The 127401-nt window shown below is 35.8% G+C and overlaps 1 protein-coding gene across 6 annotated transcripts; it reads right to left on the bottom strand.

Annotated features, from left to right (window-relative positions):
* Window positions 1-21003: 21003 nt before the first annotated feature.
* On the bottom strand, window positions 21004-100877 carry LOC104387363 (sodium channel protein type 2 subunit alpha-like). Of its 6 annotated transcripts, XM_009996102.1 has the most exons (27): window positions 100657-100877; window positions 82513-82829; window positions 78945-79063; window positions 77956-78045; window positions 76329-76457; window positions 75731-75822; window positions 72531-72803; window positions 72163-72226; window positions 71149-71290; window positions 70794-71000; window positions 67720-68019; window positions 63360-63707; window positions 61414-61546; window positions 58661-58899; window positions 55106-55279; window positions 54175-54531; window positions 51915-52400; window positions 42419-42539; window positions 41746-41900; window positions 39807-39980; window positions 34465-34587; window positions 32271-32552; window positions 29142-29195; window positions 27760-27897; window positions 25883-25987; window positions 23565-23835; window positions 21004-22648 (listed from the first exon to the last, which is right to left on the bottom strand). In XM_009996102.1, exons 2-27 carry the CDS (start codon window positions 82777-82779, stop codon window positions 21456-21458), a joined length of 6036 nt encoding a protein of 2011 aa, XP_009994404.1. In that variant the 5' UTR covers window positions 82780-82829; window positions 100657-100877; the 3' UTR covers window positions 21004-21455. The 6 variants fall into 6 exon arrangements, with proteins under 6 accessions (XP_009994404.1, XP_009994409.1, XP_009994408.1 ...); XM_009996107.1 differs by lacking the exons at window positions 75731-75822; window positions 100657-100877 and adding an exon at window positions 75543-75634 and having other exon boundaries at window positions 82513-82785; XM_009996106.1 differs by lacking the exons at window positions 75731-75822; window positions 100657-100877 and adding an exon at window positions 75543-75634 and having other exon boundaries at window positions 27760-27893; window positions 29138-29195; window positions 63492-63707; window positions 82513-82779.
* Window positions 100878-127401: the final 26524 nt, after the last annotated feature.

The following is a 127401-nucleotide window of genomic DNA, read 5'->3' on the forward strand; positions in this document are numbered from 1 at the left end:
CAACACATGATAAACATTCAGCAAAAACCCCCCTTGCAACAGTGCGCTATTCAGAACAAGAGGGGGGATATTCATCTAGGAAAAAAAAAAAAATCAGTAAAAAGAAAAATTGGCTTCATCCTGGCTCAAACCAGGACATACCTGTAGGGGTAATTGTTAGCTATATCCTCCATCTGTTTGCTTAGTTGACATCTTTTCAGAAATGTTCTATAAATAATGAAAAACAAATATATACTTAATGTTTTACAGCTCTTATGCTGATCTTACGTATATTGTGCACTCTGTTTTATTGTTATTTTTAAATCCCTTTACAAGTGCACTTTATCTAATTTCTGTGTTTATAAATCTGAGGCATCCTTCCTATTTTTGAATAATTCTTGTCCTACGGACTTAAAAATTAAATGCTTAAGTATTGTCTCTTGTAAATGTGCCACATCTGTTTAGTGATTTCTACACTATTATCCAAGAAACTGGGTGAAAGACAGGGAAATTTTCAGCATCACTCTTTTCACTGTTATCACTGAAATCACTATTGTCACTGAAACCACACTGATAAGAGTTATTTCCACTCTCTGTTTGGGTTACATGAGAAAGCTTATTCTTGTCTTTTAGAAATTTCAGAAGGTAGTAGGTGATTTTAATCATTAATAGTGAATAGGGAAAAGGATATTTCAAATGGCTTATTTTAATTGTTTCTACTGCTACTTCAATTTCTTGAACTAGTAGAAGAAAAAGTCTGTTGTAAGTATAATTTAAAGGCACAAGAAATATTCGATCAATGTAGATAAAATAAAATTATTTGGATAGTATTTTTTATTTGCATACTAAAAATAAAATACTTCTACATGTAAAATTTCCAGCTTAGCATTTTTAAAGAAGCACATCAACATTAAAAAAAAAAAAAAGTTCAGTGTTTCTGGGAGACAGGCAACTGGAAAAAAGCAGTGGGCAGAGCTCAAAGATCCAAGTATAGCTGGTAGTCATGGAGGGCAATGAAGGGAGAATCCAGAATTAAATATCCTGTCAGCTTTTTCTTCATAATAGGTCCTAATAAGTTATAAATAATACATTCATGATGCAAAACTTGGGCTTTTTTACTTGAATATTAAAACATAATCGCAATCTACAGAGTTCTTAGTAAAAAGTGACTAAACAAATGGCTTTCCACATTTTTTTGTGCCATGTAATGTAGTCTAATGGAGTCGGAAGTTTGAGTCCACATCTTCAGGGTGGTGAACAATTGCTTTCCCTGCATCTTAGAATGCTAGTGATCTAATTTTATTCGTCTAAGCCTGACCTCCCTCTTCATATCCTGTAGGGCTTGTCAGGTTCTAGTCCTAGATTTATTTGTTTAATACTATATATGAGTAAGTTTTTTGTGTGTTGTACAGTTGAACGGCCTCAAGATTAACTTTCTTAAAATTTATGGATCTGCCAAGCACCCTTAAAAATTAATATACATATAGATATTTATAACTGCATAGAACTTAAAACTGGATCCAACTCTAGCAACCCTGAAGTTACGTAAGTCAGTTGTTTGCTTTAGTTTAGTTTGTTTAGTTTGCTGAGTTTAAAGTCCTTTAGCTTGTAAAATTAATTACTTGTTACTTAAGTTAAAAGCCTGATTTAATATTATTATGGAGCAAGATCTTTTCCTAAGTGTTTTTTTCAGTGCCATAAGAAATCTTTGCAAAATCTTTTGCTTTCCTTCATAAATAACATATGTGTGTGAAATAGATATGTATCATATGACTTGTGATGCCCTTTTTTCCCCTCAGGACATTCTAATTTTTTCTTAAACTGAGTTTTGCAATGTAGATTTTTAAGACATGTGCTTAACTTTTATAGTCTGGAAATGAAACCAATAGTAAAGTTGAGCCTATGTGGTGTCTCCAGACTGTAGCAGAAAGTGACCGTTCACCTGCTGAAGTTCCCAGCTCTAATGTAAAGAGAATTGGGAGAAAATAAAAGGATCATGTCAACAATCTGTCAGCTAACCCAGTAAACAGAGATGCAAATGTCAGCAGCTCATCTGTCAGGAGGGATGAATCACTTGTCTCCCTGTCTGAAAAGAATCAGGATGGAGTGAACTGGCTTGCCAGACCATCTGCCCAGAGGTGCTGTCCTAGAAGGGAGACAGTCTGCTGGCTAAAAGGTTCCAGAATGCTAACCTGTAATATTTGCTCAGATGGTACTGCAAGTGAATTACTTACCTAAGAGAAAGATGGAATGGTAGAAAGAAGTTGTCCAAATATAAGTCATGATAAAGCAAATATCTTCAACAAGAAGTTGTATTGTGATTTAAAAAAATATCTTTGAAGGTACAAAGCTGTACTAATGGTAAAAAGGATACTGGAATCAAGCAATTTGAATTCCCTTGTAGGTAATTTCAAGAGTGTCATAATATAGTGAATCCAAGGTGGAGTTTGCATTATTTTTTTAAACTTCTAATTCTTGTTATTTCCTTTTTCTTGAAGTGGTTTCCTTTCCAAGTGTTTATCTAGTATCCTAGTATAATTCTAACAACTCCTCCTCATGAGAGTAAATGAAGGTATATAAATAATACTTTAAAAAAAAAAGTGACTTTACAGAGCGGTAGCTCAAACTTTTTGTATTCAAGTATTCTACAAGAATTCTGAGTCCGTTAGGCTTTGCATCTATTACTAGATTATGATATTAGAGTAGTATGCAAACCATATTATGTCATAACACTTTACATCTTAAAAAAAAATAAAAAGAATATCTTCTGTGTATAAGAATATGTAGATTATAATAAAGTTGTTTCAGTATTCAGTTGGATATAGTAATTAGTACATGAAGTACAGTTTTCAGTAATTATTTATAGTCTAAAATTGTTCCTTGACTCTTTTTTTTTTCCTGGTAATTTTCAGTTTGTCAACCTTTTTATTTTCATGATTGAGTATGCCAGAATCTGATAGCCATGTTCATCTCTGTGATAAAGATGCTTATGTTGCTGTTGGCAAAAAACAGAAACACAGAATCTTAGAGGTTGGAAGGAACCTTGAAAGATCATCTAAGCCAACTCCCCTGCCAGAGCAGGATCACCTAGAACACATCATACAGGAACGTGTCCAGATGGGTTTTGAATGTCTCCAGAGAAGGAGACTCCACAACCTCTCTGGGAAGCCTGCTGCAGTGCTCTGTCACCCTCACAGGGAAAAAGGTTTTCCTCATGTTTATGTAGAACCTTCTATGCTCCAGCTTGCACTCATTGCCCCTTGTCCTATCACTGGACATCACTGAAAAGAGCCTGTCTCTGTCCTCCTGACACTCACCCTTTACATACTTATAAACATTAATGAGGTTGCCCCTCAGTCTCCTTCAAGCTAAAGAGACCCAGCTCCCTCAGCCTTTCCTCATAAGGAAGATGTTCCACTCCCTTAATCATCTTTGTGGCTCTGCGCTGGACTCTTTCAAGCAGTTCCCTGTCCTTGAACTGAGGGGCCCAGAACTGGACACAGTATTCCAGATGTATTCAGTTATTGTAGCATCTCATTCTAAACTAATTTCAGTCTTTATTTCCATTCTAAGACTTTACCCAGGATCAGTGTTGACATAACCAGCATATATTTACATGATGGTTTTCTTTCATCATTTGAAAATACTTAGTAAGATAAAAAGGTCAAAAAAGGTTGTAAATAAAAATAAAGAAATCAGGCCAATTCAAGGAGTGAATTGAAGACAAATTTAAGAATTAGAAAGTGCATAAATATGCAGTAAGGAAATACTAATATTGACATCTCTGCACTAATGGCAACCTCAACCTCTATTCTTTTATGTTATTTTAATGCACCTGAGATCAGATATTTATATAATCAGATAATAATGTATTGAATAATATTTGAGCTTTTAAATGTAAGTTCATAAAGCATGGCAATGTATACCTAATCTTAGAGGAGATTTTCTTTTCTGTGACTACTATATTTCCCATTCTTGATCTTCAAGTAATCACTTATTTATTTTATGAATGCTATAGCCTGTGGAAGCAGAAACCTTAAACGTTCACAGTACCATGCATTTTTCTGTAGGATGCTATATTTTGTTATCAAAATTGTTAGTATGCTTTACATAAAATGATAGTTTCATGGGAAATCTAGAACACTTGTCTAGATGCTAATGTGAAGTTATGTAAGTGATGGCATTTGGGCTCTTAATGCAGAATAAAGTAAAGAAAATATGTAACAGTCTTGGCCAAAGGTCTGAAGTTCTGTGGAGGAGGAGATAACAGAATATAGTCCTTTTGACTTGAGCATTTGTGCTCTAACTAAAGAGCTGTGCTTTGGAGCAGTGAAAAGGATTAAGCTGAATTTACTCAGAATAGTTTGCCAGTATAACATACAGTAAGTTTTGGCACCTTTGGCTTCCAGAACATTTTTAAGAACACAGAGTAATTATAAATTACTTGAGTTCTTTAGCTTTCTTGAGAAATGGGTGCAGTAAAGTTCCTTAATCCTTTGACAGTTTTTCCTGTGTTTCCCTTGTTTACTAGCTCTTTGGAACAAAAATTAATTTGATTTGTGTATCACTTTTCAGCTAACACGTTACTGTTACTAACTTTCAGTAACATGTTAATAACAGTAAATCCATCCTGAAATACATAGTTAAATAGTAATAGATGCAAATGCATGAAAAACAATTTCAAATAGAAGAAAGCAGGAGTAAGTTTGGCTATGTAAATACTTACTGATGTTAAAAATCACCTTTCTTGTGAAGTATTTTTTGCAAGTTGAGTGCCTGGGTTTTTAATGAATTCCATACAAAAATATACAGGTCACTTTGTTCACCAGCTGAGAGCTTTTTTTCTTACTTTTGTAGAATGTTGTGTGGAATTACACTTCCTTTATATGGCTTATGATTTGAAAGGAATTACTCAACAAAGTCTCTTGAAATGTTTACCTCTCCTGTTCTTGTGTATTTCTGCATACATTACAGTGTTTGTGATTTGTTTTATTCTCAAGGAAGATGACTGTTAATTATCTTCTGTTACTTTGAATTCTGATGTGACTTCATATTGAATATTAGTTAATGCATAACTGTTTTTCACAAAAATTCAAGGAAAATAAGAGTTTGTTCTTTCACACTTGTTTAAATTTTAATTGCCTTTTCAAGTAACAAACAAGCTTCAAGCTAAGACTTGCAGATGTTGAAAACTAGGTCATCTTGTTTATGCATAGACTCTCCTTGCTGTACTGCAGAGTGATGGTCTATAAAACTGAATTAGAAGAATTTTCCTAGGATTAGGAAAGTCAATAAGAATGTTAGGGTACCCTTATTGTATCCTGGTATGAACTAACCATTATATTTTTATTTGTTATTCACCTATTATAATTCTGGTTTTTTTTGCTTACTTGGATTTGCTTTGATTATCAGACTGGTTGAGTAATTTTTAAAGAGATTCTTCACTGAAAATGTAACCAGTGGAATTTAAGACTGGTATTTAACCAGGATTGACCCAGTGCTTTCAATAATTTGGTTTCTGCTGTAGGGTAACTTTTACAGAGGACTGGTCACCATGGAGAAAACAAGATCATGTCAGATTACAGTCATACCATCTTTTCAAACTATGGAGTTAATTTGAGAAGTTGTTTCCTACCTTCACCTTATGTTAGTCGCACCATATCCCCAGTAAAGCCATTCAGTTTGCTCAAGTGATGTACAAACAGGCTAATAGTTCTTGTCTTCACTGCAAAACATTATTTAGTCAGATGTATTAGGGTAAGTGGTAAAATGCTGAAATCTAACTGGTTATATGGAGGTGACACATGGAAATGATGTTTAGTGTCATGGCAGCCATTCACACTTAGCTTTTATTGTTCTTTAAATTCGAACTGTCATTTGTTGAGAACGAATATAAATTTCAAGATCACATGGTAAATTAGGGGTAAACGGTCAAAAGGCATGGCGAGGTTTTTTAAAATTTTGCTCCACCTTATTTATCTATGCTGTCTGTTCACAGCCAGTATCATCAGTGAATTGATTCTACTGAGTTAAAGTGCAGCCTGGTTTCCTAATGAAGACAGTAATAAGAAAGATATTAAGAATTTTCTATTAGATTTCAGGGCTTTTTATGTCAATTTGACACAAGAATAGTACTTCATTTACCTCTACTAGTTTCCAATCTTGTTCAGAAGAGAAATGCAAAGTTTCATGAGAATTGAGAGAAAAATAGTTAATGCTTTTTTAGACTTAAGCTTTCCATATTATTTATCTCAGACTCTGAGAAAAGTGCTCATGCTAAAATTTATATTAATGCAAACCAAAGAGACTGAGCGTTTGTCTTGGTGACTTATGTTCTTCTGCATTCGTCACCTTTTTATTACTAAGAAAAAATGTGGAAATAGGTACAAAAGACTAACTGCAATTCTTGGTAGGTTGAGCGTATCCTTTCTGACAGATTTTTGGGGTTTACTCAGAACATTAGCACTTTAAACTATGGGGTGATAGAGCAGAAATGGAGGAAGTTGGCTTTGTTATTTAGAACATTGCTTCACTTGGTAAATATATTTTATTATGTAAGATTATATTTGCAAAAATATAGGCTAGGTTGGTAGTATTGTGTTTTTCACTGTATTACTGGGCTTTTAACAAAAACTTTGAGGCAAAGACCACATTCAATAGCAGCCGTGTGACTTAACCGTCCCTGGATTAAAAAAGAATGTAACCCTTTCTAGTATTCTGTCAAAGTTTTAACCTGTGATGTCTTTCATCCATTATGCACAGATCTCAGTTACTTGAGTAACTGTGCAGTGCAGCCTGTACAGTTGCCATAAAATAATTGGATAGGATGCATAAAATGGAGCAATAATCTCTTCATCACATTGTCTCATTCTGAATTATTAAAACAACTACACAGAAGTTGTTGGTAAAACTGGCTACGTGTGTCTTACCTACCAGATGCTGGATTGGAATTGAAGGTACATGTGATACATTTTCTTGAAATAATTAGTGCAGTTGGCAGAGTGGCATTTGGTCACAGAAGCTCCTTTTTTAGGAGCTCTATCTGAAATAGAGACAGCAAACTTAAAAACTAAATACCATTGAGAATAATTGGACTCAGATTATATGAGAAAGGAGATCACTCTTTCATATGGAGTAAAGCAGGGAGGGAGGATATAACCAGGGAAGAGAGGTGCCAAGGGCATAATTTACTGAAGGAGAGTGATAGGTAATTTATAGTCTGTGAGACAAGAGCATGTTTCAATCAGAGTCAGTAGAGAATCCAGAAATAACTTATCTTGACATTCAGTTTCTGTTTCTGTTTCTTTACTTTGAATTTTGAAGGAAAGGGAAACAAATAGAAAAACACAAATTGGTGAATGATTTACATAAGTTTACTCAATTTGCAGTTTGACTAATTGTAATATATGTGAGAAGTACTGAAGCAACAATACTTTTTTAGTGCAATTTTAAAGGCATTTTCTTCAGAGGAGGTTTTATGGTTGTTCAAGTTTATCTGAAACATTTTCATGCATTATGTGTTAATTTTTTGCAATTAAAATACACAACTCTTGAATAGGATGAGTTTGCTTTCTGTTTTTTTATTTATTTTTTTTTCATTTTTAGTGTTCTGGTAGAAATATTTATGAGACTTGTCCTGTTATAATACAGTTGACTTATTTTAGAAACAATGTATCTTGAACACACACAGTCCCTGTAACATCCTTTGAAATCAAAATAGGTAATAGTTAATGACAGTGTATTATGCATTGCACTGTAATTCCTACTGCTAATTCTATTTGCAGACTATCTGAGGGTTCTGGGTAAAACAAGCTAACTGCATGAACTATCTTGGTTTTTCCTTTCAAACTGTAGTGATAGTATTCCTTTTCCCATTGTGGCATTCAGGATGTACAGCGCTTGTCTCGAACAACCCAAGAGATAAGCTTGGACTTTGGCACTCAGGATATCTGTTGTCTGTCTTGTGGCATCTGAGAGTTGACATCTGCTGATGAACTAAAGAGATGTCTCAGCAACCCACCCAACCCCCTCCTGCAAGGAGTACCTGAGAACTGGGGAGTTTAGTGTGGGACATGCTGAGACTGGAGATAAAGGAGTTCTACAGCTGGCACTGGGAGCAGAATATCCAGTGATAACCAGGCCTTGATATGGAAGCCACCGACTTTGCAGGACAAGACAAGGAGTGCCAGTCTCAAGCTACTTCCTAGGACCGAAACTCCACCCAAGGAACTAATCTTGTGGTGGCAGTTGATTCAGCCTCCTCCTTTGTAATGGCTGATCTCATCAATTAGCCAAACAAAGACTACACAGCCCCTGGCATCACACCTGCCCCTGCTATCACAGAGAAGATCCGAAGGGTTTTTCCCTATGCAGGGGAAGTGAGGGTGCAGTGGGCAAGGACTGTATAAAAATCTGGGACTCTGTGGGTGCATGGCAGCACTTCTCCACCTGGAACTACATCCCCATCAACGACATCGAGGGACCGTGGGTGGTAACTCTGATCTCGCTTTCTGTCCTCTCTCTCTCTGCTTTCTCCTTTCTTTCCTGTCTCTGTTTTCCTGTCTGTCCTATCCGCTCTAGGGACTTTTGTTGTGTTATTGCAATAAAAGTTTGTTGTGTGTGTGACATGTGACCTCGTTTGTGTCTTAATTTCACCATTTGGGATCACCTTTATTTATTAAAATTGCCATGTATCCGAATACCGGTTCGTGACACTTATGTATTCATGATGTATTGTAAAAAGCATTAAATTAGAAAGTTATTTACAGTGTCATGTTTAGATACTGCTGTGCAAGTTTTACTAGTGTTGTTACACTGGCTTGTTCATGGATGATTTGGTTTCAAATCTTTTTGGCATCATTTTAATAACTTTTCTCCTTTAAAAAGAAATAATTAAAAAAAAATTCTAAATAGCTGGCCAATTCTGTGTGTCCGGTGTTGTCAATCACATTCTCTAGAATATATCTGCAGTATTTAAGAAGAATGTTTGGGAGAGTGATCTGGTAATTTGTACCCCATCTGTATTTCTGAAACTTACTGAAACTACAGTATATTTTGATGAAAATGCATCTCTGAGATATACGGTAGGACTTAGTGATTTGCACAGCACTGGGTCAATAATCTTTGCAGGAGAGGAAAAAAACAGTGTACTGAAGATAGTGCCTAGCTACTGTGGAGGTTATTTCTCTTCTTTTGATTCACACAGAGTTGAACTTGCTACCTGTTTGCCATGGCAACTATCTCTTGATAAACCTGTTGCCTTATATGTATGAGTCAGTCTTGGCAGGTGTGATCTGACTTTTCCTAAACAGTGCAGAAACATCCTTACACTGTCTGATGGGTCAGCATGAGGCATCCTCACATGTAGGTGGCAAGGAGAACAGGATCCCTACATGGAGGTTACAGATTCAGTTTTAATGTCTGTTTTGACCACAGGAAGAGATCCATATAATCTCTAATACCTATAAATGAAACATTGTTGTCACCTTTGTCTGTTCAACACTGCTGAATCCTTGTACATGAAATTCTCTGAACTGCATTTTGTATATGTAATGCATACGTTTTGATTTGCAAACAATACTTAATTTTAAAATGAACTGAACCAAAGTCTCAGCAGTGATTCTTCTGAAAGATTAGTTTCTCAAAATCTATGTTGTAGGTTTGTGGCAGACTTGCACTTCTGATAATATTTAACTGAAATTAAGCAATGCCCCATGATGTAATTAATACAAAAGTCCTAAAGCACAGCAGAAACAATTCCAGGAGGTTGTACAAAAAATTTACAAAATTATACATTTTTTGCTGTGTCATACCTGAACTTGTATATCTCTTACAGTATTTTCTCTTTAAAAGTGGGAAAAGACATTATCATCTGATGGGTATAACAATTTTTGCATGGATAAGGCAGATAATATACAAATATAAGATACTGCTTTGTCTTTAAAAAACTGTACAGTAGATATTAAAAAACCAGTGTATTGTGGTATATACCCACAAGATGGCAGATTAACTTTAGTATATGTGACCTTCAGCATTTGCTGAATTTTGGTTTTAGACATAACGCCTTAATGTTTTATTGATGCCAGAAAGCCTCTGGCTGCCTGTCAAATGAGTATACATTGGAAAGAGAGTGACTGTTGGCAAATATTATGGGCACCTCCCCTTTGTGCTCTGGTAAGGATTAGTAAGAATTGAACTAATAAATATCTTCCTAACTTAATCAAAACTCTATCTTCTGTGCTAACAATTTAAAAGAAAAAATGGTTACTGTTTACAAATTATGTTGTAAAGGATGGAAGAACATCTGTCCTTCTATGACAAGGTGACCCACTTAGTGGATGAGAGCAAAGCTGTTGATGTCTACCCAGACTTTAGTAAAGCCTTTGAAACAGTTTCCCACAGCATTTTTCTGGAGAAACTGGCTGCTCATATATAGACTGATGTATGCTTTGCCAAGTAAAGAACTGGCAGGATGACTGGTCCCAAAAGTTGTGGTGAATGGAGTTAGATGGGGCAGGCAGCTGGTCACAAGTGGTGTTCTACAGGGCTTGATATTTGGCCCAGATCAATGATATGGGCAACAGGATTGAGTGCACTTTCAGTATGTTTACAGAGGACACCAAGTTGGATGGGAGTGTTGATCTCCTTGAGGGTAGGAAGGGTCTACAGAGGCATCTGGACAGGCTGGATTGATGGGGCAAGGCCAGGTTTGTTTGTGAGTTTCAGTATGGCCAAGTGCTGTGTCCTACACTTGGGTCACAACAACCCCATGCAACCCGACAGGTTTGAGTGACTTGAAAGCTGCCTGGCAGAAAAGGTCAATAGCTGGATGAATATGAGCCAGCAGTGTGCCCAGGTGACCAAGAAGGCCAGTAGCATCCTGGCTTCTATCTGGAATAGTGTGACCAGCAGGACTAGGGAATTGCTTGTGCCCCTGTACTCGGCACTGGTGAGGACGCACCTCGAGTACTGTGTTCAGTTCTGGGCCCCTCACTGTAAGAACACTGAGGTGCTGGAGCATGTCCAGAGGAGAGCAACGAAGCTGATGAAGGTTCTAGAAACCAAGTAATGAAAGGAGTAGCTGAGGGAACTAGGATTGTTTAGTCTGGAGAAGAGGAGGCTGAGGGGACATCTCATTGCCCTCTACAACTACCTAAAAGGAGGTTGTAGCCAGGTGGGTGTTGGTCTTTTCTCCCCAGTAACAAGCAATAGAGCAAGTGGAAATGGTGAGGCTTAGGTTGGCTAGTAGAAAAAAATTCCTTACTGAAAGGGCTGCCAAGCAACAGGCTGCCCAGGGAAGTGGTCAAGGCACCATCCCTGGAGGTATTTAGAAGACAGGGATATGGTTTAGTGATGAACTTAGCAGTGGTACGTTAATGATTTGCCTTGATGATGTTGAAGGTCTTTTCCAACCTAAATGAATCTCTGATTCTCTGATCTTCCACACTGAAAGGAGTTGTCTGTCACATTGGGAAAGCCAGGGCATCTGAATGGATCCATAGGAGCTCTAGGTGTCAAGTAGCTTCTACCTGTTTAGGGAAATAAAGCTTCAACCCAACTCTTCAGCCCTGCCTCTGGAAAATCTAAGTGTGGTCTCTGATGGTAAATCTAAACCACAGAATGGTACATTCTGCAGCTTGCCTTTTAGTCCTCTCCCTCTAGTCATCCATTTCAGGGAACCTATCAAACATTAAAAATCGCTACCAGCCTGCATTTCTTCCTTGGGGAAACCCAGTGTGCTGGAAAGTAAAAAGAGATGAGATACTCCGTGTGTCTTGCCCAGTGTAATGTTAAGCTAAGGTAGGGGCATGCACCCATGTCTGAGAGATGTGAGATCCTTCCACATGCCACAATGTATGCATTACCTGAGGAATAGACTAGATATATGGGATAAGAAAATGAAGTTCCTCTGCAGTCATTCTGTTTAGGCTGTCTCCTCTTTATGCTGGGATGTATTTTGTCTTTATTTCATTACTTACATTGTTTACTTCTTTTCTTCACTGAGTAGTACTATGATAGTAGTTTAGCTAGTTTCTCTGATTTTTTGTTAGCTAATGTTTAGACTCTCATAACCTGGCAAAATTCAGCAAGCTGGACACTGTAAACTGCAGGCAAGCAGTATTTAATAATCTGTGTGCATTTCCCCTGGAACAAAAGCAATATGTAGCACCAATTGTAGCTCATTTTAAAATCTTTCTGTAATGCCTGGATTTTGGACTTTTGGACATAAAGCATCCCTTTTATGATTTTGTGTCCAAAATTGCATTTTGAAGAATGTGAAATGTCAATTTATGTAAATTTTCAAGTCTCTCTTTGTTTCAGTGGTCATTTTCATAAGTATTATTAAATCAGGAACTTTATTTAGATTTTACACTTTGAAAACTGTTTTAATTTTCTTTGGTTTCTGTTAGGATCAGGTTATTTGGAATTGTGCTGTATGCATTCAGCTGCAGCAAAACAAAGCTTTGTATTCTGGCTCATTTCCTCCACTGCAGGGGCAGACAGGTGGTGATGTCCTGTCACCATGACTACATACAGCCCTTAGGGAGGGCTCTTGTAAGATGATAGTAATTCCTGAATGGGGGGAAGGGCATCAAGATACACTCTGTCTAGCTGTGATTTCTTTTGTATGGGTTGCACTTGATTACTTGCCTACACTGTCACATGCATGTGTGCTCCCTGAAATGCAGGAGCTGGAGAGAATCCATGGCTGCAGACAGTGCGGCAGGCTGCTCATGGGTGCCATTTAAAGTCTTTCATGAGTTAGAAAGGCAAAAGCACAATTACAGTCAGCCTGTCTAAGGTTCTGCCTTGAATTGACCCTAGGTTTTAGACACTTGAGGAGGAAAGGTTAATATGGCAGCAGTTTAGGGCATTGGTCTGAATGGGAAGGGAGGGCTCTGTGGCTGTGACCACATCGAGTGATAGAAAGTAGACATGCTGTGGTGGGAAATGTTAATGAGAGTAAATGGAAAAAGTCCTTTAGCTCTGTCACTCCTCACTATGTCCCAGCAATTTAGGTAAGTAGAATTAAGAAGCTAGACTGTGCCTAGCACACTCAGACCACCAGCTTTCACTGGTGAAAGAGGTCTAGTAGCATTTTTAGTGATTAAATGTGGTTTGACCTTGTTGATGTCATAGCTGAAAAATGGGTTTGCATCATATTTGGCTTTGAATTCATGCAGCTTAAAGAGTGCCACCTTTTCTGTGGCCTGACCTGGCATGGCCTTATTTAAACTTCTGAGATCTGCCAGTATCACAGCTGGAGTTGGTGTTGCTGCAGGATACTTCAATCCGCTTCTCCTTTGCAGCAGCACAGGTAAACATCTCTGCTATGGGAGGAAATAAGGTGTTTGAGTAAGGAGAGGGAAACTTGAGAGTGATGTAAGGGAGTTAATTAACAAACTGGAAAATGGTAAAGGACTGTCAGACTTGAAGGGACAGAACAAGCCAAATTCAAGTCCAGCCCTGTAGTTCAGAAGAGGGGTTTTTTTGTTATTTACAGAACTGAAATGTCATTTTAAGGTCCATGCAGTGGTGACTCTGTATGTCTACATGTAGTACCTGGTGAAGATGAGTTGTGGAAAAGTTTGTAGCCTGTGGTGTTACTAATATTATTCAGTGTTCAACTTCGTAGCCTGAAGTTGAGCTAAGAAATGCTGTACAGATAAAAGGAGAGTCTTACTGATTCAATTTTAATGTGAGCTGACATAAAGGAGAGTACAGTGCATGAGGAGAGTAAAGATGGGAAGAAACCCTTCCTTTTTAATGGGGGATTAATTAGAGAGAATTAGTTAAATGGAAGAAAAGACTTCAGCAAGTACTGTCTCAAAGTGTGTTAGTCCCTGTGGTGAGTAAATTAAAGTTACCACCTGGATCTTAGTTTCCCAAGGGAAGAGACTGTGTTTGTTTTCAGTGCTGTGGAGGAGTGCAGGAGCAGAGATGAGCTGCAGAGAATGATTGGTTTTCTTTGTACTCCATCTTCAGATGCAGCAGTTCCTTCAGTCTGCTGTTTGCTCCTAATGATTCAGGAACAGAAAGAAGCAGTGACCTAGAAAATACAGAAATATCACTTTACTGTAAAATATTTACGATCTCTAGCTTCAGCTCAAAAAACTCTGCAGAATGATGAATTTGGAGCTGCCACACTAGTCAGCTGTATTGTCTTCCAAAGCTGACAGTTACATATTTCAATCTGAAGTACAACAAGGAGCATTCTTGTATATACGTACAATCTGAAAAACAGAAGTAGAATTATTAGAATGAAAAATACAGGCTTGCCAAATCACTTTGAAAATTTATTAGCCTGGCCATCAAATTGCCCTGCCTGCTAATTAAACAGCATAAATGGCCTAGCTAAAAAACACTGCTTGTTCTGGGCAAGTGTTCTGAAACTAATAAAACACTGGGGAGCTTTGTATTTTGGTTACCTGCTAAGTTCTAGTACTTTTTCATGCAGGTCAATCATGAAGACATGCAAGGTTTCAACATATGAGTTCTGATGAGCTCAGATCCTGGTATGGAAAGAGGCTATAATCATGCTGGGGCATGAACCAGATAATCTGTTCTCATTCTTTGCAAGGAGAAAAAAACCAAAAAACAGGTGTTCTTAAAATATATAATTGAAAATACAGATATAAATTAAGCTTTAAAAAATACAAAGTCTAGGTTAAAAAGCTGCCTTCTGAAATGAAGATAACGGTAAAATAAAAATTGCTTGTCCTAATTTCTGCACAAACTCTGCAACACATGAATTAAGGATGTGCCTAGTGCAGATGGGAGATGTTAGTAACATCCTCTCTACACAGCACACATTCATGAAGCTAGCATATGCTCTGCCAGTTTTGTCCCTTGTCACTTTCAGAGTTTGAAAAGAATGTGCTGTTCCCTGATGCCTGGAGTTGCAGGAGCAAAATCTTGTCCAAAGAATAAATGATACGTATGATATGTGCCTGACATGTTAGGATCTGACTATGCCAATTAAAGCTACTATCCTTTTTTTCTTTTGTATCTTTTTGTGTCTGTGTATTTCATTTAATGTTTCTTAGTTGAGAGGGAGAATTTATTCAGCTTTCCCATTGCTTGCTTTCACATACTTCTCAGATCTTTCTCTGCATATTTGCATGAAGAGGTAGGATAAGGCCTTTGGTATTCAGTAGAGACAAAAAACTGCTATTTTTGGGGGGTCAATCAATTTCCTTCCTTGGATCAGAGCTGGGATCTCTGAAATACATACCAGAACTGAGCTTTCTGCAGAGTCGTAAAATTAGACCCATCACTGTCATCCCCCTATAATAGGAACAAGAGAAAAAATGTGAAGAAGTGTGAATTTTTGTGGCTGTTGAACTCAGTCATCAGTTTCAGTTGTCTGGGAAAGCAACTCACAATACAACCACTTAGTGTTTGTATGGCATAATTAAAAAAAACCTGCGCATGTTATCTTTGAACATATTTGCTATTATACTCATGTTGTTAAACTGCTCCTTTTTGCTTTGCTGGATTTGATATCATTGCATTAGACTGAGGGGAAAAAAAATACATGACCCACTTTGATTTAGGATGGCTGATTTCACTTACTGAGACTGTACTTTGCTGGTACTTTGCTGTTAGCATACCTGGGGCTATACCTTTTGAAAGCAAACCCCACATTTTTACATTAGGAGACTGGTGGGGCAGAGTGTTTGTGATGTGTGTGTAGGCTAGAAGGGTTTTAGAAAATAGAGTAAATAACCCTCTGATACTAGAATTCTCATGAGAGGCTTATAGTTTTATAAAAAAACAGAAATGCCATTTAAGGTCTGATAAATACTTTTTGTAGTTTTTATGTGTTTCCTGTAAGAATGAAGAATACTTTTAGGGCTGATACCATCTTCCCCCTTACCCTTTAATGTAAGTTATGAGAAAAAAACATTTAAATGGCTTTTATTATACAGGAAATGTACTAGAAGTGTAGAATGCTTGGAAACGGATGTCTGGTTTGCAGCTATAAATTGTTCATGATATGTCTTTTCTTGTATGCATCAAACATAGCACTTGCTGCAGAGATGCATGTGATTTGTCTTCTCTCCTGAGAGATGGTAATTGGCTTCAGTTTACTTAGGTTACTGCAGTACAATTTATTTTCTTAGCTTAGCTGAGGCTCATGTTGCAGCATGTTTTCTTCTATGGGGTTGATGTACTGAATATGTAAAGTGGTGGAGAGTATGCATTGCATGACAAAGATAAAGCACATCCCTGCTCTGTGGTGTTTAGGGAAATAGATGACAGCACTCCACCATCCCCCTTTACCTTTTCCTGTCTTGTTATTAAATTGTACATGAACTAATCATAATATTTTAGAAAACATCCATTGTAGCTAGCTCAGTAATTTGAACACATGGTTCATATTTGCTTTGTCTATATATAATTAATTATTTTTGTGGTTTTCAGCATCAATCTTATGGTGTTATTCTCTTTTCTGAGCTGTATCTCTGGATATCCAAGGTTCTTCAAACAATCAACAAATAGAAAATAATGAAAAGTTATTTTAGGTATAAAGTTTTGCTGTTAGTTCAGTGATCCTTTTTTCTGCTCAGATTTCCTTATGATTTTTTGAAGTTAACTATCTAGATGAAGAAATAAAGAGATGAACATAAAAAAATCACAACAAATGGCTCTTCAAGAGAGTTAAGATCTGAAATGTGACAATATGCACACAATCATTGCTAATTAATTATTATAATGATTACAATTATTTAATCTGTAAGTCATATACTGGAGATTAACCCCATGAACAAGGGATTTCTTGATTTTATTAATTCCCATCATAACTTTACCTTCTAAATTATTGCCTTTTTTTCCCCACTATAGCATGCAATTCATAATGACCCAAGAAAAGCTGAGTACTGATATTTTCCTTGAATGGATTAATGAGTTTCACAGTAAATCCATTTGACTACTCAGGATCCTAACTTGCCATAATGACAGTCAAACTTACCATTACTGTGGTCAGCCTGCCCCTTCTTGGAGGAAATGGGGTTTTTTTGCCACCACACACTGAGCTTTCCTCCTTTGTTAATACCACTTTACTGCTGAATTAGCTTCAGTTAATTCTGCGAGCTCATTACTCTTTCATGACTGTGCCATGTTAGTACTGCTGCATTAGCTCATGTGAGGCACTAGGACTTCTGGGAACACTTGGTTGGGAACAGCATTAAGCCCTATGAATTAATTTGCAATGTACTGAACAGGAATGTCTCCTTTCTGGTTACCCATGTGGAAATTTTTTAATCTAAAAACTCATTAAATAAAAGCATTGAGTAATTAATTTATACTACAAGAGTGACCTAGCTCTACTTTCAGCATTACTAATACTTTTGGTTTGGTAATATGTGACAGAGAAGAGGTTTAATACAATGCAAGGCATTTTGTCTGTGGTTGAACATATTCAAAATTCACCTGTTGGTGGACATAGATCAGTATAGTCATACAATGATGATTTTAGTAGCAAATAAGAAATCCTCCTTTGTTGACTGGAAACTGTTGAGAGGGACTACAAGCACAATGTGGTAGGAATATTAAGCCATGCTTGACGGGGACAGCCATCACTACAGCCTTGCCTAGTACCATATAGGGAGTTCCTTCAAGTGGTGGTGTTTTTGTTCAAATGCTCTGGAAGCATAGGAGAAGAGTGTGTAAGGTTAGATTTAATTTATGTAAAGTCAATTGATTTCTGTGGAAAAAGGAATAGGAAGTTCACAGAAGCAGCAAAGAGTAGTTAGGACATACGTGCTCTCAAAGCAGTGACCCTATTTCCAGTCCAGGATAAACCAAGCCTCTCAGCCATTCTTGCTCGTCCAGGCTGAAATTTTTGCCAATATTGTCCCACATTAAGTGGGAATGAAGCTGGGTACAGCTGGGTACAGAGTACCGTAAGAGATCTTAGATTTCTGAAAATGAATGATGAACTTGTCATTCCTCATCAGAACACTTGCCAACCTGTTCACAGAGCAGAAGTTCTGCAGATTTTAAGTGCTGTTTTGAACAGGTAGTATGAATAGGTATGAGTAAAATGAAATTGTTAGATATCAGGAATGAAAGAGGGAGAAGAGCTCTAGAAGTTTCTAGGACTAAATCGAATAACTTATTAAGTTAGATAAGGTGGTCAGAGAAGCGATGGAATAAATAATGTACGTAACTTTGACTTCACGGATTTGCACATTTACATGAATACAATATGATTAGAGGATTCTCTGATTTGGGCCTGGAGACCAGGTACTTGTAAGGATGCCCAGATGACTGTGAAAGGCCATGTCTTGAGCTTTAATCCTATATTCTAACAGGACCAGGGACCAGCTCTGGGAACTAATGGTATGAACAGGCTAAACGGTTCACTGTGTTCCTGGTAAGGCATGTTTTCTGGTGTAGTTAAAGCCATTTCTGTACGCAAATACGGCGCCCCTATTGCATGGTATCCTAACTCAAAGATTCCACTGCAACAGTTGCTGAGTCTCATCATATCAGAGGTATTACTAGATTATAGAGTTAGAATATTCCATCAGTTATTTCATGGCTCTCCAAGCAATTTAATATTTGGTCAAAATATGGCAAATATGGTATAATATCCACAGATGAAAAAAACACTGAAAACATGCCAGTGAGCAAACTCCAGGAATATTCTACCTTCTGTTAATTAAGAAATACAATATTTTAAATTCATTAAGACAGTACTGTGTTTCAATGTACTGTATCTTTCTGCCTTTGAACAGTATGAAGACATCCATTATAAGTCAAAAGCTCCTTTGTAATATCTGGATTATTATGACTATGAACACTAGCTAACACAGCTGAGTTTCAGTGCTCTTTTTTGTGACATCAAGTGAAATTATATTTATTACTTTTGAGATTAGCTGGGATAAAAAGAATTACCGTACAATTAAAACCAGCTTCTGTCTGTGATGAGCCCTTTGGCTGAATGTTGTGCAGGACCAAAGAGAGGAACTTTGGATGGTTTGTTTGCATATTTAAGACTGTTAAAGCATGGGCAGCTTTGGTAGCACCAAGGTGGCAAATTAAAACAATACTCTAGGTATGGAGCAGTGCCTTTATGGTTCGGAAAGGCTCTTGAGGGTTGACAGAAAGGAAGCTGGGGCAGAATGTGTGTGCCCTATGTTATCCCCAGACATTATGCTGGTGATGAAGTAGAAATCAAAGGTGTGTGGTAAAGTTACCAGTTTTTTCAACTTGTTTTTCATTAAAAATTAAAATATGATGAATAAGGTATTTACCTAGAGTGACAAAGAGAGCATTCTCAGTTTATACTGAAGACAATTTTTTTCTCTCGCTTTAACCAATAGAAAGACAAAGAAAAGTAAATACAATAAAAAATGAAATCTTTATTTTTTGGCTCATTTGTAATATTGTTTACATTGTTTATGTTAATAACAATTTCCTGCATGCATTTCACCAACACATTACAAGTCAAAAGCATTTGTAAAAGAAAGATTCTACATTTAATGTTAGCTTGTGTATAAAACACAAAATGTCCTGATGTCCTTGAGTATACAAATATGCCATTTTGTTCTTGGGAAATATTGTGAATCCTATTTTTGCAAGTCTAGTGCAGTGTGATTTGGAAAAAAATAAGAGTAGGCTATGTAAATGGACTCTGCAAGATAGCAAGGACTGAATGAACCATGAAACTATCTTGGAACTTCTGGTGCAAACAGCACTAGAAATTTCCACATTCCCCTAATACTTCCTTGCTATGTCTTGTTACCAGATATAACTATTTGGAAACAAGCTGGGTTCCACAATTATGCAATTTGTTTCACATTGAAATATAGGCAAATATAATATTAAAACAAGATAGTCTACAAATACTCACTTTATTCTCATAGTGTGATGATGGCAGTTTGAAATTACTGTGGTTAGAAAGCCAAGTAAATGAGGAAAGAAATATAAGAAACAGTGATCTAAACTTGAAGACACTTTTCTTATATACAAAACTGTTGCCAAATGGTATTTCTTTACACTATTTATATATGCTAACCACATTTTCAACAGGTTAAACAGTTTGCAATACGTCCTGTACAGTCTGATTCTATACCATGTAGTAGCCACTTCAAATTTAAAATGCAAAACTAAAGAAGCTCATAAATACCTGCAAACTATTGCTTAATGATTTGAAAGAATGAGGTTTTGGTTATACAATTTGATTCACTTCACCACTGACACATGGCTTCCTATAGTGGAGACTGTGGACAGTGGAAGGAGGAAGATACAGCAGCAAAAGCATTGACATGCATCAGTGATACTCTCCAAACTACAGATAATGACACAAAATACAACCTGTCCTGCTGAGCTCTTGCAGATTACCCATACTGTAGTACATATCTGATGCAATTCAATGTGTCAAAGCCATTTAGTTCTGTGCTCAAATATGCACAGCAGTATAGTGTACTGTTAATATTTACATGGAAAAGAGTATTTTGTTGATCAATAAGATGTTGGCCATAATGAGAGAAGACAGTAACTAAAGAACAGCCTAGAAAAATATTTGAGCTGTTAAAAAAAAAGGAAAGAAAAAAAAAGGAAAAAAAAAAAAAGAGCTCCCCAGTATATTTTGGTGAAACTTTTTCCAGTGCAGAAACTGCACAATGTTTTTAAACTCTGAATATTTTAACAAAAACAAGAACTTGTTCATGTTTAATAATTTCCATAAAAATAAGTCATTGCATATTCCTGTAAATTAGGCTTTCCAGGCACATTAGTCTGGGTGCACATAATCTGGATGCAGCCATACAAGTAGTTAGAATGCCTCAAATTTAAGAACAACCCTGAAACATGGAAGTTCTTAAAATCTTTAGCTTTGTGCAATGTCATATTTTTATTTATGCATGATTGACATGATTGCCTATGCACATCAGTTCTGTCTGTATATTATAGAGTATCAGAGAATAGAACACCTGGTCCTCATACCTCTTTCCCCAACATAAAACCTATTACAAAAATAGTCACATATAATAGTAAACAACTTCTGAATTAAAAAATGATAAATACACTAATACTGATTTTGTAAAAATATGACAAATGTAGCAGTTGCATTACAAACAGTGAAGAGAATTACTGTTCTATGTGTATGTGAAACACAGAAAAGTATCACTTTGCACTAATTTCATGCTCCATGTTTTCTGTGGAGCCACTTTTCCCCTCATTCTTAGCAGTGTCAGCTGTAGTAAAAACAGTAACCTCTTGTCAAGTTTGTTACCCTGATTCACAGAGTCACAGTTTGATGATGAAGGTTCACTGTTTTGTTATAGGCACTGACCTTAAGTATATATATAATGTGTATATATATACACACACGCACACGCACACACACGCATATATATGTGTAAAAACTGTCAGTTTGGCATAAACCTCCTGCAGGAGTCCAGTTGATGCTTCATTCCCTAAGACTGTAAACAAGTTGTCCCAAAAGCAGAATTACTAGATCTTTATTTTTTATTTTCCCTGACATCTTTACCTTTGTAGTTTTTTTCTGCTTTATCTTTTTCATATTTTTCTTTGTCTGGCTTTGTTACACTGTCATAGGAAGGTGGAGAAGTTGTAGAGGAACTCTCATCTGTTTTTTCTGGAGTGGAGTTCCCATTTAGTTTATCAATAATTATCTCTTTTATAACTAGTCCATCTCCTTCTTTGTTTTTATTTTTGTTATAAATGCTAGACACCTTTTTGACTTTTTGCCTTAAAAGGTGACGTCTGTAAGCCCGTTGAATAATGACAGCAGATACTTCCTCCTGTTTCCGTTTTAATGTAGTTGTGATTGGTTCATAGGACACTTTTGAAGGATTGGCTGCCATAAACCGATCTTCCATCTGTATTCTCAGGGCATCCATCTCCCCACTTTCCCCCAAAACACGCTTTGTGAAAGCAAACAGGATGTCCAAGCAGTGAATTCTGTCACCGCTTACCATGGGCAGGTCCATTGCAATAAGCTGGACTTTGTTTGGTTTTGCTAAAAGAAGAGGAGGATCTAATGAAGCTGCAAAGTCTGACAGCTTACTATATTCTATGAATTGTGTTGCATCAGGATCAAACTTCTCCCAAACTTCATAGAACATCTCAAAGTCATCCTCACTCAAGGGTTCAGCACTTTCTTCAGTAGCAACACTGAAGTTCTCCAAAATGACAGCAATGTACATGTTCACCACTACCAGAAATGATATGATAATGTAGCTGACAAAGAAGAAAATCCCAACAGAAGGGTTCCCACAGTCACCTTTCACAGAACTCCCTGGATGATCTCTATGGGGGTCACAATCTGGCTCCCCACTGTTAAGAATTGGGGCCAGCAAACCATCCCAGCCAGCAGATGTGGTAATTTGAAAAAGGCAGAGCATGCTGTTGCCAAAGGTTTCAAAGTTGAACATGTCATCAATTCCAACTTCCCTCTTAACATAGGCAAAGTTGGACATGCCAAATATCGCATAGATAAACATGACCAGGAAGAGCAGCAGACCAATGTTGAACAAAGCAGGAAGAGACATCATGAGAGCAAAAAGCAGAGTGCGGATCCCCTTAGCGCCCTTAATGAGACGCAGGATTCGACCGATTCTGGCAAGTCGGATGACTCTGAAGAGTGTGGGGGATACAAAATATTTCTCAATCATCTCTGCTAAGAACATACCTAGAGGAAAAAGAAATTAAAAAAAAAACAACCACTTTAAATTTATTCATTCATTACCTGTAGAAAGATTTCTTTATTGCTGTTTCCAAAATAATCAGTATAAGGAGTCTATGTTATGGCAAAACATCATACAAATTATTACATTATTGAAAGCTGATACTAAGATGAAAGCACCCTTCTTATGTTGCAGTGTTATCTAGAGAAGGGAATTAAGTAAATGAAAGAAGACTGCTTGTGGCAAGGTAGCTAGCATCTGTCTGAGCTTTCAGTTATGCCTAGAGCAGCCTGGAAAGAGATGTTTCTGCCTGAGAAACATTCATTCTTGAAGCTGACCCTATTACCACTGTTTTTTATTAAGGTCTTTATTGGCTTAATTTCCACAAATTAGTGGTTTTATTTATAGATATATATATTTTTTTTAACCTGAGGATCCACAGCTGCTCTCAGGTGTATCACTCTTTAAGACTTAGATGTTGTCACACAAGTCATTTGCACCTTGGAGTGCCATAAGGTTTTAGTTGAAAGAAATCTAAATATTCACCAAGACCTTTGTTAGCAAAAGCAATTAAAAATCTCACCCCCTTCACATACTTTTCCTTTTTAGTATTGAAAGCAAATTTGTGGTTAGTTCATATATACCACTAAACATTCCTCTTTATATTTGTACATGTTAACCTAATGTGCCAAATCGTTAAGTTGTTTTTTTTGAGGTGGCAGATGACGGTGAATCTAATGGGAGAAATAAAAATCTTATATGCGACATTTCATACATTGTCTGATTCAGGTCATGTAGGTCTGATTCAACATGTCAATCATATAGGAAACAGAAACTTTCATGTTCTGTATCATAATATTGTTGAAACAAATGTTCTCTTTCCTTTCTACTCGTTCCTTCTAGAAAGGGAATTGCTCTTACCCACTATGGAGAGAATCACAACCACAAAATCAAAAATATTCCAGCCTATAGTGAAGTAGTAATGGCGAAGTGAAATCAACTTCAGGACAAATTCTCCAGTGAAAAGGATAATGAACACAAGGTTAATCCGGGATAAAATTGTTTCCATTTCTTTACTCTGGTCATCTGTTTCTACCATCATTGTGACCATGTTAAGGCAGATGAGTATCATGATGCTGATGTCAAATACTTGTTTGGTTACAAAATCAAAGACCATGCCTTGGAATTTGTTCTGCAAAAACAAAGATGAAAGACAGTTTATAGTCTGAAAATATTTGTATTTACAAATGCCAAATGGAAAACAAGCCCCTGCAAGATTTAGGAGTGCAAAGCAAGACCCATTCACAATACACCTGTTGATAAACACCAAACCCATGCTGACTTGTGTCTCATCCTCTTAGGGTGGATCAAGAAGTGTATCACTGTTACCTTAAGGAATGGGAAGGGTAACAATGCAATAATACTAGTAATAACATCAACAGTTGATTTTATTGGTGATATTAACTTGATACCCAGCAAGAGTACCAGCCAAATGGGAATTAATTTTCTTATCTCTTAGCTGGTTTTACATTACTGTCCTGGTTTGAGCCAGGATGAAGCCAATTTTTCTTTTTACTGATTTTTTTTTCCTTCAGTAAGCTCTCTTGTAACTAGCAACAGTGTGTTCTGCTAGGCTGATAAGACAGTGGAATGTTTTTCTAACTACTGAGGCTTCAAGGCTGCACCTGCACTCTGCCAGCTCAGACACTATGGGGAGATCTGTGACCCCCCCGTAGGAGGCTGAGTTAGATGGACAGCAAAATTGGCCAAAGATACTCCATTCCATATATTACATACAGGCTCTATACCTTACCAACTGTCAAATTAAGGATTCTCTCCCAAAGTCAGATTACCTTCAGGTACATATTGTACTTCACCATCTTCCATCATTACACACCAGGTATGTCCAGGTCCCTGAGCAAAAGCAATACCCCGGACAGGTTTACCTTTGCCTGAAGCAGGATAGACCCAAACACTTTTACCCAGCAGGTTTCTTTCACATACCACAGGGACTTTATCCCCATCTGCAGTATGCAAAAGGTCTGACTGAGCAGGCCCATCCCGATGGATGGATCCCCTGGTATTAACTAACCAGGTGGCCTTTGCCAAATTTTTATCCCAGTTTTTGAAAGTTCCACCACCCATTGCCTTCAGGGTAGCCTTCAACAAACCATTGTACCTTTCAACTTTCCCTGAGGCTTGTGCATAGTATGGGATATGGTAGATCCATTCAATACCATGCTCTTTTGCCCAGTCAGTGACAAGACTGTTTTTGAAATGTGTCCCATTATCTGACTCAATTCTCTCTGGAGTACCATGTCTCCACAAAATTTGCTTCTCAAGACCCAGGATAGTATTCCGGGCTGTGGTATGAGGGGAGGTGGTCAAAGTACAGGTTTGGAGAGGCCTGGCAAATTGACCACATCACACTGCCTCAGAGCCGCCAGGGTAAGCGCTATGTGCTTACAATGGTGGAAGCAAGTACAGGATGGTTGGAGACATATCCTGTGCCTCATGCCACAGCCCGGAATACTATCCTGGGTCTTGAGAAGCAAATTTTGTGCTTGGTGAGATTGTTGAACCAGGGAAATTACATGTCTCAAACACACCATGACTACAATATCCTAGTTTTCCTTTAATACTTAGCTAAATGTCTATTGCCATATGTCTCTGTTTTTAACCACTTGGTGCATAAGGAGCAAGTATTTTATTTTTTCCAAACACTGTAGGAATTCTGTGAATAACAGAGTAGTTTCTTATCTTAGAGACAAGTTTATCCTAAATTCTGCTTTACCCCCTATGGATTTTTTTAATTCTATAAGATTATCTGCATCTGTCTCACTCCTTCACACTAGGTGACCACTGCCCCCTTCCATCTTCAGCAGCAAGGGCCAGTGCATCCCCATTTCCTACAGATTCTCTGGGAGGAGAAAAAAAACAAAACAGAAAATGAAGTTTATCTGTGGGTAACAAGAACCAAGAAATGATCCAATCAACTGTACTTCTCTATGATTTAGCGGGGAATTATGAAATTTATCATAATAACCTTATCAGATCTTACAGGTCATACTTCAGAGTGTATATTTTTAAAGGAAATATGAACAACCTAGTCTACCTTTACAAGAAAATAAATGGAAAAAATATTTTCTTTCCAGACATATTACCTTCTCTTTTTGGCTAAAATCATATTACCAAGTAAGTTTTTAATGTTAGGGGTATTAAAACCAAATAGCTCTTACCACTGGCCTTGGTATTGGTTTCTGTGGCTTCTTAGATCCCAGTTTTTTCATTGCATTGTAATATTTCTTCTGTTCTTCTGTCATAAATATATCCTGACCTCCAAAGTAAATAAATAATATTGAAACAAATTACTATCCTGTCCACACATACAACATTTAACTACAGTATGTCACTCTGTAAGAAAACATTACGTTTGTATTTTATTTCTATAGCAAAAGTGATTCTATTCAGATATTTCTAGTGTGGATGCTCATATGCATTCCTAACACAAAAAATACCATTTTTGGTGCCTTGTCAAGCTCATGGTTGAGTATTTCCAGTGTCTTCATGCTTACTTTTGCTGACATGGCTAAAATGGTTCTTATTGTGCTGATTTTGTTAAATAACTTACTGATAAGGATATATTTAGTGCACAGGAGCCTGTATAGTGCCTTACATGTCCTAAATTACAGATAGGCTTTTAGGATTACAGCTAGCCAGATCTAAAAGTGGGATAACTTTTGAGGCACAAGCTGTGTCAAGGGAGAGTATTTGGGTCTAATCTGAGGGTTTTAATGACAGAAAAAAAATCACCTTTGATATAAGCTTAAGAAAAGTAATCCAACTCATGCCAGAGCAAATTGTTAATTGAAACACCACAGGAACCTTGACTAACTCAAATTAGCCTTTGCTTACAGATGCTCATGCTGCCAGTCAGATGTGCAACTGACTGAGTGAATTTCAGTATCAAGTAAATTGTGCTTATTGATGAGTCTAGACTAAGTCAGATGGAAACACAGTTAAAGTCACTGCCTGCTAAACGGGTATCAAAGCCTAAAGCCTGGCATAACTGATAGAAACTGAGGAAGTCAGCCCCAAGATGTTTATGTCTCTTTTAAGAAGCTAAAGAATATTTTCACAGGGAAAAATTTCTGTAGCATACAATTGACTTTTACCATAGATTCTGTTTGGTACTGCTGCATTTCATTTGGTGATTGGATAAAACCAAATCATATGAAAGTGCCTTTTCACAGCACACAAAGATTTAGAATGATTCTGAGATTCTAGTTCTTTTTGGCAGTTGAAAGCTAAGAATCATGAGGTTTCAAAATATTTTAAAGGTGATTGTTTCCATTTTTGGATTTGAAAAATTATTTCAAATAAAACTGCATATATTGATGCATATATAATATATTGATAATGCATATATTGACATGCATTATCAATATAATTATTTAAAATATAATTGCATTTCAAATGTATAAAGAAAAGATATCCTTCCTTTTGTATTTTTATTTTGGTACTTGCTTTATTATTGCTAATGAATTTTATATTGTATTTGTGTCTAACAAGTTAATCTCATTTCTCACAAAAAAGTTAGAAAAATAGAGCTCTTGTGTACACTTTTTTACTTCTATCTTTAAGGCTGTTCATGTGAAGTCTATTGTACTTTTAACCCACTGTTTAATCAGTTTGCAGAGCTATTATATGAACACAATGCCATATTGTATCTTCATGAAGTGTCAACAGTTTCTAAGATTAATTAAAACTAGTTTATCTTAATTCTTTAAAGTTAATTTAAAAAGAAACTCTTCTATGGTAGATAATATTACATTTAATCAACAGAATAATGCACATATGGTTTTTGCATCCTAATTTTAACTCTTGTACAATTTGCAAAGTATTATGAACAACTCAGGATTTACACTCTTCACTTGTCAAAATTATGAAATGCAAAGGTCAAAATCACACTGACAGATTTAACACAGATTGTATTTTAAAAGGTTATATTTTTATTCAAGGACTTGAAAAAACTTTTATTTGCTTTACATAAATAAGTTATTAATTCATAATAACTAATAATTTACAACACTATGAAAACATTTAAAATACTTATCTTCTTTTTTTGTTGGTTGAAGTTGTCTATAATGACACCAATAAAAAGATTCAAGGTAAAGAATGATCCAAATATAATGAAGATGACAAAATAAAGATACATATACAGGTTGTCTTCATACTTAGGTTGATCTTCTACCTACAAAATATTATACATTTAATCACCCCTGAGAATACTAGATGTAAAAAACAATGTGTATAATTAATTAATAACTCTATGCTATATCACCTAGAAAAGCTGTAAACTGCACTCAGCTATTAAAAAGACAAAATGTGTCCATTCCAATCAATATTTGGAGGACTGGAAGCTGACAGAATGATTACTCATATGGAATTTCATATTAAATGTGCACACAGTTAAGTTTATATAAACAGAGTTCCTCATATAGAGGGAAGAAGCAGTGTGGGAATGAGAGCAGTCATTAATACTTAAAATTCTAACAGCATAAATCTAAATGTTTTATATTATGTTTAGTATATTTTCATGCAACATAGTAGTTGTTATTACCAACTAAATCCCCAATTTTGGTCTTACATGAGTGTTCTTACATCCTTCTAAGAACAGATGTTTTCAATAAATTTCTTCTTCAATGTGTTATATGAATTCCAGTAAATTAAGGCAGATTTCTAAGGATTTTGTTATTGTTTTGACTGTTTTGGAGTCCACATCTCAATGCCTGACCCTCTACTGCCCAATGTGTTAAAGTGTAGAAATGCTGAAGTTAATTAAACAGGAGATACTGCTCTAGGAGAAGATTGTCACTGTGTGATGTCAGAAATCACTGTCACTATAACCTAGGATACATAGAAGGAGCTCAGGCATCTGTGTTGCACTTTTTTTTTGGTACAAGGTAAACACAGTTTTGGTTTTGTGGCCAAAATAAAATTCTAATCTCTAAAAATCCTAAAAGATTATCTTAAATCAAAGCCTAATTGCACGTAAATAGCTTGATAACATAAGTGTTAAACCTAAAGAAAAAATGAAACGCAGTTACAAACTATATAACAAGATTATATATTCAATATGTAATAATTCCATCACATAAATTTAAATTAATTAATACTAAAGGAATTCATTACTAAAGGAAATGGTTTAAAAGTCTCTTTGGTTTTGGTTGTTTTGGTGTTTTTTTTCCATTAGCATTAGCTTTAAAAAATAATAATAATAATTAAAAAATCAATTAATTTAACCTTTTTGCCTAAGCAGGAATAAGTAGTATCAGTTCTTTCCACTATATCTTCTAAGATTCATGAAGTTACATAGAAGTTTCTTTCAGACTAAATGTAAAAAAATATGTATTGGTACAGATTATAATGTATGTATAGGTCTGCAAGTATATCAGAATATAAAACCCAAATGATCTTTGACAGTCTTACACTTACATCCCGTGAATCAACAGCAGCATACATAATATCCATCCATCCTTTGAAAGTAGCCTAGAATTAAAATACAGTTGTTTATCTTCCCTATAAAAATTAAAGATGTGGACAATAACTAGGTCACACCAGTTGCATGTTAACTTGTAACAAAATAGTATCTAAATTTCATAACACAGGCATAATAAAATATTTTTCCTAGTAATATTAGGTGTTTTTAGAAAGTATTTTTTAAGTATTCAAGAAGTCTTTAAAATGAGGCTTTGAAAGTTTTAGGAAGGGCACGTATTTGGAGCCGATAGACATTAATGCTGGAGCTGGTCAGGTGGAACTTACCAGAATCACTTCTGATGACAGCCTTTTTGTGAAGTTTACAGCATGAATTGATGCCATCAGCAATACAACTTCTGGACAGAAACCAACATGCATCTGAATGTTATTGCTATAGCTAAACTGCCATGGTATTTTTTAGAAATGCTTTAATTCTACATAACTAAAAGGAACAGGCTGTTTATAATCAAAATATACCTTGGTTCTTGAGGGATAAGATTTACAGAAGACCAAAAAGGGAACTGTTAAAGAGCTGTGATTAACTTTTATGAAACTATGTGTTGAGTTCCCACAGACACTTTGTCTAGATAGAATAAAGAATTAAAAATATCTGCCATGATTGCTCTAAGGTGATTTTCATGGATATGCAATGTCCACTTTTTGAGGAAGAGCAAAGGGTTGGTATGACATACACTTTTTGAAGGTGTGAGTGCCTGCTCAGGTTTCAGCCAGGGTTTAAAAAGGTTATTCACAATAAAGGAAATAAAGAGCTAAAAAGCTTATGAAATTAACTGATAAAGAGCATCCCTCCTGAAGAGATTCAGGAGTGAAACCATCCTAAGGAATATATTTGCATCTGTGCTTGCCAGAAGCAGATCTGGTACTTTGGTACAACTGCTAGTTTTCAAAACAGAAAACTTTTACTCTCAGAGTGTTCACGTTCTCCTGAACCTTGCAGTGAAATACTAAGAAGGTATGCTTGGAGCCAGGCTTCATAGATCTTTCTGGCTCAGTTGACAACTGACAGCCATTTAGTGCACTTTGTATAGCAATATTAAAAGAGGAGCAGAGCTTGATAAGAGCAATAAATACAGAAGAGTGGAAAGAGAATGTTAGTGGAGCCTGTCAGCAGAAGAGGTGGCATGATACATACTCAAGGATCCCTTAATCTCAGCAGGAGATGTAAAGGGCAGAAGGGAATATTTGAAAAGGAAAATAATAAAAAATCAGAACAAAAAGAAAGAAAGAGAAGAAGAATGAAAGGTCCACAGTAGTTATATGGTAATTAAAGATTAGCACTGTCTGGATTGGTGACACGAATGACATTCAGTCACAGCTTCAAAAGACTAGAAGTTTTCCTTATACGTTTTCAAATATAAGTATTTGTAATAAGATGGTCCACTTTAATTCTAGTACAAGGGTAGCAATGAGATGTGAAGTCAGAGAATTAGAATCATCATTCAGTACTACTACTCAGCACATGAAAGTCACATTGAATTTAGAGGCAAAACGTTTTAAGTCAGGTATTTAGTTTGAAAATCAGGGTCAGCTAGGGACCTGCCCCAAAATAGAAGGAACAAGTGTATCATTGTTAGACAGCCAGATAATATCAGAGTGGTAGCAATCCCATAATATTTCTGAGATAATTTAATACAGTGAAGCTGTATGTCAAATTATAGTCAAGTCATTCCACAGAGCACAATGGTCTGAAAAGAATTGCTTTCTTTCTTGCTTGTGTTTTGGCCAGATATCAGGTGTCAGAAGCTACATTCTAAACCAAAGAGCCCTTAAAGAGCTAAGGGTTTTATTTCTCTACCATAAATAAAAAAATAGACAGAGTACCTAGAATAAAGGCATTTCTGTACCACAGTGCATAGGCAAAGGACTTGCAGGGGAAATAAAATTCACAGACTTTGTCTAAGTAGCAGTAGTTAATAGAATGAGTGTGCCATGCAATACAATAAAATCTAATACTTCACAAAGATAAGAAGATAATATTTATTTACTATCCTATAAAAAGTCTTTAGCAAGCATTAGTGGAATATGATAGTTATAAATAATGAATATTTTTTATGATAGAGCTATTTCACATTTTCCTCTTTTACCCAGAGTTTGTACATGTGTTTGTAGTTTCATGTACTTCTTAATGAAACATTTATTTCAGTAGCAAGGGCTGTTTTTCTGCAAACATCAAGTGTTGTATGATTAATCAGACCTAATACTCCATTAGGATCTGTCCATCAGTAACTATCCGTATTCTGTCCACGGGCAGCTCCTATTTCTCTCAGAGCATTTCAGACCTCTTGTGCAAGTATTATTATCACAGAGAAAGAATTGGCTCAGTGCTACATGTAACACTGGGTGGCACAATCTCAGACACTGTATTATTTATGATTCCCTTCCCTAAACCCACTTCCAGGCCTGGAAAATCAAGCCCCTATTAAATGAATACCTGCACTGGAAACACCAGCTTTATATATTTTTATTTTAATTATCTAACTTAAAAACATGTTCCTTATATGAGTATTGACATGAAGAAAAATCCACTTTGCCTTGACCAGGTTGTTGACAAAAGAAAAGTTATTTCATAGTGCCAGAACTGCCTAGATTAATGGATTTTGACTGTGAAAGAATGTTGCTGTGGATGAGTAAAGATACGTAGGAACACATCAAGTGGGAGTCATTGGCAGTGGTTGCTCACTTCAGGCCAGATAGACAGTTAGGATGTCTGCCCTCTTTTAAGCTGAAGTCCGTCCTCCTGCCTGGCAAGGTACCTGAGCCTTGTCCACCAAGACTCATGAAATGCATTCCTGAAGTTTATATGGTGCACCACTAAAAAGATTCTTGTGCCTTTTCCACTTAATTTTTTTCCCATTATCACCATGATGAGACTGTATTTTCTAGCCTTGGAATGGAAAGTTTCTGTGCTATCATCAATACAAAAATTACAGGTAACAATGTAATAGAGTTGTGTAAGCTGTATATCCTTGCTATGAAGAAATTATTCTACTACTTAACAGTCTTAACTTGCCCATTTTTTCTAGACTTTTTTTTTTTTTTTAAAAAAAAAGCAAATTTACTTACTACTTGAAGCAGAGCAAGATATCCAGCTCCTACATTATCGAAGTTTACTTTCACATTTTTCCATCGGGCAGTTTGATTGTTTTTTATGAGTTCCTCACACTGAGTATAGTTGTTGACTTCACTGACATGAAACATCTCACCAGTTGTGGTGTTGACACAGTGATAGTACTTGCCAGCAAACAGATTTACTCCCATGATGCTGAAGATGAGCCAGAATATAAGACAAACCAGCAATACGTTCATGATAGATGGAATTGCTCCTACAAGGGCATTTACAACCACCTAGTATACAAAGTAGACAAAATAACCACTTAGTTTGTTAACAGAAAAAAAACCAAAACAACTTCCAAAATGTTAAAACAGTATTAATATGGAACGGACAGTTAAATTATTACATTACTAATGTATGGGGTAAGTGTTATTTAGAGTTCAATAAAAACACTAATGAGATTGCAAAAAAGCAAGAAATGAAATAATATGTAAACCAGGACAAAGCAAAAGTCTGAAAAAAACTCAAAAAGCAAAAGAAAACCTGTTAGTAGCAAGATGAATTCTTAGAATGTGTGTGCTCTAGAGAAAAAGAGAGAAATAAATGTTAAATTCCAATGATACAAATAAAAACCTATAAATAGAAAATAAACCAGAAAAAGATTAAGGAATGATGATGTGGAAAACTGAATAAAAATGTCTGCACGTAAAACTATCATTATTCATTATCTTATTCTCAGAAACTTTATGTATATAGTGGCACTAGTGTATTTTAACATCTACGTACAATGTAACATAATTAATGTCTTGGTTTTCAATTGCCTGGCTCACTATAGTTGCTTTTAGACTTATACATTAGAGCTTTTGGTGGTTTTTTGGGGGGAGTTTTTTTACTGGCTGCATTTAATACAGTTGAGCTACTCTACATGGGCAAGTGGCAGTAAAAGATCAGATTAAATCCCTTGACAAAAATTTTCTTTTACAAATTGTGATTGAACTAAAAGAGAGATGCAGATACTCAGACAATAATTTCTACTAAATCGGTAGCAACTGCAGTAGTTTTTTGTGCGTGGTTTTTAAAGTAGTAATGTTTTTTCATTCACTAATTTGACTGAAAGTAGTCTAAGATCAGTAGAGCTTTTGCCAATTTATTGGATAGGGACTTAAGTGTTGTTTACAATGCAAATCATGTAAAACCTTGTGGTGATGGCACTCCCCTACACTGGCTACAGTAGCCACCTCTTGAATAGCAACAACCTCAACCCAGACAGAAACCACACTATTTATTGGGCAACTTAAGACCTATGACAAAACTACTACCATGTATTGCAGCATTTGAGGTGGAAGACTAAAATGAGATTTCTCAATAACAGTACCTTGTTTTATGCCTCCGTTTTTTTCTAGGAAATAACTTAGACTGCATTTTCAGCAGACAGCTTGGAATAGTTTGAGTTTGGTTTTTTGTCTGTGTCAGATTGGCAGAATATTAAAATAATAATTTCCTCAACAGGAAGGATTTAGTTGTGTAGGAGGAGAGGTAAGGTGGCAACAGATGTATTCATATGAAGTAAAGAACAGTAGCTGAGAAAATATTTCCCAGCTCTCCCCTTCTATACTTTCAACTTCATCCTTATTTCAGGTGTCTATTCAGAGAACCTTTCCCTAATACTACAGTATTTTTTGTGGGATTATTTTCTCCAGGCAGGTAGAGAGGGAGCCAGCTACAGGGAAGCTTTAGGTTCTGCGGTGTCACTGTTGTCAGCTTCTTCACCTTTTATTTTGTTTTGATTTGGGTTTTTTTTTTCTGGATGATCCTGTTCTATCCCGAACCACTGACAAACTAAAAGAGAATAGAAGGTAGCTCAGGAATTTATACAGTAAAGTGCCAGCTACACTGGAGAAAAGAACCTCAACCCTCTGTTCTAAAATTCCTCTTGTCCTTTTACTTGTTGATATAGGCCCACAAATCTATGCTAATTTTTACAGTCAAGGGGCTGGGATAACACAACTATGCTGCAGTGAGCAGGCAAATGTAATGAGCTCAAGGTCTCATCTGCAAATTCACACATCTTTTCTCTAAGGACATATTGGTAGGCCTCTTTTCCACACATTTTTGCATGAATTCCCATTTACGAAGTTCAGTGTGACATTTGTACATCAATTTTTGTTTGCATACATTCATTCAGACTCATCCATTTTATCTCACCCTCATTCCTTCAAATCGTGACAAGGCTCTTAAAGGTCTTAAAGCTCTTAATGTCCGAAGTGATTTAATGGCACCAAGCTCAGAATAGCCCAAAGCATTGGCTATTAAACTAACCAATGAGACCTATAAAAATACAGAAAAATATTATTATAAAAATTGATCCACAGTGCTTATTTAAAAGGAATACAGATTCAATCAACAGAAAGATCAACAGTGACAAATGGAATTTTCGCAAATCCACTTCAGGAAGGAGCAATTCCTCTGCTTCTCAAATGGAACTGAGTTTTAAACAGTGTTAATGTGAAATAATTTAATTTGCTTACTTTTACCAGTTTTGGAAACAACAGTGGGGAAGTATCATACCTTACTCATGTCTCACTCAGTTCTACTACCACAGAAGACACATAAATCAACACAAGCATGTTTCAGTCCTTGAAAAAAATCCCTCAAAAGTTCACGTCTGTACCTCTGTCTAGATAGTTCTTCAAATAATTGTCTGTACAGAAATAGGCATTCACTGTCAATGGTGGGAAGATTTTGCCTATTTATGAACAGGTGGTTTCCTATATTATTTGTATCCATAAATAATGATTAGATGAATCACAAACACAAGAGTTACAAAATCATGTCTCAAAAGGACAATTTGAGAGCAGATAGAATAAATTATTTATTACTATGTTGCTATGTCTATTAATCTAACATAAAATAGTATTGGAGTGAATTCATATCACTGGACCTTTCAACTGGATTACATATCAGGATGTAATTATTTTTGTCAAAGGAAAGGCTTATTTTTTTGCTGTAATGGATAAGTTTGTAAAGCAACTTGCTGTGATTTATAAGCATATTAAGAAGAAAATCTTACTGATTTTCAGTCTGTATCTGAAGTCTGTTCATCTGCAGGGGATAACATTTTTTTCTGCCATTACATCAGTTATTGTCAGTAATTGTTATTAATAATTGTCATAAATAGAATTTATTTGTCCTGTGATTCTACAGTGAGAGAGTACTTTTTTATCCTTAGCCACACTGAATATAATCCAGAGATAACAAGACATGGAATTCTCTGTATTTTTAATAGAGTATTCATTGATGTACTCACATCAACAAGATTCCCAGACATGATGATAAACTTCAGTATAAAGACAGCACATTTTACAGGACATCTCTTTTAAAATTGAACTCAAATTAAGGGAGCCTTCATTTTTTACTTTTCTCCCCAAACTAGCACTGTGCCGTAGCTATCTTTTGCAAACAAACCCCCGTACAAGCCAGTTACATTGCTGTAGCTTCAATGGTCCTGTCCATATTGGCTGCTTTTAGGTTCCGATTGTAAGTCATCCTCCAGCCTAGTTTGTGCTTTTCATTTCAACCTATTTACAACTTTCTTAACATGGTGCTAGTGCTGCTACTTCATAAACCTGAAGTTTTTTTCATAGAGAAGTACATGTTCTGTTGTAAGCAAAAAATTTTCCTCTGAAGGACGGTTCAAATGAGAGGCAAAGATTTGCTATGAATTCGTTGATACTAATTCTATTGTGTATTCAGCATAAGTATATACAGCTGTTCCATTCTGTACTGCTCTAGTTTTCTAAGTCTTCTTATCTTGGTCTTCTGTCATCTGTTCCACCCATTTTGTTGCTAGCAGGTGTGAAAATAAATGTGTCTCTTTTGAAATAGGAATACACGCAGATGAAATGGAAATGAACTTAAAATAGTGAAAAGAATTTTTACATTCACTTGTTAAAACCGGAGGGTTCCGTGCCCACGTTATTGTGTACAGAACTTCCAGTGTGAACCATCTGTTGCAAAAAAAGGTTTGGAAACTTAGCAGTGACAAGTAGCCCTGCTCAAGATTTTCCGTCAGGGTTGCAATCTGAGCCAGATCATTGGTCATACAGGTCCACAATGACTGTATTTGCATTTAAGCCTAAAATTTTCATCCAGATGAATTTTTTTCTACTTGGTGACGAGGCTGATTTATGTGATTTGATTCCAGGTCCTTCAGTGGCAAATAGGCCTCACTTCCATCACTGCTTATCCTGTCTTTCATGTAGTTTGAGTGTTAAGGTGTTACACTTAAGTAGGAATAAAAACAAACTACAAGATTTGAGAAATGAAAATCTAGATATTTATCTTTCTGTTGAGAAGGTAATGATTTTTTGTTTGTTTTTTTGAAAGATAGATACTATTTTATCAGTTTTCCAGGTAGGTGCTTTTGACACTCTTGGAGACAGGACATTGGACCCCATGTAGCCTTTCTTGTGCTTTTTGTAGCTTCTCTTATATGTACTTAATGAATACTTCTTAATTTATTATATTTGACAGACAAATATTAAAAATTAATTTTGTTTAGATACCTAATTACAAGCTATGATTCTGTTCTCTAACTCACAGAACAAGAGCCTTAGGTTTCATGCATATATCAGCTGAATATCCCTTCATAATAATTAATTAATTTATTTCATTTCTGGATTATCCAGTGTTATCATAGTGTACCGTGTTTTGATACACATAAAGACATGAGACTGTTTAGGAAGACAAAGTGACATGTTTTTCTGTATCTGTCTTCCCAACACATCAATATGTTCCTCTTCATATTTCCTCTTATTTTTATTACAAAGTTGTCAGGGCAGCAGTTGCCTCTTATTCTGTCCATACAACGTTCAGTGTATTAGTATATTGTGACCCTGATCTTTTCCAGAATGTTGCTACTAACAAGCTCATAGAAAGGTTAAGAGCACAGTTTAATTAAAATCCTTTAAATCTTTTAATGAAAAGCACAAAATATTTTTAACTATAAGAAGAAATATTATATATTCCATCAATATAACCAACTTCAAACTACTTCAACTACTATACAACAAACCCAATTGCAGGGTTGTTTTGCTACATTTATTTGTTAAAAAACTGTACCCACTGGAATTTTATCAGGCATGAGCAATTTCAGGAAGGTCAAAGATTTAATTCTACTTACAGATTCATTACTGCCCCACAGCATTTGGCAAATACATTATTTTTAAAAAAATTTTATTTATTTCTGTTTAATTCAAGTACAATTTATTAACAAAATAGTTTAGGAAAAAAAAGTGTCTATGCCAAATCATAGGACCACCTTATAAAGTGCAGCATAAAATGGTATCCATGTAAGATTATCTAAGATTACATATCATAGCAGAAAACTATAGCAACAACTGTAATGAGTGACGAAGTCTTTGGGTATTCCTAGATACCCTGTCTCCTTCCCTGATGTCCTATCCCCTAGCTTTGTATGTGGCAAAGACAACTTAGTCATTACAGCTGTACATCAAAACCTAGACATAGTAAACTCAGAACAAATGGCTTCTGTAGAAAGGGGTAAGAACAAAAAACACTTAATAGCTTGAACCACTAGTAAGTGTGAATAAATTTAACTAATTTACTAAATTATTATTTTGAGTAGATAATGCTCTCCACCTAAATATCTGCTCCTTGCTACAGCTGTTTTTGCATATAACAGAAGAGTGGGGCAGAGAGATGGCATGATAAGGTCTTAAACAGGTAGCCAGATATATCAGGAGTCATTTGGCATGGCTGTAAACTGACAGAGGTGAAAATTGCCAGTTTTTAGTGTAGTTGTTAAGACTTAATTTGGTCCCTATCACTGAGAGCAACTACGGCTGTTTCTCACAGTGAGAGACTCGGGTGTGTAAGATATTAAAGGTCAAAGCCCTAAAGAACTATCAGTGTTTACTCCTGAATAATTTTAGAGGATGGAATGAAACAATTTCATTCTCTTCAGTCACTTCTAATGAAGGAGGGCTCACTGGTGTTCTCACTGGGAGAATGCCACTGAACCACACCTGTTTTAACTGCCTTTTCTGTAAGAAGGTCACACGAGTTCATGTATTTCTTTCAAGTACTGTGTGGTGGTGCTAAAAGAATTGCTGAATTAGCCTTAGGCACAGTAAGAGATTTTTGTACTACTTTCGGGAACATTGAATATCATTCTTCAAAAGTAGAAGGTTCCAATCTCATTTAAGTTTTAAGTTTCTAAAATTAAAAAGTATGAGTAAAAAGTTGGCAAAATAAGCTGCTTTACTTATGAAGATGTTCTTTATAATTCTGAAAGCCTGCTCAGATAACAGCATCTCTGAGGCTAAACTATTATTAAGAAACCATGGAGTATGGCTTAGAATAATATATTTACATTTGTATTACAAAAAGAATAATTAAAACCTAAGTTGTAGTTTATCTGAAAATAAATCCATTCTTAGCATAATCCTGGAAAGGAACATCTGTCTGCTGCATTAACATCCATTAAGAAAACCACACCATTCCCTTCTCGTGTAGATTTTCAGGACAGAGCTAGATATTAACAGGATGACGAAACTAACTTGGGCAGGTTAAAAAAGAGGACTTAGTTTTAAGTTATTGGCCAATCTAGCTAGGTTTTTTCTCCTCTGGAAGTCACAAATCCAATACATTTCTATTATATATTCATAAAGAAGTATTTATGGGACCAGGTTTTGTGCAAACTTCTCAAGAAATATGGTAGCTTAGGCAGAAATTACTATAAGTGCACATTTGCCCTGAGAAGCCATCTCTCAGTTCCACACTGAGGATGTATATAGCCAACAAACTGGGTCAGATAATGTGTGAAGGCAAGAGACCAAAATATTCTGGGAGTAAAACCAGCTCTGATCCCTTCTGACAATATAAGCAATGCCTTTGCAGAGAAGTATATCACAGCTGGGAAGGCAGCCAAGGAGTCTTGTATTCTCTTCTATCATGAACTCTGCCAACTCATTGCTGACTTAACTATTGCAGATTGTCAGCCTATTAAAACTAATTAATTTTTAGACCGAATAGCCACTCGCTCTCTGTCTTCCTAAAAATTATAACAGTATAGTTCTGGGGGATGAATTTCTGAGAACTTGAGATAAAATCTAGACCAAATGTGTCATTTTACTTGCACAGCTGTAATGTCTGTAGAAGAAACTTGCATGATGTAGTGTCTTGCTTGCTAAGGAATAGGGTAGCACAATCAGAGTCCATTAAAAATAGCATGTTTCAAAATTAGGTTTTTTTCCTCATAAAATCTCAAGCTTGATACATCCTGGGTATGAAATTATTCACCATGAAGAACAAACAAAATGATGGCCAGCCAATCTTTTCCTTCTGGCATATAAATTTACTTTAAATAACACATCCAGATTGCTGCAGGTTATTACTAATGCAGTATGGCTTTACAATGTGAATTGTTCTTGCATGTTGATAAGAATATTACTTAGTAGTAATGAGTTTTACATCATAAAACTTTACTGTAGTGAATTTTACAATATTAAAAACTGTGTACTTACATCAACAATCAGGAAGTCCAGCCAGCACCAGGCATTAGTAAAATATATTTGAAAACCATATGCTACCCATTTTAAAAGCATTTCCAAAATAAAAATATATGTAAAAACTTTGTCAGCATATTCGAGCATTGTCTTGATAGTTTTCCGCTGTTCAATATATATATCTTCAAAAGCCTATGAAAAAATATATTCAGACATTATTAATGTTTCACTGAATATATATGACCGAAAAAGGAGGAATAAATCAATAGAAAATAAGTAGGTTAGAGATAGTAATTCCCTTGTTGCTCTGCATCCTCTTATTTTACATATTTCCCATCTTTAACCATGATACAAATTGGAGCAAAGTCATGTATTCTTCTCTGTCTGCAATTTAATTTTTATATATTCTATTTTACTAATGAACTAAGAAATAAACTCTAAGCATGACTTTTTCTTCACTGTGGTATTAAGAAACCTTCACATACACACACACAATAAACCCCCTTTCTTAGGAAATCTGTTCCACATATGTATATTCCATTCTAGAAAGCAGTTAGGGAGATTACATTTCCTCCATCAATCAAATTCGTGCCTAAGAGTCAAATTAAAGAACAATGCATTTCACAGAATGACAAAATGACAGAATGGTAGAGGTTGGAAGGGATGTCTGGAGATCACGTAGTCCAACCCTCCTGCTAAACAGGTTCACCACAACCTTTCTGGGCAGCTTTGTCACACTCAAAGTAAAGATGTTTTTCTTCATGTTCAGATAGAACTTCCTGTGTTCCAATTTGTGCCCATTGCCCCTCATCCTGGCGATGGGCAACACTGAAGAGTTTGGCCCCATCCTCTTGACACTTGGTGCTTAGATATTTATATGCACTGATAAGATCCCCTCTTAGTCTTCTGCAGGCTAAACAGACCCAGGTCTGTGTTATGAGTCTTTCCGTAAAGAGAGGTGCCCCAGTTCCCTAATCATCCTCACAGCCCTCCACTGGAATCTTTACAGTAGCACCTTTCTTTTACAGGGAACTCAGAACTGGACACAGTACTCCAGATCTGGCCTCACTAGGGCAGAGTAGAGGGGGAGGATAACCTGCCTGGACCTGCAGTCTTCTTAATGCACCCAAGAATACCATTTGCTTTCTTGGCCACACAGGCACATTGCACCTCATGGTTAACTAGTTGCCCACCAGGAGATGCTGTTATCTGTGCAGTTCCTTCTCCATAGGGCTGCTTTCCAGCCGACCTTAGCAGTAAAGACTGAAGCAAAGGCATTCAGTAACTCTGCCTCCTCTATCACCTGGGCACCCACTTTGTTCAGCAGCATTTGCTAGAATGTACACTATGCATATTGATACTATACAAAAGTTCCACTTGAGTAAAGCTGGAAAGATGGGTAATGTAAATCTTGTTGGAAAATGGCTGTTAGGTTTAATCTGCTGTCACAGTCCTCCCTATCACCAGCCTCCAAAAAATAAAAATAAAAGAATGAAGCAATGATTTCTGTTTGTTTGTTTGTTTGTTTTGTTTGTTTGTTTTGTTTGGTATTCTGTAAGCAGAATCCAAGAAGTGGATGAGCCTAGAAAGAATCAAGGACTTAAAATCATGCGTTTAGCTATATATTCACAATTAACAATGGTTCTTTGTACTCAAATCTCTTGATGAACATGCTGAAAATTGGCAGGCAATTTAAATCTTGAGCAGCTAAGCTGGCTTAAATAAAATTGCATCAGGTTTACAGAGGTAAACCAAAAGTATCACTAAAAAAGTGAAATGTGAAATTTAACAAACATTTTCATGTTTGGGCCAAGTTTCATTCCATCTTGAAATAACAGAATGCAGGTAGTTTTATACAGCTCCAAGCAAAACAGGTCTTCCTGAAGCAAACTTGAATTTTGCTGTTGCTTATAAGGAGATACTCAAATGTTCAGCATATGCAATTTTTTCTACTTACTAGTGCTCCACTGCTGAGAAGAATCATGAAGACAATGAAGGTCTCAAACCAGTTGTGCTCAACTATACTGTAGCAGGTTTTTCTGAGATTCCACCAAATTTTTCCTTTGCCATCCTCTATACTTACTTGACAACATGGAAATTTCTGCACGCAACCTGGATTAGATTAAGATCCAAAAGCTAATTATTTCAAAGTCAATATTTACTGGGATAACAACATTGTTATAAGCTTTAACAGATTTTATAGTAATTTTTAAAATTAAACATTGGAATCTTCTCTTATAGACATATTAATAAGTATTCTCAATCCAAAAAAGCATTTATATTTTTGATAGTTGGTGTGTAACTGTTCCATTTATTCACGGAGTCTCACAAAAATTAATTTATTCCAAAGTTCCAGGACCCTTTCAAAAACTGAAAAGCATTTTTAGTGTAGAAAACTTAATGAAGTTTCTTAGTTACAAGATGTATGCAGCTGCCAGGCAGAAAAACTTAAAGCCTAGAGAACCTTATGTCTGGTATCTGATTACCAGCAGGTAGCCTTATATAGGAGTGAGTGTTGAGGTCATGAAGGTCCACAAGATTTGAAAATCTCAAGAATTTAAACATGCCTAATAATTATGGCATTTTACTTAACATAATGACATCTCTTAAGTCAACAGTTATACTACAACCTTCTGTAAAACAGGCTTCCGGTTCAAGAGCTTCTTCACTTTCAATTTCTGCTTGCTCGCCCTCTCCAGGAGGGGCAATATCAACTGTGCTGCCTTCTGATGAACTGGAGGCGTTTAGTTTCTGCAAGTAAAGTTCCACAGAACAGTTTTTTTCTCATTAGATACATATTCTGTAAAAAATTATACTTAATCAAAGCATGCCAGTCTCTGACTTTTGAAGAACGCTAAATAAATACGGATAATATGCATCACCATAAGTAAAAACATAGTAATGAGACATTATTTTGTTCTGTTTCCCAGTTTGTCTTCTGATAAGGAAAATTTTAATATAATTTGTTACTAACCTGTTCCATGTATAAGGTTTCTGAAGTAATCCGAGTAGTATTAAGATTTGAGAGCTTGAGTGTACCACACTCTTAAGTTATTTAGTTTTCTTTACTATAATGAAAATGTGTCTTAATTTTCCCAGAGAAATGAACTAACAGAAAGCTCCACATATATCTTCATGTCCACTACAGATGGGTTTTCACAGACACCATATCTGGATTAAGAAGTTTTAAATTCAATGGCATTTAATAACAAATTTCTACACAATCTAATTTTTGCAGGAAGCACAAATTACCAGATCTGAAATCTTTTATTTGCATTCCCATCTCTTGTGCATATTGAGAGACTTCCTGGGGTCCTTTCCATTCAGCATTTTTCTGTCATTCTACTTTTTTAATACTATAGTTCTTACTATGGGAAAAGCACCTTGAGATCTGAAAATTGCAAGAACTGGAGAGTGACATAAAGCAACTGGAAGTAAGTAATTTTACCAAGTACTCTGAAAGCTGTTTATCAGTCATGCAAGACTATCCATAATTTTTTCCTTTTAAGAAAGCATATTTTGAAAGGACAAACCTGCTAAAGATACACGCAACTGATGTAAAAATTAGACATAGAGTTTGTAACTTGTTTTCAGTTGTTAGTACTGTTTGCATCTTTAAATGCTTTCATCCAAAATACTTTTACTGTGAAATAAGTAACAAACATTAACAGCATTGAAAAAAAGCATGACAGTGAAGTATATCTGGTTTATGCACAGGAATTTAACAGGACCACAGAATGGTCGAGGTTCTAAGGGACCTCTGAAGATCATCTAGTCCAACCCCCCCTGCTACAGCAAGATTACCTACAGTAGATGACATGGGAATGTGTCCTGGCAGTTTTTGAATGTCTCCAGAAGTGGAGTGCCTCTCCAGGCAGCCTGTTCCACCTCTTACATGAGATGAATGAAGTTAAAAAAAAAAAAAAAATCATGTTGGGGGTTAAAAAAAATAATAACTTCAGGGTTAATTTCAAAGAAGCTGCCTTTCACACTCGCATGCGAGAGTAGTCAACACAGAGTCACTCACACCTCAGGTGCATGGCTATTACTGCATTGTGTCCAAAAATAAAGCACTTGTCACATAATTGAAAAGACTTCTGATAAGCACACAGGCATGAGTCTGAAACCCATTCTTTCCTGTTTCAAATATCATGATCTGTCATACATGGTAAATCATGCTGACAAATGTGAGAAGTTTTAGATAAATACATTGAGATTTGGATTTTCCCAATGATTAATTTTTGCTTAGTAAACATGTTAAAATACAATGTTTTCTTTTTTATACTGCACTTCCTCTATGATTTAAAAAATTTATATGTGTAAATAGCATCTAAAAGGAATAATTGTATCACTAGTCACGTAGATTAGTAAGTCTGAAATAAAATATTATGTACCTCATATAGTGAGAATATTTAAAACTTTGCTTTCTTCATTACATTTACAGACCAAAATGCACTAACTATAGTAAGCATTATTAGCACAATACTTTGTTATCCACACAAGGCACTATTTTAAAAAGGGAATAAGCTTTGTGAACTAATTACCATATGGTATATCCTTCTAATACAACGAATTAAGTCTGAAACCTGTCAGTGAAATTACAGGCAGTTTCTTCACCAAAGAAGAACCAAATATTGTGAAAATAATAATCTGTCACATTCAAGTTAGGAAAATTAAAACTAATTAATGGCCTGATCCATCATCATTAAATCAATTACTTAATACTAGGATGATAAAGGTTCATAGTAAGCTTCAATTATTAATCTCTATGAGTTCCAATTAAAAGGCAGTCAATTTTTAAACCACTTCTTCCCATGTAAACTCTGTTGCAGATAGTCCTATCAACATAGTTGCAAAAAACCAAGTGACAGAAGTGCAATTTATAATCTGTACAAGAAAAAACTACTATAATTCTCTCCATTATTTTTCCCATAAATCATTCTCTTCATTGTTTTTAAAAAAAATGTCAAATAATTGAATTATAAAAAAATCTCATTAAGTTAATAAAACTCCTCTTCTTTGCTTCAAGACCCTAAATTAGGAAAGAACCATTGAATTTTAAATAAGGCAACTTTAATGATTATTTTTTTTTCCTAGCAATAAAACTAATAAAACTAACAGGACACTCAAGATACAAGATGGATTAACACAATCTTCTTTTCACCTCATAAATGTGATTATTAGCCTCTAGAACACACCATGCCCTGTAAATACTTATTTACATCTTGAATATCACATTTTCCTTTACAAGGATACATTTGAAAGCAATTGCTTATGATGCAGCATTCTCAAGGCCTAAATCAGCAATACAACATGCTTGACTAAGAGCAGAAGCCTGAGCAATACTGGGAAAATCACACACAAAAATAAAATAAAAAATAATACTGCCTCAGTGGGATTATATTTTTCCAAAACTGTTATTATAAATATTATTGTAAGGATTTTACAAAAAAAATGCTCCATCACTGACCCAAATATTTGTTTAATATATGTATAATCATCCTCCATACTATCCTTTCAGAGCAGTACATCTCTTTTCAGCAGCTTAGATAATTAAAACAGGCTTTGACTAACAGCATGTCCATGTGCCCATTTACGAAAATGCATTCACTTAAGACCCAGTCTTGCTCTTATTTAATTTTATTCTAGATGTCAATAAGAGCAAGAGCAGGCTACTAACATTTTAAGCTTTACAAACGGCTTCATGATTCAAGTGACAATAAAATAAAGGGATTCAGCCATTACAAATTGCTTTAGTAATTCAGCCAGGTGGTTTTATCCTTTGAATCTGAAAAGCTGCACTGTAATTGAGTGATAAAATATAAAATAATGGGGATCAGTGATTCCAAAGCTTAGAATTATTGACTTTAAATCTCATATCTTATGTTATTTGACCTTGTGTAATAGTAAGAAAACCACTTTTAAGTCTCTTTCCATAGAGTTTTATTTGATGTTTGAAGCATATCTTGGTTTAAAATCTAATCAGTAAAATCCAAGAATTTTCATCATACAGGCCAATATTAATTTCTTTTGGCATCTCTGGACAATTTATACTACAATAGAATATAGATAGATCATAAACTGGAATCAGTGGTACAAAGCAAACCATTTGGTTATCCTTTTGAAGCCAGTTCGATTCTACCTGAAGACAACAGCTTTGAATCCTGCTATAGGACTGAAATCTGACAGCAAGATTTATTAAGATAAATTGACCTCCTTAGTTTCATGTAACTTTGGCTTCTGTGCGATTTTTGCTGTATCTATTCCTGAGGGCTCTGCCAATTATGTATAAACGGAGATTATACTTGCCTATATTAAAAAAAACCACCATCAACAACAACAAAAAGCAAGGTTAAATTAAAAAAAATATTAAAATAAGAAAACCTAGGGTAAATATACATGGAATTTTATAAAAATTATGTCAACTACTCCATAATCTTTCTAATTTTACACCAAGTAAAGACCCCCAGCTCAGTCACAGACTGTTATCATGAAACACATTTCAAAATACCACTATCTAAGAAGGAGTTTAAAGTTTAAGGAAAGAGTATTTTTGAAAAGCTTTGCATTAAGAGTTTTTCATGGGGGTTATTTGTGAAGTGTAATTTGAGCAACTGCAAAACTGTTTGCTCTGCTTACAGTTTATGAAACTCAAGATATGCACTGCCCAAATGAATAAAGAAAGTAGATGAAGATGCACCTTGGAGATTTGCATTACAGTGCATTGGAGATATAAAAGTATAACAGTGTAATTTTTATGCAAGTATCTACAGTAATATTTTAAATGTTTTTTATTAAGAAGCTGAAATTGTGGCAGTAGTCATTACAGAGATCACTTTACATATATCATTAAATATTTACATTTATAAGGGCTGAATCAAAAAGGGTTGTTTTTATTTTTTAAAAACTATGCATGCTCCCTTTTTCTTTGGCCTCTTTAATGTATAACATTCCAGAACTTTTATGATCCATACTTCAAAATTTGTAGAGCATGCACTTATTGCTAAATACTGTATAAAAATATCCAGAAAAATCATTAGCAGAGTAAAAAAAATGTATGTCAGGGTTGCCAATCCCACCTGACCATGCTGTGATGTGAGTCCCATGACTCAGCAGAGAGCAGCTGTGCATGTTTCTACTGTCTTGCAATGGATAGGGAAGGTACATAGCTGAAGAGCATGCAGGCCAGTCAAAATCCATTTAAAAGTGATTATATATATATATACATATATATGTATAACTTGCTTAGGTAACCTGTGTGAAAGTGGTGACACGTTGCTCTACCTGGTTAAAAAGCACCAGAGCTGCATTCTTGATTGCTCCAGCTTGGTTTTACCCCTGTGAGAAGTAAGAACGGTAGGTAGTGAAGTCAAGACACAGGATCTCTAGTTTTCCTCTTTTTGGAATCTCTAATTCACACATGGTTTTAACACAATTAAGACATTATTATTAAAGATTTTATGATCAGTTGAACAAAGGGAAATACATACCACCTGAAATGTTCAACAAACCTTTCTACAGAACTTGTTAGTGTATTTTAGAGAAAGAAGAAATGCAGAAGCGAGGCCTAATAATACACATTCTGAATTTGTGATTAATAAATACAAATAAAATAAATTAATAAAGACATTATTAGCGGATTTGAAAAATATTCAAATGTTATTGCATATTAATGAAAATTATCATTTTTTTAGGTTAATATTCTGGTCTTCATTTAAATGACTATGTGATTATCTGTTTTATTTGCAAAAAAAATGTACATACAGTAAGTAAAATATTTTGAAGGTGTATGACTTCCCATTCCTCCTTCATCCTCTAATAGTGGTGGTAGAACTTCTAGATTTCACTGAAAATAAACCTCCTTAATTTCTCTTAAAATTAAATGTGATGAAGTATCATATTGTGTGAGATTCTAGTTTAGGTTTACTGTGTCACATACTTCTGACTCTGTAATCTCTCTCTAATTTTTCAAAAGAGGATTGGATCACTGTCTGGACAGTGGCTCATCAGAGCATCCACAGATATGGTTTCATTCATTAGTTATCCACAGCGAGGCCATAACTTAATTAATCTGTGACTTTCAAAGATACTGTTGCAGAATTGGTCAGTTTTAGAAAAGAGGAATTTACATTGTTAGATATTTTAAAAGAAATGTGATTAAAAAATCATCCAACAAATTGATCAAATCACTTCTGTGTATGTTTTGGCTAAGGAATTTATCAAAGCCCAATGGCAATGCTTAACCTTTGGGAATGCAGTAACTGTGTTGTTCCTGTCTTTTTACTTCACCTAGTCACAAAAGACTAGTGAAGCCAATCAGAAAACTTAATTTTTCCTTGTTTTGAAAATTTGGAGGATTAGATGGTAAGAAGGAAATTTTTACTTTTATTAAAACCGTCTCTCATGATTTCAGAATTTAATTGTGCAGCCATACTTCTCCAATCTGAATTTGTACTTACTGTACATATACTGTAGATATAAAAACTGTAATTCTGAATGATTGAGGCCTGTAAGTATATGTATTTCTTAGTTGTGAAATAAGCTTTCCATAAATGATTAATATCTTTGAAAATGCTTATCTATGTTGAAATCCAAAACTTACTCATAAACTTCTGATTCAGATATAATGAACGGTTTTTAAGTGGTATGGAAACACATTAGGAGTCAGGAGCCTTACATTTGGTAAGATTCACATAGTCTGTTCATTTCACTGACTAGCAGGCATATTTTATAATAGAAACACCTTCCACAATGCTAACTCTTAAAAGCACCATATTATCCCCTTTAGTTACTTCTAATTTTCTTATTGTCTTTAAATGTAATTATCTTAGGTATCTTCGAGCAGAAGTTTGCTATTTCTGATTTTTATTTCTTTGGGTATTGCACCTTTGTTTTCTGATCGTAGATATTGACAAAATCCTCCTTCAAAGTATCAACGAAGTATTCGCTTCATTCAGGTATTTTCCACCAACTATCCACTAAAGTACTTGACAACTTTTAAACCTAGTAAATTTTATTTTAAAGTTTAATCCAAACAGAAATTTCTCCAAACTTCTGGTGATACGTACTAGAGAGATCTCTTTAGGTCTGGAACTTGCAACCTGGTTCTAGAACAGATTATGGCAGATTTAAGAAGGCATTAACTGATAAACAAATCAACTAAAAACATTTTATAAAAGGGGAAAAAAAAAGGAACCAGTCTTCAAAAAAAACCAACTTAGTAACTTGGTCACTAGAGTTGTTTTGTACCACAGTAGATCTGATAGGTGAAAATATAAAATTTTTTCCTCACTCAGCTGCAGACACAATTTCCATAGTAATTACCTGCTCTTGGCATATTTCTCAGGGGCACACACAACCTGCTCTACTCCTAGCATGACCTGTTAGTGCTGATAAGACTTTAAATAACCATTCTACTCTTACTATCAGTGGCAGACAGTGAGACACTAGAAAAAAGTGGTTCATTTTACATTTCCTGTGCAGGTTAATTTCCCACAGCTCTGTTGTTAAAGAGCTATTAAAGGGGCTATCTCCTGAGGGTATTTTAAATGCTAAGAACAGCCAGTTAAGGCAGGGAAAGTTCTGTCCCATCTCTTACCCCTCCTTTTGCAGATCAGGCCTTCTAGAAGGGATGTTGTCTCAGTTGAATCCCTTGAGAGGCAAAATAGAGCAAATGATGGGGTACTGTACTAGAGAGGTCATTTAAACACTGCATCAATATACTCTTTGTCTTCCTCAAAAGACAACCAGAAGGCACCAAAAGATTCTACAGTACTGTTGATATGATAGGAGGAGATCTGCAATCTTCACAAATTTATGTCACATGTCAGAACATCTGTTCATATATTACCAAAGGTGGTGGTTTTTTAAACACACAATGAAAAAAGGCACTTTATCCTTTCCCTAAAAAATCATCCAGAAGGAATGGAATAAGGTATCCAGAACAGAAACAGTAATTAAAATATTTCCAAGCCACTGGTAAGGTATTTCTTAGTTATTAGATACCATTCACAATATGCACACTTGCACTGTACCAACACATGTCAAACAGTTAAACGCCAAGCAGCTGGGTATGAGCAGAACTTGAGGAAGCACTATTGCTCCAGCTTCACAATAGTAGTGATGACTACATTCTGTGGAAACCTTGAGGCTTCACAGAAGTCCTAAACTTATCCTATCCCCATTGAAAACATCTCTACGTTTTTAATCTATACATCATCCATCATTTACTGGCAAATTTCCCAGTCACTGGAAATAACACCTCTGGGATCATGTTACTTAACTTCATTGTTGCAGTGACATGCAGTATGGTACAGACCCAGAAGCACTGTAGCAGAGAAAGGGGTAAAGACTGCCCCGAGATCAGGAGCCAGGTATGGGTGGGAACTTCCCAAGCCAGCTCTGCTGCTGAGGCTAGTATGTCACATAGCTACATGTTTAGCACAGCATATAAGCCTCCCAACTTCCTAACGCATATTGCAAACATTTTTTAAAGTAACATATTCAAGAAAGGCTTAGGCATGTAACTTCATAAGATGGAGTTACTAGGAAGGCACTCATCACTGTATTTATGAGAACTATCCACAAGGAAAGCAGAAAATTTATAGTAAAATGTCATCAGAATATATGAGAAGACTTAGAAGACTTTGCTAAAGGTTTGTTGGAAAAGACAATTTTTATTAGACCAGGTTACAGGAAAAATACTTAACTGTCTGACCCACAGACACTCTGAATGCTTGATTTTTGATAGTAGTTGATTACATGGATTATATCACTTAACACTTTCTGAATATCTTATATTCTTGAGTTGCCATGGATAAACACTACTGCTATACTGCCTTACACATCTGCATTGAAAAGGTTTGTCTCACAACTGAGCAACTCAGATGATAGAATATCTTGCTCTTAATCTTAAAATCATTATGCATAGTAACCTTCTTTGGAGTTGCAAATAAACACACTTTTCATATTCCTTTATGTTCTTTAGCAAAACCCCCATATTATAATTAAGTGGATCATAGCTATCCATTAATGTTATGTGGTATAGCCTGGTATTGCTGGGGACTGCAGCATATTCGCATATACGGCAGTGATACAGCTATGATGCAGTTGTGAATGCAGGGCTTCTTTAGAGAAGGACTTTCTTTATAGTAAACAACTCTTTTGTATTAATGAGTTATCACACAACATCACAGCTTCTGATCTAATTGAAAACATATTTATCTGTGGTTCCTGATCCCTTAAACCTCACAGGTCGTACATTTATGAGGGCATTGGTTATAATTACATTCTGCTAATGCATTTATTAGCTTGTCATTGATCATTACTCCAACACACAAAATTTTCCATGAACGCCATTATCACCTGTTCATGCTCACTTGTAGTATTTGAACCACTTATAATTTGAGGCTTGTGGTTTCTGTCATATTAACCAACTTTTGTCTCTGCAGAACAACAATAACATACGGCTTTCAAGTAAACTGTTTCCACATGCATCTATATAACAAAGTTATTCTGCTCTCCAGTATAACTTGAGGTACTGCTTTACCAAACAGTCACTGATATCTGGATTACTTCAGTTCAGCCAGCCATAGTCTCTGAATCCAAAATCAGTACAAATATTACTCACAAAAATTTTTAGATAATCCAGAATACATCACTGATTTATGACGTCTCAGGGTTCATTTTTAGAACACCCTAAGTATATATTAAAAAATTTCTCTACTCTGATTTGGTATGCAAAGTAGTATACTTTTGATTGTTCCTTAGCTTTCTAAAATACTCTTATTCCATAAATCCTGATCGCATTATAGGCACTGTAGAAAGAATGCTTCATGAAATGTGTGCTAGTCCTAAAACCTCATAAAATTGTGAAAGGAATAGTCATATTTAAAATTATCTATCTTCCAAATGCTAATAAAAATAGTATTAAAAATGTAACCCTTAGGAGCCCCTAGTATGCTATCAGATAGGGTAAATTTTTCCTAGAACTATAATTACATAATATAATAAAATATAAAATCTATTTACCTGGAATAAGAAAATTTAAAACAATTCTAAAAATGTAATTAAAAAATATGTAAATGCATTACTACAAATTCATTGTTAAGAGACAAAAAGTCCTACCTGTTTGCTTTCTTCCATATCAGATTCACTGCTAAATTCTTCTGTATTTAAATTTTCAAAATCTGATTCTCCAACTGCAATGGGCACTGTCACAGTGAGGCCTGGGTTGTTTATGAATGACATGTAATCACTTTCATCGATTACATATTTTTCCACACTGCTGCCTGTGCCTACACCACTTGTGGTTCCGTTCCCGTCTTTCAGATGATTCAGATCTTTGCTTATTTCAACAGCAGTATGATTGGAAATGCAGCTGTCTTTCTTGTTGTTGAGCTCTTCAAGTGCTTTGATTTCCTCTAAAGCTTTCTCCTTTCTAACAAAGGCTTTTTGGATGAACTCCTGGATCTTTTTTTTAATATAATCTATTCCCTTCTGAATCCTTGCCACAGCAATCTGTAGATTGTTCATTTCATTATCATCATCAGTAGCAGCAAGGTTGTCTGAACTAAATGAGCTCAGCAGCAAGGCCAGAAACAGGTTCAATACCTAAAAGAGAATACAGCTGTATAGTAAATATATACATATAAGAAGTGAGCATTTTTACAGGATACTGTCAAATAGCACACATTCTTTGAAAAACAAGTTACTAATTTCAAGCAACCACATAGATCTTAAATTACAAAAGATATCTTGACTTGTTTTGATCCGTATTTGCTCAGAAGATGAAAACAGACAAGCTAATGCCTAATTATGGTAAACTTTTTGATCTTTCTTTGAAGCAGCATGGTTGCTTATACTAAAATTTTTAAATTTACAAAAATTCTAGCTATGCACATTCATCAGAGGTTTGAAAGGTGGCAGTCTAAATCTCTTAAAATCACTTGGAGTTTAACTAGAATTAAAGAAACATGAATCTTAAAATTAGATAAGTTTCTATGATGCAGATATTTTAGACACTTACATCCATTAATGCTATAATAACCTACTTATGCTTTCTAACTACTGTTTGGAAGATTATACTGTAAGACTGTGATTTTCTGTTAATTCTGAGCTTGTCTCTTAAATTCTATAAAGCTTGTAATAAAAGGAATATAAAAAAAATTTACACTTTAATCTCCATTATGTATGATAATATATGTGATTTGTAATTGTGGGGTTTTTTTCCTTTTTTTGCTTCACAAAAAATTAAAATTTTGTTTGCTCTTATCTAGCTTATTCAAAAACAAAATGGATTTCTTTCATCAGCATGTAACGATCTTTGAGCAGTGTTGCCTCAGAACTGTAGTTTATTGCCTTCAAACATCCTAACTCTTGTTTTAATATATAGAGAATACATGTGAGAGACCTAACGTGTTTACCTACAGGAAGCTTATTTAGGCCATTTTGCCATCTCGTCGCAACTTTTGATGCCTGATCATAGGTAAATTCTTAGGGCCTGGCACATGTCTGCTGAAATAATGTTAAGATTGCAAGGTCATGTAAACAACTAGGATAAGAACACTTAGACTTCTATTTTATAAAACTTTAAATCATATTACAATATATCACTAAAGGAAGAGAATTTTGACAACTAATGAAATATAGTTTTTAGGCATATCAGAATGAACTGCAAAGATGATCAGTAAAAGGAAGTTGCATTCCAATTATAATACTGATTTCAAATACGTTCTTGCCAATTCAATATTATCATTTGAATCTTTGACATTTTAACTTGTCAGCTTGAATAAAGACTTTTCTATAAGGATTTCTTCTATAAGCTTGAGTTAGAAACTTGCAAACAGTTTTAGGATGGACATCTATTCACTTTGTATTTTGCTATTGTTTTTTAAACCTAAAATGGCCAAATAGTTCACTGCTTAATGGAAGATATTCTATATAGGAACATATACATTATAAAGCCAGACGTATTAGTCCAGGGATTAGGGGTAATGGGAGTAAGAAAGTCCATTAGATTTGTTTGCTCCAAGGAAGCAGCTGCCAGGATCTGCTGCAACGCGAGATTTATTATTTCAAAAGTAGTTAGGAAGACACTTGGATTCAAACAGCATCTCTAAAACAGCTGCAGCTCTCCTATTATAGGGTGTTTGATTTAACATTTTTGTGTATTCCTAAATTCCTGGACCCATAGTAGAACCATACTTCAGTGTATGGGAGTGAAAAAGGGGAAAAAGGAATCATCGTACGTTTTCAACCAAAATCTAGTATGTTCAGATTTACTTTTTAAATTCTAAAGAGAAGCATGAGAAACATTCTTATTACCTAGCTTTAACTTGTGTACAGTTTGCATCAGAGTTAATGTTCAAAAAAGGTCATTACATACCACCAGGTTTCCAATCACCATGACCAGCATGAAAACAATAAGGCACATGGTTTGGCCTGCAACCTCCATACAATCCCACATTGTTTCTATCCATTCTCCACACAGCACTCGGAATACAATCAAGAAAGAGTGGAAAAAGTCATGCATGTGCCAGCGTGGGAGTTCACAGTCGCTAGAGATCTTGCAGACACATTCCTTGTAGCTTTTCCCAAACAGCTGCATCCCAACCACAGCAAAAATGAACACAATGATGGCCAGAACCAGGGTCAGATTCCCCAGAGCCCCCACTGAGTTGCCAATAATCTTAATCAGCATATTTAGCGTTGGCCAAGATTTTGCCAATTTGAAAACTCGAAGCTGCAAAACAAAAAGCACAGAGGAACCATTAGTGTTAGATAGGAAATAGAAGTTAGGTTTAAGTTGTTTAGCAGAGCAAATGAGTCTCTGTAGATTGATTTGTTCTTCAGTAGGATCATACTATTTTAACGGAAAGCAGGGACCATGGAGTTTAGTATTTCCCTCAACTACAGTGTTCAGCATTTCATTTTAATTATGCACATAGAAAAAAACACATAATTTGTGTTTGTACTCTTCATTATTTGTAAACATCCCCTTACAGTGGATTACTGAATTGATAAATTACTTAATGACATTTTAGAAGTCTGAACTCTTCATCACCGTCACTAACTTCTTTTCATTGACTTGGTTCCACATTTCCCTCAGCACCAGATTAGGACGTCCAGGCTTATGTAGATAACACTTTTTGAAGGAACAATTTGATGCTGATATTATGATGTCTATTCAAACCAGAAACTTAAAAGTAATACTCAGTAAGCAAGCTATAGTACAATACTAGTAATTATTGCAGACATCAGTACATTTTTTTGAGTGAGACAACTGCATGCAAATATTTAATTATCAAGGTATTTACCAATCTGAATGATCGAAGAACAGATAATCCTTCAACATTTGCAAGACCAAGCTCCATTAAACTAAGGCTAACGATAATACCATCAAAAATATTCCAGCCCTCTTGGAAATAATAATAAGGGTCCATGGCAATTATTTTTAGTACCATTTCTGCTGTGAATATCCCAGTGAATACCTAAAACAGAATGTAATTCATTAGTTGAATTGTTATGAGAAATTTATATACCTGACTACATTTTTCTAATCCAGTTTGAGATATTATACTCCATATGGCATCTAAGTTTTTCTAACACTGAAAACTGATAATTAAATACAAATTACTAAATCAGGACAGATACAGGAGGGCAGAATTTTGATAAATATATGAAAAGCTATTCAGCAGCTTTATATTTATATTTATATTCAGCAGGTTTATATTTGACTGGTATGAGCTGGAGTGTCCACCCAGCAGATGATGTTATAGGATCCTGTGTTTTCAGTCATCTTATGAGAGGATAGTCCAAGTAAAGCAAAAAAAGACTTGATGGCAATCCTTGCTCACATTCTAAACAGAAGTGTTAGGAGAAACTCTCTTGAGGTCAGATTCTTTAAGTCTGTCTAAAGTTTGTTTTTCAAGTCAGAGTTGAAGAGTATGGATGGAATAGACAGGGGAAGTTGGAGTTTCTTGGACTGGACTTCTTGTAAGGTTAAAGAGGTTTCAAACATAGCTACTATTCTGTGTGATAGCTATTTCCTTTATGGAAAAAGAACATAACGGTGATAGTGTTCTTTGAAATGTTATTTGGAAATGCCAAATGTGAAATTATCAACAAGCTTTAGTGGTTTGAAGTCCCGAATTTAATCCAATGCTTTCTTGCAGTGAGTAGTGATCACTAGTTTGTGCAGCATAATAAAGAGGTTTTGAAGCATAATGCAAAACCACTAAAAACATATTAATATTCTGAATAACACTCAAAAGATATCCTAGATGATCCAAAAGCTTACCCAAGTACACCAACATACTCTGCCACTGTCTTCTGATTGTTCTTTACCCAGCATGTTCTCAGCCCTCTTACAGCAAGTTTTATGGAAGCCCAGGTGACTTTTTACAACACTGTGTAACTGCACTCATTATTACCTTTTAAATTAAGATTAAGAGGTGGACATTCACCTTTGACAAAGTGTAAATATTAAGATTTAAAAAAGAAGTCTACTTTTGAGAAACTAGAACTACAGCAAGAAACACTATACTATTAAATTGAGATATGAGATATTTTAACTGTATAATCAGGAGGATGTAACAAGTATTGCTATGAGTCGTAAAGATAATGGAACAACTCAGATTATTGACAAAGCTGTCATATTTGTCAAAATAATTGAAAAAATAAGCAATTAAAAACATTTAATTTTTACAGAATCATAGAAACACAGAACTGTTCTGGTTGGAAAATAACTTTAAGATTATCAAGACCAACCATTAAAATATTTCAAAATATTTCCTTTACAAACTAATTCCATCCCCAAACTACTTCTTCTTCAGCATAACTGCATTCCCAAATACATAAAAATACAGAAGTAAACTCAGGTTTTCTTATTATTACTCAAGACTTTTGAATACTGAATGAATTTTAGTATTATGAAAATGGATCATTGCGTTTTAAAACTATTTCTTTCCATTAAAATGGTACAGAAAAGGCAGAGTAATATTTGTCATATTTAATTGATCCTCAAACATACCGTGATGTCACAAGCAAAGAGTAAATTAACATACCTCAAATGAAACCCACAGAATTAAGTTTAATCAATTCAGTGAGGAGCAGAGAATTTAATTGAAACCAGCAGGTATAGTATTCACTACATAGAGTCTTAATTAAGGATACTTGTTTCTTACAAAGGTAGTTAAAAATATGACTGTTGCTAACTTAGAGTAAAAATAAAAACAAGAGATGGGGAAAGGCAGAAGACCTGGTAAGTAAAAATTATTGAAGAGAAATAATAAACAAAAATTATTAAGGGAGTGGAACATCTCATTTATGAGGAAAGGCTGAGGGAGCTGGGTCTCTTTAGCTTGGAGGAGACTAAAGGGGCAACCTCATCAATGTTTACAAATATATTAAGGGTGAGTGTCAGGAGGACAGGGCCAGGCTTTTTTTGGTGATGTCCAGTGATAGGACAAGGGAAAATGGGTGCAAACTGGAGCATAGAAGGTTCTACATAAACATCAGAAAAAACTTCTTTACTAAGAGTAACAGAGCACTGAAACAGGTGGCCCAGAGAGGTTGTGGAGTCTCCTTCTCTGGAGACATTCAAAACCCATCTGAAAATGTTCCTGTGTGATGTGCTCTAGGTGACCCTGCTCTGGCAGGGGGGTTGGACTGGATAACCTTTCGAGGTCCCTTCCAACCCCTAAGATTCTGTAATTCTAAAAGTGTGATAGATCAACACTTAAAAATACAATATTCTGTAATCTGTAGTGTATATAAGAATATGCCAGCAATTAAATCTTTGCCCAGGAGAAAGGAAACTGTAATGCATGGAAGAAAATGAAGGCAGTAAGTTTATTTTAGCTCTGTTTTGTATAAAAAAGTTATAGGACATATTATCAGTACATATAAGGAAACTCTTTAGTCATTAAACCATCCTCTAACTGAGAAATCTCCTACTGCTCCATCTAAATATTAGCAGACTTTTCAAAATAAATCCTTTTGAGTGATTAGTTCAGAACACTTGGTTGGTTTAGATTTTCAGGACTGGATGCTGTGTGAGTCAATCCAGACCTCTCCTGTGTGAGTTCTTGGTAGTTACGTGAACTCACAAAAAATTAAAAATGTATGAGTCTTCTGAAATGCTTGCAAAGTTCAGTCCTCTGCTTCCTGAGTATTAGAAGCAAATGTAGAGAAACATTTAAGTGTTACGCCACATTTAGGTATCTGCTCAGAAAAGGAATTACACGTAACCCTAAATCTCTGGATCAGGTTGAAACCGAGAAAGGCATCACTAATAAGCTTACAAGGTGCTTTTTATTAGAGAATAAGTATTAATCTTCTAGTTTAATAAGTAGTTTTTAGGTAAGGACTTACTGCTAATATGAAATATGCCTTTCTTGAAAATGTACTTTCACTATAGTGTAATTGAAAACAAACAACACAAAAACCAACCAAATAAAACCCAACAAACAAACAAACAAGTATTTCATCAATTTCTTCCAGAAGAAAAATATTTTCTGTGATAGAAATCAGAACCATGGTAAAAATTGGATAATTTACCTTAATGGTTTGAAGAAAAAAACCAAGATATAGCTTAAGCAAACTGTCTATCCATTGAATACTGCACTTCCACACATACTCAATTATTTCATTATAGTTATTATTTCATTGTAGTATTTACAATACAGAGTTAAAGTTCAAGGCTCCAGCAAAAAAAAAATAACTTTCTCTGTGAAAATAATATATGCGGTTTCAAAACTGATTATAAAAATCCACCTGCAATAAATTTGAAACAAATTTAATGTGTTTATGCATTTCTTCTTTTAGAAAGGGGATATATTACACCAAGTAGTGCATGACAAACCACTTACCAGGTTTCCCACAGAAAGGACACTGCTAAACTGTTCAGTCATGGGGTAATGTTCCATGGCCATAAACAAGGTGTTTAAGACAATGCAAATGGTTATAGCAAGATCAACAAATGGATCCATCACAATTAAATTGACGACATGTTTTACTTTTAACCATGGACTCCAGCAATCCCAGATCAAGAAAGTATTTGCAAATCTGTACCAGCATGGAGGGCATTTCTGTCTGGATTCTTCAAGCTCTGAAAAACAAGTAAGAAAAATATATCAGATAATGAATATTTCAACTATATCCTCTGGATGTTCTTCTTTAAAATACTTTAAGAAGTCAAATCATTCAGCTAAACAGATCACACTAATATGGGATTTCCCTCACCTATGTTCAGCCATCTTAAAGTTAAGCATCTAACTTATTTAAGCTTCTCTACAACCATGTACCAACATGTTCAACCAACAGTGAGATTATGTCTAAAGAGTGAATATTCTCAGACATCTGTCTGAAGAGAGAAATGTGTTTGTCTCTTTCCCATGATAGTAGGGAGAGTCTAAACACTTAGTTTAGGGTAGTTGACTTTCTTAGAGCCGCTGTTTACTAGTGTAATTTGTATACCCTTCATAAAATACAGAATTTTTGTGTTAAGTATGCAATGTGTACATATTTTTATTTGAGGTACTAAAAGTATTATATTTGCTTCTACACTGAACCGCTACTCTATCATAACAGATAAATAACTTGGTGCACCTATGTATCATTGCTTATTTGAATGCATATTTTTTATTTACAGAGTACCTGTTTTCATTTTTTAAAAATTATCATTTGACTTTGTTTGAAAATGTCTTGTACAGTTGCAGTATCTATCAATTGAGAAACAGAACAACTCTGCTCTTGATTAGAATCTTTACAAACCATTTTTTCTTCCATTTTTCTGTCAAGAATAGCAACTGCTACTAGTTAATAATAACAAGAATGAACATCTACTGTGAGGGAATGTTTCGGAATAGCACAGAAAGAAGACTGATATTTGCTTAAGTGAGAATTGCATAAGCAATTGTCACAACAGTTTCAACAGGATTTCTGCATGGTGGCATCAAAACAAATCTAAAATTTGCCAGTTTTCAAAAATCCTTTAGAACACAGGGAAGTCTCCAGTATCATGACACTTAGGGGTTATTTTGCTGAAATAGCAAACATACTGTTTTACAGTATTTGCTAGTAAGGGTTTAGTGCTAAACTCTAAACTTTGAGGGCCAGTGGACTGATTTTTGCCTCAAATATTGTTCTTTATGGGTGAAATTACAGGAAGTTAAAAGGTGAGTTGCCACAGCTCTTGAAGTCTTTGAAACTATCATCAAACCAGACTGTAGCCTTCAGGCAGAAAAAGGTATGCTAACTACTGAGAGTCTTCTATAATCTTAATAAGCCATAACAAAGACAGTGCTTTCAAAGGAATATATTAAGTGGATGGTATAATCACATTTCTGAACATGTAACTCAGAATGCTGACAGGTAGGATGGGACTGGCTTTGGACAAGAGTAACCTCTCACACTGGATGCTGAGTTGGCATAGAAGACTCCATTGCTTGCACTTAGCCACTTCAGAAATAATGGAAATCAGATGTGGGTAGTAGGTGACTATCAGGACAATATAGCTTAGATTTACATGTTTTTTCTGACCAGATGAATGGAAGGACGAACTATTCAGCTGGTGGAAGACAGCAGCACCCTCTAAGGAGATACCCTTTCTCTTTGGGAGAACTAAGAATTGCACACTGAGAATCAAGATACGAACAGTTCACACTTGCACTAAAGATACACATATAGTACAAATGTTTTTAAGAGTGATTTGAAAATACTTATAGAAGAAAAAAGGCAATATAACCATATATTTCTGACTAAAATTAGTTTGGGATCTATGTGTTTATCTGACAGCAAAGGGCAGCAGAACTCACTTTAAAAAGTGCATTTCAATTCTGGCTTAAACTAATCTTGAAGAACACTTCAAATTGACTTGGTAATTCTTTGTACTTTTAGAATAGGTGTTGTAGGACACCTGCAGGGTTTGTCTTACTATAACAGCTATCACACTGTGCCAGTATCCAGTAAAAAGATCCTTTAAGCTTATAAAATATTTTAATGGCATATGTACAAAGTGTACTAAGTTTCCATTAAATAAGCAAAAAAATTCCAACAATGTATGCTTTCTCATATAGTGAATATGATTTTTTATCTTTGATGTACTTACCTTAAAAAAGTTTAAGAAATGCTTAAGGAAGGCAGTCTGTGTGCATTGGCATGGGCTGATTACAGTTGTCTTTAAAACTGTCTTTTTCATTCCAATTTCCTGTTTTCTATCCTTGGATTTTAAGTTTAAGGGAAATGACTGTTCTATCACATGACTGCCTTTATCATACCAATTCCTCTGTATTTTAATCAATTTTTCCTGTTAATGTTTTCTAGGAAGAATGTTCCTGTGTTCTCTGTTCAAGGCTCTGGCAATCCCCTAGCTATGACAATTTTGTCTCTGTTAGTCCACTCAATAGAGTAATATTTTGGGAGGTATCATGAAAAATAAATGACTAAGCACTTAGAATGTATAAATGATCTTAAAAATGCTCAAAAACCTATTTTTATCTGATGTTCAGAGATTTCACATGTCCAGCTTTACATTTACAAAGGCAGTTATATAAATAGTTCTCTGTACATATAGTTAGCAGAAATGCAGTGAACTGCCTGTCAGATAAAATGCATCAAATACCTTCCATTGTATTTGTAAGTATGCTGGCTATACTCATTGCTCTTTGTCTTGCAGCAGAATCTTCCAGCATTTCCATGGAAATTTGATAAGAACTCAGTCTTCTTTTTCTTATTTCTGTTTCTGTAGTGGTCCCCTGTAAATGAAATACTGAGGAATTGAACCATCCTTTTCAACAATCAGTTAACAATATTTACTGTATAAATATTGTAGTGATAATCAAAATCAGCTTTGTGCAGTGTACTAGACTTTTCTTGCACTGAGTATTTCTGTTTCCATAGGAATTTTGTTGTTCTTTATTGAGGAACTCACTGGGAATGCTGTGCTGTGATACTGGTAAACTGGGTGACAATACAAAGGCAATGTGGGACTAAAGGTGGTTCTCATTTAAATGGCAGAGTGAACAAAATTTTTGCTAGGTATCCTCTTGTTAGTGATTCTTATTACTCTTACTACTCTTTCAAGGATAAATGATCAAAGTTGAAACCTGTCACCTTAATTTCCAGCAGCTAGTCATGTTAAAGAATTAAAATGCTACTTCAGAAAGAAGTGAACCATTATTTAAGAAAGTAACTGTGATACAAGGAGTATGAGTATAATTCTAGGAATTAATTAACTCTCTACTACTGCATTCTTAACATGATAAGCATGGTTGGAGAATTTTATATCAGAAAAAAAATCACATCTTATATAATACTTCTACTTTATTCTCATCCACCCTAATGCTCATGCAGAATTTGTGATATATTCTTGCAATGAATATATAAGTCCTTTTTGTTTGGTATGGCTTCTAATTATCTTTTCATAGCAATAATGCCCAGATCTGATTTAAGTGTGCTTAACATGTCACTGTTCTGTAGGTGTCTTTACAATTGCTTTGCCTTTCTTCTGGAGTGTGGCCTAGGGATTTAAACACACAGTGGGATTAAAAGGTTCCTAAATATTGGTTCCTGTTTTACCACTGAATCTGTGATTCATAGAAACTACTCACTCTTTTTCTCATTATTCTTGCCCATCCAGAGAAAGAATGAAAAAGCCTGCAGACTTCATAAGGCATTTCATAGTTATCTTAGTATGAAGATGCAAAAACACTTTTGAGCATTCACTGGTACTATTTCTTTAGAGAAGACTCTTGGGTTAAATGGCTAAATCTTTATTCAAGTGAATGTATTTCTGAAATAGAACCATATACACATAACCTCTGAGATAATCTGCTTTAATTTCTGGTATGAAGGTCTTTATCAAGATAGAGGGAAAAAAAAATGATAATAAAAAAGAAATGTATAACAGTAGTAATAAAATCTCAACACTTACAGTGAAATTATTTTTTCAGGTTAAATACAGTGCTATTATAGACAGCAAAATACCATACTGAATCCATATTACAATACTATCTATGAAAAAGCTTGCTTTTAAAAAGTTTGACAGAACATCTTAGCTTACAGAAGTCTGAAATCAAGACTGAAATGTAGTGTAATTGCAAAGGTACGTGGGAATTGTATGTATTTTTCTAACGAAAGTTATGAGAAAAATTTATTCAAGATAAATTCAGTAAGAGCTATTTCCTTTATGATGGGAGCAGCAACTGCATTCTGCTTAATTTTGCAAGTGTTTTCCTATACATTTTTCCAAATTACATCCTTAGTATACATAAAAAATGTCTACCTTTGTTGCTCAGGTGAAACTATATGCGAATTGTCAAATGTATTTTACGGTTTTTTTCCTTCTATGTGCAGATCTCTTGCTGTAGGCAAGGAGAATACAATGCTTTACTGAGGCTCAGATAGAGGAGGTTGAAGACTTTTTTTCCCTCATGTTATGTTATTTAAAAATTATTGCAAATTATTTCTCACAAGACTAAGAAGTGATAAGGCATGCAGAGGTAAGCAGTAAGAAAATATTCCACGCCTGAGCCAAACTGTAATAATTACTGATTTACTTATAATTACCTCTGGTATAAGCTGACCAGTAGGTGAAGTTAGAGTTGAAGGTCCTCCAACCAAGGAAACCACTCCATTGCAATCCACAGTGCTGTGCATCTTCCCATTTACTGGAAGGGCTGGTACCATTCTAGACGACACACTCGCCTGACTAATGTTACTGTTGCGCCGTTCTCCATGTCGATTTGGAACAAAGAGAGAATCTCTTCTGCTCTCATTGTCTTCAAGAGTGCTGTGCTCATCATCAGCAAAATCATTTTCAGATCCTATATCCTTTGCTCGACCTCTGAAACTGAAAATGCTTGTTTTGCTGTTGCGCCTTGGGGAAAACAGGGAGCCACGAATGCTCAGCAAAGACTGTAAGACATTTAAAAGAAAACAAACCAAAACACTGCTAGAACTGAAGTTCTAAGTTTTTGGCTTATCAAAGAACACAGTGCCAGTCACTTTTTTCTGTAGTAGTGTCAGTGTGTCCATTAGGGGAATGTGCTCATTAGGGGATCTGAAGTAGAAGGGGAAAATTATTTTTTAGGTAATGTAGCAGGACTGAGGAAAACTTGTGTATAAGAAAGGTTGAGCAATTTTGAGCAAAGAAGGCAGATTGAATTTGTATGGGCCCATGACTATGCTGGAGACAGTTTTCAACATCACTATCAAAGTTTTGCAGCTATTTGTCTTTTATTCCTTCTTTTAGAGAACAGAGATAAAAATCTTTTACTTTTCCTCTTCTTCATCTCCAGGGATAACAACTAATAACACTCACCAATTAATGTCTTCTATTATATTTGCTAGAGGTAGAAGTGGTCTTAAGTTTGTCATTAAATTCAGTCTAAGTCGATGTAAAAAACTTGCCTGCCCTCTTCACAACAGCCTCAAAATCTGGGAACAATATATGCAGTATTTCCAAACTAGACAACAGAGGAAACAGTTCGGGGAAGCTCTGGAGGCACAGTGTGAACATGTGAACATGACTAGTAGCACTCCTGGGTGTAGCCCTCCAGGGGCTATGGCAGACTGCACACCTACCATAAGGTACCACTTGGCCATCGGGCAGCTCAAAGCAAGCATTCACCAGGGACACAGTTACCAAAAGATATCCTCTTACAAATGAGAAAAATAAATCGGTGGTTGTTGGTAATTCATCTTTTAATTACAGTAGAAGCTGGTTAATGGAATATTCTCCCTTACTACATATTTTATTAACAGCATTCATGAATAAATAAAAGGAGTACTAATTGTGGAAAAAAGAAACCTTACATGAAGCTTTCTTCAGTTTTGCATTTGTATGAATCTTGGTACATCAAAAAACTTGTTTGAGATTATTGTACAGTTTTCACTAGTTTTGCAGGTGGAAGGTGCTCAGATGTAACAGCAGTTTTATTTATCCTAGGATAAATTAAGTGAATGCTGAGCTATAATAGATAGGTCTATATTAATACTGTGAAACCAAACATTGAATATATACATCTGTCAATACATATGTATCGTTGTATATGCATACTCAGATTTATACATACTAATACCTAATGTGTGTGCTGAACTGGTAGTACTGCCTGTTATGTAGGCTGGAAGGTGTTTACTATTATAAGATGCATTTTTTCTGCTCTTACAGCTCTACTAAGTTTTAATAATTTGGGGAGAAATTTTCTATGCTGGCTGTCAGCCTCAGGCTGAGTTACTTGAAGAGTATCAGCCAAATGGGTTTGATAACCCATTTATGTAAACTTGGCTGGAGTAAAAGTGTTGGTTTGTTTATGCTGAAAGATAATTTTTTCTGAAAAAAACAGCTCTAGCTGCTACAGAACATGACACTGAATTCTGACAAAATGGTAAATTAATTACTGCATCACTTTGTATAGTTCTTTGTAAATGTATTTGGCCAACCTACAGTCCTTCAAAAGATCAAATATTGACTGGGTTTCATCTGACTACCATTGCTACCCTTCTTTTTTTTTTTTTTAAAGAATGTTTCCATGGCTGCTATGTTTTGTTTGTTGTTCAGTCTTTCCAATATGCGTTATCATGCTTTGAGCACAGCTAAATGGATCAGGCCCCTAAGGGATCTAGGAGTAATGCCTGCTCTCAAAGTCCCTGCTGCATTGAGACAAAAGATAGAAGCCAAAATGGCTGCAATTGTAACACATGTAGAGGCAGAAATACATGTCTGCATGGCTCTGGAGAGGAAGGTCTGAAAGGAATGCTTGGCTTTTCTTGCTGGCTGCATCATACACTTGCACTTGGAATATTGTGTCATAAGACAGAACGTCTACAGGGGCTGATTGGACAGATTATCTGTCCTTTCCACTCTACTGTGTTGTTTCATGCTCTGCCACCCTTTTTCACTAGGGAGCCAGCTGCATGGTTAATGAGACAAACCAGCTCCTCCTTTACCAGTTGCACAGCCTGTGATCCTTCCACTTGTGCAGCAACTCCATTTTATTTCAGTTACACTCAGGCAACTTTTGCCCCAAAGCATTTCTACAACTGCAAAACAATTGCCAAGACAGTTTTTAATTAATAAATTATCCTCATTTAGGTTTTTTACTCGATACTTTAGAATTTTACATTAATTTTTAAAAATTTATTTCAGATGGTCACTTATTTCCTACATGCTGTGTAATTCACAATGTCTCAAGATGGGCTGTTTGCTGTCTAGTGCACTATTTACTTCTTTCAAATCTAAGTCATATGCAGGATTAGTTTTCACTTGATTTTAACTATTTATTCTACAACATGGATTCACATTTAATTTTAACGTCATCAGAAGCCACTTGAAATGGCTCACTTTCCTAAACTGGAAGCTTTTGTGGTAGTTTCACTTTTTTTTCTTGAAAATTGCCAGGATGAAAACTTTCTAAGAGTTTCTGAGCATGAACAAGTACACATCACAATGCTTTACTATATGTCAGTTATTTTTCTTGTGTGCCAAAAAAATGTATTTAATATAAACATATTTCTTACCAGCCTCTTAACTGGAAGTATATAAAGGACTATCAGGGAATTTAGACTAGACAATGAAGAGGCCAGTTATCAAGTAGTTAAAACACAGGCCTGGCAGTCAGAAATTTATTTCTGCTCAGATTTTGTCAGTGACTCTTCCGTGGCATGGTCAAGTCCCTCACCATCCTCACCTGTGAGCTACAAACACTTAGAGAGATACATGCATAGCTAAGTGAGATACACAACTGGGCAGTCTAGGATGAGGCTTTGGCTGCAGCTCCTTTGTATCAGCTTGACTCAATGCTCATTCCAATTAATGAGAGATTTTTTGGAAAAGTTTGGCCCAAAACTAACAGTACATTTTATTAGACTGGAAATACCCTTTTATAATATTACTTAAAGGAATTGAGATTAATTTAATAATTTGTTTTTATTACATTTTATTTCTTTCTTATCTAGAGAACAACCTGATCATCCTTCTTAGTTATAATAAACATCACTTCCTTAGAAATGCAAATATGTGTTTTTTAGACCAGTCATCATCCTTTATACTTGACTAATTATGGAGGCTTTGAGTCAAATTAAGCTTTCCTCCCCTCAGTGCATATGTTTCAGTGTGAAGCATTTCTGCCACTGAATCTCAAATTTTACATTGATCTGTAAACTGAAACACTTGAGATGAACATTAAGCAGGATAAACGTTGCTAGTTAAACATGAGTAGTATTGGTAGCTAAATGTCATCTCTTGGCTGAGACCAGACATGATCATTTTGAAGAGATGCATTTTCAGTGCTACAAATACCATGACTGCATGTAGATTTGAAATAAGCAAAGATATCCTTAAATGGCAGAAGAGAACCTTTGAATTAAAAAGAACAGTATGACTAAATTCTTATAAATACAAGCCCAAACAATCTCTATATACTTTGTCTTTATTGTGAAGTACTAGAAGTACTTATCTCATTATCTACCATTTAAATACACTAATTAAGGAAAGCAATAGAAATTAATGGTAGTGTAAAATCTCCTGCTCAGGGCATTTTGATGATGTGGTCTGCTGAAAAATTCTCATAGTTGTATAGTTTTGAAATGTATGCAGAACAGAGAACTTACAGTTGATTAATGCAAATATGTGAGTACTAATCAGTGTTTTATTCTTTCTGCAGCCTACCAGGTGCATTTTCAGGAATACATTTTCAGGAAAGTTTTAATTAAGTTTACAATTATCCTTGATATGTTCTTGTCATCTCTTTGCTAAAAAAGTGGGGCAAACCATATCAAATTGTAACACTGTTACTTGTGCTACCACTGTGGATTTTTACCCTTTACTCATCATTTACATAACTCCCAATATGTAAAGGTGCAGTAATGTCAGTCAAAACCAAATTAGAGTAGACATACATGATTTAATAAAAAAAGAGAGCTGTACCTGGTGGGGAGATGTGAACCTTTTTTCATATGTCAGTTGACTTCCTTCTGTGGAGAAGCGGAAACTTTTCCTCCTGATACTGTCTTCGGACTCAGACTTGGGGAACTTCTCAGTAACTCCTTTGTCCTCTGCCTCAGACATTTCTTTCTGTCTTCTTTTCTTCCTTCTGTTTCTTCGTTCTTTAGCACTCTTTGAACTCAACTTTGATGCTTCTGAAGAACTTTCCAAGAGTTCTCCTAGTCCCCCTACACCACTGAAATCTCTTGATGCAACAGATGCTGCTGCTATTGCTGCTGTTGCCTGTGAGGTTACAAAGCAAGATATTCTTAAGTAGACTAAAAAGTAACGATTTTATAAGCTATTATCACTGTGGTATTATTGCTGGTTGTACATGCTCAAGAATGCAAATATACACGAATTGAAGATAAACTACTGAGTTGTATCACTTCTCATTGTTTAGCAACATGAGCTACATGAAGCATCAACTTTATCAGAACAATAGCATCACTATTCCTTAAAAACTTGCTGCATAAGACACTAGCCTAAAATTAAGGTAGTCAGAAAAGTGTAAACATGGGGCTTTTAAATTTATTTCAGACTTGCTTGTCCATTTTCTCTCAAGGAAAGCCCCACATTATGCTCTAATTCACCTGATCCCTTTTGAGTCCTTACAAAGAAAACTAATTCCTAACATCCTCCATATGAGTTAATGTATTATAAGCTGACTAGCAACATGCAAGTAGTTGAATCTGGCCTCTCCTTACTGTCTGCAGAGCAAGGATGCTCCCCTCATTTTCCCTCTACCTTCACTGGCAACAGGCACATCCTCTAGACATGTCTTCAAGTCCTCCCCTGGGCTTCATCTTCATGTTTCCCTTCCCACATTTCCCACTGTAACAGCACTCTAAGTCTTTCTTATAGATGCACAAAGGTTCATTTATTGCCTGTTGCTGCTGCAGCCAGAGAGAAGAAAAAATGTTTAGGTGTTTTCTCTTGATGGGAAAGGATAAGATTACTCACTGGAGCAAAGAGCCATCCCAAAACTCAGGGCCAGTACCTTCAACTACAGTAGCCAGCCTACCTGATTTAGTTCACTAGGGAAACTGGTTTCTTTAGTAATCAAATAAATGAAGAATTGAGAGTGTGTCTGGTACTCTTCCTAGAAAGAGCTCTTTGGGAGATTGCTATGAAATTTTGCAGTGGAAAATATGCTTGGGAAGATGATAGGCTGCTGTGAGCTTACAAAAAAAAGGAGATACAAGAAATGGCAAGAGACTACAGTTATATAACAAAGATGACTAGTAATTGTCCAGCAAAACATATCATATTCAATGCCACATATTTCATGAATGGTGAGACAGAAGAAGGGATAGTTTGAAAGCTCATAGTGTGAATTAATGGCTTTCTGTGCCACAAGTCACAACCCACGCCATGTGAATTGACTTGATACAGACTTTTCTGTTAAACAGAGTATTAAAAGGATTCTGAAGTGTTTATCAATTTTAAAAAGTGATACTCAAAATCTTGTCATACTGATTTCAGAATATCATCATATCATCCTTCAAATGTTCTAACAGAGACAAGGGCAGGAAATGCTGAGTCACCACCAATCTACTTTGTAATAGTAACACCAAAGATCAAACAAGCAGAGCAATCCAAAGGCTGCTGTGATGACTTGAGTTTGTGGATTGATTGATTCAGCGTCAAGGGGGCAAGGAGATGGGTCCCACACTCATTTCCATCTCAGCAACCAGTTCAGCAGCTCAGTGTTTTACCCTGTGATGCATCCTTTCTGCTAATATTTTCATGTACAAAAAGGATATTGACTTTAATAGTGCTTTTCTTATAATTAGTTTCATGGCCATTAATTAAAAAAAAGTAACAGCTTTCCAGTGCCTTTATCCAACCTTCCTTGTAGTCCCTGTTTTATATGGTTCTGTTCTTCTTCCTAAACCTGAACCTGCTTCACTTCTGTCCCCCTCTTTGTTACAACGTGATTTAGTCCCTTTCATTGATAAAAATACCAGATAATTTTTGTTAAGTACTCCTTGATGCTATTTAACTTTTTTAAAATTTGAATTTTGCAGGATTCTGCTTTTTCTTTAGTGATTTAGAACTGATAAGCTTGAATGACTAAAACATAAATATGCTAATTAGATTTCACAGGCCATGCATAAATATTTCTTTTCAAGAAAAAATGCAGTTTCACTTTTTATTAGCACTTTATAGAATAATTCTAACTTACTGAAAGTAGCTATAAAGTACTACCAAAACTACAGTTTCATAGAAGATTCTAATTTTCAAGCATTTTATAAGCACGGTTCTGTTGAAAATGCATATATGCCAGATGAAAAGCAATGGAAAGTCAATCCAGAAATTAGACAGACATCTGATTCATAGAGCTGAATTCCTGCATGTATTTTACCTTCAGATAAGAAAACCTTGCACAAAAGTGTCTATTAAAATATCTTTTTCTCATATAAATTTAAATATTTTTCTTCTCTTTTCAAAACAAGCAAAAATTACTTAAAGGAATTAAGATGTGATATTTTGTTAGAAAAATTGCTAGTCTGCTCTAAGGATATATAAATTTCTGATTGACTTCATTGTGCTTGAATTAGGGATATGCTTAAATACTTTGCTGGACAGAAATCTAAAAGAATACTGATTACAGTCCTCTCTATTTGCTGAATATTTGTGAATAACTATTAGGTGCAGCAAGCCTGGCATTTCCTACTCAGACTAGAAGTACCGTGACTAAACATTTCTCATGCTGTTTGTAAGATCTGTAACATAAAAGCATCATGAACTATGCCTACTTAAAGTCAGGTTTCCAGGTCATTCTTATCACAAATATTTTACTTCTATGGTCTTTTGGTGAACTCAGTAGCATTTTTCTCTGTATTGTTAACTTGCTTTTTTGCTATTTGTTTAGTTATTGACTTAATTTCCAGCCTATTATAACTTGTGTGATAAGACTTATTTTTGTAATTCATTGCACAATTTGCACATGTTCCAATTCTCTTCTTGCCATAAGAATAAGGCTATTCAGAAAGTAAAATTTCCATCATTACCTGAGCTTCTTCTTGTTGCTTCTTCAGTTGTTCCAGCATCTGTTGAAATTCTGCCTCTTTCTGCTCTGCTTCTTCCATGGTTGCTTGATTCTGTTCTTCATAGGCCATGGCAACCACAGCCAGGATCAAGTTGATCAGGTAGAAAGAGCCCAGAAAAATCACCAGAACAAAAAAGATCATGTATGTCTTCCCAGCAGCACGTAGTGTCTAGGGAGTAGAAAGCATATTTATACGTTATTCCACCATTCTTTGCTACTGCAACAGCATTATGCTTCCAGCTCATGTACAACTAAGCCTATGTATATAATTTTGTATATCAGCTGCGGTTTATTTTTATGTCATAAAAATTTCTTACCAGCTGATACAGATTTTCCCAGAAGTCCTGAGTCATTAGCCGAAAGAGTGACAAAAAAGCCCAACTGAAGGTGTCAAAACTTGTATAACCATAGTTGGGGTTTCTACCAGCTTTCACACATATATATCCCTCTGGACACTGCCTATGTGGAAATCAAATATGAAGTACTTAGTCGTAAGTTTATTTCCTTCTAGAACATACTTGTTATCTTTTGGAACAATACACATTATTTTTCCTCAGGAAATCCATAATTACAATTTAATTCATTCAGAAAATATGAGTCCTAGCTAATTAACTAAGACGAGAACAAATGAAATATATGCTTTCCAGCCATTCACTGGTTGAAATGACCTAAATATTTAAATTCCGCTCAGTCACAATTTGCAACTAGAATATTTATTCCAAATGAATAATTTCCTAGCAGAAATAATTGCTAAGATGTGTTGAAGGTTACAGAGAGATTAAGCAATTTTATTAGCTAAATCAAACTGTACTCCTATGGATCTTCCACATAATGCTGAGATTTTTTTTTTCTTCTTCACTGTTTCCAGTTAGGTGTCAGAGTTCAGCTAACAATTTTAGGCTCACAATTGAGCACATGTGTATGGCAGAACTTGACAGTAACAAAAAAGTGTTACACTTGAAAAAAAAGATTTGGCCTTGAGCTATGAAGTCACTACTGTGCTTTCTTAGTATTTTATGTATTGTCTTCCTCTCTTTTAACCTTTACTTTCATCACACTTTCTTAAATGATTACATCTCCAAAATAGACTTTTACAAGAATTCAGATTTTATCATTAGCACAAACATAATTTTCCAATCACACAGGAAAAAAGGCTGTATTTTGTTTAGCCAGACAGTAAAATATTTTGATTTAACTAAGAAATCAGTGTTTAGCAGCAAAACTCTAAGCTCTGTAACACCTCTAAATATGGAATTGCAACTGCTACTGACAAGTTTCATGTCATTGCTTTTTCTGCAGAAAATAACAGAGGGTTTTTAAAAAGGTCTTACCCTGCATCAGAGCTATTACCACAAAGTAGAGCATCTCTTTGTCCTTCCAAAATGTAAAAATGAGCTGTGTAGAAAGCATTAGAAATGTATGTGAATAAATCAAATTAATCTGAAAGTGCTACAAAATAAATTTAAAATAAATTGTAATAAAATCAAAGAGGCTAGCTGCTGATCATTCTGGTTTGTTTGTGAACCCCTCTAGCTATTGCACTTATTTATAGTATGTATTTGATCTGTGTCAGTCAGGGAATCTAAGCAGTTCTACGTAAGGCAGAAATAGAAACCATTTAATATTCTTTGTTTGATCATAAATAGTTACATACTATAGCCAAAACTTTATTTTAAATAGTTATACTGTTCATTCTTACTTTCATCTTCGATGTAATCCTTCCAGTTAAATGTGCTCACTGACATATTAACTAATGTGCCATTTTCATCCATTGTGCTATTAAAGTAGGAAATAATGTTTATTTCAAATGTAGAATTGTCTGGAGGCCACTGCAGGCATTTATTCCTCAAGTTGCCCATGAACAACTGCAGCCCTATTAGTGCAAATACGCTCAGACAAAACACAGTCAGGATCATAACATCTGAGAGCTTCTTCACGGATTGAATTAGGGCTCCTACAATAGTCTTCAAGCCTGCAAAGAGAAAAGATTGATAGATTTATCAAAGAGTATCTTTGCCCTTCCCATATAATTAAGAAGTCATGCAGACACTTAAGAAATTATTTTTTATTTCTCAAAAAGTAAAGCTTCATGAGCAGCCTCAGAGCTTGTGAAGATGAATGAAACAAAAAGTTTCCATTTTTTATGAATATGCAGTTCCAATACACTGAATATGCAATGTTATTCTCAAGCAGGAAATTTTATCAGTCATGCTTTCCTGCCATAGATTTGATTTTATTCTTTAATTTTTCTCTGCATTTAATTTTCTAAGTCAGTTTCCAGTTAATATTAAATATGACTTTACAACAATTTACTAGTTGATAGTATGATAGTATGAGATAGAATGGTGAGTAATTTTGAGAGAAAAAAATATTTACATTTGATAAATTTTCGTGTGCAGTATTTATTTCCTTTTTGGCAGATTTTGCGTTGTTACTTGGTTGTATTTAAGACAAATGTAAATTTTAAGTGGTAAAATAAAAGAAAAAAATTAACATTATAGCAATATCATAGCAAAATCATAGCAATAAAGCCTTTTTAATGTAAAAGAGAGAACTTGTCATAATAAAATGCAGAAAAACAAAGCAAAATGAGTTCATAGGCCTCACACTTTATGCTTCATGCAAGAATCTGTTAAACTCAAAGGCTGATTTTGCAAAATAAAAGAAGCTAATGCTGAAAAGGCAAAGAATCATCATCCAGGCTTATGATCCATGCCTTTTTTTTTGTTGTGTTTTTTTTTTTTTTGGCAACACGAGCAGCGAACAGCAAGACTTATGCTCAAAAGAAGTGAATTCGACTTCAATGGAAGGAAAGTCAGCCTCGGTGTTTAACCTCGCTCTCACCTGGAATGACTGATATTGTTTTCAAAGCTCGGAGAACTCTGAATGTTCTCAACGCTGAGACATTGCCCAGGTCCACAAACTCTGTCACATATCTGTAATAGGGGAGTTCACACACAAACACAATGACAGCACACAAATAACAGCTGGAGATACGAGGGGCCTAACACCTCACACCAACTACTTCTTACCTGGAATTACAGAAATAGTTTTCAAAGCTCTCAATACTCTGAAAGTTCGAAGAGCTGAAACATTGCCTAGGTTTACAAATTCTGTTACATACCTGTAGAATTAAATCACAGTTATTCAGAATTGAGGCAGATCTTATACTAATTATGTGGGTCTTTAAAACCTCTGTGGCAATATTAGCAATCATACTTCAAAATGTACCTTTCTTCAGTACACCTCGCTTTTATAATTATTTATTTTCTTTGATTTTGCTTAAATTTCATTGAAGTGAAACTCACTAATTTGAATTTGAACAGCTAATTAAACTAATTAGCTTGTAATAGGATAGTGACATGAAGTCAAAGGGATGGCTTCCATTCTGGTGAGCAGAAAAATGTAGGACATGAAATTAGTGTCCCTCAACAGTAATTTCACTAGTGGCTGACACTCTCTGATGGCTCCTGCCATATTTTACTTTGATTTATGAGTACTAAAATTTGTGATGTGTCTAAACTCCACAGGTTGCAGAAATTAAATACTTTTAAATCAGTATGTTTATTATAGTAATATTTGCCACTAATTTCATGCCCTAAAACCTTAAAAATTTCTTGAACCACTTACGCCATTAAAATGACACTGAAGTCAAGCCAGTTCCATGGGTCTCGCAGAAAAGTAAAACCTTCTAAGCAGAAGCCCCTTGCAAGAATTTTTATAAGTGATTCAAAGGTATATATTCCAGTGAAAGTGTACCTGAAAAGCATCAAAGCAGGAATATTGTATTTTTGCATACTTATGCTTATAGACAGTGCCATTCTTTATCAAAGATGATTTACAAGAAAAGAACAGAAAAGTATTTAGAATTGAAAAGAGGAAATTGTTAACTTGTCCCAAACACTTCAGAATATAATCATTGTTCAGAAGATGAAACTTGAACCTGACACATATATACTGTTATTTTGCTAAGAGGCTCATTTAATCACAGTTTTTGTGCTTACAAATAATTTCAGACTTCAGTATTTATACATACATTTCAGACTTTGATATTTATATGTACATTCACTGGCACTCACAGGGCTGCCTTCATTCTGCTTTCATTCACAAATCAGGTAGATGTTCTAAGTGTTGCAAAAAATGAAGATTGTTTTTTATGTCAAAATAAGAGAGTTTTGTGAAAATCAGTTATGTATAATAACTATATTCATGCCTATAGTACAGGTTAATTTCATGAATAATCATTAAATATAAGAAAACATGCCCAGACTGTTATTCTTGAAGATGTGGAGCATGATTACCTGTTTACCTGGTGTGAGATCAAAACATTCATTTAAAAACATAGAAATTATAAGCAGCATAATGCAGTGACTTCCTCAGACCCATGTGGGTCTGTCCAGACCTTTAGAATAGAGGAAATCTACCCTACTGCTCACCTTTCAGACCTGCAGCAACCCTAACAAGCCATAGTCACTGTTCAGCACACTGAGAACGAGTGAATACTACTGCAGTTTCTAAATATAGCATTCAGAGTAAGATTCCTTAATGCTGTGGGATAAAGAAATAGAAATCAATAGTGGCTCTTGGAGAGCAGGAGGGAATGAAAGAAACCACAAGTGCTTAGAACCGAACAGCAAGACTTATGCTCAAAAGAAGTGAATTCGACTTCAATGGAAGGAAAGTCAGCCTCGGTGTTTAACCTCGCTCTCACCTGGAATGACTGATATTGTTTTCAAAGCTCGGAGAACTCTGAATGTTCTCAACGCTGAGACATTGCCCAGGTCCACAAACTCTGTCACATATCTGTAATAGGGGAGTTCACACACAAACACAATGACAGCACACAAATAACAGCTGGAGATACGAGGGGCCTAACACCTCACACCAACTACTTCTTACCTGGAATTACAGAAATAGTTTTCAAAGCTCTCAATACTCTGAAAGTTCGAAGAGCTGAAACATTGCCTAGGTTTACAAATTCTGTTACATACCTGTAGAATTAAATCACAGTTATTCAGAATTGAGGCAGATCTTATACTAATTATGTGGGTCTTTAAAACCTCTGTGGCAATATTAGCAATCATACTTCAAAATGTACCTTTCTTCAGTACACCTCGCTTTTATAATTATTTATTTTCTTTGATTTTGCTTAAATTTCATTGAAGTGAAACTCACTAATTTGAATTTGAACAGCTAATTAAACTAATTAGCTTGTAATAGGATAGTGACATGAAGTCAAAGGGATGGCTTCCATTCTGGTGAGCAGAAAAATGTAGGACATGAAATTAGTGTCCCTCAACAGTAATTTCACTAGTGGCTGACACTCTCTGATGGCTCCTGCCATATTTTACTTTGATTTATGAGTACTAAAATTTGTGATGTGTCTAAACTCCACAGGTTGCAGAAATTAAATACTTTTAAATCAGTATGTTTATTATAGTAATATTTGCCACTAATTTCATGCCCTAAAACCTTAAAAATTTCTTGAACCACTTACGCCATTAAAATGACACTGAAGTCAAGCCAGTTCCATGGGTCTCGCAGAAAAGTAAAACCTTCTAAGCAGAAGCCCCTTGCAAGAATTTTTATAAGTGATTCAAAGGTATATATTCCAGTGAAAGTGTACCTGAAAAGCATCAAAGCAGGAATATTGTATTTTTGCATACTTATGCTTATAGACAGTGCCATTCTTTATCAAAGATGATTTACAAGAAAAGAACAGAAAAGTATTTAGAATTGAAAAGAGGAAATTGTTAACTTGTCCCAAACACTTCAGAATATAATCATTGTTCAGAAGATGAAACTTGAACCTGACACATATATACTGTTATTTTGCTAAGAGGCTCATTTAATCACAGTTTTTGTGCTTACAAATAATTTCAGACTTCAGTATTTATACATACATTTCAGACTTTGATATTTATATGTACATTCACTGGCACTCACAGGGCTGCCTTCATTCTGCTTTCATTCACAAATCAGGTAGATGTTCTAAGTGTTGCAAAAAATGAAGATTGTTTTTTATGTCAAAATAAGAGAGTTTTGTGAAAATCAGTTATGTATAATAACTATATTCATGCCTATAGTACAGGTTAATTTCATGAATAATCATTAAATATAAGAAAACATGCCCAGACTGTTATTCTTGAAGATGTGGAGCATGATTACCTGTTTACCTGGTGTGAGATCAAAACATTCATTTAAAAACATAGAAATTATAAGCAGCATAATGCAGTGACTTCCTCAGACCCATGTGGGTCTGTCCAGACCTTTAGAATAGAGGAAATCTACCCTACTGCTCACCTTTCAGACCTGCAGCAACCCTAACAAGCCATAGTCACTGTTCAGCACACTGAGAACGAGTGAATACTACTGCAGTTTCTAAATATAGCATTCAGAGTAAGATTCCTTAATGCTGTGGGATAAAGAAATAGAAATCAATAGTGGCTCTTGGAGAGCAGGAGGGAATGAAAGAAACCACAAGTGCTTAGAACCAGGTTTTTCATGAACAGCATTATTTCAAAGAAAAAAATGTGTATCTATTTTGTTAGAGAGCAAAGGTGCATGTATAACCAAGAACAAGAAAGACAGAGATACTTCCTGGTTTCCTTACTTCTGTCAGCTCTCTTTTTCTTTCATCATAGGTAAGGCCCATTCATCAGCAGTTTGAGGTTTCTTGTGGCTTGGGTGTTGTGTGTGCTTGCTGTGGCTGTCCCTTGTGAGTTCACATCATTGAGCAACCCATGAATGTCCCACTGTGTTATCATTGATTCTCAAGCAGTATATGGCTATCCTCACCAATCACACACAATCATTTTACATGCACATTTGTAGTTTTAGAGCTCCTTTTCAGCTTCCAGCTCAGAACACCCAAGGACAAGAGCTCATGTTTATACATTGCAGTGGAAGTTCAGATATTCCTCAGACATAATTTTGAAGAATAAGGCATTACTCTTAAGCCACTGAAATCATTCAGGAGGAAACCAGAAAGATATTGATATCTCATGGAATCTCATTCTTCATGTCTGGAAAAGCCAATTTTGGCATGCAGCTTTCCATAAATGCTTCTTGTTTGGAGTCATACAAAAACAGAGACATAAAAATAATGAAAATGTTTAACTTACTCTACATTCTTTGTCCAGTCTGGAGGGTTACTCATGGTCATAAATACACAGTTTGTCAAAATAGTGCACATAATAAGCATGCTGAATAATGTAGATTTTAGTCAAGGCATGTAAGTAAAAAAATATGACAGTTTTATAACAGTGAAATAATTAAAAATATTAACTGTATTAAAAATATGCACAAATAGCATGACATTCTAAATAAAATCTGAAAATAAAGCTTTGCACACGACTTTATCTATTTTAAATGGTATGCCATCTGCCATGTTATGGTGCCCTTACTGTAACACAATGTATTACTCTTATAAATATGGCAGGTTTAGGATTTACATGAAACTCAAACACATCCTTAAGTCTGTAAAAATATGAAATGAGTACCCAAATATATTTACTCATTGAATCCAGGGGGATCATTCTAAAAGATCTTTAGGCAGACATTGGTTGGTTATGCCCAGGTTGCTCTTTGGACATGATTGAAATATATTTGAAAATACATTTTCTGTTCTGACCTGGATCTTTTATAGGACACCTACCCCAATGCTGAAAACACAATGCTGAACAAGTATGCCTGAAAAAGCAGCTTTTTACTCATGCCCTTTTGTCCTTGCTAAGTGACTGTAGTTCATGAATAGTACTGCTGGTCTTGGTAAAAGTGTGACCTTAGATATGTTCAAGTGCAATGGTTTGTTACTAATTTGGCCTTAGCTGCAGGGCTTAGTAGGGGATCAGGTCTCTTTTTATATGTAAAGCCTGATATTTAAACTCTGGCAGCTTTAGGTGGTTCAGTAGAGAATTCTCTCAGTAGGAATAAAGATCATACTGCAATTCACATGTGATATTGCTGCTTTTTAAGTGTGATCAGCATACGTTGTAGATAGCATAGTACACCCATGTGGACATCATTTGTATGTCCATATGAAAAGTATTATTTCAGTAACTAAATAGTTTCAAACAGCAAGCCTTAAATCAACATTTAGAAAAAAGGATATGAATGTACCAAAATCTTGATAGCAATTTTTCGGATGGGATTAAAAGGAGTTAAAATGTACAAGGCAGATGTGGCACTGAATCGGAAAATTGCCTTTCCCTTATTCAATACTATGAAAGTCTGCAAAAAAAGAAATACAACATAAAAATACAGTTTTGACTACATAAATATATTCACCTCTACCTAAAGGATTCCATTCTGTGCCTGGGAAGTTCAAGTCCCATTTTACTGTCTACCTGCCGTAGGAAAATAACTGATTTTTATGAATACAGTGGATCAAGCCTTCCACATCCAGTTCTCCAATTTGCTATATTTCCCAGCATGTGGACAGAATTCTGACATTAGCAAAATTGCTGGGAATTATCATCACCAATGAAATAAAACCAAAACAGCAAAAGGAAAAGTCTAAATGCCTGTTTGCATTTGGAACAAATACTTGACATAATTATGTTAAACAATTAACCATAATTTTAAAATAATTTTGCTACCAATTGTATTTCTCTTCTAGATAAGTACCTGTGAAAAAATAAAAGGGATTAATAAATTGCCAGCTTGCATCATTCTGCACTATCTGAGACAAATGTATGCCAGAATTTTTGAATCCTATAAAAACAAATATTTTCTTTTCTTTTTAAAAATGCTGTTTTCGTTTTCAACAATCTGCTATTATTTTCCTCATATGTGAGCACCAAATGTAGGTAGTTACTATATTTTAAAATTTGTCCTGATAAACCTATGGTTTTGTGTTCATTTTCATTCTGTTCCTGTTGGCAGTCACCACTGAAGTGTTTTCATTTTTATTCAATGTGTATTTGTGTTTGAGGTTTGCTTGCATCTTTGGTGCTGTTTGAAATTTCTTCAGGACATGACTGTTCTTCATTCCTTTTGCTCTTTCTCGACGGTAATGGCCCTGCTTTGTGTTACCATAATAGAGGCTTTGTTACACTCTCAGCAGAGCTATATAGTATCACTGTTCTCCATGTTGATTTCCATTCTCTGTAAAAACTTGGCTGTGATCAGAAAAATGCTGACCCATCCATGGCCTTTACTGCCTATCTGGTCTGTCATCCCTAGGAAAGAAAGCAAACCTCTACCGTGGGACAGAAAACAGGTGAAAGAGTAAAAAAAAAAAAGAGTGTTGCTGGTGTCTGTTCACAGATTAAAATAAAGCGTAACACTGTGGATGACAGAGAATGGACTCACGCTCACTGGCATTTCTCTCTGCCCTAGAGTCCTTCACCCAGCTAGAAATGGGAGAAAGATGTTGCCTGTCCCCAGGCAGACCCTAAGGACAGACTCCAATTCACATATGGCTTTCCTTGCATTGACAAGTCAATACTTAAGAGTAGTTTCTGCTATAAACTGGAAGAGGGATGACCAGCTTATCAGTTTAGATGTCCATTTGTTTTCTGTCGAGCACATTAGGCTGGTACGTAACATATATACAGATGCCACCGGTGAGAAACGATTCTGCGGTTTAATAATTGCTCTCATAGACTAACAAGTCCAGCAGTTGCCTGAGTTCTTACAATTTTGTTCCAAAAAATCTGACTACTTTTTCTGATCACTGAAGATTAGAAAGTATTCACCAGTACTTCTCAGTTTTTCTGATACTTCATTTGTAGAAGGCTTGTTTAGAAAACTTTAGCCCTGAACTTACTTACGCAGCTTTATTCCTGAATTCTTTGCAGCTAGTCAAGGAAGGGGCCTAGTGCCCACAATGGTATTGTAAGTAAGAAGCTTAATGGAACTGTTGATACAACCAAAATCATGTAAATTAAAATAACCCTTGGTAAAACTTCCTCTCTGACCTTTCATTTCTTTAAATTTCCTTATTAATGTTTATGTTTGTATTATCTACAGCATTGTTTATTTAACTCTGGCAACTGTTAGGTTATGCAACTGCATATGGATCCTGCTTTATTTTCCATTCCTATTACTGAAGCCACGATTTTTACAGCACTTTTGTGAATAAAAAGCAATCATAAATTTAGCAACAAAATTGAGAGCTCTATTGGCATGATTTTTTCCCAACAAACAGAATAAGTTTCTTTGCAGTTTAAAATATTCTATATTGTAATTTTTTAATAGTTGCTCAAAATCAAGTTTCTTATCTGGATGGCAGCCTGGGATGCCTCAAGCCATTATCAGAGCAACTGTGTCCATTCCCTTCTCTGTTGCAGAGAGATGAGGAAAAATAATCCCAAGCACTTGTCCACAAAATATCTTCTAGATTTTTGACTTTAGGGTGATTATCCACACCTTCATCTTTCTTCACTCTGCTTACCCACAGCACTTTGGAGATCTATCAGGAACCAAGAAAACATCTTGATGCTGCTAAAGGAGCATGCAAAAATAAGCTGATTGAGAGTACAGAGGGGAACCTGCTCTTACTGTCAGCTGTTCCTTTTACCTTTATGTGCAGGACATAAGGTATTTTCAGCTATGACTAGGCTCTACTATTTGAGGTTCTGGAGGAGTTTAAAACAGTCTACAACTAATCCCAGCTATGGAAGTATACTTTTTCATTCCTTGTCTTTTAAGTCATATAATGATATTCTGTTTTCAGTCGTATGCATCATTGCTGCAAGAACAAAACCCATGTACTCTACTGCAGATCCTGACTTTTATACGGTCAAGAGGCAAATTCTTTACTTGAATGGATCTCTTTGAATTAGCCTTTCTGTCTTCTAGTCCCTGACTTGCAAATCATGTGAAAATACGAAGTCTGTATGACTATGCAAATCAGAAGGGGAAGTACACCTCTTTTAGGAGTTTACATTCTTCATGGAGCAAAATTATGCCATTAATGGTCCAGCTATGTCATAGCCTTGCACATGTAACCCAGGCAAATTACTTTTATTTCACAACATATAACTCCTGACTCTGCACTTTCTGTATGGAAACTCTCTATTACTCTCCAGAACAATAAAATAAAATGTCTCTTTTTCAATTCCTTCTTCAAAATCCAGCTTTGCTGTGGTGTGTGCCACAGACTTCTAATTGACAGCTGTGCAGCAGAATCTATCATAGCAATCCCAAGCACCTCAGGCAACAGTTTTCATTGTGGTAGTTTCCGATGACCCAAGATTTAAAGAGTCTCTATATGGTACATATATAGATATATATTTTATACGTACATATTTAGATACATGACTGCATATGCCATATAGCTAAAAGAAAAATAAAGAATACAGTTACAGTTCTTCATTTCACTAACTTGGATGGGTGCTACCTGGTTATCTACAACCATCTCCACTGCAAAACCATGCTTGGAACACCTCAGTTGTCATATCCAGTCTTAATGCTATATTGAAATCAGGAAAATTCAGTCATGTTCTCAAGGTCAGGCAAGATCAAGGAAACTATATCTTCCTTACACTGAGATAAATAAGACATAACTCAAGTTGCAGGAGTCACAATACTGAATAGAATAAACCAGTTCTGCTAAACGAAAGGATGTTTCTATGTATATAGTGGATTGATGGCTCAAACCATCATATTTTGTGATTAAACTTTTCTAAGATAGAAAATTATATGCTGTTTTGTGCCAAAGGTTATTCACTCACTTTTTTATTGATATAATATGGGTCCAGATCTTCCAAAGGTTCAGATACCATTCCTGGAGGTATGTCACCATAAATAAATGGCAGTGTCTTTCCTGCCTCCAAGTCACTGTTTGGTTTTGGACCATTTTCATCATCATCATCTGTATGTTCTTGCTTGGGCTTTTTAGCTTTTTCTTCTGCAGAACGCTTTTCGATAGCTGCGAGAGAATCTCTGGTAAAATAGCGGAAGCTTTCAGGTCCTGGTGGTACCAGCAGTGCCTGTGCCATGTTTTCATCCTGCAAATTTAATTACTTTTAGCCTCTTGCATAAGAATGACCTATAAAAGAAAAATAGATAATTTACTCCAACTAGATTGCACCAACAAAACCAAAACAAAGCAAAAAAAACAAAACCAAAACAAAATAAAACAAACAAACACACAAACAAAAAACCCCCCAAAAAACACCAAGAAAACAACCACAAGAAAATTTGTTCAGAAACCCTTCCCAGGTCTGAAGTAGAGGCACTGTATTTCAAGGCTGAATGAAAAGTTAAAAAAAACTGCTCAGACTTTAATTAGAGATTTAGTAATTTTTCAGCTTTTTCCTGCTGGTCTCAAAAACGGTACGACTTCTACCCACAGACACTGCTCTGCCTATGTACTTAGACTCTTCTTGGAGTTAGAGAAAAAATTGATAAAAGTGTTTTAAGAGTATCTATTTTTTTAACAGCAAGTATAAACACATATTCTATGAAGTACTCTTGAAAATTATAAACCTATATTTTACTAGTTAATTCATTTTATCTTCCTGTACTTTTTCAAGTATCAGTAATCCAACTTTACAAATGACAATATTTTCATTAAACAAAAAAAATAGTTCTCATATGATTAATGCTGTTTAAAAGACAGCAACTGAATTATGGGAGGAACAGACACAGTTCTTTCATACTGATATTTTACTGTGCTGAAGGTTAATGTTAGATATCAAAGCAGGTTAAGTTGCATTTATTGACTGTCTGTGAGCTGTGAATCAAAACCACAGGCCTTTTAAGTGGTAGTGCATCCTGGAAACAGGATGTATGATCAAGGCTCTGTGGGAAAAGAAGGTTGCTGCTCCTGATCTTTCGCAAGGCAAGTGTCATAATATTCTTTTAGACTAAAACTAGGTTGAAATCTAAGACTGGTTCCCTATGAATGTGTTTGGTGCAAGTGCTGGATGATGAAGTCTCTGCTGCTTTTTTCCTGCCCCTTGCACCAAACTCTCCACGGTGCAACAGGTCCCGTTATGAAGGTCTGCAGTGCATCAGCTGAATGTAATGTTCTTACCTTTCTTCCAAGTTCTTCTGCAGCTGGACTGGTTGCTTAAACTGATGCACTCTACAGCACAGTGGAGAGGTTTGAATGGCGGGGGGGAGGGAATGGCTGAAGGAAGGTAGATTGGTTAAGGAGCAATGCCACCAAGTAAGAAATTATTGCCTTTTTTTGATGTCTACTATGCAAAAGTTTGTGGCATAGTGTAGTAATAATTTTAATGATGAAAACCAATGGTTAAGAGTTCAGGCATTTTGGTGCCTGAAATGAGTTCTCATTTTGTTTTCCTGCATGAAGCCAGGTAGCCTTCCCTACATTATTCCTAAATCTAAATTACCAGTCCAAACATAAACCTGCTCCTGTGCCACCTTGTGTCTTTATCTCTGGAGTTGGTTCACAGCACAGCATCAGTGTGTATGAGCAGCACTGAGAACACTGAAATAATTTAGTTGGTAGATTATAACACCAAGCATCCTAGTAACACAAGGCCAGAACCAAAGCACTTGAATATAAATTCATGAATATACAGTCCTTTAATTATTGCTTTTGTCCATCCAAAATTCAGAAACTCAGAAGATGTATGAGGTTTCCCATCACTCTTTCTGTATAATTAATTCCTTTATTCCACATTTTACAGGCCTGTGATTCAAGTTGTTGACCTAGGTGCCTTTCCTGTGAAACAAATCTTAAAAGGTGCACCCCCTTAGAGTCATCAGTCTGCCTATTCTTTATAGTTCAGTGCATTTGGTTAGGCTGCTTTACATCCATTAACAGTTACAGTTATGAATGCTATAATAAAAGACGTTATCCTCACTAGAAATACATGTATTTGTATTGCTAGAAATCCACAAAGAGGCCAATGAATGATTGGGAAAAGTAATGTTGCCAGACTTGGGGTTTCACTGTGCTTCTCAGACAGTCATAAAGCAAGTTTTTAAAAAAGTTTTCTTGACAAGTTGGAAACAAGACTTGAATCCTGCCTTCACTACTGTCTAGTGCAGTTATACCTTTCCTGACTGCTGCTATTGTGCAAGAAGGTTTTTCCTATATTATATATGCTCCAAGTGCTTTCATTCAGATTACAGAGCTTAATAGAACAATACACAAATATGTATTTGATTACTGTTGCTATACATGCAGTAGTTTAATAAAACAATGAAACAAAAGTAATTTAGTTCCCTGCACTGAGCCATGAACAAGCTCTTAGCAATCCTCCAACTATGACCCGCTCATTTGTTAGCAATAGCTTCCCTCTTTTTCCTTCATTGGCTTTAAAATCACTTGTTAGCCAGTAACTATGCTGCCAGGACATGAATTGTACTGGACAGCATTCAGACAAAGAAATCTGTATTTCTGATAATTTCAGAATAGCTTTCATAAAAAAAAACCACCACAAACCAAAAAAACCAAACCAACCAACCAACCAAACAAACCAAAACCAAACAAACAAAAAACCCCACCACAACGATCTTCACAGGGGTAGTCTGAAAAATACATGTGGTCCAAACCCCTCAGTACCTGACACTGTTCAGCAAAAAGCATTTTGAGTATTTGAGTTACAATTTGGGCCTAGATACCATATGTATAATGGTCTACGATTCAACAGATTTCCTTAGACAAGTTCCAATTTATTAAAGAAATGCTTTTGCCAAATACATCTATTTATTTGTATTTGAGCATTGCATTCTATAAATCCTTCTCCAGTTTTATTTCAGTCCCTTCCTTTAAATAAGATTGAACAATAAACAGTATCTGAGTTTTCTTAATTTTATGCATATTTGAGTTAATTATATTATGTCCATGGATAGCTTGCTAATTTTTTTTGTTTGTTTTATTTTCAAAAGAAGTGAAATATGTGTGCTAATGATGTTGAATTATTTTTGTGTGCCTCTAAAAAAGCCATAAGTGGCCTGAAGGCGTCTAGTTTTATGATGTGTTAAATCAGGCAAATGGTAAAAATGAAAGTATCAGAGTAGGAACCAAGTGGATACTATGATTATTTATTCAAATAATCAGTTTATGTAACAGGTTATTGGCACTCTGTATTAAACAGTCCAGGTACACACCTCAAAATTTTCAAGATGGAGAAATAGCAAACCTTGCAGCTTTTCTTATGGATTTTTATTTTATTTTATTTTATTTTATTTTATTTTATTTTATTTTATTTTATTTTTAGAGCACTGCCATTACAATTGTTTTCTTACTAAAGCCTTGGAAAAGCTGACTACTGGGATTTTCATTCCATTAAAACTTAAATACTGGCACACAAACAAGCATTTGATTTGTGTTGGAGTAAGTGCAAGAATAACAAATGGAATCTGTAAAATGACCAACTATAATAATTTTCTTATGCTAATTTTTTATTCAGCAGGCTGAAATTTGGGAAATAATATCTTCCTCTGTGCCAAGCACAGCTATAGCCTCTCAGATGATAAAGCTTGGATTAAAAACTGCTCTAAATCACTAGCATTAATAAGACTCACTGTCTCACATTAGGCCAGTAAAGATATTTGTCCAGATCAAAAAGGTGGGGTTCCCATGCTAGGAGCAACAGGGGTAGTGGCACCACTTCAGCATCAGCTAGAGATTATTTTCTGCAGCTTTGAAAGGAAAAAGTGTAGCTGGTTTGTGCTGATGTTGTCAGAAAACTACCACAACTCATACTACCACTGTCCTGAATAGGAAAGGAGCACAGAGGGAGTGTAGGCAGAAAGAGTCTAAAGAAATTAGTCATCTTAACTCTGTCTTCTAGTATTTGAGAAGCTGTCTGGCAAAATTCAGGTATTAGCTTTCTGGAAGTGAAGGTAAGATATTTTTAAGTAATTACGCTCCGATCAAATACCAAATTGAGTAACACTGCATTCAGATTATCCTAAAAACAAAAGGATACATAAATAATAGATTGTTGTGAAAATTATCTAAAAATAATAATTTTATTGAAATTTCTTCTGGCACTTGTGCACAGAGGCTAGTTTCAAAAGAAAAACATCTCCCTTTATCTACTGAAATGCTTTGAAGTATTTTTTTACAGTTGTAGATTATCATCTTTTCATAACTGATATGTAGTTTTCTTTTCCTGGCAACTTTCTGCTATTTTTTACTCTTTATAAATATTTGGATAAGAAACAGAACTCCAAAAAGAAAAAAAAAAAAAAGAGCCCCAAAATGTCACTGCTGTAATCCAAACGGGTAAATGCAATGCGGAGTTAACTGAGATATCTAAAGAGATACTGAGTCAAAACTATCTATGGAGTCAGGGAATCCATGAATGTTGGCTCCACAGAAGTAGGTATTTTCAAGAAAAAGAGTGATTTCCTCAAAGAGGAAAACAGCTTCCAGCCTTTAGCACCTGCTCAGAACCTGCCTCTTTTTAAAAATGTAATCTACTAATTTAAACTATGATAATTTGTGTTTACAGGTCCTAACTGAGTAATATGTAGGATTTGTTTCCTTTTTTTCCATTCCTGCCAACATTTATCATTCATCTACTGTGTCATTTTCCTTAGACTATAGTTGATCCGTAACAATGACTATAATTTTTGCCTGGATTTGTACAGTCAGCCTTAGTGGCCTGTAGGCATTAGTGTTACATAACAATTCAAAATAAAATTAATTAAATCACTGCCAGGTATTTATTATTACAATTCATAAATCATGAAAGACAAAAATATTCACTTGCTATGAGTATATGAAATCAACTATTTGAAAAAAGGTATGTAAGACAAATAATATTTCCTTAATAAAATCTTACTTTAAAAAGCTTTAGAATGTGGTAGAGATGTGTGGCTGGGTATGAATTTGTAGTTCCTCAGACACAGACCTGCAAGTTGTAGTACACCCAAATATATAATATGACTCATTTATTTATAAAAATTGACCAAAATCTCTTGGAATTCTTTAACTACAGGACTGCCTTATAATTTCTTTACCACCATAAGTTGTCTCTGAGAAGGTGTGAAAAGAGATCAAGTGTGAATATCTGAAGTATTGGAGAAACCTGAAAAAGGCCAAATGATAACCATATGCAATGTAATAGGAAGAGGAAGGATCTCTTTCTTAGCCCATCAACCTAGTTGTAATACAGTATTTAAGTAATATTTTGCAAATACCTTCCAATGTTAAAGATCCTTACATTCTAATGGAAAGGAGCTAAAATATATGTAACACAGATTTCTACAACTACACCTCATTAAAGCTGTTTCATTTTTCTTCCGGTATTTTAGTGAGTGAATCAAAACCACAGGCCTTTTAAGTGGTAGTGCATCCTGGAAACAGGATGTATGATCAAGGCTCTGTGGGAAAAGAAGGTTGCTGCTCCTGATCTTTCGCAAGGCAAGTGTCATAATATTCTTTTAGACTAAAACTAGGTTGAAATCTAAGACTGGTTCCCTATGAATGTGTTTGGTGCAAGTGCTGGATGATGAAGTCTCTGCTGCTTTTTTCCTGCCCCTTGCACCAAACTCTCCACGGTGCAACAGGTCCCGTTATGAAGGTCTGCAGTGCATCAGCTGAATGTTCTTACCTTTCTTCCAAGTTCTTCTGCAGCTGGACTGGTTGCTTAAACTGATGCACTCTACAGCACAGTGGAGAGGTTTGAATGGCGGGGGGGAGGGAATGGCTGAAGGAAGGTAGATTGGTTAAGGAGCAATGCCACCAAGTAAGAAATTATTGCCTTTTTTTGATGTCTACTATGCAAAAGTTTGTGGCATAGTGTAGTAATAATTTTAATGATGAAAACCAATGGTTAAGAGTTCAGGCATTTTGGTGCCTGAAATGAGTTCTCATTTTGTTTTCCTGCATGAAGCCAGGTAGCCTTCCCTACATTATTCCTAAATCTAAATTACCAGTCCAAACATAAACCTGCTCCTGTGCCACCTTGTGTCTTTATCTCTGGAGTTGGTTCACAGCACAGCATCAGTGTGTATGAGCAGCACTGAGAACACTGAAATAATTTAGTTGGTAGATTATAACACCAAGCATCCTAGTAACACAAGGCCAGAACCAAAGCACTTGAATATAAATTCATGAATATACAGTCCTTTAATTATTGCTTTTGTCCATCCAAAATTCAGAAACTCAGAAGATGTATGAGGTTTCCCATCACTCTTTCTGTATAATTAATTCCTTTATTCCACATTTTACAGGCCTGTGATTCAAGTTGTTGACCTAGGTGCCTTTCCTGTGAAACAAATCTTAAAAGGTGCACCCCCTTAGAGTCATCAGTCTGCCTATTCTTTATAGTTCAGTGCATTTGGTTAGGCTGCTTTACATCCATTAACAGTTACAGTTATGAATGCTATAATAAAAGACGTTATCCTCACTAGAAATACATGTATTTGTATTGCTAGAAATCCACAAAGAGGCCAATGAATGATTGGGAAAAGTAATGTTGCCAGACTTGGGGTTTCACTGTGCTTCTCAGACAGTCATAAAGCAAGTTTTTAAAAAAGTTTTCTTGACAAGTTGGAAACAAGACTTGAATCCTGCCTTCACTACTGTCTAGTGCAGTTATACCTTTCCTGACTGCTGCTATTGTGCAAGAAGGTTTTTCCTATATTATATATGCTCCAAGTGCTTTCATTCAGATTACAGAGCTTAATAGAACAATACACAAATATGTATTTGATTACTGTTGCTATACATGCAGTAGTTTAATAAAACAATGAAACAAAAGTAATTTAGTTCCCTGCACTGAGCCATGAACAAGCTCTTAGCAATCCTCCAACTATGACCCGCTCATTTGTTAGCAATAGCTTCCCTCTTTTTCCTTCATTGGCTTTAAAATCACTTGTTAGCCAGTAACTATGCTGCCAGGACATGAATTGTACTGGACAGCATTCAGACAAAGAAATCTGTATTTCTGATAATTTCAGAATAGCTTTCATAAAAAAAAACCACCACAAACCAAAAAAACCAAACCAACCAACCAACCAAACAAACCAAAACCAAACAAACAAAAAACCCCACCACAACGATCTTCACAGGGGTAGTCTGAAAAATACATGTGGTCCAAACCCCTCAGTACCTGACACTGTTCAGCAAAAAGCATTTTGAGTATTTGAGTTACAATTTGGGCCTAGATACCATATGTATAATGGTCTACGATTCAACAGATTTCCTTAGACAAGTTCCAATTTATTAAAGAAATGCTTTTGCCAAATACATCTATTTATTTGTATTTGAGCATTGCATTCTATAAATCCTTCTCCAGTTTTATTTCAGTCCCTTCCTTTAAATAAGATTGAACAATAAACAGTATCTGAGTTTTCTTAATTTTATGCATATTTGAGTTAATTATATTATGTCCATGGATAGCTTGCTAATTTTTTTTGTTTGTTTTATTTTGAAAAGAAGTGAAATATGTGTGCTAATGATGTTGAATTATTTTTGTGTGCCTCTAAAAAAGCCGTAAGTGGCCTGAAGGCGTCTAGTTTTATGATGTGTTAAATCAGGCAAATGGTAAAAATGAAAGTATCAGAGTAGGAACCAAGTGGATACTATGATTATTTATTCAAATAATCAGTTTATGTAACAGGTTATTGGCACTCTGTATTAAACAGTCCAGGTACACACCTCAAAATTTTCAAGATGGAGAAATAGCAAACCTTGCAGCTTTTCTTATGGATTTTTATTTTATTTTATTTTATTTTATTTTATTTTATTTTATTTTATTTTATTTTTAGAGCACTGCCATTACAATTGTTTTCTTACTAAAGCCTTGGAAAAGCTGACTACTGGGATTTTCATTCCATTAAAACTTAAATACTGGCACACAAACAAGCATTTGATTTGTGTTGGAGTAAGTGCAAGAATAACAAATGGAATCTGTAAAATGACCAACTATAATAATTTTCTTATGCTAATTTTTTATTCAGCAGGCTGAAATTTGGGAAATAATATCTTCCTCTGTGCCAAGCACAGCTATAGCCTCTCAGATGATAAAGCTTGGATTAAAAACTGCTCTAAATCACTAGCATTAATAAGACTCACTGTCTCACATTAGGCCAGTAAAGATATTTGTCCAGATCAAAAAGGTGGGGTTCCCATGCTAGGAGCAACAGGGGTAGTGGCACCACTTCAGCATCAGCTAGAGATTATTTTCTGCAGCTTTGAAAGGAAAAAGTGTAGCTGGTTTGTGCTGATGTTGTCAGAAAACTACCACAACTCATACTACCACTGTCCTGAATAGGAAAGGAGCACAGAGGGAGTGTAGGCAGAAAGAGTCTAAAGAAATTAGTCATCTTAACTCTGTCTTCTAGTATTTGAGAAGCTGTCTGGCAAAATTCAGGTATTAGCTTTCTGGAAGTGAAGGTAAGATATTTTTAAGTAATTACGCTCCGAACAAATACCAAATTGAGTAACACTGCATTCAGATTATCCTAAAAACAAAAGGATACATAAATAATAGATTGTTGTGAAAATTATCTAAAAATAATAATTTTATTGAAATTTCTTCTGGCACTTGTGCACAGAGGCTAGTTTCAAAAGAAAAACATCTCCCTTTATCTACTGAAATGCTTTGAAGTATTTTTTTACAGTTGTAGATTATCATCTTTTCATAACTGATATGTAGTTTTCTTTTCCTGGCAACTTTCTGCTATTTTTTACTCTTTATAAATATTTGGATAAGAAACAGAACTCCAAAAAGAAAAAAAAAAAAAAGAGCCCCAAAATGTCACTGCTGTAATCCAAACGGGTAAATGCAATGCGGAGTTAACTGAGATATCTAAAGAGATACTGAGTCAAAACTATCTATGGAGTCAGGGAATCCATGAATGTTGGCTCCACAGAAGTAGGTATTTTCAAGAAAAAGAGTGATTTCCTCAAAGAGGAAAACAGCTTCCAGCCTTTAGCACCTGCTCAGAACCTGCCTCTTTTTAAAAATGTAATCTACTAATTTAAACTATGATAATTTGTGTTTACAGGTCCTAACTGAGTAATATGTAGGATTTGTTTCCTTTTTTTCCATTCCTGCCAACATTTATCATTCATCTACTGTGTCATTTTCCTTAGACTATAGTTGATCCGTAACAATGACTATAATTTTTGCCTGGATTTGTACAGTCAGCCTTAGTGGCCTGTAGGCATTAGTGTTACATAACAATTCAAAATAAAATTAATTAAATCACTGCCAGGTATTTATTATTACAATTCATAAATCATGAAAGACAAAAATATTCACTTGCTATGAGTATATGAAATCAACTATTTGAAAAAAGGTATGTAAGACAAATAATATTTCCTTAATAAAATCTTACTTTAAAAAGCTTTAGAATGTGGTAGAGATGTGTGGCTGGGTATGAATTTGTAGTTCCTCAGACACAGACCTGCAAGTTGTAGTACACCCAAATATATAATATGACTCATTTATTTATAAAAATTGACCAAAATCTCTTGGAATTCTTTAACTACAGGACTGCCTTATAATTTCTTTACCACCATAAGTTGTCTCTGAGAAGGTGTGAAAAGAGATCAAGTGTGAATATCTGAAGTATTGGAGAAACCTGAAAAAGGCCAAATGATAACCATATGCAATGTAATAGGAAGAGGAAGGATCTCTTTCTTAGCCCATCAACCTAGTTGTAATACAGTATTTAAGTAATATTTTGCAAATACCTTCCAATGTTAAAGATCCTTACATTCTAATGGAAAGGAGCTAAAATATATGTAACACAGATTTCTACAACTACACCTCATTAAAGCTGTTTCATTTTTCTTCCGGTATTTTAGTGAGCTACATAGAGATATAGCTATATCAAATAACCATATTATGAAGCAAACAAATATTTCTGGCTGAGAAGAAAAGACAGTCTTACCTTTGTTTTTCTGAGAAATGCCAAATCTCAGAACTTAGCCACTGGATCTTTTGCTATCATGAAAACAAAAAAGAAGCATTTCTAGCAGAAAATAGAATTGGTAAAAAAAGTTTCTCCTTGGGAGCTGAAGCTTCTGCAAGACTGAGCTTTCTTCAGGACTCTCTCATTCTTTGTTCCTGTGTCCAAAGCTCCTCAAAATTAATTGCTGTAGACAAAGATAAGTCTACATATTCACACAGACACATTTTTCCAGCCTAAGAGCAAAGAGATGCAGGAAAAGCAGGATGGAACATAGGTTAGTCCACAAAACCTAACACAGACCGTAAGTACAATTTAGAATATTCTTTAAGTGATATGAGTTTCAAAAATTTCACTTATTCTTTCACCTTCATGTTTTAATTAAAAGGGAAAATCGGTCTTCTAAAATTATTGCATGGCTGGTGCAGTTTTAAGTAGAGACAGGATAACTGTGCCCAGGCTAACAGGGATGTTCTCATCTGTCACTTAGGGAACTGCACAGTGTGTCATTACTTCCCACTGGATTTATTGTCTTTAACCAGGAATAGAAGTTAGTTCCGTCTATATTTACATGAAAATATAGATACTATTTCACATTACTTATCTCAAAGAATGCGGGTGTAAGTGTTTTTCTTTGTGTGACAAAATTTTTCTTCCATCTCAAGCAATGTATAGCAAAAATTGGTAATTTCTTCTCCAGGTTCTTCAGTATAAAGACTGCATCATTACAAGAGCTGACCAAAGATTTTCTATAGCTTCCTCAGTTTTTAAAGCTTTAATAATCTAAATATCTAGTTCATTAAATTGAAATAGTCAACTTACAGCTTGCAAACTTTAGTCATCAGCCATTGAGGTTGAAATGTCTTTGAGACATTTACTCTCATTCGAACTACATAAATTTCTGGCTGGTTTCACACTTTATAAATGTTGTTGTTTGGTTTTATTCCTAGAGAAGAAAAGAAAAAGACAAAATTTCTCTCTTTTAGGTATCTGCTCCTGCCAAAGCAGCACTTTATACTTCTCTCCAAATGTAGTGAGAATGAGCAGCCACTGTATAAACTCTGTAGATAAAATAAAGAAAAACAAGGAGAACATAGAAGATGGGAAAAAAAGAAAGCAAAAGCTTTCTACTAGACCACTGCTTTTCCAGTTTATAAAGACAAAAGATCTCAAAGTATTCCTACAGAAAATGCATTTCAAAAACTAACCTAATGTTTTCCTAGTCCTAGTTACTATTAATCTAGAATTACATTTTCCTAAAGATGCACTAAACTGGACCAGAAGTAGAACTTCTGTTTGTTAAACAGTGTAACAGAAAGTCATTCTGGTGATTGCTAACAGCAAACTCTTGTAGTATTCTGGTCATTTGAAGCAAGGCACTGATTCAGCACATCTTGCTGTGGTGAGTCACTTGAGGAGAGGCTCCAATGAAGACATCTGAAAGTTTTGCCTCCAGTGCTACCCTCAGGGTATCATGACTTTCATACTGCCACCAATTATACTTATCCACCAATGCGTATTTTCTACTGAATGCAGCTTTCCCTGGAGGGACACAAGGGATTTCCCCATCCCTTTGCCCATTGGGTGCATCTGGATTCTGGCTCTGAAGTAGTATCGTGTCTGAAATCTGATCTCGTGGTCAGATACAGTATGAATAAGCACCATGTGTGAATGCTGTTTCTTGCAGGCTTAAAAACTATGAAAAGTATACTATAGCTTCCTAATAAAAGAGTAATCACTAATGCTAAGCATTCATATAGAGTTTATTTTCAAAAGAGGTATTGTAACTTCTACTAAGTTTTTAAAATGCCAGTTTGCAAAGTGCCGAGGAATTAATCTTTAAATGAAAATTGTTAATAACACTAGCAGTGCAGGCCATTTAAATAAAACTGTATGTCCTGGTTTGTGTTACATTGTATTTTGAATTAGAGCACAAGGCAGTCATAGAGAACCTTTTTTCATCTGTAACCCCATTGCCTAGTGTCCATCTTCCTATTTATTACATCCTATCCGTGCTTGTACCAGCTGTATCATGTTGACCAAAACCATGTTTTGGGGAAGTAGATTATCCTGATTCAGCTTGTAAGAGTGAATCATAGGTAAAATTCAGGCTTATTCAGCAGTAATTCCTGATGTACAGACTACATATATTCTTGCTGTGGGACTTTCTCCTGAACTCTTCTGCCTATGTGGTTTCAGCATTTATTTTAAGAGTGGTTGGAATATTCCTCAAATTCAGAGACATGATGCTGCTTCAAAAAAACTTTCAAATTATATCCTTGTGCACTTGAGCTCCCTTTCAATGTAAGGATAAGCTGGAAAAGATAGTTGCATATTATCGTCACATTGTCTTGTAGCAAAATATTCCGTCTGAAATGTGATTTAGAAAAGAAATTGAGTTCTTAAAAATTAGATACTCTTATAAAGACCATTGTAACACAATATGCTAGTGATGGCTTTAACTAAGTGATATCTCATGTTAGAGACAAATGCCAGACAATGAAAGGAAATTGTGGAAAACCACATGAACATTTGAAGTGTTAAGTGATTATAAAAATGGGACCCCAGTTTTAGATTGACAAGAAACCAAGTTATCCACAAAATTGTCCAGATTCAGAGTTATCAGTTGTATGCTCCCCATTATCAACATTCAACACTAATTCCTAGTATTATTTTTGTACTCAAATTAAAATTTAAATATGCTTACAAGTGAAACATTGGAATGTACACCATCACTGTGGAAATGTTAAAGAAGTCACAATAAAACATCAGTCAGCAATATATATAAATACATAACAGTATCAATTTTGCTTTGTAAAAAAAATAGAAAGTGGTTTGTAATGTAACATGCTTTTCTACATTTTTCTAGGGAAACTTATAAAAATGTATTCACAATAAATAATATAGCTTATGAGCCTAAAAAGAAATAACAAACTAAGCTCAGAAAATTAACTGAATTATTAAGAATCATGGAGCTGCAACACTTACTTTCCTAGTCTTACTAAGCCCCAGTAACTAATCGATACAAAATATAAAGGAATAAACTTTGTATAGCACAAGATTAATGGATTGTATTTAGACTTTGACAGTTGTCTAGGAAACCAAAAGGGAAAAACTGGAAATTCTGGGTGAGAAGCTTACACACGCAGTTCTTGACTGAATGTGATTGTTACTACAAGGAGGAAAATGCACAGAAAGCCAGCATAAAAATGGAGTCCTTTATACCTGCAGTTTAACACAGCCTATGAAAAATATACATGTATGATTTCAAGGTGTAAAACTTAACCAAGCCCTAAGTTTGGAATGTTTTCAGAATGGATTATGGAAGTATAATTTTGGTCGAGTCATTACTCATATGTAAGAAATCCAAAGGTGTAAAGCCTATGAGATGCAAGTTCTTCCACTTCTTTGAAAGGTGTCTCTTGTTGTAATGTTTAAATTAAGTGTATTAACCAAATACTGTACTAATTAGAGGCCTATATCTTTAGGTAATAAACACTACAGAATCATGGCCAGTTTTATATTAGCTGCTAGAATTCTTGCTATTATAACACAAATTAAAACATTTTAGTATGTGGGAAATGTAAGGCGAGTAACTTAAACTGCTGTTACTAAAAAGTTTTCAGGCAGACTCCTTTTCATACTCAGTTATAGCTTCACTTGATAGGAAAAAATTCCTAACACAGATTGAACTGGTTTAGCATTGCTTTTGCTTAAAACTTCTCTCTCAGGTTAGACTTTTTCATGTGAACACTTTGGCCTTAAACATTAGTGACAGGCTTTCTTCAGACATTTAATCTGAATGGAAGTAAATGTTAGGATTGCATTTGACTTGGACCCTCCCAAGATTAACTGCTTATTTCTGTCACCAAGTTAATTCTACTCAGAACTAAGATAACATCATAAATAGATTGCCTTTCTTACTGTAAATCTCTAACTTTTGCTTTCAGCTGTTATAGATAACTTTTACAGATGATTGGGCTTCAAGTAAAAATAGAGTAACAGATTTTTTTAAAAAAGATTCAAAGCTGTTTGTGATGAGTGGAATTTGCTTTGCTCCTTAATAGGGTGCAAGAATGGAAGTTAGGCCTATACCTTCACCCATCACCTAAAAGCACTTGGGCTCTCTCTCGCTCTCACTGTGTGATATAAAAGTTATGACCGAAAAATTTTATTTTTGGAAAGTTATACTGGGGATGGTCAAGGGGATCACAGAGCCCATAGTACTGATACTCTTCTCAGCCATTTTCCATGCTGGCATCTGTGAAATCCTTTCAGACTTAATAGTGACCCTCATGCTTTCATTCAGGAAATCCTTCAGAAATATGCAGGAGTGGCTGATGCAGGGCAGGTGTAGGGAGCCAGCTGTCTGTGCTGTTCAGCTGATCTACACATATGTAGTAACTTCAATGCATATGAAAGACATTGGCTTTACTGAGCAGGTAGCTCAACATCACAGCATGGATGCAACTGATATATCTGGGATGTGCCAGACTCACTGCAAATGGACTACACAGTCAATATATAAATATTCAAAATGTGATCATTTGATAAGGATATATGACATCCAGCAAGTTGACAGGTCAAGTCAGGATTCCAGATACGTAGCAGGAAAAACAATTCCAAGTTGAAAAAGCAGCCTGTGCAGATGGTAGATCTGTGATTACACTTGCCTAAGCAAAACTAGTCAGTAAGAACAAATAAATAACAATAAGAGTGAATGACTAGACAAGTAAATAATCTGAGAATAAAAAACCTTTTCCTCAAGGTTTTTACATGTCAAAGAGCCTCATAAAAGCTTTAGATCTTTAATTAAATTTTAACCTTTTTTATTTTCTATTTTTTACTGTAAAACACATTCCATGATCGGCTTTAGTTGGTAGAGTAAATGAAGAGTAGTCTTTTATAGGTAGACCTTACCAAGACTGGTGGCCACTTTTAAAGTTTAGGAACAATTTGAAATTACAGTTTTGGGGTGGGTTGATTGGTGCTTTTGGTTTGGGGATTTTTTTTGTAACAAAAAGAAGTAATTTTGGGATGGATAATGAACAAGCAAGAGACCGGATACTTTTGTGATTTAGGATTTAACTTGCTTACTCCTGTTTAGGATTACAGTGGTAGTATGCATGTTATGGTTACTTAAGAGCATATGGTGGTCCTACTCTGTATTTTGAAGTAGTATAGTCCCTGCTTGAGTTGCTCTTATCCCTAGTCCCTCTGCTTTACTTCATTATAAGACACAAAAATCAAGTGATAACACCATCACAATAATATACTAGGGGTTCCAGTTGTCCATAAAGAGAATTTTGATGAAAGCAGATGAACTGGTTGTAAGATACTAGCTCCAATATCAAGGTCGTATGGGAAGGCAGTCAATGCCAAACTTAAAGAGAGATGCCATTGGCAATGTGCTTCAAGACTTTACTCAGGAGTGGTAGATGAAATGAGTAACAGCAGGTTTCCAATGAAGCAAATGCAGTCTCCTATAGATGCATTTTATGGTGGCTGATACTTGTTTTGATGTACTCATGAAACTCAGTGGGTACATTGGTTCTGAAAGCATTCTGAACTAGTGACCATCAATTTATTATGATATTTTCAACAATTTGTTTATTCAAGTGAGGATGAAAAAACAATATTTTCTGCAAATGGCAACTGTGTATATTAATGATTAACAATGATAAGGTAAAAAATATAGAAAAGTTACACTGAGTAGCAAATAAGATAATTTAGACTTTTGAAAGTTGTTTCTAACTTCTAACTAGAACTTTCTGATAAAGAATAGAGCTAATGTATCTTTCTGAAACTTACTTTTAATAGTAATTTTTAGAGTCAAGATAGATCATTTTGACAAATGAAGAACCAACTATCAGAAGCTTGAATTTATTTTCCCTTAGGTTTAACTCAAGCAGAGTTCAAGCAATTTTTTCATTTGTCATCTTATGGCTAGAAGAGCATATGGGTAAAAAAGGCCAGGATTTGCACTTTAAAGAACAAGATCATAACCTTCTTGCTTGTACAAAGAACTCTCTCAGTATCTGCTGTTCTCTGATCCACCAAAAGTTGTGGGACTGCAACAGTGTAATTAATACATAGCATACACAAAAGAAATTATATAGGGCTGGACACCATCCGTCAGAAAGTTCTATCTACCATCCCACCATCCTTCTTGCTTCTATAAGGGCCCTTCTTCCAAGGGCAAATAAATTCACCTCCATGCCTAATCTTTATAAGGTACAAGTTTACTCCTCTAATGCTGTCTGATGAAGAAAGAGAAAATATAAAATATGTCATCAGCATATTAATTAAAATCCCCATCCTTTCTATACTGTCTCACTTCTCTGGATTCCTCCCCACTCCAGTTTACCTGACAATAAAGGGAAAAGACCTAATTACCAGTCTGACAGAATCTGAGGGGGCATAGGGGAATTGTTTAATGTTCTCCAATGAAAACATGGAAGTCTTTGCCTCTTCTATCATTTAGTATTATCCAAATGGAACTTTACAGTACTGAGCTTAATTGGCACCACTAAGAAAACCAGTATGGGCTCTCAACTTCTGCTCATTAGAAGGAAAAATCATAAGTTAACAACACAAGCATGATTTCTATAAATATCAAGGCCTAATAAACAAATCTGTTTAAAAGGTGCTATGAAGCTCCAGATTACTGCAGCACCTCACATTCTAGCCTTTAACAATCTTACCTCCCAAAATGAAGATGTGCAAGAGCGCAAAAATTAAATATTAATATGTTAAAGAGTCTTCTTCTGAAACTGTGTTCTTGAGAAATCAATTGTGAAAACACAAACACTGTATGTTTTAAAAACATACATCATCACAATCATCATCACTTACTTATTTTGAAGTGACACAAGGACACCACAGACACATTGATTTAGCAGCATAAAATCACAAATTACAAACTTCATTCTTTCATATCACTTTTTCAGGTACAGGCCTCACTTGCTACTCTGAATACCACCTGAGACCCAGTCCTGCTTTCTTTTTCTTACATGGATTGAGATGGTGATTTATAAACAGTGGGCTCCTTATTCTATTCTACGTTTTCTGGATTTTTTTTTGTTTCTACTGTTTTCTCTTGGAAATAATTTCCAAATTAATACTGTGTTAACTTGTATAGTTTTAATGTGAACATGTGTCTCTAGAATCATTAGTGAAAAAAGAATCCACATAGGAAATTGATCTTCAATAGGTATTTTGCTTTTACCATTAATAACTGATGGCTTTAATTATTACTGGTAATAATGAATGAGACAATGGATAAATGGACAATAGCACGAAGACATACAATAATTCTTGTGCTGGCTTCTTCAAACAGTCCTATTAAGAAGCATATATTAAAGTAGACAGTAAGGTTACAGACAAAATGTGAACTGTATCATCAGTGTGGACCTCTGGTTAATTAACAGCTCGTAAGCCTATTCTCTCATACACACAGACACAACCACGCAAAAAATGGCACAGAAGGAAAATTATTGCTTACATATCTTTTACAAAATGTAGCTAATAAGGGAGTTTCTTCAGATACCACATACATATATACATATATATATATTGAAAATAGCAGTAACAAACCACATAGATTTTATTCCTAGATGATCAGAATCTGAGATGTTCAGAATCTTATAAGACCGAAATCTTATGAGACCTTCCTGAGACTAAATACCAGATTTTTCTTCTTAGAAAACAAGGTCATTTCTATAAAACGCTAGGTATTAATTTAGTATATATTGATTATAAAATGATATGATATTGCAACTAAGACTACTGCATCACAACATCACATTAAGAAACCAGATATCAGCTTTAACGAGGTTAAAATGAAAAAAATAACACCATCATCACAACCAGTCAGTACAAAATGGCTTTTAACTCCCATTCCATCTTTGGTTCTACCTTAACAGAAAACCAGAGGGTATAATCTGATTCTGAAATGAAGAACGGATCATGTTACCAAGATTTATTATGGGTACAATGAAATGTTTTTTTCAGCTTACCTGATTGAAAGAGACTGAAAAATCACTGCAAAGCCCAGCATCCAAAAATAATATAATAATATATGTCTCCTCCTGAAATAGTCCTGATTCCCATCCACAAAGCTTTACTAATTAATTAGAATTTCTCTATTCTCAGTAGAAAAGAAAACACAGAGACCTTTCCAGAATCCTCTCTGATTCTGCCTCCGCTTCCTGTTCTCAGTCTCACTCTATGGTACCCAACATATATCAGAAAACAGCTTATTAGGAGAAGGGGAGGGTGAAGGCTGGGGGAGTGGAGGGGGAGAAGTGAAAAAAATGCAGCACCTAAAGTGGCAGCTCCACCTACTGGTAAAGATAATGAATGCGTACAAAGCATCACGCCTACAAAGCTTAAGAGGCATCTTTATCCGTTTATTCTGACCTGCACTTCAAACAGCTCCAGTGTAGTATGTGCCTGCAGACAAGAAGCAGAACAGACCAACAAAACCACAATGATTATTGAAGAACCTTTTTAAAATTGTGTTACTTAAAATAATTGCAATTTAAAACAGTTTTCTTTATACATTCAGCAGAGCATTTTGTTTTAAAAATACAGGGGAAGAGACATATATATAAATAACAGAGTGGAGGCACTGGCTGCACCCCTGACTGAACTTGCTGAGGGTCTTGATACTGTCTTTTTAATTAAATACTCCCACACATTTTTGGCATTGTGTGAATTCTTTTTATGTGAGTAAAATGTACTATGCTTGTGTAAAAAACAGCTCAAAGTCTTTCCCTTACACAAGAATCCTGGGCATGTGCAGATTTACATCTGCTTACCTAAGATTCCTCTGGCTATCCTGAGAAGAACTATTAGAGTAGTGGCTCCAACATCACCTTGTCCACAGGGAACAGTACTGAGTACCTAATGTGGTTCAGGCAACAAGTAAGTTTGTTCTGCATGTCAGTTTGAAGAGCATGGTGTCTGTGGGAAGCCAGGTGTATAAATGCTGAGCAATGTCAGCAAGTATGTACAGTATTTTGACTCATAGCCTTGGATTAGAGACCACTACAGTTCCCAAATAATTTTAAAACCAGCTACCAGCTTTGTTTAGTCATGTGGGATTTAATGAACAAACATTATTCCACAAAATAAGAAAAACAGAGTATAAGAGACAATATTTTGCTATCTGGTAGCACTTTAAGTACCTCTTCAGTATGGCTAGATATAGCCCAATTCTCTGTTCCACTGGTCACATACTTGGTTTTGGAAGTGAGGACCAGGGCAGACAGCACATATCCAGCCTGACAGCCACTAACAAATCACAGCTACACAAAGCAGAAGCAGGGATGGATACTGCCTACAAATGATGGCCCTTATCTCTAGTATCTTAAGAGAAATCCCTATTTTAATTAGCATACTTAAACAACAGCCCATAAGCATTTGTGTCAAATTGTGAGTAGTTTATTTTATGTTAATTTCAGTTAAGCTTGCTACCTACTTGTTAAGATATAAATACCAAACTCCTGAACTTGGCTAATAATAGCAAACATAGATAGGTGTATGTATTCTGCAGATACAAAATACTCTCTGTATATTAAATGAAAGAGATATTCCCCCAGCTTGTAAATGCAGCTGTGTCACTTTCCTTCTTTGTTTTTGTTAAAAACTGGGGCACACAGGGTCACTCCTGATCCCACTGTTCAGGCAAATCTGCTCTTTCATCTCAAAGAGACTTTGAGAGTATGAACATATACCAGAGTTTTATAAGAAAAAAAAAAAAAGGATTTATTTTCATTTTAGTTTTAATGTTTACATTTTCAAACTTTCAGAAGTGAAGGATTATAGTATTTTTTAATAAAAATGTTCTTTGTCTCTAAAGCATTGGTTTTGTTTTCAGAGGATTATGTCAATTGATCAAACCCATGAATGAACAGAACCTTGTGTCTTGATTTTAAACTGCTTAGGAACATTGCTTTGCAACTGTACTGTGTTTTGAAAATCAAACCAGTACTTGGATAGGACTTTCATTTGTTTACATGCTTAATTTCTTCTATTTATTATTTTTAATCTTAACCTTTTTTCTTAGTGGCCTTTGGAAGTTTTCTTTAGAAGGTCTTTTTGGCACACACCATGTTGAATCTCTTTCTCCTGGACAAATAAAGAAATTCTTATCTAATTAACAAACTATTTCAACCTCAAGTGGTCATTTAAAAGACAACAATAGACTGCTCTGGCAAAAGACGCAGTGCCAGCCTGACACTTGTTTCCATTTAAATGAATAGTACAACTTTTAATGAATCATCACTGAAAGTTCATCTCAGAAATTACATTTTAAAATATAACTTGAAAAGCCCTGACATTTCTAAATAATCTGTTTGTCTGGAAATTCTGCCTCAGGTACAGTTACGCTCTTAGTAATGACTGAATAAATGCAAAGCTATTCAGGCACTTTTAACTAAACAGATGAAAAAGAAATGTTGAAGTATCTTAGTTGTAAAGAGAGAATTTTTTTTTTTATGTATCAAAGACAAATGAATATAGCCTCTGTATGAGGTCTCAGAAAAGGGCAAGCCATGTACACAGCTGACATGTATCTTCTCAGCAATGCAGTCATCATCTTGTTTTAACATCAAATATTTTGTTTGGTTAACAGCTTTATTTTTGGACAACAATTCTGTTTAGTAATTCTCAGGCACTTTTATGAACATCTTAAAATATTCACATTATATATACTGTATATATATTTATACACATGCTTTGTGTATATATCTAGAAAGAGTAGGGATCTTGTGTAGCTGTATTTTGAATAAATAAGATCATCAGATGAGACTGATACTTGTTTAGTCTAGTGGTCTAGCAGTGGCCAGTACCTCAGGCTTCTAAGTTCAAGACAATTAGCAGCAGACAATAATAAAATAACTGGTCAATAACATTTTCTCTTATGCCAGTGATCCTTAAGCTAGAGGTGGCTGTAGTGGGCACACTACTTGTCTGCAAGAGCCTCAAAGCCAACAGTACTTGGCATTATTAATTACTTAGTGAGAGTTGGTGAAAAGTTCCACAGGTTAACTGGAAAGACAAAGCTTTCCCACCATGTGTGTGCAAGATGTTTCTCTTGTCTAGCATGTAGCAGGCACTGCATCCACTTCCTCTACAGAAGTAACTTCTGAGCACTGTGAGCAGTATTACTTCTAATCTTGTTAAACTTGCATGGTAAGACATTTTTTATGTCTATTCTGGCAAAAGACAGGAGAGTCATAGAAGGCAACTAATGCATGAGGAAATTTTTTTTTTTTTTTTTTTTTTTTTTTTTTTTTTTTTTTTTTTTTTTTTTTTTTTTTTTTGCATGCCATACAGTATTGCTTAAGAACCTACAGATAAACAGACCAACAGCATAGGAGGATTCTGAAAAAATTAGGTGTTTATGTAGATTATAAGTGTTTGAACAGGGAGGAGGCACTGACTCAGACAATAAGGATTCAGTATCTAAGGCTCACATGTTTCTTGTGTAACTTCCAGAACATGATGTATGTTTGTGACTCAGTTCTTCATCTATGGACTGAGGGTAATAATTCCTGACTTCAGAAGGGGCTATCGGATAAAATAATTTTGTTAGCCAACCATGCTGTAGAGAACAGGACTGAAGAAATGCTTAATATTCCTTGTAATGTCCAAAGAGGCCAGCCAGGCACAGGAAGCTATTCTTTTAGGCCCTATGTATTCACAGAACACAGACTATGTTCAAAAGAATCTACTATATATATATGACAAGACAAATAAACAGAGATGAAATGCAAGCACACAATTTTCAAGTGAAGAAATACAGTTTCAGATGGATAGATTTTAAGAGGTGGACAAATGAATTAAATGATACCTCAGCAACAAGTGCAGTAGTGGTCTCAGAGCTAGTAACAAAATCTAATAATGTTCTCCCAGGACACCTATAAACAGACAGATTGCATTCATATGTTTTCATTCCATTTATTGCTACTGAGTCATGTGGTTTAATTGGTCAGATGAAAGGTAATCATCACTTGGAGAGAGGGGAGGTTTTGTTAAGCAAACCTCAAGTTATGATTTATTTATTTGCTAGTATTTTAAAGCTGGAATGCCTGGAAGAATTGCTCTGTTTAATAGCATATGCTTGCCAAGTTGATTTTGCATTAGAAAGTTTCCCTGCATCTCACAGTATGCCTAGCAGTTATACTGCACTGAAAATAGTACCTTTATAATTAAACTGTGAAAATATACTATGCTGAGAGAGATGATACAAAATTTCAAACAAGTGACTCTAATAGGTTAAATAAAAATAACTTTACCTTGCTCTGCATTTGACCAAGACTGACAATGATTCTGAACAAGTAAACGGTTGGGCGCACTGAATCGTGAAGTGAGCATAAGTTAATGCCTTAATGTTTCTGACTGTAGGCATACTAATGTCTCAGAAAGCAAAGTTAGAAGTGATATGTACTTCCCAAGACCCTAGTCCACATTCCTTTTCAAATCTGCCATTGGTCATTAAAAGTGACCTGTTAGCCCCAGGCAGCCAAGAAATTACTGGCTTTACATTTAGAAAACATTATGAATATAAAATAGTCCCTCCTTCAAAAATAATTATCAAGACCAAACAGTTTTCCTTACATAGAAAAATATTCAGAAATCTTGTACATTTCAAAGCTATTTGTCTTCTTAGGTGGAGGTAAAAAACTGGCAGCCTCCCCTAATACACCTCAGATGCAAAGATTTTAGATATGGTAGAAATGTAGCAAAATTAAAAGACTCTTGTTCAATAGTCACCAGAGTAATTAATATTAAAGTAATTCTGGAACAGGGGAAAAAGTATGCTTCATATTTAGAATAATCTTGAAGTTCAGTGAGAATGAAATAACAAAGGCTGGTAACTTTTGATTGAGATTAATTTATATCTTTTAATAAGATGACACAGCAAAGAACCAAGAACCTGTTCACTCTGTAGACCTGTCTTTTGCCTTAGCAATTTACAGATTCAGGTCTAGAGTTTTAGAACTAAGAGATTTATGGATAAAAATTACAAAAAGGAAAAATAAATATTCTAAGTATGTGAAATAGTTATTTCTTTGAGGCACCTACAGGACAGGCATAGGTAAGTGTCTCTTGGCCAGTACAGCTACCGGCATTACTCCTTAGGTTTGACATCCCGTGCGCTGTGGAAACTGGAATTTGATCTTTTGCTCCATCTCTTCTGGGTAAATGTTTTTGCATGATTCAATAGAATGGTTATTTTTTTATGCAGATGACTGTTAGCCATGCTCTAAGAGGCAAAGATAAATTTCTGGTAGAAACAAGCTCTATCAGCATGGTTGAATAAACAGAAGGATTCTTCTAGCTATCCTAGTTTTAAGACAATTAAAGTAAAGAAAAAAATCCACAACAAAAACAACTAAAAAAGAGATTTTTTTTTCCAATGGTTATTTGTTTTAATTCCTATATAATTACTATTAATATGATTATTTACACAATTAATAAACTGTGCTTGTAGGTGTTGTTGGAGAGCTTCAGTAATTTAGAATTAGAGCTGAGACATTACTGCAAGTTCTTGGTTCTCATAATGGTCTTCTGAATTTTCATACAAAACCTTTATTTTTTTACATACTTGAAAATAAACAAGTTTATGCCACTAAAAATGCAAATTTTATAAGAAAATATAAACTTGGAAAATTTCTGTGAATTTCAGAAGTTTGTTTTTTTATTGCCTTTGACTTATCATGGCATTTATTGTGGTACATGTGAGATATCATCATATCCCATTTTCATTGTACTCTTCGCAGAGAATACAGAAAAGCACAATTGGCTTTGCCAAGAAGCTTTACCATTAATATGTAATTGTGATATACCTACAGATTAAAGAAGTGAGTGTAATAATCCGTAGAATGATGAAGAATTAAAAAAAAAAAAAAAAAAAGTTTCCCTGAGTTTGGGAGAGAGAAAATTGTGTTTATAATGGAGCTGAACTGCCTGCTTCTTTCCAGAACTCTACAGCTACGAATGATAAATTAGTATTATTATAAGTAATAAAAACTCATACCAGCTCAAAATATCTTACATAATTTTTAGATATTTTCGTGGTTCATGAAATCATACAATGCCAGGTTGGAAGGGACCTCAAGGATCATCTGGTCCAACTTTTCTAGGTAATACCATAGTTTATATGAGATGGAAGTTCATGCGCTATTAATTAAAATTATATTTGTTTTTTAGATAGCATAGAAATTCTCGTTTAGTTTCTGAAGTAGGTTAAATTAACTTCAACATCTGGTATTCCCATGAAATTACTGTATTGTGAAAAGAACAGTCAATAAATGACCTAATTCAAGCAGGCTGTAGAATATCAGCTTCACCAATTTAGGCCTACAGCAAGGCTATATTTCTTCGTGTTGCATTTTCACGTGCACACAGATTTGTCAAAGCATATTTCGAAGCGTTGAATGTCACGTGCAGGTCGCACTCCAGGCATCCCGAAGCTCCAGGCCCCGCTTCAGCACCCGGGACAGCGCCCGGCCCGGCCCGGGCAGGGTGGAGGCGGCAGGTCTGGGGGGGGGAGGGTGTTTATGTCTATGGATATATAGTACGTTAGAGCTAAACTTCCTTAAAACATGGTGAAAGGAAATTGTGATCATAAGATTTCTAAAACACTCAGTCCATGTTAACACAATAGGTGTTCTGACCTTCTAGTGTCATTACTTGAACTGTTTTTTCTTATTAGCAACTATTAGTATTTTGGAGTTCTTTCATAGTCCAAGATCCCATTGTAGGGATTGAATAAGCATATAAATTGATTTTTTTCTTGAAGAACAGACACTCCAGGGATTTGTGATAACCACGATGAATGGTTTAAAGTGATGAAAATATTAGTTGCTACTGAAAGGGACAGTTTCTCAAAGCAACTTCTCTGAGTGACAGTAGTGATTTTTGTGATGAGTTAGATCATGGTTACTAATTTAAAATGCTATAGTTTTCATCTAGATCCATTCGTAATTGAGTCTTGCACTTTTTCCTCTCCCAAACCCCATGTTTTGGAGGAGGAAATTTTCTTCCATAGCTGAGTATTGTTGAGCCAGCCCTGCATGCAGGTGGCTGGCAGCTGTTTGACATGATAGAGCAAGTGTAAGTGATAGAAAAATTTAAGGAAACAGAGAGATAAAAGTAGACACACTCAGCCATGCAGCATTCCAACATAAGGCATCTTTTAGAAACAGTAAGTCCAGTTTTACTATAATGGGAATCATAGTTAGAGACAGCTGGGGTGGACTAGTCAACTTGCATAGTAGTTGTAACGAATAGTAGAGGGCCAAAGAGGAGTTTCAAGATGCTAGAAAATAGAGAGGAGAGCCTTGGATGAAAATAAGTTGAACAGATAATAATAAAAAGTCTTTGTTGGGTATTAATGTAATAGTTCTGTGCTAATCCAAGCATCCATTCCTTTTTTTTCTAACATTCTTTTTTTTCCCTCTGGCTTTCAATAAATATATAACTGTGACTTAGATTATGCAGAACCAAGAAACAAAGGAGGCAAAAAGCAGACACTCTCATTTTCTATCATTTTGTAGTGGTAGTTTATGAATAGAGAATGACTTTTATTTTTAAACACAAGATGCATTACTATATCATAAATTAATGATATCTGGCAGAACCTTGAGTTTTCTGCAATTATTTTATCCAGACGTATCCAAACACACCTAGTTGTAAAGTTTAAATCTCAAATTAATTTTTAAAAACACGTAAACATTCATTAGTCCTAACCTGGTTACTTTCTTTTAAAGCTATATAATGAAGGGCTAATATGTGTTCTAAAACTAAACTGCAGTTGTGAAGAATCCATCTGAGCTCATTTCCTTGCCAGTAGGTGGAGCCAGCACGTAATGTGCTGCCACCTTGTTTCCTCCCCCTCATCTCTTCCCTCCCCCCCTCCCCGCCTCTTTTTCTCCCCACAACCAATTTTCTGATCGATGCTGGGATTCAAAGAGTGAATCTCGGAACAGGAAGCAGGCGAAGAGGCTACAGAATACTGCAGAGGTTTCTTTGTTGCTTTGATGGGAAGGTTCTTTCTTCATTTCTTTCCTTTTTCATTTCAGTGAAATGAAGAGTTTACAAGCTTCTTTGCTCAGGAACCTGAACCTGCAGTAGAAGGATCCTCATCATCTACAAGTGTATGGATGTTTCTTATGCTATGATTTGTAATTCTCTTTTAATCAGGTAAGACAACATGATATTTAATTTAAATGCTCAGGTGTCAAATTCCAGTTGTTTTGTACCAAGGTTCTTCTCTCGTGGTGCCACACCTAGTTTTCAATTAATATTAATAGAGCAAGAAGAAAAGAAATAATAGCCACCTTTGTGACTGCATGGATTTATTTTAAATAGTATTTAGTTAGGTCTGGGCACAAAAAAATAAATGTCGTTCTTTAGAGTTCTCGGGTACTAGAGGTTTTTAAGGGTGTTTAGAATTACCTTTGAGTTTGTAATTTTCATCTTAATTGTGGTGATATGGTGTTGTTGTTTTGAAGTGGTCATCCACAAGTGTTTTCCTTTTCTACTGGAGGTTATATTGGTGCTGTAACCAGAATACAAATTAGAGTCTATTTTAAAGCATATGAATACATCCCTGGGGTTGTCCAGTTTCAATGCAGATATGTGCTGTTGCTTCTTTATACCATCTTTAGTCAGAGGCTTTTGTTACCTCTTAAATGCATCATTTTGTTCCTGCGAGGTATAGATTTACAGGATTCTCCCATCCCTCATCTCCCAAAAACAGCCTCTCCCTTAATGGAAAATGGAATGGAGGACTTGTCTGTGACTAAACATGGTTTTGCAGTGCTGCAAATATCGTATGAAACACATGTGTTTTTGGAATAATTTTAAATATGTATGAGAATTCATTTTATTGTAAAAACTTCATTCAATATTGCATGAGAAAGAAAAAAATATTATTTTCATTATTTTTTGGATGCATGATACACACTGGGAGAGACAGGAGAATGACTCAGGAGGTGGGAAGCTCATGCAGTACCCCTTAACTCTTCCTTCAGATCTTCTGGGTTTTTTCTACCTCCCTTTAGTTTCAGCTATAATTTATTTAGTCAGGAAAAACAACATAGAAACTGACTTACACAGTCACAGATCAGAAAAAAAGGGCTCAGTTGCCACTACGTGAGGAAAAAAATTCAACTGCATTTTGCTTTCTATTTTAAGGTGGTAAGCAGGAAAGCACTAAATCAAAATTTTCATACACCTCTGTAAAGATACACTTCTTTTTTAGCAGTGATTAGTGAAACAACAGAAAATGGCCTTCTGGGGTTTGAATGCTGGATGCTGCCTTGTCTTTAGACGGTTCCTTAGATATATGTGAAACCTTAAGAAGGTTCACATGCAGTCTTGCCATCTATGCATGTTGCCTGCTTAGTTGCAATTTTCTGATTGATGTTTACAATATGTATATATGGGAATGGCTCAACCATCATAGTATCTGAGGATATCTTCACTAGATGGTAAAGGATCACCTTAAACAGATCTGGAGAGAAGATGGATAATCATGTACAAATGATCTGCAGTTTCCTCCAGTGACAAATGCATTAAATAAATGCTCTCTTATGTCTATAGGCCCCAATTCAACAATACACAGGCATCTCAATGGGGTGACTCACATTCTTAATATTAGGCAAGTGGCTAAGTACCTGGCTCTGTTCATAAAATGCAGTTAGTAGGCCAAAGTAGCATATAGTTTCAAAGACAAGCTATGGATTTACTCTTACATTTAAAAAATAAAAAGAAAATTCACTGAGTTGTTACAAGCCTTACAGGAAAATACTGAAACTGAATTCTTACAGGTTTTGAGTACGTTAATTGTGAACTTCAGACTTTGGGAAATACAAACACATAAATGGTCAGCAAAGGCTGAAGTCAGAGTTTCTGGAGTTCAGGAGTAAGTTGACCCTAAGACAAAGTCAGCCCACCCTACATTTTGGAAAACTTAATTTCAGGGGATATTTAAACCTTCTTGTTATTTTTGTTAAATCTGAATTACTCTTCTTGAGGTGTATTCTGTACACTTAAAAGGATCAGCTCTCTGCAGCATAGACTAGCAGACCCATTCTGAACCCAGAGCAAGAGCCCAGGAGCAGCTGTGCTGCCAGTGCTACTTGCTCAGTTTCTCAGCACAGATGTTGATGAATGAATTTGCTGGGTCACTACCTGCAGCCCTTCACTAGCCGCAAGTAGCCGATAAGATCTACTCCCAAGGGGACAGAGAGGACACTGAAATCTTATCTAGCCTATCTGCTTCAGTAGTACTAGGCACCAGTGAATCCAACCATAATCCTTAAACATGCAGCTCTCAGCTGGAGCATAGAAATAGCAAATGAGCTTTTTACTGTGCTGCTTCCATTGTTTTAAGGCCACACTCACACCAGCTTCTCCAGAGGACAGTGTGGATCCCTTGCAGCAGCAGCAGACCCTGCTCCTGTACTCCCCGAGAGCAGGGGCAGCATCTCATCCATCAGAGCCTCCCTGTTCCTCTCCCTTTGCCCTCAGCCTCAGCTTGCTGAGCAGGCGTCGGGGAACTCGGAGACCTCCTTTCTAGAGGCTTCCTGAAACCACTTGAAGGAATCCATTTCTTGTACCTTCTCTCAGCAACACCTACCAGTCTCAGAAATGCTGGGTTAAAAGACACTTCTGCCAGTAGTGGCCTGAATCTTCTGTTCTTCTCTTATTGTGTTTGAAAGACAAAAAATGTAGTTTATTTCAAAGTGTTAATGAGGGCAGCAAATGACTGGGTGAACTACTAAATACCATGAAGATAATAATCACCAAAAAAACCCCAAACGAAAACCAAAACTAAGGAGGAAATTAAATACTGTAATCACTGCTTGATTGGGAAGATAGGCAGCAAAGAAGGCGTAAGACCAAAATACTGAAAGAGGGTGATTTAAAGAAACACTGAATAACTATATTAATGTTATTCGGTTCCATTTCCTGTTTTTTCCAAGCTTGCTACTTTATCCCTCTCATTTCTGCTCCTGAATCTACTACTGTTCCTTTTTCTACCCTTGCCTCCACTTTAAGTCAGACTGCTCTTTCTAACTCTTACTGGTTTAAGACCAACCACTAGCAGGGCTTTGCTTTTACTCATAGTTTCAGCATTTGACGTCTCAGCAACTGTCGTTACCAGTTGCACTGTAGGGGCTGCTAATTCTAGGCAGAATAAAGTCAACTCTAAGTATTTATTGCAAGCCACTAAGAAGCTTTTTCTGACCATATTTAAAATTATTTTAAAGAATTGGTGAACGGCCAGATTTCAATACATTTACACAGGAGCAACAAAGTGCAAACTCTGAGATTGATCAGCCTACTTGACAAAATTAAAAGTAAAGATATTGTAGCAAAAGATCTGAAAATATACTTTAAAGGTGCATTATTACCAACATACTCATTAAATAATTGCAAAAATAATTTTTTATCTTCCTGTTACCCCAACAACATAGATTCATTGGCCTTCCCTTTTGTTTTCTAAACAAAAAAGTGTTGTTTTCTTGTAGATTAATGAAATAATAATTTCAGACTTTTCCCAATAAGCAGAATGCAAATGTACTTTTTCTATTAAACAGTAAAGTTTTTGTTATTACAAGTATTGAAGCTGCAAGACATAAGTACCATGAAGATACATGGATTTGTGTTGTCAAGTGAAGCTTTTCTTTCTAACTTCCTTGAAAGAAGTATCTTGCCATTTATAGTGTCAATAAAAAAAAACAACTCGGGATAAGGCCAACAGCATAGACAAATTCAGTCTCAGCAATCAAGGTTTGGCAAAGCTGAAGGCAGTGGTGAGAAGATGTTATCATGATGGAAACTATTAAGCAAACAAACTGTCAGCTCTGTTCATACTGTCTAGAAAAAAGTTCAACAAATACTATAAAATCAGCAATAGCTTATTTTTGGGTCTCCCTACCTGAAGTTGTGATTATTTTCTATGTGAAATGTTCTTAGGTTTTGTATAGTTTTGATCACAGCTGCTTCTTGATTCCTAGCTCAGCTTTCCTTAAATGTGACAGAATATGATTTTGTCCAGATGAATTCTTCTTTTGACCTGTTAATGCTAGCCAGTTCTCACTTGCCATTGTTCTGGAGACACTCACAGGTACCTACCCCATATGGGGTGAAAATGCAAACTTCCTCAAGAAAGAGGATCATGTTCAATGCAGCGTATAATTACCTTACTGGACAAACTTGATAACATGTCGCATTAGCAGACATGTATTTTAGGATGGTGGGTGTCTGGGTTTTGAACATGCAGCAAGTGGTCTTCTTGTGGTCTGACACGGACTTGTTATACAACAGGAGATGACTGATTTTTATGCCATATGTATTGCTTGTCTGGTCTTAAATGGAGCTCTTCTGTACAGCTTTTGAGTACATTTATATGATATAAATTGACCCACTCCAGCCAAAAAGCTGGGTACCATTCAACCTGCAATAAAATGCAAGACTGCAGTGGGTTTAGTGAGCCTCTCAGCTTAGTATCTAGATTTCAAAGGCAGTGTATGTGCTTTATGGAACTGTCCAAACCCATCTGATTATTTTGGCTAGTCATCTGGCCTGCTAGCCTATCACTCCATAGCTTTCTGGTCGCTGGTCCTGAGTTAACTAAATTAAAGCTATAATATTTCACATCTACTGCTATCATTCCTCTGAGAGCAGTACGAACTTTGCTTTAGTTAAATTATTTCTAGAAGGCTTTTAGAGTGGGGCAGAAACATATTCCTGTTTGAATGGATTTTATATATAGTTATTTTTTTCATTCCATTCTTATCAATATCTCACCTTCATCAGTTTAACTGTAAAATCCCTGGCAAACTTTAACCCCAGTGTAGTTCTGTTTGATGATAAATTTAAATGACTCACTCTGAAATTCAGAGTCTGAGTCAAGTTCTCTGAAGCAATACACTATGTTCTAGACTTGCCCATTTGTCTCAGTAGGATCACAGACATACTAGGAACGAGATTCCATGTATGTGTACAAGGTGGAGTCAGATGCATGCATAGAAATTTGATCTTGAGAATAGTGGCCAGAATGTAATGTACTGTAAACTGCACACAGAGCAAGGTCAGAAAGAACTGTGCTTTCCTTAGACTTTGTGGTCTGAATTTGCTGTTTGAAAATTAGTTCAATAAACAGGTGCTAACTAAAAGAAGGATGAAGTACCACTGGAGTATCTTGACAGGCCAGGTGCTTATAATGAGCTATATGGCACATTTCTGTACTATCACAAGTGCTATGAAGCTAGAACTCTGCTTGGGTATATTTTGAAATTTGATGACCTATTACTATCCTCATTGCATTTTGTTTATCAGTAAATATTTTTACCAAATATTTCCACACCAGTGGAAAGCCCTACCTCTTGGGTCACAAAGCAAGCTTTGATATATTAGTTTTCCCCACTGACAGTCTCTAGAGATGTTATTCTAACTGGGACTGTTGCACACCAGGTCATATCACAAGAGTATAACAGGTGTGTTTGTAGAGTGAGTGAGCTCCGTATGTTTTCTCTTCACTGAGAGTCAACAATGAAACCATGGAAGCAAAAAGACAATTGCTCATACCAGGCAGAATGCAAAAAAATCTTCCATCTGTAGTTGTGTTAACCTGTAATAAGACATAGGGCAAATTCTGCACGAGTGTTTCCAGATTTTGGTGATGGCTGCACAAACTTCCCAATGGTAAATGCATTTGCACACGTTAGATTGTGCAGTGCAGGGGCAGGTTTCCATTTTATAGAACTGGAAGTACCACAGAAGTGCTGATGGTGGACAGCCTCCTAGGTACGCTGCTGAGAAATTCTCCTAGAGAAAAAAATGAGAGTGTGCTCTGAAAATACTTGCGTGTAGAATAAGCTAATATTTTATTTTAATTTGGGTTCTGGAATATACTAGTAGAATCAAAACTAACCAATTTTACTGTCATTAGCAATGCTAAGATGCAAATCTTAAATTTATTAAGGAAATCTCTTTCACAAGGAAGCAATAGATTGTGCGTGTTACTGGGCCACATTTACAAGAATCACTTTTCAATAGAATAGCGTTTTACATCTTGCAAACAGTTTGCTTTAGTAGTTTTGTTGGCTAAACATATGCAAGTGTCACAGAACATTTTCAAGTGTTATTGTTTCAAATTATTATTTTTTAAACAATATTTTCAGTTACAGTTTAAACCACTCCACAGCCTTTTACATTTATGACTGTAAAAAGATATTTGTGCTTTTGCCAGCTGTAGTTTGTATGAGTTACACAGTATTTTATCTGAAGCAAAGCTTCAGTCCTTTAAGCCAGGCTGAAAGGAAGTTAGCCTTTGAGCAGAGAGAAATCTGTTACTCTATTCCACCAGTATCCTTCAGAGAAAAAAAAAAAGCCTCAGGGTAGAAAGATGATGACCTTTAATATTATATAGGACTCTTGGGTGCTATTACTCATGCTGATATCTTGCTCTATGGAGCAGCAGAGGCTGGGAACCTGGAAGAATTATCCATTGTTGGGAAAGAGATGATACTGCTTTTCTCAGTATTGACCTTACTTCCAAATTAGTTTAAGGATTCACACATTCTGAAAATAAATCTGCCCTTAGTGAGAAAGATTAAGAATATGATGCAGAAATTGAGTGAGCTGATATAAATATTGTGAAGACAGGCAAACAGCTCTGAAACTGTGATAAGGAATTATCCCCTGGGAATCTAGAGAAGAGAGATCGATGAGGGAAAAGAAACTGAATGTAGGGGGAGAAAGATACATTTTAGGAGGGTACATAAATTTGGTTCATATGAGAAAAAAAGTAGAATCCATAGTAAAGCAAATACTGAAATATGTTCCAGTGTTCCTCTGTGGAGATGAGCTGTGTCATATGATTGGCTTCAATGGGAAGATCTCCTTGCAGTGGTACAGCTCCAGGTCACAGGTGATACTGTGAGAAAGGAATGCTTGTGAGAGCTCTTTGGGGAGCTCTTCTATTCCCTCTAATCAGAACCTGTTTTGCTGGCTCAAACAGTAGGAAAGGCAAAACTCTCCTGAGGAGGTTTTCAACATCTGTTCCCTTGCTTTATTCAGATGTACCAACCTATGGAATGGAATATACACAAAGAAAATGTACAGTTAGGAAATGATTCTGAACTGAAGTAAATTGTGAAACTCAACTGAACAAATCTCCATTCCAAATCACCCAGCTATAATGGGCACCAGTTGTATTTTAGCCTGGACTTTTGTAGATTGTCCTGAGCAATCTTTCTTATCTTTTAATTTTATTTTTTTATAATGAACAAGCTTTACCCCCCTTGTTTTTGGTTTGTTTTTTTTTTCAAGTTGTCTTGAAATTTAATCTTCTTTTTCAAAGCCAGTGACTGAACTTCACTGCTGTTGATTCTCTGTGGTTTGGTTTCCCCAGTTATCAAAAAAATCAGGAGTTAAAACAGATTAAGTTTGGGGCAGATACGTGATATAACTGCTCAGCTTTCCATTTCTGGCACATACGCATACTTAAGAGAAGTGGCACAGAAGTTTTCATAACTTCACTGCCTTGGAAACTGATGGCTAAGTATGAAATAAGGCATCCATTTTATATCAATAATACTTTGCCACCGGGTAACCTACTAAGGGATTGTCATGAATTTGGCATTCTAAAAAGGTATGTTCCAGCTGAGGCTCATGTTAAATCAGAGGACTGTTATAAGCCACGCTCTGCAGAATATCAGAATAAACATTTATAATGATCTCCTCTGATCCTACATTTATGAATCTGTGTTGCTCCCTCAGGCCTTTCAAGTTTGTTGATGGAATAGTGATATTACCTTTCTGCTCTTTCCTAACTGCATGTGTCTGTCATGTACACTTTGTCCCTCAGGAGAACTTGATCCCTAAAGATGTTTTTATAGTGTTCAGAATATTCTCAGTGTCTTGATATGACCGTTAGGTTATCAGGACACTATAAAAGGCAAGAAGAAACTGGGCCTGGCAAGCCATTTCAGGGCTTTTTTTAATAGCATTTCTATTTAATTGTGGACCAATTAACTATCCAGTTTCCTTTCAGATAGAAAAAAATCATCTAAATTTAATAGAGAATTGTTTAATGCTTCCTAATGTTGTGTATCTGACTGAGCTTTTCATTACTCAGAGAAACAAACACGCTGGTCAGGTCACCAGGGAGTAGTGGTGATGTTTGCTCTCTTGATTTGCATGGGAGGTGGGATTTGAAGCTGTAGCTCTCACATTTTCTAGTGTTTCCTGTATGATGGTCTAAGAAATGCTATATACAACTTGAAGTGGCTGATATTTAATAAAGAAATGTGGAAGCACGAGGTTCCACTAAACATTTCACATTTATAAATTGCATTAAAATATGTTAGTGAGTGGCAGAGTCAAGCAGTCAGTTATGGGACACTGAATTGGGGCTGTCTTTACATTCTGGGAATTGGACGTACAATTTGTAGCCACCTGTGAAAAGTGAGCTTTGAGTGAATTGCCTGCCATCATACTGGAGTACTGAGTAGGATTCATCTCATCTCTGTCCCTTTACAGAGAGAAACAGGCACTTCTAGGGCACAACTTGCCACATCTTAAGTTAGAGACCTAAAAGAGGTCAGAAGATTTGCCTTTTAGAGGACTCATTTTTCTCCAGTGATATGAAAGGAGTTTAGATTGGCTTAGATGTGGATGCCTACAGATACAGACCTCTGATGCTAGGGAAGGTGAATCCAACATGTGACACAGGCAAAGGTGAAATACAGTTCTGCCAAGATAGCACACAGCCTGTGCAAAAGGAAAATATTTTTTCCTCACATAGTTTTTTTTCCCCTTCCCACTAGTCACTTCACCCAATCCACATGCAGCACCAGTGAATCAAAGAAGTCTCCTTCAAAGCACATTTCACTGCTTTTAAGAGCTTGTCTGTAATGTCTATTACAGAAGATGGTGAATGTCGCATTATAGTACCTACTGAAAAAAGGACCCAAAGTAAGGCAGATCTTGATTCTAGCATATGCTGTCATTTTAGACCTTCTTCCTTGCAGTAGTAAGTGTATTTATGAGTGTTTGTACATAGTTTACATAGTTTTAGGGACACAGTATTCATACCAATAGGAATGATGAGGAGTTATTGAATGTAAGTTTACATATAATTTGCAGACCTCTGAACTTGTCGTCTTCATAGTTTTCTATAAACTCATCTTCAAATCTTACTGTCCATCCTGCCAACTAATTCCAGTCTAGTTTTCTTGGCTTTTTATTCCCTCTCTTGTCCATTCAGTCCAAGCTTTTTTGTGCTATCTTGGTTTGCCCTGTCATCCTGGCTCTCCTTTACCACTCTTCTTTGTTTTTTTTCCAGCCCAGTCTCCTGTGAGGTCAAATTGATCAACCTAGATTATTTTCTTGGTCATAATCTACAAGTCTTTGAGCTTTCACTGTTGTCTTCAGCCAGCCTCCACGACACTGGAATAGCCTGCCCAGGGAGGTGGTTGAGTCACCATTCCTGGAGGTATTCAAAAGCCATGTAGATTTGGTACTTCAGGGCATGCTCTAGGGGCCAAGGTTGGTGCGGTTTTTATTGTGTTGATAGTTGGACTCAGTGATCTTAGAGATCCTTTCTAACCATGATGATTCTGTGGTGACTATTACAGCTAATGTTGAGACAATCTTTTTATCCAGGCAGACAGTTATGCCACATATCATTTCCCTGGAGGTTTTTTCTGCTGCCAGTCTTAAATCCTGAATATGTCTCCCTTTCTTTCTGCCTTCCCCTTTTATATCTCCTTCTGCATTACTTTTTAAAATAACCAACATATAAGATCATTAGAAAAACAAAGACAGAAGCATTCACACCATTAGGTCAGCACAGTCCACAGAGACATAGACTTCAGTTGCAGGAAAATCCCCACAGCTGGACACTGAAACATTAACAGAAAGGCATTCTCTCTGGAACTCATACCTTTAAACCTCTGGGTGTTGTTCTTCCAAATATATACAAATTAATTTTCCAAAATGTTTCAGGTCTGGGCAGGTATTCTAGATATCAGTCCAACTGAAAAGTTCAAAATTCAGAATGTTGTTCTGCAAAGAATTCTGCAAGACTTCATATTCAAGCTTTGAAAATTGGCAGCTGTGAAGTTTTAAAGATAAATATATATCACTAGCTTTTTCTTGGCAATAGTTACATCATTTGAGCTGAAGGTTCCCTCCATAAATCAGCCTGAGGCAAAAAAAGAAAAATTTTAGCCCCAGAACTTGAAGTTTGGCATAATCAAGTAAGGAAAAGGAGGAGGGGGGAATAAAAGGAAAACAGGACAGGTCAGGCATCTCAGTAATAAACAGTACTGCCAGCCCCATCTGTAATTATCATGAAACATGACAACCCGTAACTAGTAGCTGGCTTGGACCCATCTGCACTCCGTCCCTAAGGATACAGAAACAACTGCTAACCCATAAACCACTGTAAGACTAAAAGAGGATTTAAAACTAAATATGGGACCTCGTCTATTACTTAATTTCCAGAATCACTGAAATGGCTTTGTGTCTGGCATATTTGAAATGGCACTTCTCTGACACAAAGCCAGCTGTTCCATTCCCAGGGCAAAGCGGGTGGTGACAACGCACTGGGATGGGAGTTGTGCTTTTGGTGGTTGTGTCTGTTAGAGACCTTGCTATGTTTCCAGACACAGCTATGTAGTAGGGCATGCAGGTAGGGGCTCAAGTAGTGCTAGGGAGGAAATGCAGTCTGTAGCATCCTGCCCTCGATGGCTGATGGATATCCAGGGAGTTAATGCTTCTTTCAAGCTGCATTAACTCCTGCAGGATCCCCTCAGCAGCTGGTGCTGTGCAGCTGCAAAGAGCCTGTCAGTGGCTATGCAGTTCCTTGGGGAGAATTCTGATATGTTATCCATGGAGATACTGTTTTCCCTCCTTGTGTTTTCTGTGATTGTGTTTTGGTTTTGGAGGAGTTCTTCAGGAGGCAGTTGTGTTTGTTACTAATAAACTATCTCAGCGATTGCAGGACTATTTACAGAATACTCCATTTACATTCAGATTCTCTTTGTTTATTTTGCAAAGTTAAAAATGAGATACATACCTCCTGATACTCTCACACAGAATCATAGAATCATAGAATCATAGAATCTTAGGGGCTGGAAGGGACCTCGAGAGATCATCTAGTCCAACCCCCCTGCCAGAGCAGGGTCACCTAGAGTACATCACACAGGAACTCATCCAGGTGGGTTTTGAATGTCTCCAGTGAGGGAGACTCCACAACCTCCCTGGGCAGTCTGTTCCAGTGCTCTGTCACTCTTACAGTAAAAAAATTTTTTCGGATATTCACCTTGAACCTCCTATGCTCCAATTTACACCCATTACCCCTTGTCCTATCACTGGTCATCACAGGGAGTAAACAAACCTAAACTCAGGGCTATTTGACATGTAGTGGAGGAAATTATTTTTTCTTAAAAACATACCAACAACTTGAAAAAAGAAAAACATCTTTTGAAAGCAGAGATTATATAAAAATTGTCCCAACACCTCCACTCCCTGTATCTGTTTCTATGGTTTTACAGTAACAATTTCCCATTAAAAACCAACCAAACAAAAAAAAAAACCGAACACAACCAAACCAACAACCCCCACCCCCCAAAAAAAAACCCAAAACAAACGCAACCAAACAAAACAACCTTCCAACCAAACAAAGCCAAACACCCCATGAAGGAGGGGAACAGGCTGACTTTCTGTATCCGATACACATGATAAGCAAACTGAACAGGAGGAGGGATGATGATCCCCCAGTTCCTTCCAGTTCTGCTGGTGCAGCCTGGCTCTGGCAGCACCAGCCCCCGCTCAGCTCCCAGGACGGGGGGAACCCCCCTTGCCAGGGCTCCAGCCTCGGCCCGGGGCCTCAGCTTTCTCGCCGGTGCCTCCGCAAGGAGGATTTACCGCATCCCCGCAGAGCGGGGCCCTTTCTCCACAGCAAATCGGCACTAGATGATCTTTTAAGGTCCCTTCCAACCTAAACCGCGCTCTGTAAAGCCCTCCCGCTGGATGCCCGCTGCCCTCCGCCCCTCCCTGGCGCTGCTGGGGCGGGAAGGGAGCGCCCCGCCCGGCGCGGGGTTTGCCGGGGACTCCCCGCAGCCCGCAGCGCCAAATATTTCTAACAGGGGCTGATTTGTCCTGTGTTTCAGTATAGGAGGCTGGGCCTGTGAGAGTCCCAGTCATATAATTAAACATGAGTTGTACATGAGTTTGTGATCTTGTGCCACTGAACTTTAGTAAATATAATAAATCTTCCCATCCTGCATCGCCTTCCCGCCGGCGGTGCCGCAGCGCCCACGCTGCAGGCTTGTTTGCCCTGGGAGGTTAAAAGCAGCAGGTGGGAGTGCTTTGGGTGTGAGGTGGGAGCTGGTTGCAGCAGTTCACTGAGGCAGAGGGGCGTTTGGCCCGTTGTCCTTGACTTGGGAGGATTCTGGCCCATCTTCGCTGTCTGAGCCCGGCCTGAGCTTATGTAAGAGAGAGCTGGAAAAGGGGTTTTGTTCATAGGTTGTGTTTGCAATAGAAAGAGGATATAAAAGTGGAAAGACACAGTATTCTCCACAATTGGTAGTCAGTAGGTTCAGAATAATTATTTATGTTGTTAATTCAAAACTGCTAGGCAGTTGATGGGAGATCTACCTGGTGTCTTTTTTCCAAGAGGATATGAATTACATATATTTGCATTTTCTGTAGCCTTGCTGTAGCTAAGATACATGGAGATTTCATTCTAAGCATCTTTACATAATGCCCATACTAGGAATGTTAAACTCAGGGGTATGATGTGTCAGGAAAGAAATCACAGCATGTTTTTATTAACAGAATAAGTAGTCAGCACATTATCCTATCTAGGCATCTGGAAATCTCTAGCTCATCCCATACATATGGCACTTCTCTTATCATTACATCTTTGAATTGTATAGTCACTCTCCCTGCACAAACACACTAAAAATGGATATATCTCTAGCCTGACAATTACTTATGCAAGAATGTACATGTGGGGATAAATTTCTCACAAGGGATACCAGGGCAAAGATTGATTTGATGAAAAGCCCACCTCAGCTAGATGGCTGAAAGGCCTTAATCACTTAACAAGTTTCATTAGGGATTTGGTGGATGGTCTTCTTGTATTACTTGGTCTCTGACATTGCTGTTTGCTTTGGACACAGTGTATTTCTTTTCTAATAAAGGCAAACTTGCACTGTTGTTTTGAATCTTTCTTAGATGTGAATTGCCTTTTCTTTGTTCTTCTGGTCATGGAGCACCAGAGGAGTGCATCTGAGTCTGGGAGACAGCTTATTTTTATATATATCCATATGCATATAAGGATATTTTCAGTAAATAAAATAGCAAATTGTCTAATGCTAGGAAGAAGGACTTCAAGGTTTTTTATCACTGGAAAAACAAGGGGCTTTTTTGTTTATTCACTGGCATTTTATTGAAAATCAGCAATTGTTAAGGCCATTTCTGATGAGAAAGGAAAATGGAGTATGTAACTATAAACAAAAGCAAGTCATTTGTGCTTCCTTGGAGTGTATCTTGCCATAGCCCTATGGGAACTACCTTGAAATAATTTTAAAGGGGGTGAGAGCATTGATTTGAAGGAATCCTCAAACTTTCCCAACAGAGGTCTTTGTATACCTGTTTTCATATTCGATTAATTTTGCCACGTTTTGCATAAAATGCTGTCATGATGTTGGTGTTGAAAGGCAGAGGGTGATCGTGGTCACTTCCTGATCTTGTAAAAGCAGCCCTGAGGTTGCTGTAACACAATGCTAGACCAGTTCGATCCCTGGATTTGCTAGTGTTTGGGCATTGTAATAAACCTTTTTGCTTTTTTATCCTACTTATACTTGACTGTACAGTTGTTAAGAGTTCTGTTCTGCTCTGGCATTCAAGTATTGAAGATCTATTTTTTCATACTCTGGTGCCTTAAGCAGTTAGGAGAAGCACTGAAGTCTGGAAGACACTGTAGAAAGTCAGCTAGTCCTTTGCACTCTAAAAGTGAAGGGACATATTAAGTCTCTTGGCATCTCTTCTGTAGTGTGATGGAGGAGTTCTTTGATCAGGCTGAAATCTGACCACTTACTTGTAGTTTTCAGCCAGACCAGTGAGCTGATTTGGTTAAAATGCAGGGCTGCAGAAGTGCTCAAGGCAGCACAGTGGGAAATGACCAGGGTAAGAGTGGGTGGAGAGTGGGACTGACCCTTCTAACGTCACCACTTCATATATTTTGGCTTACGATGTTCAGAAAATATATTTTCAAAGGTGAGTTGCTAAATGTACATCCATTTAAAATGTTGGACACTGTGTAGGATGCTGTATTTTTATATAGCTCTTTAAAGAGCTCTTTGGAAAAATTTGTTGTATAGAAACACCTACTGTTAAATATCGCAATTCAGAGCTCTGACTACTAAAGGTCCAATGCAGCATAGTATGAAACACAAACCTCAAGCACATGAAAATTGATTTTATTTGCACCTACTAATTTCAGCAGTGAAGTGGTGAGATCATAAATCTTAGCAGAGATACTACACTACCTGTAAACCTTCCACCTTCAGAGAGGGCAATCAGACATACAGTCTTTCATGTAGTGCCATGAGGTGCTGACACATCCACAAAAGGCCCTTTGAGAGAGAAAACGGTTTTTTTCCAGCATTTATTTTACCCATGGGTGGGACTTGCAGTGATGCAAGGTACAGGTAAGATAATGGATTATGAAATTACTCTTTTAAACTTGATTGTTTTAATTTCTTTTTTTTCAAGCTAGGGGAAAAGGAAAATGCTGGAAGGAGAGAGTGAGGAGAGTAAAGAGAAGCTGCAGGTCTCTCGTATTCCATATCAATGCTTCTGTAGGCACTCCATCTTTCTCTGTAAAGAAGTCCATGGGACTTTCCTGCATGAGATTTCACTTTTCTTCTATCCTGCACCCCACTAACTCTTTAAGAGTTTTCTCAGTCAGCAGTGACTGGAATAAAAATTCCTTTATTTTCTGTTTCTCTGGTATATAAACAATAAGCTTTTGCTCCCTTGAGGCCTGGGGAGAAACATAACAGATGGAGCTACACAAACAGTGAGAAACCTACACTTATTAGGGACTCTGTAACAGTGAGGGCCTGTTACAAGATTCTTGTTTGTGATCCTGATCAGTTTTGCTACAAATCCCAGACTCGTCACTGATCTTTTTCACAAGGCCTAGCGTTTCTTAAATCCCTTTGAAGATGATTGTTGTTTGTCTGTTTTGTTCATTCTCTGTTTTCTCTGGTAAAAGGTTTTCCTAACAAATCTTTCTGGAGTTTAATCCCACAACCTGCTTCCCTATAAAACAGATTTTAAAAACAACAAAACAAATGAAAAAATCCTTCTCTTCCTTGAAAGAGTTTACTAGAAATATTAAGACTATCATTATGTCTTCCATTGGTCTTTTCAATGCAAAAGTAAAAGAAAAAATGCCACAATTTTGGATATTTTCTCTTAAGTTCTGTTGTTATTTTTGTTGTCTGAACTCTTTTCAGGTGGCTCTCATATTTTTTGCAATGTAGTACTCAAATTATGCACACTGCTGCAAATAGAAGAGTAGGAGATAATTTCAAGTTTATAAATCCGAAGTACTTGTTTGGGTTTGTTGTTTGTTTTTGCAAGACTGATAATTTTCACTCATGCTTGGTTTATGGTGCAGTGAGTACTCTAGATCTTCTCCTGCAGAGCTATTGGTGGGGTTGTTCTTCATCCTGTAATGTTTCAGTTATTTCTTCTTGCCTAAATATAAAATTTAGGATTCAAAGCTCTTAAATTGCATAATTTTTTTAGACTATTTTGTTATTTGTCATGGTATTGGAAATTCTAATACTGTCCTCTGGTTTACCTGCAGCCCTCCCAGTTTCATGCCATCTTCAAAGATAGCAAACATGGTTTTAAGTCATCTAGATCACCATGAATAAGTTTGTCATTTACTTAGTGTTTTTAGTAGCATGGGGGGGAAGAAGTGACAGGAACTTCTTTATTTTCAGTGAATTTGATTAAAGGTGCACTGTTTACAAGTTTAAATGTATACTATTTACAAAAAGAAAGAGTTCCCTTTTCCCTCTTCTCTACCCTCTTTGCTCTTTAAATGCAAAAAATGTTTCATTTTAGAGCATAAACTTCAGAATTTTCTTAAGATTAAAGTTTGTAGGATTGTATTAATGTATTTTGCAAACTACAGCAGATACCACAGTAACCTGCATGTTGGTCAGTATTTCTCATCACAATTACCATTTTGGGACAGATTTTCTTTAATTAATTGCTTCAGCAAAGAAAGGGAAAATACGCCAATGTAATTTGCTCCTATCATGAAGCTGCGTAGCGTTGTCAAAGAAGGGGCAAGCTATTAAACAGAAAGGACTAGATCAGTTTGATGACTGGTGTCACTGAAATGAGATTAAGTTCAGAACTAAAAATGAAACAATTCTGATATAGTATGAGAATGCACAGCTGGAGAGTAAAAGGATCACAGAACCACAGAGTGATGGCAAGTTGCCACTTTTGCGTTTATATGCTCCACTGAATGAAGACAGTAAAATTTTACAGATTTCTGAGAAGTTGGTAATCTGATTTCCTTCTAGTTCCATTATTCGGGTTTGTCTGTAGATAAGGGCTCCTGGACAACCAAGAAAGCACTAGGAAGTTTCTCGGCCTGTTCTGTTAAAAGTCATTTACCCTCATGTAGAGTTTCTTTACATAGGACACTGAACTCTTCTTCAACTCTACCCTTCATGTGGGCCATGAGTGTTTTGGCAAATGATGAAAAGCAAAGTCCACTTTGAGCTTTCAGATGTGCCATAGTAGTGGGAAGATGGATACCAGTGGTGATAAAATTACTCATAAAATGTACCCGTGGCTGTAGCTAGGAAGCTAAACAGCAGCTGAAAGTTACCTGTTACCAGAATTATGCCATGTTTGGATTTTAGGTAAATTTTGACCATGTTTGAATAATATTTGTTCAATGTAGGTTATGTTTGATTTATTTTTGATTGCTATTTACTATTTAATTTGATAATTTTCACTTCCTGCCTCTACTAACTTTATTACATTTACGGTAGCTGTCGTATCTAATTATTGTAACATATTTTAAGGATTGTATCTAGCTTCTTTAGGTGTACCACTGTGGTGTCCTCTTAAGAAGTACATATATTTCTCTTTTAGATTGCAGAGATCATATTGCATTTTCTGCCTATTCTGTCTCTTTAAAATACTTGTTCTTTTCAACTTACAGCCTAGTAAGTATGTAGAGCCAAGCATCTAAGGTAATGGGACACAATGTCCCATTGCCTGTTTCCTTTTTGTCTCTATTTTTTATTGTCCTACCTGACACTATGCATGTAGATTGTACAGCACTAATGGATATCAAATTCAGATCTTGGGTAATTTCAGACCTATATGATAAGAAACAAATAATCAGAACACTTAAACTTATTTTACTGTTCATGGCAGAATGAAGCTCCTTTTCCATATTGTGAGAGTTAGCCCAGCTTTTAAAGTTCTTTGTTTATTATAATTTTCATATGCAGCTGCATAAAAGCGTATGTACATATACACACATAAAAGTAGACCAAATACGTTTGTATTTAGAAGCTCCTTCACCCCTTCTGTGAATCTGTGCTTTCTCATAATCTTCTTCATTTTGAGACTGCAGAGCAGCTCCCACTAAAATACAGTCGTAATTAGAGCCAGCCAAAGTTTTTGTCCAAAGCTTTTTAACACCAAAAAAATGGTTACATGGAATTGTTTTCGAATTGTCTGTTTATTGAATAATTTGTGAAAATAGAAAACCCTATCTAATGAAATACTTTTCTAAAAAGTCTTTGAACATTGTTTTAAAATAATATTAATGTTTAAATTGTTCAAAACCAAATCAATACTTCTTATGTGGTTAAATTACATTTCTCATTTAACAGTTTTTCTGAATTGCTGAAAATTTTAAAACCACTCTTTTTATCCAGTCAAACTGTTCATTCTCTCTCTCGCCACAATTACCAAAGAAACAGATTATCTATATTTGTCCCTCTCTTCATTGTCTTTTTTTGAAAGCTACAGTAGTGTTTCTTCAGCTACTGTATTCATTCCTTCTCAAACATTTTCTCACTGTAGAGTGACCCTTTGTTTTTTATTCTTTTTCACAGCTTCTTTAGCTCTTTTCACAGCTGAAGGAAAGGAGATGGCAGGGGGACAGAAGTAAATGACTGCCTCGAGCTCAGAAGCTGCAGATGTAGGAATGTGTTTCTTGAAAACTTTTGAAAGAGATTTGGGTACATGCAAGAGAAAGAATCTTTAGAAAGAATACACATCAAATATATTGTATAAATTTATTTTAGAGATCTGGTACAAGCCAGAGTTAAAAATACTCCAGACTACTGATAATCCAGTCTCCACAAATGTGCCACCTTCACAGTTTTAATAGCTACGGTCTCATGAGCAGTAGCTGCTATATATTCAAAAGAATTTTTGAGAATCCTGAGGCCTCGCTGGTTATATAAAATTGTGTATTTTAGTCCCAGTGTATCAGCGTAAGCAAGTGCTCGTACATGCAGAAATTCTTTACAATTTCTGACGAGAATGTCTGGATGTCTGGATATATATCACTACCATCTAGTGGCAGTAAGAGCTATAGCATTTAGTAGGCTCGCGCAGGAAATGCCAGATTTGACTTCAGTAACCAAGATCCT

The sequence above is a fragment of the Chaetura pelagica genome, unplaced genomic scaffold, assembly GCF_000747805.2.
Source record: "Chaetura pelagica isolate M959 unplaced genomic scaffold, ChaPel_1.0 scaffold3, whole genome shotgun sequence".
NCBI lineage: Eukaryota > Metazoa > Chordata > Aves > Apodiformes > Apodidae > Chaetura > Chaetura pelagica.

Bases quoted from the DNA above. Each gene is read 5' to 3' on its own strand.
- LOC104387363 (XM_009996101.1), bottom strand. From the start codon at position 82,779: ATGGCACAGGCACTGCTGGTACCACCAGGACCTGAAAGCTTCCGCTAT. The intron at 76,458-77,955 runs GTAAGTTAAACA...GATGCTTTTCAG, and splicing joins GACTGGACAAAGAATGTAGA to GTACACTTTCACTGGAATAT. The intron at 71,291-72,162 runs GTAAGACCTTTT...ATTTCCACATAG, and splicing joins GGTAATAGCTCTGATGCAGG to GCAGTGTCCAGAGGGATATA.